This window comes from Pseudophryne corroboree, chromosome 5, assembly GCF_028390025.1.
Source record: "Pseudophryne corroboree isolate aPseCor3 chromosome 5, aPseCor3.hap2, whole genome shotgun sequence".
Taxonomy (NCBI): Eukaryota; Metazoa; Chordata; class Amphibia; order Anura; family Myobatrachidae; genus Pseudophryne; species Pseudophryne corroboree.
The window spans coordinates 636,254,703-636,398,881 of NC_086448.1; the positions used below are offsets into that span (position 1 = coordinate 636,254,703).

Sequence of the window (144,179 nt, forward strand, 5' to 3'; positions counted from 1 at the left end):
AAGCATGTTGATACATCAATGCATTCGGTTGTTGGGGAAAATGGTAGCGGCCTACGAGGCCATACAGTTTGGCCGATTTCATGCCAGAGTATTCCAGTGGGACCTGTTGGACAAGTGGTCCAGATCCCACCTACACATTCACCGGAATAATCCTGTCCCCCAAAGCCAGGATTTCGCTCCTGTGGTGGCTACACAGTTCTCACTTACTAGAGGGACGCAGGTTTGGGATTCACGACTGGGTCCTAATAACCACGGATGCAAGGCTGGGGAACTGTCACACAGGGGGAAAGCTTCCAAGGAAAATGGTCACGTCAGGAAGCCTGCCTTCACATAAACATTCTGGAATTGAGAGCCATTTACAACGGCCTTCTACAATCGGTACATCTTCTTCAAGATCATCCCGTGCAGATCCAGTCGGACAATGTAACAGCAGTCGCGTACATAAACCGTCAGGGTGGAACGAAAAGCAGAGTGGCAATGGCAGAGGTGACAAAGATCCTCCTCTGGGCAGAAAGACATGTAAGGGCTCTGTCAGCAATTTTCATTCTGGGATTGGACAACTGGGAAGCAGACTTCCTCAGCAGACACGATCTCCATCCAGGAGAGTGGGGCCTCCACTAAGAAGTCTTCGCAGAGGTGACAAGTCTTTGAGGAGTTCCTCAAGTAGACATGATGGCATCTCGTCTAAACAAGAAGCTTCAGAGATATTGTTCCAGGCCGAGAGACCCTTAAGAAATAGCAGTGGATGCACTGGCGACCCAATGGGGGTTTCGGTCGGTATATGTTTTCGCTCCACTTCCACTGATTCCAAAAGTTCTCAAAATAATAAGTAGAACAAGAGTTCAAGCAATCTTCATTACCCCAGACTGGCCAAGGAGGGCTTGGTATCCAGATCTTCAGGAGTTGCTCATAGAAGATCCTCGGCCTCTTCCTCCTCGAGAGCACCTACTACAGCAAGGGCCGTGTGTGTTTCAAGACTTACCGCGGCTACGTTTGATGGCATGGCTGTTGAGCGCCGGATCCTAGCCCGAAAGGGTATTCCCAAGGAAGTCATCCCCCCTCCTATTCAGGCCGGGAATGGAGTAATGTCTAAACATTACCACCGTATTTGGAGAAAATATGTGTCTTGGTGTGAATCCAAGAAGGCTCCTACGGAAGTGTTTGAGTTGGGACGTTTTCTCCATTTTCTGCAGGCTGGTGTGGACGCGGGCCTTAGATTGGGTTCAATCAAGGTCCAGATTTCGGCCTTATCAGTTTTCTTTCAAAAACAACTGACCTCCTTTCCAGAAGTTCAGACGTTCATGAAAGGGGTTCTGCACTTTCAGCCTCCATTTGTGCCTCCAGTGGCACCATGGGACCTTAATGTGGTGTTGCAGATCCTTCAGTCAGATTGGTTTGAACCTCTGCAGGAGATAGAATTGAAGTTCTCACTTGGAAAGTGGTGATGTTTTTGGCCTTGGCATCCGCAAGGCGGGTGTCTGAGTTGGGGGGCCTTTTCTCACAAGAGCCCTTACCTGATCTTCCATGAAGACAGGACACTATTGGCGCGTATTTATTCTTCCTCTAGGGGGGTCATGGACTCCCACGAGAGAGAATATATGTCGGTATGCCGGGTGTCGGGATTCCGGCGTCGGTATACTGTGCGCCGGGATCCCGACAGTCGGCAACCTGAAGACCTCCCATATATATATATATATAGACAACAAGCAGGTCCGGCTCTCCCATTATTAAGTACAATAGCGCTGGGTGCCTCCACAGTAGAAGTGTACAGACAGCGGCAGGTGCGGCACTCCAAGCGACGGGGATAAAGCAACTCTTTACGTCCTTGTGATAGACAACGTTTCAATGCTGTTTATTTGTGCATTTGGACCTGATGAAAATACACAAATAAACAGCATTGAAACGTTGTCTATCACAAGGACGTAAAGAGTTGCTTTATCCCCGTCGCTTGGAGTGCCGCACCTGCCGCTGTCTATATATATATATATATATATATATATATATATATATAGATACTCTAAGGGGGCCCCAAAGATATCACTGTACCGGTCCCCAAGATTGCTGTTGCTGGCCCTGCATACTTTATAAAAGGACATTGATCTCAAGTACATTGATCTCACAAAGAAGCAGCGTGATCACATAATAGTACCCCCAGTTCAAATGACACCACACAGTAGCACAATCTTATTCACGTTACACTGCATGTAGTGCCCCTGATTTTTATTACACCACATAGTAATGCCCCTTATTCAGGTTACTGTACGTCACTCAGTAGTGCCCTTTATTCACATTGCACTACACATTGGTACCTTTTATGCACGTTATGCCACACAGTAGTTCCCCTAAAATACAATGCACACAGTAGTGCCCCTTATACACAATTCCCACAGTAGTAGTGCCCCTTACACATTATGCCCTCAGTAGTAGCACCTCTTACACATTATGACCACAGTTGTGCCGCTTATACACATAATGCTCACAGTAGTGCTCCTTATACACAGTGCTGCCTCTGTCACTACAGCAGCTGACCGTGTTTGTTCCTCCAGCAGCTCCATGCCCTGTATCCCTTCAGCAGCTTCCCCACCTGTCTTGTCCCTCCAGCCACCACTCATCTCTTCTTCAAGATGCACAGAGCCTGCTCCTTTTCATGGTTCCTCTTCACTTCAGCAGCGGTGACAGCATGACATCACATACACCGTGCCGGAAAAGGAAACTACTGGGACCTGAAGAGTGGATGAATGCTGTCCAACAGACACAGCGTGTGTGAATACCAGGAGGGATGGGCTGTAAATGGGGGAGGATCGTGGAGCCACCAAGGCCTGAGGAAGGGGGAGGTGATTTCAGCTCATCAGTAACACTAGTTACACTATTGATGCAGGTGATGGAGCAGGTTTTTCTGTTGGAATTACTGGACAATGGAGGTGGATGAACTAGTTCCTCCTACTATTACAGGTGGTGTAACTCAGTTCCACCTTGTTCCCCCTCACTTTAACCCCTGGGTAGGACAGTAAAAACCCTGCGGTATAGGACTTGGACATTGATGTTTTCCCCTTTCACATATAGCTCTCTAATAGGGGCACATTTATCATTAAATATATGCGGCTTTTCCCCCCATCAAAACATCAATTTTCGGGTGGTAACCACAAATATTTAGCATCACCCAATGTATGATGGAGGGACAGCAGCAGATATGTCCGATTTGCAATCCCTCCACTTTCACCAGCAGCCACAACCATAGCTTTCTATGGGGGATGCGATGCTGCCATATTTTCCAAGCACCAGAGTGCAAATTATTCCCAAGCTTGGTTCCCACAGCTAACACATCTTCAGATGGCATTAGACCAGTGGTTCCCAAACTTTTTGAATCAGGATGCCCTAGAGTATCAGAATTTTTGTCATGACACCCCTAGGCCAAAGTTTCTTATTGTGAAATTTAGAAACAAAATATTAAATTAAGTACATTTAATTATGTGATGAGGGACAAGATTTGCTTCTGTTTGTCCACATATTTTATGATTGGCAGCCACAAGCACTGGTTTTGCCTACTACATTGACCATACATAATTTAAATTGGTGTCCTATCAGCAACCCGAGCCACCCCTCCAAGTGTCCCAAGGCACCTCAGGGTGCCATGACACACAGTTTGAGAACCACTGCATTAGACCATTGTAGCCTATGGGCATAGGTGAATCTGGGGGGGTGGTCTGGCGGTGCACCGGACCACTCATTAGCCCTAAACCGATTTTATTAATTTATGTGTGTTAATTAGTGTCCTCCTGGTCAGGAATGCATTTGCTGACCGGGAGGACATTCCATGCACTACAGCTCCCCGGCTCTGCCCTCCCGTGTTTCTTCAACCAATTGTTTTCTATTGTGGCATGATGTGATGATATCACGCCGCACTAACCAGCCCAGTTGCCACAGCTCTGACTGAATCTCTGAGGTGGAGCCGTGGAGCTGTCCTCAGTGCCTTCCTCCACTGAATCTGATTGACGGGCCGCGGCCTCCTGTCCACCAGCCCGCCTGCTAATGCCTGCCCACCCACTCGCTGTCTGACTCTGGAGCGCAGGCTGTGGCACTGGCAACTGGTTCTGTCTTGGAGCTGCCTGCAGGCCTTGCTTGAATTCCCGTGGCTGCCCGCCAACGCCGCCGCGGGAATTCAAGCAAGGCCTGCATGCAGCTCCAAGACAGAACTGCACCAGAGACTTGTATTATTTGCCCCCACTAACATATATATATATCTATATATATATATATATATATATATATATATATATATTTATATATGTAAAACAATATTTACCAGGTAAGTAACAATGACTGTTACTTGCTAATCCTGTATGGAAAGGCTAGGGAAGAGCAATCTGCATTGTATTGGGTGCATGGGATACAGACGTTCTGCAAATTAATTGCTATGGGAGATTGCATTACTGCTCTGGGTATGAAGGGTTAATGTGGCTGCTAATGAGGTGTTGTTTTTATCAATGTCCCGATGTTTGGGGGCTCTAGTCTTGTGCATTATCCGTGATGATGCAAGGTGAGGTGATAGTGTGCTGAGAGATGAACAAGGGATAGGTGATCATGTGCTGAGAGATGACAGGGGGTAAGTGATGGTGTGCTGAGAGACGACATGGGGGGTAGGTGATGGTGTGCTGAGAGACGACACGGGGGTAGGTGATGGTGTGCTGAGAGACGACACGGGGGTACGTGATGGTGTGCTGAGAGACGACACAGGGATAGGTGATGGTGTATTGAGAGATGACACGGGGGGTAGGTGATGGTTTGCTGAGAGACAACACAGGGGGTAGGTGATGGTGTGCTGAGAGACGACACGGGGGGTAGGTGATGGTGTGGTGAGAGACAACACGGGGGGTAGGTGATGGTGTGTTGAGAGATGACACGGGGGTAGGTGATGGTGTGCTGAGTGAGGATGCAGGGGGTAGGTGATGGCGTGCTGGGAGACGACACAGGGTAGGTGATGGTGTGATGAGAGACGATACGGGGGGAGGTGATGGTGTGCTGAGAGATGATACAGGGGTAGTTGATGGTGTGCTGAGAGATGACACAGTGGGTAGGTGATGATGTGCTGACGACATGAGGGGGAGATGATGGTGTGGCTGAGAGACACAGGGGGCAGGATGTGACACAGGGGACAGGATGCGAGTCTTGTTGAACCGCTGTTGCATGATGCTGACCTTGTTAATTTTCCTACACAAACAGACATCTTCCTGGACGATCTCCTACATGAATAGTGAATACCGGCTGAAGACGCCATCTGCCTTAGAGGATACAGTTCTTCAGAGGTTCCACATTGTAATCAACCATCATACAGGCAAGGTGAATATGGAATTGAACAGAATGTTCCCAGTGTGATGAGAAACAGGTGGCATGTCATGTTGACATGCCCCATTTTCAGTGACCACGCCCCTTATTCTATGTGGCCACACCCATTTTCCCGATGCGCGCACATGATTAGCTTTACAGGTCTTTTTGTGAATGGGGGTCCAACTGGGACCACCCATTACCAAATGTCTAGTTTCGCCTATGCCTATGGGTTATGAATTGCAGAAGTAACCTGCAAAGAGTTCCTTTGGAACCTTCCCTGACAGTGGCCCTCATTCCGAGTTGATCGCTCGCTAGCTTTTTTTAGCAGCCGTGCAAACGCATAGTTGCCGCCCACGGGGAAGTGTATTTTCGCTTTGCAGAAGTGCGAACGCCTCTGCAGCCGCGCGGCAGCAAACACATTTTGTGCAGAACAAGACCAGCTCTGTAGTTACTTATTCTGTGCGATGATTGCTGCGACGAGTGACAAGGTAATGACGTCAGATACCCGCCCGGCCACGCCTGCGTTTTTCCAAACACTCCCAGAAAACAGTCAGTTGCCACCCAGAAACTCCCACTTCCTGTCAATATCCTTGCGTTCGGCTGTGCGATTGGAATCGTTACTAAAACCAGTGCAAAACCACAAAGAACTTTGTACCCGTACGACGCGCATGCACATTGTGGTGCATACGCATGTGCAGATTAGGCTTTTTTTAACTGATCGCTACGCAGTGAACAACGGCAGCTAGCGATCAACTTGGAATGAGGGCCAATGGCCGCTGCGCACTCTGCTGCCACTCAGAGCATATCGCAAGGACCCTGCAGGTGTTTAGTTAATACATCCCGCCTTAATATTTTTATACTGCAATGCGAAACTGGTTGCTGATATCGCACCCAGATTGTATTAGTATGTGATTATAGATAAAAACACAAAAAATACCAGTTTTTGTAGTTTTTTCCAGCAGCATGGTTTCCTGCCATGTGTGTGGGCGAATATAAGCTGCACATGAATGTGGTTCTTGACAATTGAATATACTCTGTGATTGCCATTATAAGTGGGATCTTGATATATTTCCAGCAATGGCAACAGCATTGTTCTGAGGGACTGCTCTTCTTAAATGGGTAATAGACATATTTAGTCTTTTATCTATTTTTTTTTATTTAGCATTCTTTATTATGAGGAAGCTGCTGATAATGTAAGGAGGCAGGGAAACGCGTCAGATTTTTATTATACCGGACACCCACCACCCGGTTAGACACGCTATACAGCACCTATTAACCAGCTACTAGTCCCAGAGTATCCTGCTATATGACCCCCAGAGATGGTATTGACTAATGGATAAGCACCAGCAGCTGGGGAGGATCGTTTGCAGCAAAAGAGCACGGAGAGTGCTGAGCTCATTGCTATATACTATATTGTCTGGCCAGACTACAGATGTATCCACATACATCTTTGCTATATCCCGCCATGTATGGCTTGGTTTTGTATGCCATAGACTCAGAGATTTAGCCATGCCTTGTGATTTTTCTTAAGTTGCTTCTTTAATATGTTACTGTATACATATTCTATTATGGCAAACAAAAATTTTAAAATCCATCCACTCCCTACTCCTGAAAAACAGCTTAGCCGTTTTTTGCATGTTATGCCAAATTTAGCAAAATAGCAAAGATGTAAGTGGACACATCTGGTATCTGATTGATCAAATAACCATTTTAATGGACTGCCACATTGGACTTATAATTCTATGCTGGTTACTTGGGCTGAGTACTGAACGTTTGTTTATGGATCAGTAAAATTATATGTGTACGCTAAAAAGCAGTCACAGTGGATCCAGATTACAGCGTTGACTTTATCAGCTGTCTCATGCATGCTTCATATACGAGGATATTAGTTGAATTGATCTAAGCAATGTGATACAAATTGGATGCAGTATTTTCCTTTATAAAACTATCAGTATACTGAGATCAGTTATAAAATAGCAAGTAAATTGAAACTGTTGTTAATTGTGTTATAACTGCTACACCTGCTGCTGGATCAATTGCTGTGTTTATCCATAATAAATATAGAAAACAATTTATTTATTTTTTAAAGTGAATATGGGACTTCCGGTTCTGGCTGCTGCATGTGAGGCAACAAGTGAGAGAAGCTTTTTAACACCCGCCCAGCATCTACCCAACTTCACGGTTCCTAGCCTCCTACTTCGACTCGCCAGCTCCCCTCACCGCTCCCGGTTCCCTGTCCACTGTCTGGACAGGTTTTTGATTTTGCTGATGCCATCCGGGAAGAACCGCCAGCAGAAGGAGAAGCGCCGCAACAAAGCCAAGATGGCGCCGGACGCGGCTGCCGTCTCCCTCTACCTCCATACCTGGTGTGTCACAAGACATCCTCTCTCCGTTCCTCTCTATGGAGTGCCGCTTCAGTCAGTCACCTAATGCCTCCCCTGCAGATGTACATAAGCTTCTCCCGCCGCCAGACGCCCCAGTCACTTACAGTGACATGGTGCAGGCAATTAGGGCAGCTTTTGGCCCCTTACAAACGGAGGATATTAGTAGGCAAATCTCCCACCTCTCCCAGAGGGTTCTGAGGTGGAACACAGATTGGCGGACTCTTTTCCTGCTGTATTTGTTCTCAAGCAGGCAGTCTCATGTAATACCAAATGCTGCTATCAGCTTCATAACAAGCTTAACGACCTTGAAAATAGATCAGAGCGTAATAACCACCTAAAAGGATTGCCAGAGTCTGTCAAGGGCCCTGAACTTTTTGATCTTATACGTACTACCTTGCCTTCTTCATTACAAGTGCAGGAGAGCTGCGCAGACCTTGTTGTAGAACGTGCCCACAGGATTGGTCCTGTTCACCAGCAGGAAGGTGGCCGCCCACGTACAGTAGTATTTAGGGCTCTGAATTACCTGCACAAGGAATCTCTATGGATGGCCTTGCATAGACATCATAATATTGTCTGGGATGGTCACAAGCTCCTACTGTTTCAAGTTATTCAGCTGAGCTCACAAGAGCCAGGAAGAATTTCCCCCGCTCTGCTCTAGGCTCATCCAAAACAACCAAAAATTATCTTTTATGTACCCCTCACGCCTCAGGATCTACAAAGGCAATACCTTTAAAGATTTCCTATCTGTATCAGATGCTGAGGCTTTTCTCCAGGAAGAAATGGATACATTTCAGATGCAAGCATCGTTCACAGATTCTTGGCCCGTTCACCTCTTTAACCCTTAATATACCAAGCCTACCTGTTCAATGTACTTTACCAAGCTGGGGTCTTCAGAGGACCCTATGGTTTTTTGTCTAAATTCTCAATTGTTTGATGCGGTAAATTACTAAAATTATGTTTTTTTGGGTTTCTGAAGGGATACGTTCTAGTAAGGGTACGACAGTTAACATAAAATATTTGTTTATTTATTTCAAGAGTAGTTAGCCAATAAAAGCCATATATTTTTCTTCATTACAGTGTGTACATTTTTACATCCGATTGGATACTGTATATTCTTGTAAAAAGGTCATATCATTTTACTACGGTGTATGTGTTGCCATCATTACAGTCTTTAGCACATGTCACAGTGGTGGTTGTTTTCCTGTGTTTTTCACATATAAAACATTCTGCATTTGTAACGTAGTATACCAAGCAGGGTCCTGGAGGGACCCCAATTGTGTTTTTTATTATTCACTTTTTTTTAAAGAACATTTTATAAGCCTAATTAAATAGTATTTATCGTAATCCAATGCGGGACACATAGAAAAATCAGGAGTAAAATAGTTTTTATCGATACAGCAGGATCACAAAAATAACATTGATTTCTGTGCTAGACTTCAGTGATGCTCGTTGTATCCTGACTCTACTTCTACATCTTTAATTTACTGGCTGGATTGTTATTGTTTTTGTTGCTTTTCATTTCTGGCAGTCGTTTGTGCCCTGGACGGGTGGTTCCTCAAGGGACTATCACAAATGTTTTTTTCAGGCTTTTCTCCTGAGAAGTGCGTATGAGTGAAATTATGCTGATGTCAGCATGTGTTGTTTCTTTTGTTCTTGTCTTTTCCGTTTTCTTTTTTTTATATTTATGTTTTGTTCCAAATCTAAGTCCTTCTACCCTTCCTTGCCCCCCATTGTGCATCCACGCGAGTAGTTATGTATTTTTTCAAGGTCCTTTTACTATATCATTACTGCTGTATTGGTTTGGTGCTACTCATGTTTCCATTGATAATGTTTAATGTCATCCATCCGAATTGGTAGTTGGAATGTGGGTGGGATAAACTCTCCCCCAAAACTTAATAAACTCCTATTATATCTGTCAAAACTTCGTTTAGACCTTGCGTTTTTGCAAGAATCCCATTTAATACCTTTGGAAGTTCTTAAACTTAATATTCTACGGTGGAAGGTTGTTGCATCCACATCTTTCAATTCCAAATCTAGGGGTGTTATCATTCTGTCTATCGAAATCCGACATATCACAGCTGACTCTCAGGGTAGATATGTTATCTGTCATATTGTATATGAGAAGCAACAGTTTGTTCTCTGCTATGTATATGCACCAAATACTTACTGTAAGCCATTCCTACAATCTTTATTGAAATTACTTACTCATCATTTTATGTGGAGATTTAAATTTGATATCTTCTCCTCACCTGGATAAACAGTTTCCTAAAGAAAAATGTGGGAAGCCCCCTAAATTTGGATTTCCCCTATTAGCTAAGAAATTGCAACTTCTGGACGTTTGGAGGGTCTTACACCCAGTGGACAGAGAGTTCTCTTGTTTGTCAGCCGCTCAGGGTACTATGTCACGCACAGACTATGTTCTTCTCTCCCTTCTACCCAAAGTGTCTCAGGCTTCCATTGAGCCCATTTCACTCTCAGATCACACATTTGTGTGGGTTGAACTAGAGATATCTAAAGAGAAAGCCCTCACTGGCTACTTCCCAAATACTCTGTGGGTGCCTGGGATAACTATGCAGTTTTTAACTCTGAAACTCGGGTAGCTAATCCACTCCTATACTGGCGGGCCTCTAAAGCAACAATTAGAGGACAGGTGATATCACTTACAAAAACCTCTAGGAAATTATTGATGGAGAATTATCTCCAGGCTCAACAAAATCCTACTTTGGCCTATACAGAGTATACATCTTCCCCTAACCAAACTACCAGTGTGGCCTATCGTTAAGCGAAATCTCAATTTGATGGTCTTTTCGCTAAACTGAATCTTCCTATACTTGTAGAAGAGATTATAAATTCCATAGATATGGGAATAAGTCCAGTAAGATTATGACCAATTTATTAAGAGGACAACATCCCCCTTCCACTATACACCCTTTGAAAATGACAGACGGTAACCTTACTGCCACTAATGTCCAAACTGCACGTGTTAAAAAAATTCTACTCATCTCTATAGTCTTCCCCCCCTACTCCGCTACCACAAGTTAAAAAAGATTTTTGGTCTGACCTGCCAATTCCCGAAAATTACTGATGCTTACAGGGACTCCCTGATAGCCCCAATATCTGAACAAGAGGTGTCTAAGGCTATTGCAGGCTTGAAGATCGGGAAAGCTCCTAGTCCCGACGGCTTCACGTCAGATTACTTTAAGTTATTAGCCCCTAAAAAAATAGTTCTGGTCCTCACAGACATTTTTAATTACATTTTACAGGAAAATGTTATGCCGGCCTATTTCAATTCTGCAGTTCTTAGGGTAATTCCTAAACCGGGGAGGGACCTATCTCATCCTGGTTCATACCGTCCCATTTCTTTGCTCAATATTGACTACAAGGTATTAACAAAAATTCTAGCGGAGCATCTTAAAATCATCCTCTCTCCGGGGGTACACCAGGCTCAGAAGGGTTTCATCATGGGGAGAAATCCTGTAGTGAATATACGGAGGGTTTTGGTAGTTGTTCATGACTCCCGGTGTGCCATGTCAAATACTCCAAGAGCTATTCTATCTCTAGACGCAGAAAAGGCGTTCGACATGGTACACTGGGACCACTTAATTGATCCGTTTTGGATTCCTACTGCAATTCATTTCCTTCCTGGAAACCTTATACACTGATCCCTCTTCCCGGATTATATGCAGTGGCTTAGTCTCTGATGATTTTCCCATATTGCGAGGCACTAGACATGGTAGCCTGTTGTCTCCCCTTCTGTTTGCTCTTACCTTGGAGCCACTAGCGCTAGCCCTTCGCCAGTCCCCCCTCTTCCAAGATATACAAATAGGACAAGTTGACCTGTGCATAGCATTATTCGCGGACGATATGCTTTTATTTTTATCGAACCCCCGAACATTCTATACCAATTGCTTTTGATATTATACATCAATTTATCACTTTCTCTGGTTACAAATAAATATAAATAAGTCAGAACTGTTGGTATTGAGAGGGCAAGCCCCGATTTTGCTTCATAGAGATCAGTTACACTCCATTAAACTAATGTCCACTCATTTGAAATATCTGGGGGTCAATATACCTAAACTTACAGCCCAGCTGTATAAACATTATTTTGCTCCAGCATTATCCCATACCGCTAAGTCCCTGGAGAATTGGCAAAAATTGCCTCTCTCCCTTTTAGGCAGAATCAAAGTCATTAAATCCATAATATTCCCTAGACTCACTTACCTGATGTAGATGCATCCAATTAGGCTCTAAAGCTATGACATTAAAATGGCTTCTCGGATATTTCTTAAATTTATCTGGAATGCCAAAACCCCCAGAATATCTAAGGTAAAACTCCAAATGTCTAGATCCAAAGGTGGTATGGGCTTCCTAGACTTGCTTCAATATTCACAAGCTCTTTTATTCTACTATATAACAGATTGGCTCATGGAGAAGAGCACATATACTGTTTATGACCTTGATTGCACCCTCTTAGCCCCCTATTCTCCAGGTGCTCTTTTACATAACCCTAAACCTAATTTACCGTCTGGTATCTATACAGTATCCTTTAGAGATATTTATGACACATGGTGGGCTGTTACCAGTAAATTAAGGAGAAAATTGAGACGTTCCTCGTGGGTACCTCTTTGGGGAAATCCCATGATCACGCCAGGTATGACTAGCTCTCTCCTCCTGTCTGAAATATATGGGTCTTCGAACTATTTCACAAGTATTTGATCCTGGATTTAAACTTTTGACTTTTGCAGCTGTGCAACAATTATTTGATCTTCGACAACATTATATATTTGCCTACATACAGTACAAATTGCACATTATGTTTCCTCACTCCCCCCAGTGAGGGCCAATCCCTCTTCTCCTGACCCTCTACTGCCTTTATTTACTAAATTAAATCAGACTAATTTTAAAGCTAGGTTTTTATATGGTTCCCTGATAGAATCTACTAATGTACATACTTGGAACTCCTCTTCGCTTTTATGGCAGAAAGATATACCTAATTTACCTCTGGGTGATGTCCTTTCTAAGTACTATGACAAGACATACGGCTCCTTCAATCTACTACTTTGCAGGAGTTACACTTTAGAACAGCGGTGGCCATCCCGCGGCTCTCGAGCCGCATGCGGCTCTTTCATCCGCCGCATGCGGCTTGGCCGGGTCCTGGCCACCGCTGCCCCCAGCCCCAGACACACGCACGCCTCTCTGGCAGCGGTGTCTCGCTTCAATACGGTGCCGGCCCGCGAGCCAATTCAAGCTCGCGGACCGGCAGCTAAGGCTTCTGATTGGCTGCCGGACTGCGAGCTTTGACTGGCTCACGGACCGGTGCCTAATTCAAGAGAGACACCGCCGCCGGAGAGAGAAGAAGCAGAAGCAGCAGCGCGGTGAGCGGGGAGGTGAGTGGAGTGGGGGGGCTGGTGAGCACTGTAGGGACATGTGTATCTGTACTGGGAGCATAGCAGGCACTGGGGGCATATCTGGCACTGGGGGCATAGCAGGCACTGGGGGCATATCTGGCACTGGGGCATATCTGGCACTGGGGCATATCAGGCACTGGGGGCATAGCAGGCACTGGGGCACAGCAGGCACTGGGAGAATAGCAGGCACTGGGGGCATAGCAGGCACTGTGGGGACATGTATATCTGGCACTGGGGGCATATCTGGCACTGAGGCCATAGCTGGCACTGGGAGCATAGCAGGCACTGGGGGCATAGCAGGCACTGGGGGCATATCTGGCACTGGGAGCATAGCAGGCACTGTGGGGACATGTGTATCTGCACTGGGGGCATAGCAGGCACTGTGGGGACATGTGTATCTGCACTTGGGGCATAGCAGGCATTGTGGGGACATGTGTATCTGCACTGGGGGCATATCTGGCACTGGGGGCATAGCAGGCACTGTGGGGACATGTGTATCTGCACTGGGGGCATATCTGGCACTGGGGGCATAGCAGGCACTGGGGGCATATCTGGCACTGTGGGGACATGTGTATCTGGCACTGTGGAGTCATGTGTATCTGGCACTGTGGGGCATAGCTGGCACTGTGGGGACATATGTATCTGGCACTGGGGACATGTGTATCTGGCACTGGGGGCATATATGTATCTGGCACTGTGGGGGCATATATGTATCTGGCACTGTGGAGGCACTCATTTTCTGGCTTTTTTATATGTACGTGGCACTGTACTGGGGCATTATATGTATCTGGCACTGTACAACATGATGAAAAACGGGGTTATGATATGAGGTCATACTTCTACAAAGGTCATACCGAAAGGTGTGCACACAAAAATGGGGTGTGGCTTTGTGACAACTAGGCCACGCCCTCATATTTGCGCGCGCGCCTTCGCCGCGCGCATGATAGTGGCTCTTGCTCTTAACTACAGATCTTTTCTGGCTCTTTGCCTCTGACTGGTTGGCCACCCCTGCTTTAGAACTATATATAGGACCTACATCTCGCAGAGCCAGAGACACTGTTTTGTTGCTGAGAAAACGGGCCATTGCCCTAAATGTTTTCATTCCTCAGCTTCTTTAATTCATAATTTCTGGGAATGTGGTCACATAAAACGTTTCTGGTACAAAATACGTAATTTGATCAACTCCTCTTTCTCTATGAGAGTACCTCTGGACCCCATTCCTATGCTTTTTGCTAATTTTGATAGTTGGAACCTCCCCCTGTCTCAGCGAGACTTGCTACCCCTTCTGGTGATGTTGGTCATGGTAGCGAAAAAGATCATTCTAAACACACAGATTTTCAAATCCTCCCCCACCCTCATTGGTGTTCATACTCTCTTGTTAAAAATAATGTGTTTTGATAGATTCGCTGCTGTGCGCAATAATCACCAGACAACACATAGCTTTTCTCGGAAATGGGGTCCATATATTGTTACAAGACCTCCGGCTATTCAATCCCAAATTCTGTCCATATTCGAAACATCTCCTGGTCGGGATAGCAGATCTCCAATTTATCGAGAGTTCCTGGTTAATTTTTTGATCGACCATCACTAATAGTTCTGATTGCCAATTCTCTATACCATGTGCATACTCTTATACAGTCCCTGGTCTAAATATATTTATGTTTCTTCATTATATTCCTACAATATACTGTGATCGCTTGCTGCAGTGTTTTCTAATCCCCCCACCCCCTCCCCCTTCTACAATCACTTTTTCTAATGATGTTTTTGATTTATGAGACATATTTCAGGTGGGGACAGTTTTGGTTTGTTGAGGCAACTTTCTTTATTTGTATTAGTAGCAACAAGGGTATATCCTACAGACGATATTATTATCTGTATGTCTGTATTATTTATACAATGGTGAATCGTATGTCTCTTCTGTATATCCTGTATTTATACGGTCTGTCCTGCTGAAATGTGTCATCTGGGATTCCGTTATGTATTTTACTGTTATTGTTTGATATATAATAGCAAAATAAATAAATACATTTAAAAAAAAAAAGTGAATATATACATATTTCATTTTTATTGTGTGAATGTAAACAAAAAGTCCGGTGGTTGTTCTTAAAATTCTTAAGTGTATTTGAAACAAATTTAATAATATGGTTAAAATTTAATTCCTGTGTGCTGTAACAATTTCTTTTATTGACTTTATTTAAAATGGCCAAACAAAGGGGGTCATTCCGAGTCGTTCGCTCTGTATTTTTTTCTCGCAACCGAGCGATTAGTCGCTAATGCGCATGCGCAATGTCCGCAGTGCAAATGCGCCAAGTAAATTTGCTATGCAGTTAGGTATTTTACTCACGGCATTACAAGGTTTTTTCTTCGTTCTGGTGATCGTAATGTGATTGACAGGTAGTGGGTGTTTCTGGGCGGAAACAGGCCGTTTTATGGGAGTGTGTGAAAAAACGCTACCGTTTCTGGGAAAAACGCGGGAGTGGCTGGAGAAACGGAGAAGTGTCTGGGCGAACGCTGGGTGTGTTTGTGACGTCAAACCAGGAACGACAAGCACTGAACTAATCGCAGATGCCGAGTAAGTGTGGAGCTACTCAGAAACTGCTAAGAGGTGTCTATTCGCTATCTTGCTAATCTTTCGTTCGCAATTTTGATAAGCTAAGATTCACTCCCAGTAGGCGGCGGCTTAGCGTGTGCAAAGCTGCTAAAAGCAGCTTGCGAGCGAACAACTCGGAATGACCCCCAAAGTAAACACAGATAAAGAAAAATAGGACACTTAAGCCCAATAGAGATCATATTTTAAGTAAAATAACATTTAAAAGGAAAATGAGAAAAGTAAAGTGACTGACGGAGGGGAGAGAACAATTGGAAAGGTAGGGTGTATCAAAGGAGGTGGGAACAAACATGTAACAATATTTAAAGAGTGGATATACAATAGCCAAAAATGATAAATGATAACAATATGGTGGAAAATGCAGAGAGGCAGGAGTAGGATATCAGTCGCTGCCCACTGTGTCCACGTATAAACTAGTACGTAGGATAAAGAGGATGGGGATCTTGAGTCCAAACTTGAGTAAAAACATGGCAATGATCTTGGAGGTAATAAATTATTCCTTGAATGGCTGCAACATGCCAGATTTGAGTTTTAAGCGCAGAAAGTAATGGGGGAATCCTGTTTCCAATGTCTATTATTTATTTTTAACATAAGATTGATGTAATTTGAATGTACCTACCAACTTAAGTTGTTTGACATGTAGGAAACTGTGAGGATTTTCCAATAACGTTGTACACAGGAGCTTACTCTGTACAGTGCATACAGCTGGGAGCAGAGAAAGTGGGATCAGTGGGCAGTAACAAAATTGGCCACTGAAAGAGGGCTACTGTGCATGCCCAGCCGCAGCAGCGTCTCCTCCCATGGGCTTTTGTGGAGCCTGCACTTTCTGCAGCAAGGCTTCAATATCTGTCCAGGCAGACACATACTGTACCTCCCAACATGTATAGAAGGACACCTGTGCCCGGCCAAAAAGGGGGTTTAACTTATGGAAAATGGGCGTGACTTTGCAGGAGTACCACAATCGCGAACCATGCCCCCGTATTCTGTCACTGTGGGGCTTTTCCAGCGCTCTGAGCTGCTGGCATGCCCTCAAGTCCCTCTGTCTCTCGTGAATAGCTGCTGTGCGCATGCGAACAGCAGCTATTCATTGCTGCTCTGCTAAGCAGGGCAGTGAGGGACAGGAGCCTCCCAACTACCCCCCCCCTCCCACCCCAAACTGCGGGACACTGCAGCACATGGGTGGGACAGCGGGACCCAAAAAAATTGGGCTGTCCCGCAAAAATGAGTTGGGAGGTATGCAGACTGAGTCTGAGGTCACCGTTTTATTGGCCCGGTCAGTGCTGTCCAGGGGGAGGTTGGAGGTGAAATAATATACAGTAGTAACATAGTTTCTGAGGTTGAAAAAAGACAATTTATTTGTCCATCGAGTTCAACCTATTTGTGGTCTCCTATGCTGTATTATTTTCAGGACTAATTCTAACTTGTGCTAAAGTCAGCCGTTATGTTTATTACTCTTTTTTATAACTAAAGCGTGTGATCTATGTACCATAACCCTGTATATCCTTATCCATTAGGAATGTATCCAGCCCATTCTTAAAAATGTTGAGTGAATCCGCCATTACCACTCTCTCAGGCAGGGAATTCCAAACTCTTATTGTCCTTAGTGTGAAAAAACCTTTTTGCCTCAGTGTGCGGAACCTCTTTTCCTCTAACCTAAGTGGGTGTCCACGTGTTCTCTGTGTCGATCTTACTAAAAAAAAAAACCCTGGGGCGCGTGGCCACGGCAGCAAGGGAGTAGGACGCTGGTTCCCGGAGCTCCCCGGACCATCATTCTGAATACCCAGTCTGCCCGTTACCAGCGGCTCCTCTTTTGCACTCACGGCACCCTTGCTTACTGGAGCAGCTGGTGGTGCCCTGTGGTCCCGCTCCCTGCCTCTCCTGCGGCTGGCGGACGGCTTTCTAGTGCTCCGGCCTGTGCCTCCTCCATATCCCCGGGACGGTGCCAAGCTTTCGGTCGCAAGTCCCCAGTGGGCGGCTCCCGTTGCACTCGGCGGTGTCTGGTGCCCTCTGGCGATGCGGCTGGAAGTGCGGTCCCCCGGTGGCTGGTGGCCCTGTGCGGCTTCTCCCCTGCTTGTGGACACTGCACGCTGCTGCTGTGGATTCTCTGCTGCTCCGGCGGCCATTTTGGAAGGTACACTGCATGTGCTGTTACAGTCTGCTGCTGCCTCTGTGAGGAGGCTGTGTTACTGGATGCCTGTGAGGAATTACTGTCTCTGTACACAGTGTCTTGACATTGAATCTTTATTCTACACTACCCTTTCCAGTTTGTGAAGCTGCTCTATTACTTCTGCTTTTACAATACCCCTGCCATATCGTTTTACACTGGGAGTACCCACATTTCTGTTGCACGCCACCACCTGCTGCCCCTATGTTGGTCTGTGTTGACTACCCTTACTTACAATGGTGAAAGACCACAACCGCTCTGCGGCTGCCTAGCTGGAGAAGTTTGCCAGGCAGTCTGCTAGCCAGGACTCTGGCCCCTCTCATGGGGCTCAGCATTCTACACAGCCTGACCCCCCCTCTGGGGCGGACTCCGGTACTTCAACTCCCGCCTTGTGCCCCTCCATACAGCAGATGCTGGAGGCTATTGCGGGTAGCGAAAAACACCTGTCTGATAAAATTGTGAAAGTACAATATGATCTATCCTTATTGCGGCAGGATGTGCAACGTATCCGTGAACAAGTTTGGTAAGTTGAGACCCATGTTTCTACCCTTGAGGACTCCTGTAGTCCCGTCCAGCAAAATGTCTCCACCCTATCCTGTCAAGTCTCTACGATCCAGGCAAAGCTCCTTGATATGGAGGGACATCTGCGCAGAAACAGCGTCAGGTTCGTTGGCCTCCCGGAGAGGGAAGAAGGCTCTAATCCTGAGGAGTTTTTGGAGTCCTGGCTTAAAGAGTTGTTTGGAGCGGCCTCCTTTACTCCACAGTTTGCAGTAGAGCGTGCCCACCGGGTGCCCTCCAGGCTCCTACCTCCTGGTGCTCCACCACGTACATTTATCGCAAAGTTTCTGCACTACAGGGACCGTGACTCAGTCCTTCATCTGTGGCGCACTAAGGGCCCTCTCACTAGGAATGGTGTCCGAATCTCTGCTTTTCCTGACTTTGCCACAGATGTCCAAAAGCCCAATTCCTGCCTGTTAAACGCCGCCTTCGGGACCTTAACCTTTCATACTCCATGATGTTTCTCTCTAAACTCCGTGTGATTGCTGTGGATGGATCAAAGTTCTTTAATTCTCCCCAAGAGGCAGGAGTGTGGTTGGACCAGTATGCACCGGGTACCCGCCAGCTTGCTCCGGATTGACACCCCATATATGTTAAACTGTCATTGTTTCTACTATGCCCTGGTTGCGCAAATATTTGTCCGTCCTGGTGGTTTAGATCTACGGTTATCGCCTCACCCATAGATGTGCGTTAGGTCTATTGTGCTGGGGGGATTTAGTTTGGGTTACAAGTATGCCATTGTTCGGGGAGGTATACGGGGAGGGGGGTTGTTGGGGATTGTTTTGTCTTTTTTCCGTTTTTCTTTTTTGTTTGGTTTCTTTTTCATATATACAGTATGCACTGCCATTTTTCTACTGTTTGTGTATTGGCGTATTTGCATTGTATTTTTGCTCTGTGTATGCTGTTGGTACTGCCTTGCTGGAGTCACTACCCACTGTGGTTTGGTAACTGCTGATAGTCTGGTTTTGCGATCTATGGTACCTTATATTGTCTGCGCTTCCATTTGTCCTTTGGGTCTAGATGTCTCTGTCCTGCTGAGGTATTTCCTGCATTGTTTTATGATTCTGCTATTGTTTTTCCTGATAGTTTTGGGTGTTTTTCTTTCCATACTGGGATTCTTAATATCTGTTTATTTTATTGGTCGTTCCATTTTGTTCTCCTATACCTATACAGTGTTAAATATATTATGCCAGAGTTAAATATTTTAGTCTGGAATGTCCGAGGTATAAATAACAAAGTAAAACTCTCCCTCGTTTTGCAAATGGTTAAGAAATACAACCCTGATTTTGCCTGCCTTAGTGAGACTCATTTGGAGGGCACTAGACTGCTGTCGCTCCGCCGACCTTGGGTTGGGTGGGCGTACCATTCTTCCCTGTCCTCTTTTTCTAGTGGGGTTTCAGTCTTGATTAAGAAATTGGTACAATTTGCATTGCTCTTGATCCAGACTGACCCTCGTGGTCGGTATGTTTTTATTGAATGTAAATTGTATTCCCAACCTTTTTTTGTGTTAGCAATTTATATTCCCCCTCCTTTTGCTTATGAAGTTTTACAAAAAGCTGCCACCTTTATAGCCTCCTCTCCCCTTACCCCTGTCATTTGCTTGGGGGACTTTAACAATCTTTTGGACCCCTTACTTGACAAATGGAAATCGCCCCTCCTTGGTATGGCTCATGACGGTTCCTCCAGGTTTGCTGATTACATTTATAGTATGGGGTGGGTGGATGCCTGGAGAAGCCGTCATCCTACACTTCAACAATTTTCCTGTTTCTCTAAAACCCACAGTTCCTTTTCTAGGATTGACCTGGCCCTAGTCTCTCCCGCTCTTTTACCTAAACTTACTGATGTTCATTATGTGGCCAGGGAAATCTCTGACCACTCACCTTTATTGTTATCACTTAATATAACGTGCCAGAGGGGACAGTCCTATTGGAAATTACACCCGTCCTGGTTACTGCAGATGGGTGACGGTCCAGTTTTGGAAAAGCAGTGGGAGGGGTACTTCGCCATTAACTCTGGGTCTTCTCAAGTTACTGTAGTCTGGGACTCCTTTAAGGCCTATCTGCGGGGTGCTCTTATTAAGCGTATTGCTGCCCATAAGCTATCCCATTGGTATACTGAGAATGCTCTGGAAACTGAATTTTGGAATCTGGAGACACAATATGTAACGGATGGTTTACCTCCTACCAAGACTCTTTGGCTGTTGGCTCAATCAGCGTGGCTGGCCCACCTATCAGATAAAAACTCTAGGTCCCTTATGTTTAGGGCACGTAATATTTATATGCAAGCGGACAGACCTGGTAGTCTTTTGGCTCATTTAATACACTGTGATCGTCCTGGGACTGCTGTTATACAGGTGATTGACCTTGCTGGTGCCACTGTTGACACTACGCCAGACAGTGCGCGCACATTCCTATATTATTATCATGATGTCTATAGGTCCCGTTTAACTTGTTCGGCTTTTGAGCTCTGTCAGTATCTTTCGGCCATCACCCTCCCTAAACTTTCCTCTGAGGCCTGCGCCTATAGCACTTGAAGAGGTAGCTGCAGCAATTGGTTCCTTTTCGGGTTGTAAAGCCACTGGTAGTGATGGGCTTCCCACTGAATTATATAAAAAACATGTTGATGTCTTTGCCCCTATTCTGCACTCCTTATATTTAGAGCTTTTTGATGAAAATAGACTTCCCCCCTCCATGTCCGAGGCTGTTATCATTGTAATACCAAAACCCGGAAAGAACCCCAAGCTGTTGGAGTCCTATAGACCTATCTCTCTCATCTCCACTAATGCCAAGGTCCTGGCAAAAATTCTAGCCCTGCGGCTTAATGTCGTTATCAAAACCATAATTCACCCAAATCAATCTGGCTTTATGCCTGGCATGTCCACGTCCACTAACCTGCGTCGCCTGTACACTGTCCTCCAAGCCCCACATGATTTTCCCTCTGACTCGGTCGTAGTCTCTTTAGATGCAGCCAAAGCCTTTGATAGCATAGAATGGCTTTATTTGTGGGACGTCATGAATGGTATGGGCTTTGGTCCAAATTATGTACGCTGGACCAGACTCCTCTACCAACAGCCAACTGCCAGGATCTCAGTTAACGGTTATATTTCTGACACCTTCTCTCTGTCCCAGGGTACTACTTTTTGCTATTGCCATTGCACCCCTTGCGTGTATTATTAGGTTACATCCGGATATACTGGATATATGCATTGGCTCTAGTCTGAATAAAATTGCCCTTTACACGGACGACTTACTGTTGTTCTTATATGACTATACCATGTCCATGCCAGCCCTCCTACAGGTGATAGATGGCTTTGGTAAATTTTCTGGCCTTTGTATAAACTGGTCAAAGTCTTTTATAATGCTGGTAATTGTTACACTTAAAATTCCCTTACCTTTATGCTGGACTGGCCAATTTAAGTACCTAGGCATTCAGATTACTAATGATCCCGCTTATTTTATCCCCTTAAACCTCGAACCACTGATGCAATACACTATACGCAAATCTAAATCATGGTGTAAACTTCCGTTGAAGGTCACTGGCAGGGTCAATCTTATTAAAATGTTATTGCTGCCTAAACTTTTGTATATCCTTTCTCAATCTCCAGTATACATATTTCCTTTATTTTTTAGGACATTAAATAGCATTCTTTTCTCATTAATTTGGGCCAATGGGCGCACTCGAATACAACTTAATACTCTCACCCAAAGTAGGATGGAAGGTGGTCTGGCGCTCCCTAATTTTCAACTTTATTAATACGCTGCTCAAATAGCGCATCTCAGGCTCTGGTTGCAAGATGATGATGTATGTTCTCTGCATTGTGCGTTTATTCGCTTTTATTTTCCGGGTTTCTCACCTATGCAGGTTTTATTGAGTGGCTCTTTCTCTCAGTTGTCTCCCCCCATTGTTTTTCAGGCAGCAAAAATTTGGCAGGCACTGCGGGTGCTTTCTAGATTTGATGGTCTTGACCCGTACACTCCCCTCTGGTACTCTCGCTGGCTTCCTGAATTGAAATCTCTCACTAGCCGTAGTGTGTGGGCTCCTAAATCTATAGTCTCACCGTCTCATCTATATTGTGATGGTACACTGAAATCCTTCCAACAACTGAAGGAAGAGTATGGCTTACCTAACTCATACTTCTTTCGCTTCCTCCAACTTAGGCATGCTTTACAGGTGCAGTTTCGAAACACACCTCTTACACTCCTACCGTTTCCCATTAAGACTTTTATATTTCATCTGGGTCCTGTTAAATCGATTTCTCTCTCCTACCTCCATCCATCTCCTTGCCTTACATAACACTGATCCGCTTTCTTGGTTGCGGCTGAAGTGGGAGGGGGACCTGGGTCTGATAGATGAGGAGGAATGGAGAATTGCTATGGAATCCCCACGTATTGTTACTAAAGTCTCTTAGATTTCAACAAATACAGTTCTTCAAATTACACAGAGCTTATATGACTCCCGTTCGGTTTGCCGGTTTTGTACGTGGGCGCTCTGACGCCTGTCCTAAATATCTCATTGCCCAGGGCACTTTCTGGCATCTTATGTGGGAGTGCCCTTCTGTACAGGCCTTATGGTCCCAGGTTCAGTTGGCCCTGGGAGATACAGGTGTGCCCTGTTAAAGCTGATTAACTTTCAGGAAGAAAAAGAAATACCTTAAATGTATAACTGTTCAGGCCGCTGCGACCGCTAAGTGTGTGTGTGTGTGTGTGTGTGTATGTGTGTGTAAAACCCCTAACAGATGCGTACACGTTGCATAAGTAAGCCGTCATGCTGTAAGCACAGAGTAGCTACACATGAGGCGGAATACACTCTATATTAACCCCTAGCAGGAAAGGAATACGACACCAATTGTATTTAAAATGTTGGGATCCAACCCACCAACAACTATTTACTCAAAAGGGGGTTACAACAATAATACAATCACATAAGAGAAGAGGCTACAATCAATGGATACATACGTTAGTTCGCCAGCGCCACCCGGTTCCAGTCCTCAGTCAATCTGGAAAGATGACCTTCAGAGAATGTGTCTGACCGGCCAGGCAGCGTGGCTTTTATACAATATTCCAAAGCATGAAACAATAGAAACTGTATGCTCTTCTTCCATTGGTCCGGGGGTGGGACATATCCTGTGCACTGGGGATCATTGGTCAGCTCAAGCGGTGGGCAATGGCTAAGTCCTGAGATGTGATTACTGTTGTTTACATCTGAGTTCCCGCCCCAAGACCAGTTAACACACCAATAGTGTGTACTGTTTAAACCTATATGTACTTATAGCATTTTTCTACTTAGTGGGTGTTAATTGGAAATGCTCCCAGAATATGACTCTCCACAATAGCGTAGAAGAAAGATAATTTTTCACATTTAATTAATTACATAAAATATATCCAAGGTTTAAAACGAGCAGGTATCGCACGTACAAGAAACAAATGATATAGAAGCTTATCTGTCCATAAAAAGAGGGTCCAGGGTAACTCCCGACGCATTTCGTCCTACTGCAAAGGATGAAGTCTGTTGTACAATTGTTTCTTGTACGTGTGAGACCTGCTCGTTTTAAACCGTGGGTTTAATTTATGTACCAAAGTAAATGTGAAGGGAGATATCCTGGACCCTATTTTTTGGTCTATAATTTGTCAGCTATTTTAGTGGTTTTAAAAGTTATTGTACAAGCAAGGTTCTGGCTTGTGTTTTGTGTAGGATGTATATTGTCTTCTTGTTTATCCTGGCTTCTATTAAAACAATGACAGTCCAGTATCTGTTGTCTCAATATACACTCTAAAACAATGGGGGCAACCAAAGGTATTTACCTTCCTCATAGATCAGGGTCCATTTTCCATGATTACAAAGCTTTGCGTAAACAAGACAGTCTGATACATTCAAGACACTGTTTGTGATTGAGTTTCTGGAAGAATCGCCTTTGAATGCGTATGTGTGGTTTGATTAATTTGTGTGTGCACAGTAACTTGCCATTGAAGAATGTACAGACTATGTGTAAATTCCGCACTATATCGATAAAATATTGAATATGGCTTTGGGGCCTTTCTATGCGAATGCATATGTTACCGTATTTACTCATACCCCGTGCTAATATGCAGGGCATCACGAGCTAATGTATGCAGCGTCCGGGTTTGCGCACGCACGGCTGCTACGCAACCGCACAGAGGCCACTCTGAATGGTGTTTGTATGTGATGCGTGAGGCTATAATATTTTCGACTTCGACAGCCTACCCTTTGGCAGTCAACAATAACTGCCACACATTACTAATAAAACTGAAAATATTACCTATACATTATATACAAAGTTCGGATGACCGGGGGAGAGTTGTAGGTGGGAAATGTATAGCCTAGTGGGATAGAAAAAGCATGTATGTATGAATTAATGTCTGAGGGGCATGTATCATTGTGCCGTATATGTTCTAAGTAAGCTTCGAGGTATTGCGAAGCATACATTAAATCCTTCTCATCCCGTATTAAGGGTCTGTACATGGGCAAACAAATACTACCGAGCTCTTTCAGGCAAGGACTTTCAGCCCTCACCTTTTCAGCTTCTTATACCAACAAATGGGGAGCACATTTATCTGATGATACATGGAGGGGAAACATATGTGTGTGCTACTATATGTGGATAACGTTTATCGACTATGTGTGCCATTAACTGAAGGTTGCAGAGATGAGGGTAAGACACTATGTAAAAAAAAAATACAGTCACAGAAATTTGGGTATGGTTGACGTCTGTTCCGGTTGGATGTTTCTGGGTAGAGGGGGAAACAGAGAGAAATGGTGAAAGAAACAGGCCATGAAATTCATTTGCAATCCTTATCATAACACTTTCTACAGATGGGTCATAAATCAAATCTGCTGCTGTAACAACGCCCTTGCTCCTTAGACTCATCAAATTTGTGCTGTGTTTGTGCCGTGTCAAAAATCGAACACATCTGAATATCAGACCAATAATTATGATGACTCCCAGGATACAAAGGAGAAACTTTCCCACACTTGCAATTACATTTTGCACCCACTCTCCTAACCCAGAGAACCATTTGAGTGGGTTCAACCATGAGGCCCAGCCGGTTAGTTCATTACCCACAGCCGTCAAGGCTAGGTTTTGTTTTCTTCTGAACTCCCACTTTAACTGCAAGATCTCGTCCATCTTTTGATCGATGATCTCCGTGGGGTCATCAGTGCTATTCGTAATATACGTACAGCACTTCACACCATATTGAGTTGCCAGAGTAACACAGTACCCACCTGTCACAGCCGTAACATAATTAAGGACCATCCTGTGCTGCACCAGCTCCTTCTTGTAGGCTTGTAACTCCCTGCCCGTATACCTGAAGGTGTCATCATACATCTCAGTGATATTATCTATCAAGTTTGCTAGCGCATGGATATACCTATAATTTATAGTTCCTCTGGCAGTACGGGTGATGTTTAATGCGAGAAGAACTTGAATCCCGGTGGATTCATGGATCAAATCAGAGGCTGCGTGCTCTGCCCTATCTATGAGGTGTCTCTTGATGATGTGTTCATAGTGGGTATGAGTATAAGGAGTCTGAGCATTGCGGTGAATGTCTTTCATTTTGTCGTGTGCTATGGTCATAACCCCTGGTAGTACTCTGCCAATATAACACAACCCTTCAGAGCTCGGAGTAAGCCACTTGTACGCTTTCCTTCCACATATGAAGTAGGCATCGTCTGGGAGAACATAGGGGACAAAATGCAACAACACCATATCACATATCTTTCTTATAAAGAAACCGATCCCCAGTTCTCTCATTTGCTTAGTACAAGTATCGGGCTGGATGATGTGGGCACAATACCCCTGCGATACTTTTCCAGCCCACATGGTTTTCATCCCACTTGTATACCTATACCGAAAGTACCTCCCACTTGTGGCTATCTTACGTACAAGTTCGGAGTTGATAGGCACATTATCAGCTCTATGTGAAAAGGTCATTGTCTGGTTATTCCATGTCACTTCCCAATTTCCTGGTTTCCGGAAATTGGACACATTAACACATAATAGTGACCTATTTACGTGGTACTGGTGGAGCTTCAAGCTAGGGGGCCTAGATATATTGAATTTCTTGTCCACCGGTCTCCCACCCCGTAATTCGAGTACCTCATCTATCGTTAAAGGATATGGCACTAATCCCGACTTACTCTGTCCTTGAGGTACTTGTGAGCACACCCAGCATTCCGTTTGGTTTAAGACCGTACCCACTAATGAGTGGTAATCACTCAAAGGATGTCGGCCAATGTCAATATTACTGTTTGACTGACATCTCTGGATGCACCCATCTTCGACTATGTTTTCGCAATTTCTACATATACAATATTTATCAGACAATAACCCTTCACAGTGCCTCTGAGCTCAGTGACTGCCAGATCTCTTACTGATACCAGCCTTTACTAGAGTTATACGCTGCTCCTGTGGTCCTACGAATCCGTACTCTCCATCAGAACCCATTCCAAATCCTTGCTCAACGTCTCTGGGGCCCTCACAAAAACAGATCGTCCTGATCAAAAATAAGAAAAAGACGGAACACAGTCTCTTGATGTGGATCCATTTAGTTACGAAACAAAAATAGGAAGAGATAAAAAGAAAATAATGCAGTGGGGGGATAAAAAAAGAAAAAGGGTACGACAACCGTCCTTGATTTTGTTGTTCTCCTTGCTCAGGTGCCGTTCAACAGTCCTGCCTCTCAGCTTTCCCGGAACAGACTCTCTAGTGATTCGAGGTTCTCTTCACCTTTCTCTTTGTCACGAGTTTTCTCCGGGTCAGTGACCTTCTTGCAGTGGGACGAGTGGACCCAAGTCTCTCTCTCGGCGACCTTTAGTGCTGTCGTGCTGGTCAACAAAACTTGATATGGTCCTTCCCACCTGTCTATGAGGCAACCTGAGCGTAAGAAAATTTGAATCATCACATTATCCACAGGTTCAATGTCATGACAATTACTGTTCGGTAGGTCAGGAATCACCAGCTTTAGATTCCTTTGCCTGTTTCTCAGTTGCTGGCTCATCCTAACCAAATATTTCACAGTTGTTTCGTTATTGCACTTCAAATCATCCTGGGGATCTATCATTACATGAGGTTGTCGCCCAAAAAGAACTTCGAAGGGTGATAAGTTAAGCGGTGACCTGGGAATGGTTCTGATGCTGTACAACACTAGTGGCAAAGCTTCTGGCCACAACAACCCAGTTTCAGCCATCACTTTGCTCAGCTTGTTCTTAATAGTGCTGTTCATTCTCTCCACCTTCGCACTTGCCTGTGGCCGGTATGGAGTATGCAGCTTGCTATTAATACCCATCAGTTTGCACATGACCTGAAAGACTTCACCTGTAATATGGGTACCCCTATCACTTTCAGTCATTCTAGGGATACCATATATGCACACAAATTCCTGCATGATTTTCTTTGCAGTATTTGTGGCAGCGGGGAATGCTTCTACCCAGTTGGAAAAGACATCTGTACATACTAACACATACTTTAAATTTCTACAGGGTGGTAACTGTATGAAGTCGATTTGTATTACCTGGAAAGGTCCGTCTGTAGGAGGGATATGGGATGGCTCCGTTGGTATTGTCTTACCAATATACTTCCTCAAGCAAGTAAGACATGTCATTGCTTTCTTAACTGCATGAGAAGAGAACCCTGTGCACTCCAGTAGGCTGTGTTAGGATCTCCTGCTCTGTGCTGCCACGTCGCCATGGCAACCGGGAGGCAAGTGTTAGCGAAGTAACCTGAGCGCAGCTGATACTCCGGTCCGGGTTTTTTCTGTGTAGTGGTTACAGGCTCTGTGCACGGCAGGGAATCCGGCGCTGGTTTTGTGCTCACAGTCTGTGAGGTCTGAGTGGGGCGTGGACAGCACCTGCTATATAAACCATCCTCTCAGGCTAGGCAAATGCTGCTGAATCTTTGTTTGTTAGTCAGTTCCAGAGAGTTAGCTAGTACTGTGTGACTTTGTATTTACTTGTTGCTTACTGCGAATAGGCCTTGGGATTCGGTACTTCATTCTGCCAATCCGGACCTAGCAGTAAGACTGGAGTCAGTTGTTTGACCTGCTGGGGTTCTTTTGCTATTCTGTGAACCCAGCAGGTTTGCGGCTGTACTCTCAGACCTGCTTGCTTAATCCTCCCTCACTGTGCAGGGCGTCCAGGTGTCAGTTTAGTGGCAGTAAGCTGAACCTGTGCCCTGCAAGTGGGGGTTAGGATTGTGGATACTCTCCTTGTGTCTATATTTCTATCTCTGACCAAGGAGTTTATTCCCACACCCGTTGGTAACCCTTTGGGGTTTTCTCTGTTGCTCTTAGCAACATCATTTCAGGTGCTCCACATGTTAAATCACTACACATCGCTTCATTGTCCGCTCTATTCCATCTGAGCATTCCTGACACTAGGGAGACACCCAATTCCTGAGCCTTTGGGCTTCTCCGTTCACTTTGTGTTTATTAGTTATTCCATCACCTCCTGTGTATGTTATGTTATACTGTCTGTGAGTTCGTTTGCTTCGCTTCCCTCTCTGTTCATACACCGGTATACTCCTGTTAGCACTGGTGTGCGTAACATATTCAGCAGCCTTACTCCTGTTGAAATTTTGTCGGAATATGGAGCATACCCCTCAAAATACTTTGCAACAGGTGGTCGATCAGGTGCAGGTCCTGACTCGACAATTTAATGAGATGTCCATTAAAATGAACACCCCGCAGGCCGCTAGCGGAGCTCCCGCAGCAGCAGCGGCAAGTTCAGGGGTTAAGGAGCCGAAAGTAAATCTCCCGCATCGTTTTTCTGGAGATCGCTCGCAGTTCTTTTGTTTCAAGGAGAGCTGTAAGCTATATTTCAGGCTTAGGCCCCAGTCTTCTGGGTCGGAGATTCAGCGGGTGGGCATGGTGATTTCCTTGCTACAAGGAGACCCACAGGTCTGGGCATATGGGTTACAGCCTGACTGTCCGTCGCTTAAAAGTGTTGATGCTTTTTTTACGGCACTGGGCATTTTGTATGATGACCCTGACAAGATGGCTTCAGCCGAGGCTCAGATTACGGTTCTTAAGCAAGGGCGACGGCCAGCTGAGGTTTATAGTACGGAGTTTCGGAGGTTGGCTCATGATACCCAGTGGAATGACCCAGCCCTGAGAAACCAGTACCGAAGGGGCCTTTCTGACCAGATAAAGGACCAACTGGTACAATATCCCTCGCCTGATAGCTTAGATCAGCTCATGCAGTTATCCATCCGGGTGGATAGACGGCTGAGAGAGCGTAGGCTTGAAAGGGAGACCGCAGTTTCCTTTTTTCCCAAGGGAACCTCAGACTCTGAGGAATATTCCGAGGAGCCTATGCAGATTGGGGCTACCCGCCTCTCCTCGCGTGAGAAGACGCGGAGGAGAGAGCAGGGTTTGTGTTTGTACTGTGGGAATAAAGGTCATGTTGTAGTATCATGCCCAGAAAAAACTGAAAACTTCAGGGCCTGAGGGTGATGGGAAATATCCTGTCAGGCCAGAAGTCAGAATTTTCTAAAAAGACTTTTCTCATTCCGGTGACTTTGGAGATCCTCGGTCAAACTGTCAAGACTGAGGCCTTTGTTGACAGTGGGGCCGATGGGGTTTTCATGGACCGTCAATTTGCCCTGGAACACTCTGTTCCCTCAGTACCTTTGGCATCAGAGATTGAGATCTGTGGGTTAAACGGGGAACCATTGTCCCAGGGTAAAATTACCTCCTGCACAGGCCAAATTCCTTTGTTTATTGGAGCCACACACTCTTAAAAATTGTCTTTTTATGTGACTGTCTGTTCTTTTGCCCCATTGGTTTTGGGGTTACCCTGGTTAAGGGCCCATAACCCACAATTTGACTGGGTCTCTGGGGAGATTCTTAGTTGGGGTAGTGATTGTTTCAGGAGTTGCTTGAGCCTTCCAGTCAGTCTCTCGCAGCTAAGTTTGCCAGGATTGCCAGGATGTTATGCAGATTTTGCGGATGTGTTCTCCAAAAAAGTTGCGGAGGTACTACCTCCCCATCGCCCCTATGACTGTGCCATTGATTTGTTGCCGGATGCTAAGCTTCCCAAGAGAAGGTTGTACTCCCTGTCATGTCCTGAGACTCAGGCTATGGCAGAGTACATTCAAGAGAACTTGGCTAAGGGATTTATCAGACCCTCACAGTCCCCAGTTGGGTCGGGTTCTTTTTCGTGGGTAAAAAGGACGGTTCGTTGCGACCCTGCATCGACTTCAGGGAATTGAACCGTATCACGATTAAAAACTCGTACCCACTGCCTCTCATTTCGGTTTTGTTTGACCAGCTTCGTACTGCCACCATTTTTTCTAAGATTGACCTACGCGGTGCTTACAATCTAATCCGAATAAGAGAGGGGGATGAATGGAAGACTGCCTTTAATACCCACTCAGGGCATTATGAATATTTGGTGATGCCTTTTGGGCTCTCTAATGCCCCGGCAGTCTTCCAGGAATTCATGAACGATGTGCTCAGGGAATATTTGGATAGATTCTTAGTTGTTTATCTAGATGACATCCTAATCTTCTCTCATTCCCTGGAGGAACATCGGAAGCATGTATGCTTAGTCCTCCAGAAACTCAGAGACCACCAGCTTGGGGCGAAGCTGGAGAAGTGCGAGTTTGAAGTCCAGCAAATCGCATTTCTAGAGTATATTATCTCCTCAGAAGGTTTCCAAATGGAGGGTTCTAAGGTACAGGCAGTCCTGGATTGGGTGCAGCCCACTAGTTTGAAGGCGCTTCAGCGTTTTCTGGGCTTTGCGAATTTTCATAGACGGTTTATCGCTGGATTTTCGTCTATAGTGGCCCCCTTGGTGGCACTCACTAAGAAAGGGGCGGATGTTGCTCACTGGTCTTGTGAGGCCAAAGCGGCCTTTGCCCGTCTCAAAAGGGCATTTGTCTCGGCCAAGGTGCTGCGACACCCAGATCCAGAGCGTCCTTTTGTGGTAGAAGTGGATGCCTCTGAGATAGGTATTGGGGCAGTGCTCTCTCAGATGGGGGTGTCTGATAATCGCCTTCATCCCTGTGCTTACTTTTCCCGTAAATTTTCGTCTGCCGAGATGAATTATGATGTGGGTAACCGGGAATTGTTGGCTATAAAGGATGCACTCGGGGAGTGGAGACACTGGCTTGAGGGGGCTAAGTTTGTGGTCTCAATTCTCACCGACCATAAGAATCTGGCATATTTAGAGTCAGCGAAGCGGCTCAATGCCAGGCAGGCACGATGGGCTTTGTTTTTTGCTCGCTTTAATTTTTTGATAACATATCGCCCTGGGTCAAAAAACATCAAGGCTGATGCGCTCTCGCGGAGTTTTGCTCCAGTTCAAGAGACCACCGAGGAGCCATTGCCCATTGTGCCCCGATCATGTATTAAAGTGGGCATTACCCAGGACCTCTTGTCATTAGTCCTTAGAGCACAGGAGCAGGCTCCTCCAGACCTTCCGGTAGGTCTCTTGTTTGTGCCTCCTAGGTTAAGACAGCGAGTGTTCCTGGAATTCCATGCCAAGAGGTCGGCAGGGCATCCGGGTATTGCCAGAACTCGGGAGTTGCTGTCTAGGGCGGTGTGGTGGCCCTCGGTGGCTAGGGATGTGGATCAGTGGGTTCGGGCATGTGACGTTTGTGCCCGAAATAAAACTCCTAGAGGGGTTCCTGTCGGCCCATTACATCCACTCTCTATTCCGTCTAAGCCATGGACCCACATTTCCATCGATTTTGTGGTGGACTTGCCCAAATCCTCAGGGATGACAGCCATTTGGGTTGTCGTTGACAGGTTTTCGAAGATGGCGCATTTCGTTCCACTGGTTGGGTTGCCATCGGCCAGACGCCTGTCTGAGTTATTTATGCAGCATGTTGTGCGCCTCCACGGGTTGCCACTTGATGTGGTCTCTGACCGTGGATCCCAGTTTGTGGCCAAATTCTGGAGGGCATTTTGTTCTGATCTCCAGATTTCTGTGAGCTTGTCGTCAGGCTACCATCCACAGTCTAATGGGCAGACTGGGAGGGTGAACCAGTCCTTGGAGCAGTTCCTCAGGTGTTATGTCTCCAAGTGTCATACTGACTGGGTTGCTCATCTGTCCATGGCGGAGTTTGCCTATAACAACGCGGCTCACTCTGCCACAGGGATCTCTCCCTTCCTTTGTGTGTATGGGCATCATCCTAAGGCCAATTCTTTTGACCCCCTGGATTCCACGTCTGGTGGTTCCTCTGTTGTTTCGGTCCTTAGGGGTATTTGGAGGAAAGTGAAGAAAGCCCTTGTGTCTGTGTCATTGGTGACCAAAAGGGTTTTTGATAAGCGGAGAAGACCCTGCAGCTTCAAATTAGGAGACTTCGCCTGGTTGTCCACCAAGAATTTGAAGTTGAAACAGCCATCTCATAAGTTTGGCCCCCGGTTCATCGGCCCTTATAAGATCACCAGGGTTATCAATCCGGTGGCATTTCAGTTAGATCTGCCCCGTTCATTGGGTATCAATAAAACATTTCATTGTTCCCTTTTAAAACTGGCGGTTAATAATCCTTCTTCCAGTGGAAGACCTTCTCCTCTTCTGATACGGGGTCATAGGGAGTTTGTGGTTGAAAGGGTTCTTGACTCCAAGATGGTTCGGGGTCGGCTGTCATTTTTGGTGCACTGGAAGGGGTATGGCCGGAGGAGCGGTCGTGGGTGCGCAGTTGTGATCTTCATGCCCCCAGACTGATACGCTCTTTCTTCTCGCAGTTCCCCGATAAACCCGGTGGTAGGGGTTCTTTGACCCCTCGTCAGAGGGGGGGTACTGTTAGGATCTCCTGCTCTGTGCTGCCACGTCGCCATGGCAACCGGGAGGCAAGTGTTAGCGAAGTAACCTGAGCGCAGCTGATACTCCGGTCCGGGTTTTTACTGTGTAGTGGTTACAGGCTCTGTGCACGGCAGGGAATCCGGCGCTGGTTTTGTGCTCACAGTCTGTGAGGTCTGAGTGGGGCGTGGACAGCACCTGCTATATAAACCATCCTCTCAGGCTAGGCAAATGCTGCTGAATCTTTGTTTGTTCCAGTTCCAGAGAGTTAGCTAGTACTGTGTGACTTTGTATTTACTTGTTGCTTACTGCGAATAGGCCTTGGGATTCGGTACTTCATTCTGCCAATCCGGACCTAGCAGTAAGACTGGAGTCAGTTGTTTGACCTGCTGGGGTTCTTTTGCTATTCTGTGAACCCAGCAGGTTTGCGGCTGTACTCTCAGACCTGCTTGCTTAATCCTCCCTCACTGTGCAGGGCGTCCAGGTGTCAGTTTAGTGGCAGTAAGCTGAACCTGTGCCCTGCAAGTGGGGGTTAGGATTGTGGATACTCTCCTTGTGTCTATATTTCTATCTCTGACCAAGGAGTTTATTCCCACACCCGTTGGTAACCCTTTGGGGTTTTCTCTGTTGCTCTTAGCAACATCATTTCAGGTGCTCCACATGTTAAATCACTACACATCGCTTCATTGTCCGCTCTATTCCATCTGAGCATTCCTGACACTAGGGAGACACCCAATTCCTGAGCCTTTGGGCTTCTCCGTTCACTTTGTGTTTATTAGTTATTCCATCACCTCCTGTGTATGTTATGTTATACTGTCTGTGAGTTCGTTTGCTTCGCTTCCCTCTCTGTTCATACACCGGTATACTCCTGTTAGCACTGGTGTGCGTAACAGGCTGTTACCAACTTGCACATACCTTCCTTGCCCAGATGAGTCAGACCGTGTGCCGCCTCAGCTAGGCTTGGGAGATATGCCCTGGGGGCCACTGGCTTACCGTGTCCATCTGTCCAAAGTCCCGAGGACTCCTGACCATATCCCTTCGCCTTCCAGACTGCCCTGTCCTGTAGGGAACACAAATTTTTGCATTTCAATTAACTGTTGCATATTTTGAATGTTGTGTATTTGTTGTGTGGAGTAAAAACATCTCTAGAAGAGAGAAAAGGGGGGGGGGATAGAAAAGAAAAATGTCAGGTTTGCATTCACCAACAGGCTGTCACACCATTATGCATATCAGTGTCCGTGCACAATCTCCCTTCACCAGTATTCCCATTCTCCACCCTTTGTGCATGACAAGGCACACTGAAGTAATACTGGTGCCATTGTACTGGTGAGATAAGGCATGTGGTGTATGACTTATAATCGGGTCCATGTATTGTACCCTCCTGTAGGTGAACGCAAGCAATGAAAAAGAGATTTTGGAGAAAAACCACATATGAGTTGGTAATAGATAAGTTTTCAGAGATAAAGTGAATTTTATAAAAATTGACAACTGGATTGGGCACTACGTGGAATGACTCTCTACTTGGTCTACTCCCCTTTAAAAATCTGGGTTTGTTGTATCACTACTGGGACTATCCCAGCCATCAATCCAGAGCCCTGGCCATCCTAAGTTCATAGGGAACCCGGTATTTTTGCGAGATAATTTCCTCTACCTGTGATGGACATGAATTTAGAACAGTGAAATGCAACGTTAGTCTTTGTGGGTGTCTAACATACTTTGTACCTCCTGAGCGGGAGCACACTATATGTATATCATATTTAACAAAGTTTCTGTTACGTTAGTCAGGGGCCACTTCTGATAGGAAAAGAAGTAAAGGTTTAGCATCATAGAGGCCCCATCTTAACCTCAGCAAGTTTTGTCAAAGGGTAATGTTGCACTTATCTTGTTCTACCCATTAGCCGAATTAGTGTGTTCTATTATGGCTTTTACATTTATTTTTACTATATGTCCCTTGGTCCCTCCCTTGGTCCAGTCTATGTGTTTAATAACGTGGCTCGTGTTCTGGTCTAGGGGGTCTATATTGACTATGTGTCCTACTATTCCTACAATCCCTGGCAAAGTGCCCTTCCTTCCTGCAATAGAAACATATTATTGACCATTTCTTACCATCCGGGGTCCGTGGTTTAGGCTGATGGGACTTCCATGTAAGAGCCTGCATATTTACCATCGTTGAGATATTCCTTTCCTGCTTACCAGCAGACTCCCTGAGAGTATCTATTGTGACCCCTCTCCAATAAGGCAAAGAATTCTGTATCCTGACTTTCAATGCCTTATTGAGCCCGTCCATTAGCACAGAGACAGCCATCACCTTGTAATTCGCATTGTTCCTTATATCCGATACCCCTGTATATCTAGCCATTTCCTGCAGTGCTCTATGGAAATATTCGGATGTCAGTTCATTTTCTCTCTGTTTTATGGAGAAAATTTTATTCCACTGGATGACAATGGGGAAATACAATCCTAGTTGTATGTTAATTCGTTCCACGTTCTCCTGATTGTGTTTATCGGTTAGAGGATCATCTGACTCTATTTTACAATCCGTGATACATTTTTGGGTGTCAATATTAGGGGGTAGGCACGCTTTCAAAAGTATCTGCCAATCTTTGTTTGTAGGTTCATGTGCATTACCCAGATCCTTAATATACTTCTAACATCTGGCTAAATGCTTTCGGGGATCGGCGAATTCTGAAATGATTAACCGCAGTTCTGATCTGGTCCACGGGCAATCCATTGCATTATTCCTGGTGAGGGTTATTTCCTGGCTACCGGTTCTTCCATTGGGAGTTGCCATTACCAAGACAGGATGTAACCCAACCATTCCATTCCTAATTGGCTCAATGTGAGGTGTTACTGTCTCTGTGTAATGAACAGTCTCACACTTACCGGTGGCTGTGCTCTCACAAGACACCGTCACTGCTCTTGTTGGCTGGGCCGGGCCCACCTGAGTTTCCTGCAAGGTGACCGCCTGGATGAGGGCTGAGAGTAGGGTGGAGAGTAGGGTGGATCCCTCATTTTCCTCCGACCTATGACCTTGGAGAGAACTTAGGACAGGGTACAATATACATGGGTTAGGGTTAATACATTTTACATGACTGTCCCCATCATTTGCCAATGCACCATTGATTGTAGCCATTTTCTCCCCTTCGACATGTGTCAGTAATGGTGTGCTCATACTCACATTCCTGTCAGGTTTGGAACTGGCTGTGCGAGCCAGTTCCCTTTGCACCTCCCCCTCTTGTTTCCATATGTTTAAACAGTCGTTATGTCTGATCCTCTGTTTTCTAGATTCGATCAGACATATTCTAATACCTACATTCTGCAGTACCTCTGGTTCAAAGCTACCCACCCTAGGGAATGATGCCCTATCTTCAGCAGTCATACGCACCCATTCATTGCAAAAAGCCTCTGCGTGTGGACCATACTTCTCACACAGTATAAACCGAGCTGATCCCCTGGGCCGTAGCTCTCCAGCCTGAACCCTGGCTGCCGAACGCCCCTCGCTTGTGCAATTGGATCCCATCGCGGACTTTTTGCCTTCGAACGCAATCCCCAACTGCACAATCGAGATGATGGTGAAAGTCCTTCGAGCAATTTCCACCCGCACCTTCTCCGCTGATGTACCACAACTCACTTCAATAGTGAACATCGCGTACCCAGTGAGTACCCTACCTGGTTTCCTATTCACTGGAAGTTTTAGGACCAATCACCTTTTCCAGTGAATATCTACCGTTGAAGATTTTCCTGAGAGAGAACCAGCGAAAACTTCCCTTTTTGCTATACACAAATCACGCTTGCGTATGCTCTACACGGCGCTAATGATACCGTAGTTTACGCAAAAGCACACAAAATGTTATCACGTTGCGCCACGTATCGCACACACAAACGTGCGGTCCAATCGCACAGCGTATAGATACTTGTTATCTATCTGCCCTACGACCACTGGAGTCGAACTGTTTTATTACTAGTCATTGCTGGGGGAGGGTTCATTGGAGTTTGGGTGTAATCAGTGTATTCACATGCTTGGTCCATTACTTAAAGAGCATGAGGAAGGCTTAGGCCGCAGGCTTGTGGGCCATTACTTCAAAGGACATTATTCAAAGGATAACTACAAGTTTAAAAATAATTTCGACGTTACACCGACGTTAAACCAAAGGAAAACAGAAGGACAACAATCAATCCACAATCTGGACCACTAAATGACAGCTTTCAAACAAATGTGAGTCCAATTCCTCTACACATCAAACTACTCCAGCCTGAGTAACCCATACTTATAACTTAAATCTGTGATAGGAACGCAGCCAGACCTTTCCACATCATCCGCAACTACTCAAATTTATGTCTATAGCTTACCAAAACCATTTGAATTCTCACCTGTACCAATGTTATCTGTCTTTCTCTGAAGTCCTAGTGGATGCTGGGAACTCCGTAAGGACCATGGGGAATAGCGGGCTCCGAAGGAGACTGGGCACTCTAAGAAAGAATTAGGACTACCTGGTGTGCACTGGCTCCTCCCTCTATGCCCCTCCTCCAGACCTCAGTTAGAATCTGTGCCCGGCTCGAGCTGGTTGCACACTAGGGGCTCTCCTGAGCTTCTAGAAAAGAAAGTATTTATTCGTTTTTTTATTTTCAGTGAGATCTGCTGGCAACAGACTCACTGCAACGAGGGACTTAGGGGAGAGAAGCGAACCTACCTGCTTGCAGCTAGCTTGGGCTTCTAGGCTACTGGACACCATTAGCTCCAGAGGGATCGAACACAGGCCCAGCCTCGGTCGTCCGGTCCCGGAGCCGCCCCGCCGTCCCCCTTGCAGAGCCAGAAGCATGAAGATCTTCACGGAAATCGGCGGCTGAAGACTCCGGTCTTCATTAAGGTAGCGCACAGCACTGCAGCTGTGCGCCATTGCTCCCTGTGCACACCACATACTCCGGTCACTGATGGGTGCAGGGCGCTGGGGGGGGGGGGGGGGGGGGCGCCCTGGGCAGCAATAAGAGTACCTTAAAGTGGCTAATCACACATAATATAGCCTAAGAAGCTATATATGTGTAAAATACCCCTGCCACATTATTATTATAAAAGCGGGAGAAGTCAGCCGAAAAAGGGGCGGGGCTATCTCCCTCAGCACACTGGCGCCATTTCCTCTCACAGCTCCGCTGGAAGGACGCTCCCCAGGCTCTCCCCTGCAGTTTCCAGGCTCAATAGGGTAAAAAAGAGAGGGGGGGCACTAAATTTAGGCGCAAATACTATATATATAGCGGCTATAGGGTAAATCACTTGTGTAGTGTAACTCCCTGCATTATATAGCGCTGTGGTGTGTGCTGGCATACTCTCTCTCTGTCTCCCCAAAGGACTTTGTGGGGTCCTGTCCTCAGTCAGAGCATTCCCTGTGTGTGTGCGGTGTGTCGGTACGGCTGTGTCGACATGTTTGATGAGGAGGCTTATGTGGAGGCGGAGCAAGTGCCGATAAATGTGATGTCACCCCCTGCGGGGTCGACACCTGAGTGGATGGATATGTGGAAGGAATTACGCGACAGTGTCAACTCCTTACATAAAAGGTTTGACGACATAGCAGATGTGGGACAGCCGGCTTCTCAGCCCGTGCCTGCCCAGGCGTCTCAAAAGCCATCAGGGGCTCAAAAACGCCCACTACCTCAGATGGCTGACACAGATGTCGACATGGATACTGACTCCAGTGTCGACGACGATGAGACTAGTGTACATTCCAACAGAGCCACCCGTTACATGATTACGGCAATGAAAAATGTGTTGCACATTTCTGACATTAACCCAGGTACCACAAAAAAAAGGTATTATGTTGGGGAGAAAAAGCAACCAGTGGTTTTTCCCCCATCTGATGAGTTGAATGAAGTGTGTGAAGAAGCGTGGGCTTCCCCCGATAAGAAATTAGTGATTTCTAAAAAGTTGCTAATGGCGTACCCTTTCCCGCCAGAGGACAGGATACGTTGGGAGACATCCCCTAGGGTGGATAAAGCGCTCACACGCTTGTCAAAGAAGGTGGCACTACCGTCTCAGGATACGGCCGCCTTAAAGGAGCCTGCGGATAGAAAGCAGGAGGCTATCCTGAAGTCTGTATATACACACTCAGGTATTATACTGAGACCGGCTATTGCTTCAGCATGGATGTGCAGTGCTGCTGCTGCGTGGTCAGATTCCCTGTCTGATAACATTGATGCCCTCGACAGGGACACTATATTGCTAACCACAGAGCATATTAAATACGCAGTCTTATACATGAGAGATGCACAGAGGGATATTTGTCGGCTGGCATCTAGAATTAATGCAATGTCCATTTCTGCCAGGAGAGGATTGTGGACTCGGCAGTGGACAGGTGATGCAGATTCTAAAAGGCACATGGAGGTTTTGCCTTACAAAGGTGAGGAATTGTTTGGGGACGGTCTCTCGGACCTCGTTTCCACAGCAACAGCTGGGAAGTCGACATTTTTACCCCATGTTCCCTCACAGCCAAAGAAAGCACCGTATTATCAGGTACAGTCCTTTCGGCCCCAGAAAGGCAAGCGGGTTAAAGGCGCGTGCTTTCTGCCCAGAGGCAGAGGTAGAGGGAAAAAGCTGCACCATACAGCCACTTCCCAAGAACAAAAGTCCTCTCCCGCTTCCTCTAAGTCCACCGCATGACGCTGGGGCTCCACAGGCGGAGCCAGGTGCGGTGGGGGCCCGTCTCCGGAACTTCAGCGACCAGTGGGCTCGCTCACGGGTGGATCCCTGGATTCTACAAGTGGTATCTCAGGGGTACAAGCTGGAATTCGAGACGTCTCCCCTTCGCCGTTTCCTCAAATCAGCCTTGCCAACAGCTCCCCCAGACAGGGAGGCAGTGCTGGAGGCGATTCACAAGCTGTATTCTCTGCAGGTGATAATCAAGGTACCCCTCCTTCAACAAGGACTGGGTTACTATTCCACAATGTTTGTGGTACCGAAACCGGACGGTTCGGTGAGACCCATTTTAAATTTGAAATCCTTGAACACTTATATAAGAAGGTTCAAGTTCAAAATGGAATCGCTCAGGGCGGTTATTGCAAGCCTGGACGAAGGGGATTACATGGTATCACTGGACATCAAGGATGCTTACCTGCATGTCCCCATTTACCTTCCTCACCAGGAGTACCTCAGATTTGTGGTACAGGACTGTCATTACCAATTCCAGACGTTGCCGTTTGGTCTGTCCACGGCACCGGGGGTATTTACCAAGGTAATGGCCGAAATGATGATACTCCTTCGGAAAAAGGGAGTTTTAATTATCCCATACTTGGACTATCTCCTTATAAAAGCGAGGTCCAGGGAGCAGTTGTTGGTCGGCGTAGCACTATCTCGGGAAGTGCTACAACAGCACGGCTGGATTCTGAATATTCCAAAGTTGCAGCTGGTTCCTACAACGCGCCTACTGTTCCTGGGGATGGTTCTGGACACAGACCAGAAAAAAGTGTTTCTCCCAGAGGAGAAAGCCAAGGAGTTGTCATCTCTAGTCAGAGACCTCCTGAAACCAAAACAGGTGTCGGTGCATCACTGCACGCGAGTCCTGGGAAATATGGTAGCTTCCTACGAAGCAATTCCATTTGGCAGGTTCCATGCAAGGATCTTTCAGTGGGATCTGTTGGACAAGTGGTCCGGATCGCATCTTCAGATGCATCGGCTGATAACCCTGTCTCCAAGGACCAGGGTGTCTCTGCTGTGGTGGCTGCAGAGTGCTCATCTTCTAGAGGGCCGCAGATTTGGCATACAGGACTGGGTCCTGGTGACCACGGATGCCAGCCTTCGAGGCTGTGGGGCAGTCACACAGGGAAGAAACTTCCAAGGACTATGGTCAAGCCAGGAGACTTCCCTACACATAAATATTCTGGAACTACGGGCCATTTACAATGCCCTAAGTCAGGCAAGACCCCTGCTTCAACACCAGCCGGTGCTAATCCAGTCAGACAACATCACGGCGGTAGCCCATGTAAACCGACAGGGCGGCACAAGAAGCAGGTTGGCGATGGCAGAAGCCACAAGGATTCTCTGATGGGCGGAAAATCACGTGATAGCACTGTCAGCAGTGTTCATTCCGGGAGTGGACAACTGGGAAGCAGACTTCCTCAGCAGACACGACCTCCACCCGGGAGAGTGGGGACTTCCTCCAGAAGTCTTCAAAAAGATTGTAAACCATTGGGAAAGGCCACAGGTGGACATGATGGCGTCCCGCCTCAACAAAAAACTAAAAAGATATTGCGCCAGGTCAAGGGACCCTCAGGCGATAGCTGTGGACGCTCTAGTGACACCGTGGGTGTACCAGTCGGTTTATGTGTTCCCTCCTCTGCCTCTCATACCCAAGGTACTGAGAATAATAAGAAGGAGAGGAGTAAGAACTGTACTCGTGGTTCCGGATTGGCCAAGAAGAGCTTGGTACCCAGAACTTCAAGAAATGATCTCAGAGGACCCATGGCCTCTGCCGCTCAGACAGGACCTGCTGCAGCAGGGGCCCTGTCTGTTCCAAGACTTACCGCGGCTGCGTTTGACGGCATGGCGGTTGAACACCGGATCCTAAAAGAAAAGGGCATTCCGGAGGAAGTCATTCCTACACTGATTAAAGCTAGGAAAGATGTGACCGCAAAACATTATCACCACATATGGCGGAAATATGTTGCTTGGTGTGAGGCCAGGAAGGCCCCAACGGAGGAATTTCAGCTAGGTCAATTTCTGCACTTCCTACAGTCAGGGGTGACTATGGGCCTAAAATTGGGTTCCATTAAGGTCCAGATTTCGGCTCTGTCGATTTTCTTCCAAAAAGAACTGGCTTCACTGCCTGAAGTTCAGACTTTTGTAAAGGGAGTGCTGCATATTCAGCCCCCATTTGTGCCCCCAGTGGCACCTTGGGATCTCAACGTGGTGTTGGATTTCCTAAAGTCGCATTGGTTTGAGCCACTTAAAACCGTGGAGATAAAGTTCCTCACGTGGAAGGTGGTCATGCTGTTGGCCTTGGCGTCGGCCAGGCATGTATCAGAATTAGCGGCTTTGTCATGTAAAAGCCCTTATCTGATTTTTCATATGGATAGGGCGGAATTGAGGACTCGTTCCTAATTCCTTCCAAAGGTGGTATCAGCTTTTCATGTGAACCAACCTATTGTGGTGCCTGCGGCTACTCGGGACTTGGAGGATTCCAAGTTGCTGGACGTAGTCAGGGCCCTGAAAATATATGTTTCCAGGACGGCTAGAGTCAGAAAAACTGACTCGCTATTTAACCTGTATGCACCCAACAAGCTGGGTGCTCCTGCTTCAAAGCAGACTATTGCTCGCTGGATCTGTAGCACGATTCAACTTGCACATTCGGCGGCTGGTCTGCTGCAGCCTAAATCTGTAAAAGCCCATTCCACGAGGAAGGTGGGCTCTTCTTGGGCGGCTGCCCGAGGGGTCTCGGCTTTACAACTTTGCCAAGCTGCTACTTGGTCGGGTTCAAACACGTTTGCAAAATTCTACAAGTTTGATACCCTGGCTGAGGAGGACCTTGAGTTTGCTCATTCAGTGCTGCAGAGTCATCCGCACTCTCCCGCCCGTTTGGGAGCTTTGGTATAATCCCCATGGTCCTTACGGAGTTCCCAGCATCCACTAGGACGTCAGAGAAAATGAGAATTTACTCACCGGTAATTCTATTTCTCGTAGTCCATAGTGGATGCTGGGCGCCCATCCCAAGTGCGGATTGTCTGCAATACTTGTATATAGTTATTGCCTAACTAAAGGGTTATTGTTTGGAGCCATCTATTCGAGAGGCTCAGTTGTTGTTCATACTGTTCACTGGGTATAGTATCACGAGTTGTACGGTGTGATTGGTGTGGCTGGTATAAGTCTTACCCGGGATTCCAAATCCTTTCCTTATTGTGTCAGCTCTTCCGGGCACAGTTTCCCTAACTGAGGTCTGGAGGAGGGGCATAGAGGGAGGAGCCAGTGCACACCAGGTAGTCCTAATTCTTTCTTAGAGTGCCCAGTCTCCTTCGGAGCCCGCTATTCCCGATGGTCCTTACGGAGTTCCCTGCATCCACTACGGACTCCGAGAAATAGAATTACCGGTGAGTAAATTCTTATTTTTTACACTATGAAAAGACATCCCCAAACTGCTCACTACAGCTCTCTCTTATGCAAACTCATGTATGTTTTTTGATGTAATGATTGGCTTGTAATTGGCATTGCATGTGTGGGGAAGTTGCACACTGAAACAGTTATTATTGCATGCTCTCTGGTGTTTACCTCCTTTGATCATTTGGATATTGTGGTCAGGTGTACTATATCTTTACATTTAGGGAGGTGTATTCATGGTGTAAAGGACACAGTGTGATTCCTGATTAGTAAAAATAAATAAATAAATAAATATATATATATATATATATATATATATATATATATCAAACACTGAGCAACATCCCCAAACAGGTAATTTCAACTTTAAACTTGTCATTTATTTTGTACAGTCTGGACATGGCTACTATTAACAAATGCACAGATAAAATTCTTAAAACTATGGCCCTCATTCCGAGTTGTTCGCTCGCAAGCTGCTTTTAGCAGCTTTGCACACGCTAAGCCGCCGCCTACTGGGAGTGAATCTTAGCATAGTAAAATTGCGAACGAAAGATTAGCATAATTGCGAATAGACACTTCTTAGCAGTTTCTGAGTAGCTCCACACTTACTCGGCAACTGCGATCAGTTCAGTCAGTTTCGTTCCTGGTTTGACGTCACAAACACTCCCAGCGTTCGCCCAGACACTCCCCCGTTTCTTCAGACACTCCCGCGTTTTTCCCAGAAACGGCAGCGTTTTTTCACACACACCCATAAAACGGCCAGTTTCCGCCCAGAAACATCCACTTCCTGTCAATCACATTACGATCACCAGAACGAAGAAAAAACCTAGTAATGCCGTGAGTAAAATTCCTAACTGCATAGCAAATTTACTTGGCGCAGTCGCAGTGCGAACATTGCGCATGCGCAATTAGCGGAAAATCGCTGCGATGCAAAGAAAATTACCGAGCGAACAACTCGGAATGACCACCTATGTGTGCAAATGCTAGGAGCTTAGGAGACAAAATTCCAGAGCTAATTGCGATAATGACATGGGATAACCTGGATTTTGTGGCAATTGCAGAGTCATGGTGCAATGAAAATCATGACTGGGACATAGCTATACCAGGATACAATTTATTTAGGAAGGATAGAATAGGAAGAATAGGAGGAGGGGTAGCAATGTATGTGAAAAAAAGCATAAATGCTACTTTAATACAAAATATTGAAGACAAAACTGAGGCCCTTTGGGTCACCATAGAAACCGGGGAGAAGGATGTTATTCGCATTGGGGTGATCTATAGACCACCAGGCCAGGGGCAGGATTTGGACAGGAACCTATTGTTGGACATCACTAAAATGGCTTTAAAGGGAGAAGTCATAATCATGGGAGACTTTAATTTACCTGATGTAAATTGGGAGGGGTCTTTTGCAAGTTCAGCTACAAGTGGCAAATTTCTACATTCCTTACAGGGAGCATCTCTCAAGCAATTGGTGATGGAGCCCACTCGCAAAGATTCAATATTAGATTTAATTCTTACAAATGGTGATAGGATATCCAACATATATGTGGGTGAGCACCTGGGATCCAGTGATCATCAAGCAGTATGGTTTAGTATAAAGACAGGATCCAACTCCTGTCACACAAAAGCAAAGGTGTTGGATTTTAGAAATGCTGACTTTGCAAAAATGGGGAGATGTTTAAGTGATTCATTAGCGGACTGGTGGAACTTGGAAGGAGTGCAGGAGAGGTGGGAAAAACTGAAAAGTGCAATACTAAGTGCAACTGATCTTAGTATCAAAAGGGTTAGGAAAAGCACCAGGAAAAGGAAGCCAGTGTGGTTCACAAAAGAAGTATCAACTAGTGTGAAAGCAAAAAAGATGGCTTTTAGGAAATACAGACAGACTCAAAATAATAATGACAAAGAGGTGTATCTTGACAGACGGAAGGATGCTAAGAAAGTGATCAGACGTGAGAAGGCAGAAGCTGAGGAGAAAATGGCCCAGTCAGTAGATAAAGGGGGCATAACTTTTTTTAAGTATATAAGTGAAAGGTGAAAATCAAATGGAGGAATAATAAGACTTAAGACAGGGAGTGAGCATTTGGTGGAGGGTGACAAGGCAATAGCAAATCACCTAAATAATTATTTTTGCTCAGTATTTACTACAGAGGAAGGGATGGGGCCACAGTTAAGTTGCAAGGACATTCATAAAAATAAGGTAGATGAAAGTACATCTACAGAGGAGAAGGTCCTAACAGAACTTTCACAACTAATAGTGGATAAATCAATGGGACCAGATGGGATACACCCAAGGATACTCAAAGAGCTAAAAGATGTGCTGGTTACACCTTTAACAGAATTATTTAACCAGTCACTAAATACAGGTGCTATTCCAGAGGACTGGAAAAGAGCAAATGTAGTTCCACTGCACAAAAGTGGAAGCAAGGAAGAAGCAAGTAATTACAGACCAGTAAGCCTTACATCAGTAGTAGGGAAAGTAATGGAAAAACTATTAAAAGAAAGAGTTGTGGAATATCTTAAATCAAACCACTTACAGGATCCAAAACAGCATGGATTTACTGGTGGGAGATCATGCCAAACAAATCTTATTGACTTTTTTGACTCTGTGACGAAAATAATAGATCAAGGGGGAGCTGTAGATGTAGCATATCTAGACTTTAGTAAGGCATTTGACACTGTCCCACATGGCAGACTGCTAAATAAACTTGAAAGCGTGGGGGTGGATTATAAAACAGTTAAATGGATAAGAACCTGGTTGCAGGATAGGAAACAGACAGTTGTAGTTAATGGAGTGCAATCTATGGAGGGAAATGTTACCAGTGGAGTACCCCAGGGATCTGTACTTGGTCCAGTTCTCTTTAATATCTTTGTTGGTGACATTGCAGATGGTATTGAAGGGAAGGTATGCCTTTTTGCAGATGATACAAAGATATGCAACAGGGAGGGGTAAAACAAATGATTGATGACCTAGGTAGGCTTGAGAAATGGTCAAGAACGTGGCAACTACAGTTTAATGCTAAAAAATGCAAAATCATGCACTTTGGTCTCAAAAACCCAAAGGCTAAATATAGTATCAAGGGTACTATAATGGAAACTACTGAGGAGGAAAGGGATTTAGGAGTCACTATTTCAAGTGACTTGAAGGCAGGAAAGCAATGCAACAAAGCAATGAGAAAGGCAAGTCAGATGCTTGGTTGCATAGGGAGAGGAATCAGTAGTAGGAAAAATGAAGTGATAATGCCACTGTATAGGTCATTGATGCGGCCCCATCTGGAATACTGTGTCCAGTTCTGGAGACCATATCTCCAGAAGGATATAAATACATTAGAGAGTGTACAAAGAAGGGCAACTAAAATGGTGCATGGCCTACATCACAAAACGTACCCGGAAAGGCTAAAAGATCTTAACATGTATAGTTTGGAGGAGAGAAGGGAAAGGGGGGACATGATATAAACTTTCAAATATATCAAGGGTCTTAACAAAGTTCAGGAGGGAGACATTCTTCAAAGGAAGAGAAATACTAGAACTCGAGGACATACACTGAGACTGGAGAGGGGGAGGTTCAGGGGAAAGTTAAGGAAAAATTACTTCACAGAAAGGGTAGTGGATAAGTGGAATAGTCTCCCATCAGAGGTGGTAGAGGCTAAGACTGTAGAGCAATTTAAACATGCTTGGGATAGTCATATGAATATCCTTACAAAGAATTAAGGTTCAAAAAGGGTTGAGATTGCCTAAAGGATAAAAAAAAGGGGCAGACTAGATGGGCCAAGTGGTTCTTATCTGCCATCAAATCCTATGTTTCTTTGTTTCTATGTTGAATCCACAAGCTGCGCTCCTCAGCCGGAGCGTGACACAAAACCTTAACTTCAATTCACAATTCTAAACTTCACAATGCACAATTCTACATCACGCTCCTCTGCAAATTTCTCTATTTATGTATTAACGTAAGTCAACTGACCATACGCCACCAAGCCTCTGCTTACTCAGTGTCTCCACGGGATCCCGATTTCTGGGTTCCACAACCGTTCACTCCTACTTTCAGTTCACTCAAATACACAGTGTTTTTCTGTACAGAAAATATCACTCCCTTTGATTGATTGCCTTACCCCAGAGGTAGTACAGTTTAAACAAAATATTACGGTAATCTGCTTTTGAAATCGGATAGTTATTTGCTACAGTACTAAATGTATACTGTCCCGCTTAAATTGAACAGCTATCGTGTGGTTATACCTTGCGCCCGCAACTCTACGTAACCTTGCGTAAACACGCGACCGTGCGTACCTCAAGCAACATGTGCGACCCTGCGCCACGTGCACGCTTCTGTATGCTGTCCTCACGTACCATACCACATGTACAACCGTGCATTCGCAATTCAATAAACCACACAATCTCGATAAATGTGAGCAATAAAACTACTATTACTCACTAACACAACACACACTTGTTCCGTACGCTCGCCGGAAGTCACCCACACGGGGCAATCTCTTTTTGAGTGTAAACCTAAACGTTTTAGGCCGGAACTGCATTTTGTGTTTTACAATTTATGCCCTTAACAAACTATCAAATATATATATAGCAAACAAATGTATCCGATTTCGCACAGATCTATAATGACTGTTAACATATGGCAACGATATGTTGAGAAAGCATGCAAAGTATTGGTACGCTTTTCGCGCCAAAAAATTTACACACAGATTTTAAACAGCTTTTTTCCTGTTCGTCCCCTGGGTTACAGCAGCACCTCTAAGACTGCAGAAACAGACGTGATCTAACAGCAAAAACTGGTTTTAACACAATGCAAGGTTTTTTAACATGCGTCTCCACCCTTTGCTGGTAGATTGAAGTCTGTTATGGCCTGCAAGTCTGTGAGTGTGTGATGAACTGGAGGAGCCCCCAATTGTTAAAGCTGATTAACTTTCAGGAAGAAAAAACAATACCTTAAATGTATAACTGTTCAGGCCGCTGCGACCGCTAAGCGTGTGTGTGTAAAACCCCTAACAGATGCGTACACATTGCGTAAGCAAGCCGTCACGCTGTAAGCACAGGGTAGCTACACGTGAGGCGGAATACACTATAACCCCTAGCAGGAAAGGAATACGACACCAATTGTATTTAAAATGTTGGGATCCAACCCACCAACAACTATTTACTCAAAAGGGGCTTACAACAATAATACAATCACATAAGAGAAGAGGCTACAATCAATGGATACATACGTTTGTTCGCCAGCGCCACCCGGTTCCGGTCCTCAGTCAATCTGGAAAGATGACCTTCAGAGAATGTGTCTGACCGGCCAGGCAGCGTGACTTTTATACAATATTCCAAAGCATGAAACAATAAAAACTGTATGCTCTTCTTCCATTGGGTGGGACATATCCTGTGCACTGGGGATCATTGGTCAGCTCAAGCGGTGGGCGATGGCTAAGTCCTGAGATGTGATTACTGTTGTTTACATCTGAGTTCCCGCCCCAAGACCAGTTAACCCACCACATTATCATACATATATCCAGTATTACTAATAACTTATTGCTGCAATATGAGACAATATCCTCATACCCACCGGATTACTGTTTATGTGACCCTGAACAATATGATCCCACACATGATATGTTTATCCATTTCCATCCTCAAGATATATATATATATATATATATATATATATAGACAAAATACGGACCGGCACTCCTCCTTGAATGATCAGGTGCTCTGGTGCCTCCAGGAAACATGTGATGTACAAACGAGCAAGAAGGACTGCGGCACTCAGAGACTTAATGCAAAATTCTTAGTGTATTAAAACAAACATCTGAAATCCAACGTTTCGGGGTTGACACATCCCTTTGTGCTGTTTCTCCTTGACAAAGGGGTGTGTCAACCCCGAAACGTTGGATTTCAGATGTTTGTTTTAATACACTAAGAATTTTGCATTAAGTCTCTGAGTGCCGCAGTCCTTCTTGCTCGTTTATATATATATATATATATATATATACATTCCTGCTATTACAATTAGTTATGAAATATACATATATTACCAAGGGTTGGATGAATTTAGACCACAGGTTCTCATACTCGGTCCTCAGGACCCCACACGGTGCATGTTTTGCAGGTCTCCTCACAGAATCACAAGTGACATAATTAGCTCCACCTGTGGGCCTTTTAAAATGTGTCAGTGAGTAATTAATACACCTGTGCACCTGCTGGGTTACCTGCAAAACATGCACTGTGTGGGGTCCTGAGGACCGAGTTTGAGAACCACTGATTTAGACTATGTGTATGAGAATATAATTGTTATACAGTATATCATACATTAAATGTCTGGTCTGTAATTTGTCAGCTATTTTAGTGGTTTTGCAAGTTATTGTACAAGCAAGGTTCTGGCTTGTGTTTTGTGTGGGATGTATATTGTCTTCTTGTTTGTCCTGGCTTCTAGTAAAACAATGACAGTCCAGTATCTGTTGTCTCAATATACACTCTAAAACAATGGGGGCAACCAAAGGTATTTACCTTCCTCATAGATCAGGATCCATGTTCCATGATTACAAAGCTTTGCGTAAACAAGACAGTCTGATACATTCAAGACACTGTTTGTGATTGAGTTTCTGGAAGAATCGCCTTTGAATGCGTATGGGTGGTTTGATTAATTTGTGTGTGCACAGTAACTTGCCATTGAAGAATGTACAGACTGTGTGTAAATTCTGCACTATATCGATAAAATATTGAACATGGCTTTGGGGCCTTTCTATGCGAATGCGTATGTTACCGTATTTACTCATACCCCGTGCTAATACGCAGGGCTTCACGAGCCAATGTACACAGCGTTCAGGTTTGTGCATGCACGGCTGGTACGCAACCGCACAGAGGCCACTCTGAATGGTGTTTGTATGTGATGCGTGTGGCTATAATATTTTCGACTTCGACAGACCGTATCTGTATTGAGACCAAAGTTATTTGTCTTGGGAATAGTGGGGTCAAGTTCCCTGTCTAGATGGGGGGAGTTATATGTCCATAACATTTGTGCCCTGGCCAAGGTCTCCATTGCAAGAGCATGGACAGCTCGCAAGGGACCCGCCTTCTCCTCCTTTAAGGCACTAGTGAATGACTGTGTCTCCAAAGAGCGTATTGTATATATGCAAAATAATGGTGGTTCTAAATTTGAGAAGATATGGCCTCCCTGGCTGGGAACTGTATATTCCTCTCATGAGCCTTCTATGTAAGGGTTTGACCTCTTAATGTCTGGTTTATATGCCTACCCTATTTGCTACGCAGTGCTACTTACTCTATGTTATTTTACTTTATTTCTCTGACGTCCTAGTGGATGTTGGGAACTCCGTAAGGACCATGGGGAATAGCGGCTCCGCAGGAGACTGGGCACAATTAAAAAAAGCTTTAGGTCACCTGGTGTGCACTGGCTCCTCCCACTATGACCCTCCTCCAAGCCTCAGTTAGATTTTGTGCCCGTCCGAGGTTGGATGCACACTAGGGGCTCTCCTGAGCTTCTAGAAAGAAAGTATATAATTAGGTTTTTTATTTTACAGTGAGACCTGCTGGCAACAGGCTCACTGCAGCGAGGGACTAAGGGGAGAAGAAGCGAACCTACCTGCTTGCAGCTAGCTTGGGCTTCTTAGGCTACTGGACACCATTAGCTCCAGAGGGATCGACCGCATGGAACTGGCCTTGGTGTTCGGTCCCGGTGCCGCGCCGCCGTCCCCCTTACAGAGCCAGAAGCAAGAAGAGGTCCGGAAAATCGGCGGCAGAAGACATCAGTCTTCACCAAGGTAGCGCACAGCACTGCAGCTGTGCGCCATTGCTCCTCATGCACACTTCACACTCCGGTCACTGAGGGTGCAGGGCGCTGGGGGGGGGGCGCCCTGAGCAGCAATAAAAACACCTTGGCTGGCATATATATCACAATATATAGCCCCAGAGGCTATATATGTGATAAATACCCCTGCCAGAATCCATAAAAATGCGGGAGAAAAGCCCGCGAAAAAGGGGCGGAGCTATCTCTCTCAGCACACTGGCGCCATTTTCTCTTCACAGTGCAACTGGAAGACAGCTCCCCAGGCTCTCCCCTGTAGTTTTCAGGCTCAAAGGGTTAAAAAGAGAGGGGGGGCACTAAATTTAGGCGCAATATTGTATATACAAGCAGCTATTGGGAAAAATTCACTCAATATAGTGTTAATCCCTAAATTATATAGCGCTCTGGTGTGTGCTGGCATACTCTCTCTCTGTCTCCCCAAAGGGCTGTGTGGGGTCCTGTCCTCAGTCAGAGCATTCCCTGTGTGTGTGCGGTGTGTCGGTACGGCTGTGTCGACACGTTTGATGAGGAGGCTTATGTGATGGCAGAGCAGATGCCGATAAATGTGATGTCGCCCCCTGGGGGCCGACACCAGAGTGGATGGATAGGTGGAAGGTATAAACCGACAGTGTCAACTCCTTACATAAAAGGCTGGATGACGTAACAGCTATGGGACAGCCGGCTTCTCAGCCCGCGCCTGCCCAGGCGTCTCAAAGGCCATCAGGGGCTCAAAAACGCCCGCTCCCTCAGATGGCAGACACAGATGTCGACACGGAGTCTGACTCCAGTGTCGACGAGGTTGAGACATATACACAATCCACTAGGAACACCCGTTACATGATCCCGGCAAATAAAAAATGTGTTACGCATTTCTGACATTAACCCAAGTACCACTAAAAAAGGGTTTTATGTTTGGGGAGAAAAAGCAGGCAGTGTTTTGTTCCCCCATCAAATGAGTGAATGAAGTGTGAAAAAGCGTGGGTTCCCCCGATAAGAAACTGGTAATTTCTAAAAAGTTACTGATGGCGTACCCTTTACCGCCAGAGGATAAGTTACGCTGGGAGATATCCCCTAGGGTGGATAAGGCACTCACACGTTTGTCAAAAAAGGTGGCACTGCCGTCTTAGGATACGGCCACTTGAAGGTACCTGCTGATAGAAAGCAGGAGGCTATCCTGAAGTCTGTATTTACACACTCAGGTACTAGACTGAGACCTGCAGATAGTGCTGCTGCAGCGTGGTCTGTAACCCTGTCAAACAGGGATACTAGTTTGCGAACATAAGACGTCGTCTTATATATGAGGGATGCACAGAGGGATATTTTGCCGGCTGGCATCCAGAATTAATGCAATGTCCATTCGGTCAGGAGGTTATTAGAGACCCGACACTGGACAGGTGATGCTGACTTTAAAAGGCACATAGAGCCTTATAAGGGTGAGGAATTGTTTGGGGATGGTCTCTGGGACCTCTTATCCACAGCAACAGCTGGGAAGAAAATTTTTTACTCAGGTTTCCTCACAGCCTCAGAAAGCACTGTATTATCAGGTACAGTCCTTTCGGCTTCAGAAATGCAAGCGTGTAAAACGAGGGAAGAGGGAAAAAGCTGCACCAGTCAGCCAGTTCCCAGAATCAAAATTCTTCCCCCACTTCCTCTGAGTCCACCGCATGACGCGAGGGCTCCACAGGCGTAGCCAGGTACGGTGGGGGCCGCCTCAAAAATTTCAGCGATCAGTGGGCTCGCTCACAGGTGGATCCCTAGATCCTTCAAGTAGTATTTCAGGGGTACAAGCTGGAATTCGAGGCGTCTCCCCCCCGCCGTTTCCTCAAATCTGCCTTGCCGACAACTCCCTCAGGCAGGGAGACTGTGCTAAAGGCAATTCACAAGCTGTATTCCCAGCAGGTGATAGTCAAGGTGCCCCTACTTCAACAAGGACGGGGTTACTATTCCACACTGTTTGTGGTACCGAAACCGGACGGTTCGGTGAGACCCATTTTATATTTGAAATCCTTGAACACATACATAAAAAAATTCAAGTTCAAGATGGAATCGCTCAGGGCGATTATTGCAAGCCTGGACGAGGGGGATTACATGGTATCCCTGGACATCAAGGATGCTTACCTGCATGACCCCATTTACTATCCTCACCAGGAGTACCTCAGATTTGTGGTACAGAATTGCCATTACCAATTCCAGACGCTGCCGTTTGGACTCTCCACGGCACCGAGGGTGTTTACCAAAGTAATGGCGGAAATGATGATACTCCTTCAAAGAAAGGGAGTTTTAATTATCCCGTACTTGGACGATCTCCTAATAAAGGCGAGGTCCAAGGAGCAGTTGTTGGTGGGAGTAGCACTATCTCAGGAGGTGCTACACCAGCACGGTTGGATTCTGAATATTCCAAAATCACAGCTGGTTCCGACGACACGTCTACTGTTCCTGGGTATGATCCTGGACACAGTCCAGAAAAAAGTGTTTCTCCCGGAGGAGAAAGCCAAGGAGCTGTCATCTCTAGTCAGAGACCTCCTGAAACCAAAACAGGTATCGGTGCATCACTGCACGCGGGTCCTGGGAAAGATGGTGGCTTCTTACGAAGCAATTCCTTTCGGCAGGTTCCATGCCAGAATCTTTCAGTGGGACCTGTTGGACCAGTGGTCCGGATCGCATCTTCAGATGCATCGCCTGATAACCCTGTCTCCAAGAACCAGGGTGTCTCTGCTGTGGTGGCTGCAGAGGGCCCATCTTCTAGAGGGCCGCAGATTCGTCATACAGGACTGGGTCCTGGTGACCACGGATGCCAGCCTTCGGGGCTGGGGGACAGTCACACAGGGAAGAAACTTCCAAGGACTATGGTCGAGTCAGGAGACTTCCCTACACATCAATATTCTGGAACTAAGGGCCATTTACAACGCCCTAAGTCAGGCAAGGCCTCTGCTTCAAAACCAGCCGGTACTGATCCAGTCAGACAACATCACGGCAGTCGCCCATGTAAATCGACAGGGCGGCACAAGAAGCAGGATGGCAATGGTAAAAGCCACAAGGATTCTCCGATGGGCGGAAAATCACGTACTAGCACTGTCAGCAGTGTTCATTCCGGGAGTGGACAACTGGGAAGCAGACTTTCTCAGCAGGCACGACCTCCACCCGGGAGAGTGGGGACTTCATCCAGAAGTCTTCACGCTGATTGTAAATCGATGGGAACGTCCACAAGTGGACATGATGGCGTCCCGCCTAAACAAAAAACTAGAGAGATATTGCGCCAGGTCAAGGGACCCTCAGGCGATAGCTGTGGACGCTCTGGTGACACCGTGGGTGTACCAGTCAGTTTATGTGTTCCCTCCTCTGCCTCTCATACCAAGGGTACTGAGAATAATAAGAAAACGAGGAGTAAGAACAATACTCGTGGTTCCGGACTGGCCAAGGCGAGCGTGGTACCCGGAACTTCAAGAGATGATCTCGGAGGACCCATGGCCTCTGCCGCTCAGACAGGACCTGCTGCAGCAGGGGCCCTGTCTGTTCCAAGACTTACCGCGGCTGCGTTTGACGACATGGCGGTTGAACGCCGGATCCTGAAGGAAAAGGGCATTCCGGAGGAAGTCATTCCTACGCTGATTAAAGCCAGGAAAGATGTAACTGCAAAGCATTATCACCGCATATGGTGGAAATATGTTGCTTGGTGTGAGGCCGAAAAGGCCCCAACAGAGGAATTTCAACTGTGTCGATTTCTGCATTTCCTACAAACAGGAGTGACTATGGGCCTGAAATTAGGCTCCATTAAGGTACAGATCTCGGCTCTGTCGATTTTCTTCCAGAAAGAACTAGCTTCACTACCTGAAGTTCAGACGTTTGTTAAGGGAGTGCTGCATATTCAGCCCCTTTTGTGCCTCCAGTGGCACCTTGGGATCTCAACGTGGTGTTGAGTTTCTTAAAATCACGTTGGTTTGAGCCACTTAAAACCGTGGATCTAAAATATCTCACGTGGAAAGTGGTCTTGTTATTGGCCTTGGCTTCGGCCAGGCGTGTCAGAATTGGCGGCTTTGTCATGTAAAAGCCCTTATCTGATTTTCCATATGGATAGGGCAGAATTGAGGACTCGTCCCCAGTTTCTCCCTAAGATGGTATCAGCTTTTCACTTGAACCAACCTATTGTGGTGCCTGCGGCTACTAGGGACTTGGAGGATTCCAAGTTGCTGGACGTAGTCAGGGCCTTGAAAATTTATGTTTCCAGGACGGCTAGAGTCAGGAAAACTGACTCGCTATTTATCCTGTATGCACCCAACAAGCTGGGTGCTCCTGCTTCTAAGCAGACTATTGCTCGCTGGATTTGTAGCACAATTCAGCTGGCGCATTCTGCGGCTGGACTGCCGCATCCTAAATCAGTAAAAGCCCATTCCACAAGGAAGGTGGGCTCATTTTGGGCGGCTGCCCGAGGGGTCTCGGCTTTACAACTTTGCCGAGCTGCTACTTGGTCAGGGGCAAACACGTTTGCAAAATTCTACAGATTTGATACCCTGGCTGAGGAGGACCTGGAGTTCTCTCATTCGGTGCTGCAGAGTCATCCGCACTCTCCCGCCCGTTTGGGAGCTTTGGTATAATCCCCATGGTCCTTACGGAGTTCCCAGCATCCACTAGGACGTCAGAGAAAATAAGATTTTACTCACCGGTAAATCTATTTCTCGTAGTCCGTAGTGGATGCTGGGCGCCCGTCCCAAGTGCGGATTGTCTGCAATACTTGTACATAGTTACTGTTAACTAAAGGGTTATTGTTGAGCCATCTGTTGAGAGGCTCAGTTGTTTTCATACTGTTAAACTGGGTATTGTATCACGAGTTATACAGTGTGATTGGTGTGGCTGGTAAGAGTCTTACCCGGGATTCAAAATCCTTCCTTATTATGTCAGCTCGTCCGGGCACAGTGTCCTAACTGAGGCTTGGAGGAGGGTCATAGTGGGAGGAGCCAGTGCACACCAGGTGACCTAAAGCTTTCTTTAATTGTGCCCAGTCTCCTGCGGAGCCGCTATTCCCCATGGTCCTTACGGAGTTCCCAGCATCCACTACGGACTACGAGAAATAGATTTACCGGTGAGTAAAATCTTATTTTTTCTTACTTTTGTTTTGTTATTTTGCTGTTTTTTGGCGAATGTTAGTTTCATTTGCCAGGTTGCACTTGAAAATTTATTTTGGTCTCTGACACGCTTGTATACAGGTTTTTTCTTTCTTATGCTGACCATTTATTCTTGCAAGGTCTTAATATTGACCTTGGGAACTGTATTATATATGTACTAGACTGATTCTATGTTGCCATGTTGCCATGTATCTGTATCCCATGCTTTCTACTACGATTGACTACCTGCACAGTTATTATCTGTATCTGACCTTTTTTCTGTGAATAAAAAATTAGCTCTATAAAAAAAAAAAAACAGATCCCCGCTAGCTCTGTTTATTGTCCATTTATATATTTATAAATGTTGATCATGTCCCCTCTTAATCTCCTCTTTTCCAGTGTAATCATGCCTAGCCTTGCAAGTCTTTCCTGGTATTCCAGCGTCTCCATTCCTCTGCTTAGTTTAGTCGCCCGCCTCTGAACCTTTTGTAGCTCCAGGATATCCTTCTTGTAGTATGGTGCCCAAATTGTGCACAGTATTCAAGATGTGGTCTCACTAGGGATTTATATAATGGGAGTATAACAATCTCATCCCTTGCATCATTTCCCCGCTTAATGCATGCTAATACCTTGTTTGCCTTCTTTGCTGCAATCCTATTTTGGGTACTGCTGCTCAGTTTGCTATCTTTATGAACACCTAAGTCTTTTTCCTGTACAGAATCCCCTAAATTCATCCCATTTAGTGTGTGTGTGTTATTTTTGTTCTTGCTACCAAAGTGCATTCTCTTGCACTTATCTGTATTGAAACTCATTCTCCATTTTGCTACCCATGATTCCAGTTTAGCTAAATAATTCTGGAGAGACTCAGCATCAGTCTCCAAATTTATAACCTTACACTGGGGGTCATTCCGAGTTGATCGCTCGCTGCCGATTTTCGCAGCGCAGAGATCAGGTAAAAAATGGCAAAACTGCGCATGCGTATGCACCGCAAAGTGCACGTGCGTCATAGGGGTTCAAAGAGCATCGTTGCTGTGCAATGGTTCTAGCGAAGAATCCATTCGCACAGCCGATCGCAAGGAGATTGACAGGAAGAGGGCGTTTATGTGTGTCAACTGACCGTTTTTCGGGAGTGGTTGGGAAAATGCAGGCGTGTCCAGACGTTTGCAGGGCGGGTGTCTGACGTCAATTCCGGGGCCTCCATCGCTGGATTCATCGCACAGGATGAATAACTACAGGGCTAGTCTTGTTCTGCACAAAATGTTTTTGTACCGCTCGGCTGCACAGGCGTTTGCACACTTGCAAAGCAAAAATACACTCCCCCGTGGGCAGCGACTCTGCATTTGCATGGCTGCTAAAAGTAGCTAGTGAGCGATCAACTCGGAATGAGAGCCACAGTTTGGCATCGACTGCAAAAATTGACACCATGCTCTCTAGACCTACTGCTAGATCGTTAATAAAAATGTTGAACAATAGTGGTCCAAGTACAGACCCTTGTGACACACCACTTAGTACTTTTGTCCAATTTGAAAAAGTTCCATTTACCACAACGCACTGATCCCTATTATCCAACCAATTACTAACCCAAGTGCATATTGTGCTCCCTAGCCCAAGTTCTTGTAATTTATAGATAATTCTCATGTGCGGTACTGTGTCAAACGCTTTAGCAAAGTCTAAAAAGATTACATCCACCTCCTTACCGTGATCAAGGTTTGCACTAACTGTTTCATAAAAGCTTAGTAAGTTTGTTTGACATGATCTATCCTTCACAAAACCATGTTGGTTCTTGTTAATAACCTTATTGGTTTCAAGGAACTTCTGTATACTATCCCTTAGAATACATTCCAGTAGTTTCCCCACTATAGATGTAAGACTAACTGGTCTATAGTTACCTGGTTCAGCTTTACTCCCCTTTTTGAATATCGTCACTATCTCCGCTATACGCTAGTCTTTGGGATCCATGCCTGATGTAAGTGAGTCATTGAAGATCGTAAATAGTGGTCTTGCTAGTTCAGAGTGAAGCTCTATGAGAACCCTTGGGTGAATACTGTGGGGACCAGGTGACTTATTAATATTAGTTTTTTTTAATCAGTCACAGACTTCCTCCTCGCTTAAATAGGCACTTAGCAGTGGGACATTATCTTTATTGAGGTTGTTTGTTACTTCCTGCATCAGGTCCTCTCGTGAATACTGATGAGAAAAACTAATTTAATTTATCCACTATGTCATTATCGTTTTTGATTAAGACTCCCAGCCTGTCTTTTAATGGGCCTATACTCTTCTTCTTTAATCTTTTGCTGTTGCTATATTAAACAAAATGTGGGGGTTTGATTTACTTTACTTGGCTACTAGCTTTTGAGTTTCTACTTTAGCAGCTCTTATTTCTTTTTTGCATATTTTGTTACAAGCCATTTTTTGAAAGTTCAATTTTTTTTTTGCCTATTAGTTCCTTAATCTTATTATTAATCCATACTGGTTTGGAATTTTTAGCCTTTGTTTGCTGCCCAAGGGAATAAATTTACGAGTAATCTCATCCAGCAGCGATTTTGACACCTCCCATTTCTCCGTAGTATTTTTTCCTTTAAACAAAATTTCCCATTCAATGTCCCTTAAAACTTCCCTCATCATGTCAAAGTTGGCTTTGGTAAACTTTAAAGTACTAGTTGAGCCTATATAGGACTGCTTATGAAAACTGATATTGAAAGTGACCATATTGTGGTCGCTGTTTCCTACGGGCTCCCCTACTACTGTATAACATTTGATATAAATTTCCCATTGTTTGTTAATACCAGGTCTAGGATTGCATTGTACCTAGTTGTTCCTCGATTAGTTGAAGTAAGTAGTTATCATTTAACATGTTTAAAAACATATTATCTTAACAGTATCACATTAATCATTTGTCCAGCTTATCTCCGGATAGTTAAAGTCTCCCATCACTATTACGTCTCCTGCTCCTGACGATTTTTCAATTTGCTTCAGCAACAATTCCTCGTCAGACACAGTAATACCAGGCGGCTTGTAGCATAACTACAATACTTTCTTTGTTGTTCCCTTTCCCCCCGCATGCAATTTTTACCCACAACGTCTCAACAGTATTTACAGTACCCTCATGAATATCTTCACATATAACAGGTTTTAAAAACGGCTTTACATAAAAACAACCCCCCCACCACTGTCTCTCCTAAACAATGTATACCCTTCTAGATTGACTGACCAATCCTGAGATTCGTCCCACCAAGTTTCAGTAATGCCTATAATATCATACTGTTTGCTTGCTGCAAGGACTTCTAGTTCCCCCTTTTTACTTGCAAGGCTTCTAGCATTTACATACATCCAATTAAGATAAGTATTTCCCCTTATGTTAGGTACTTCATTTTCTATATTCAGTAACAATGACCCATAATCGTCATTAGTTAATGTTTTAGCAATACCCTTGGTAATACCCTTAATACTACCCATGTTAGGGCACTTGCGGCTGCTCTTACCCTCCCCCCTTCTCCACCCCCATTTAGTTCATTACCTCCATCCGTACTATTCTCACTGCATGACCCATAGTTTCTAGCTAAACCCTCCCCTAGTTTAAAAACTCCTCCAACCCTCTAAACATCCTTCCTCCCAACACTGCTGCCCCCTCCTCATTCAGGTGCAATCCATCATGACAAAAAAGATGGCGCCTGACTGAGAGGTCCTCCCAATGTTCCAGGAACACAAACCCTTCTTTCCTACACCAGTCTCTAAGCCACACATTTACCTCCCTAATCTCCCTCTGCCTCTCTGGGCTAGAGTGTGGCACGGGAAATAATTCAGAGAATATTACCTTAGATGTCCTTGCCTTAAGTTTCTTGCCTAATTCCCTATAATCTTTCTTAAAGACATCCCACCTTCCAGTAACTTTGTCGTTGGTGCCAACATGCATCAAGACCGCCGGGTCGATCCCAGCCCCTCCTAACAATCTGTCTGCCCGGTCCACGATGTGCCTTACCCGAGCACCCAGGAGACAACAGACTGTACTGCAATCATGGTCCCGGTAGCAGATTTCCCTGTCTGTCTTTCTAATTATAGAATCCCCTACCACCACAATCTGTCTCAGTACCTCACTATCTTTTTTCCCATCTGTGCCAGAGGGACCGCTCCTCCGGTTGCAAGAGGGAACGGTCTCCTCCAGCTCCGTCATTTCCTCACTATCAACCACCGAATCTTCGTCCAATCCGGCGAATTTGGTGGGGTTTGGTAGTTCAGAGATGTCGTGCCTCCCCCTCTTTTTCTTCCTTCTAACCGTGACCCAGCTGGCTACCTGTTCGTCCTCATCTACCGGTGTCCCCCCTGCAACTCCTCCACCGTTCTATCTAAGCTCTGCTGGAGATTGTGAATACCCCTCAGTCACGTAACGGTTTGCTGTAGATCAGTTACCTGGGCTTCCAGGGCAACCATTCGCACACAACTCGCGCAGATGTATTCACACTGAGATGGTTGCTCCAGGTGCGCATACATTTTGCACGTCATGCACTGAGTGAGATTTTCAATCACGACCCCACCCATATTTTTAATAAACGCTAACTCCCTGTTACTTTCAGAAAAGAAAAACAATACAACCTATGCTATACAATACAGTACTATTGCCTAGCTGTGAAGAAAAACAATATTCACGTCAGAACAGTTACAGAACAGTGATTGGTAATTCAAATCAAGGGAAGGGGGAGAGAGAAAAGAAGAAAAACAATACAATAATGCAGGTAAGGTAATACTTATCAGAGGGGGCCCCCTCCTGCGGCACCGCTGTATCTCCGTACTTCTTCTCTTTTCAAGTGGCCAGCTTTAGCCATCCTGCAGTACCTGAGGTTCAGGCTCTGGCTTTCCTGCACCTCAATCCTGTCCCCTGTAGTTTCTGCGGAGGGAGTGAGCTCTGTGTCTCAGGCACACATCACCTCCCGTCCGCCGCACGTGTGGCATAATGTACAAGGGGTATTACTGTGTGACATTATGTGTATAAGGGCATTACTAATGTGTGACATAATGTACAAGGGGAATTACTGTGTGGCATTATGTGTGAGGGCATTAGTAATATATGGCATAATGTGTAAGGGGCATTACTGTGTGGCATTATGTGTATGTGGGGTGCTACTACTGTGTAGCATTATGTGTGTAAGATGCACTACTGTGTGGTGTAATATTTATAAAGGGCACTACTGTGTGGTGTAATGTGAATAAGGAGCAATATGGTGTAATTTCAAAGCAATGTGAATAAGGTTCCACTACTGTGGGGGGTAATTTGAATTGGGGATACTATTGTGTGGCCACGCCCCCTTCCCAGCAAGATTAAATCCTCTTTTTGTTTGCGCACACTGAAGGCGTCCGCTGTCCCTATTTAAGATATGGGTGCACCAATTCTCTTGCTGGCACAGGGCATCGAAATGTCCAGTTACGGCTCTGTGGATAAGGATTACTATGAGTGAGGGGTGATGGGTGTTCTTGACTGCTGCTGTGGAAGTGGAACTAGCAGCGGTACTAGGGACACTATCCATAATCTTGCCTAGGACATCAAATTGGCTAGGGTCGTCTCTTGGTGCATCAATCATCTAGGCTGTCTAGCTCTATCTCTGAGACCAACAAGCACCGTTGCTCAGATTTATCTTGTATTTCTTATAAACCATGACAGAGAGTGAAATACAGTTACTGGAATATTTATTAACATTATGTTTACTAAAATAATATGAAAAAGGTTGTTTTCACACTCTTTTCACATTGATTTAGTATCACCTGAATATACTAATGGGCAATTGGAGGAGAAGTCACAAAATTCTCCTCCAAGCCCATAAATTGACATTTGTTTAGTAACCAGATCACATTTCCCATACTTGTAATGGGAAATGTGATCTGCAAAAAAATTATTAAAATGAAATTGTAAAAAAATACTGGAGGGAGCCCGGCTTCTCTCCAGTTACCCTTCTCTGCCTGCTGGCAGCGGATCCTCAGCGGATCCAGCCCGATATCAGCCATGTGTGTCTGATAGATACGGACTAATCACTGTGTAAAAAAAAAAAAGTTAGGGAAAAAAAATGAATGCTTACTTGCTCAGGGTATTTTTCACGAAGAATGCTCCGAGAATTACTGCAAGAGGATTCACAGAGACAGAGCTTTCTCACAAGCTCTGACCCTGCATGCAATACTTGATAAATTTTTGCGATGTATTAAAATATCACATTGTGGATTTGGGTAAATTTATCACATCCCATCCACATCTGAGATGCAGAGTGTAATAAATATGCCCATTACTGTGGAAAGAGTATGCGGTCAGCATACCGCATATTGGGATTCCGGCTATCACAATACCGACGTTGGGATCCTGACTGGGGCAGCATACCGCCGCCGATATACCGGCAAGGTAGGTGATTCCCCCTCTATGGGTGTCCGCGACACTCATAGAGGGAGATTAGAACCTGTGGTGAAGCCCGCAGCGTGGCAACCGCAGCAAACCCACAAGAAGCTTTATTCCGCTCACCCCCCTGCTGGCATTCCACTGCTCGGGATGCCAGTGTCGGTATACTTACCTTCGGCATTCCGTGTGGCCGGATACCATACCGAACCCGTGGAAAGAACCACTTATCTGAATTATATTATTAAATAGGATTTTCCAATATTGAATTATTCTACTTACCGTACCTGTGTACAATAATAACAGTTGATCTTTATACAATTGACATTGATTGTTTTATTTTTATGTTCAGTGGAATAAATAAGAAATATTTAGAAAAGTTAAGAATTACTTTTGTGCATGGAATATTTTCACCCAATAAAGATGACACCTGAGCCTGAAGATAAAATATTTTATTATGAAAATGCATTGAGACACTAAAGATATAATAAATGTATTTTCATGATAACAGTCCAATTTGAAAAGAGATAATAAGCTGACATTTTTTTTAAGAATCCTTAATAAAGGTTTTGTTTTAACTACAATTAATCTAAATACACAAAGTGTGCCCCCACAAAAGGTGTCTCTTCTTTCGTTCCTTTTTGGAGTATAACATTATTTTGACTCTTGGGGGCACTACCAACACAAAGATATAGTACTTCCCTCTCATCCTATGTGACAAATGGGCCCTACACACTTGCTGATGTGTGCGGCGGATATAAACAATCTCATTCAGTAATGAACGAGAAATTGTTCATATCGCTCAATGTGTAGGCACGAACGATGAACGATGCGTGGCCCCACGGTCGTTCATCGTTGGTGTCGGGTCGTTTATGCCTGCAAGCCAATATGGACCATATCGTCCATATTAGCATGCAGGGCTATGGGGCCGGGTGACGTCAAGGAGTGAAGAAACTTCACTCCCCCTGTCACTCGCCCGCCGCCGGGTCGTCCGTTCACCGTATAGACCGTCGGGCACCTCAGTGGCACATCGTTAAATGTGTAGGGGCATCGTTAAAGGGTGTAGTTGGCACCAACTGTACAGTATACTACATTTATATTCAATTAGTCCTGTGCAAATATCTCCCCTGCTCCCCCCTTCCCCCTTGTAATTTTGATAAGTTGCCGGTCAACATTTTAATAATGTCATCATTATAACTGTCAACATGGTTCGACATTATGAATGTCAACATTATCAGTGTTAACCCAATGACCAGTGGCAGTTGTGAAGCTGAAGCTGCTGTGCAGTCCAAAACTAACCAACACCAACTGCACCTCCAAATGCCATCCGGGAGTCAGCGGGTAGCCACCGGGGTGAAGCACTGTAGCACAGGACAGCAGTGATGGATCAGCCTGCCCCCCAGATTCCAGCGCCAACCAGCGTCCATTGCTAGCTATCTGCCTGCCCCCTGACACATGAGTGTCAGGGCGCTTTTCATACGCTAGCCCTCGCAGCAGCCGTCCCCATAGCTTTGTGGATCCTGCCTGCATGGGCTAACACCATCTAAAGAACTGTCTGCACTGAGGAACCTGCCAGTGGGCTACATTATCCCCAGCTGTGCATCATGTCCATTAGATCCTGCTGAGCATCATGGTTCATTACCAAACTGCACGGGCATCCCTTGAAAGCTGCGCATGCGTGGTAGCTACAAGGGGGTCATTTGGTGGACACCGGGACAGGCTGCTAGCTATGTCCTGGCAATTTATATTATGAACAGTCAAGAAAATAAAGAAACCTTATTGTCACGATAGGCGGCGATAAGGATTACTAGTATTCAGGGGTTTGCTGCATTTTATAATAACTATTCCCCTTACTCTTTTTCAGTTATTGCCATGTCTTGCTTGGCTTTAATGAGCTAAATGGACCAAACTGCCAAGCATACATCATTTCACCGCAGGCACACTGTATAAATCATCACTGGGACTATAATTATAATAATGAACGAAATGGGACTATAAATTGCACAAGGGAAATAATAGGTCAATATACATAACTCTGCAAATAATATTCTTTTTTTTCACATTTATACACTATGGTAACAACATAAGCAAAATAAAGAATTATAGTCAATGCTGTTTTGTGACATCATGAAGCCCACACGGTTCCAATCCACAATAATGTTAGGCTATAAAATGATGCAGCTTAACAGGGCACTGATCATATTCCATTGCACTGTGAGTTGTTAACAGAGCAGCTTTTACCTGCATAGAACTAGAACTTGAATTTTGCAAGGACAAATAGTACAATAATGTATCTTGCGGTTCTTCTAAAATATTAAAGATCCTGCAAATTGGGTCTAATCCTATTAAAAAGTTATATTGTTCCTAATTCAGCAATACATAGTATACAAGCATGCTCATGTATGCAGCACTGTACATTTCACAATGGAAGAAATCTATTTTGGAAACATTAGTGAAAGCAATTCTTCTGAGTATGACAAGGAATCTGATTTCTCTGAGGGCACGCTGATTTTCCTATACATCTTCATACCTCTGATAACCACTGTGACTGTTTTTGGCAATACTGTTGTTATTTTAGCTTTTATTATTGACAAAAGACTTAGAAACCAGAGTAACTTCTTCCTCCTCAATCTGGCCATCTGTGATTTATTCATCGGTAAGTTTATTGGCTTCTATTACTATTTAAATCTGAAAGTGCCTGTGAGAAGTGCCTGTGAGACAGATATATAGATCACGATTACAGATAAGGGGTGAGTGTAGCATGGACAATAGTCTAGCCAGAAATACATGTGTCACTCAATGCTTCCCCCATCCACTTAAAAGGTTTTATACAGTCACTGAGGTCTTTTTAACGTTGACATTTTATTTGGCTTAGAATAAACCAATAAAAGCAGCTGGTTCTCTGTTAATAATAATAATAATAATAATAATAATAATACTACCATTTTTTATTTAAAATAAACCATCATCATTTAATGGTATGTCGAACAACAGAAAGATTGCAAAAATAGCAGGAAACATTGTGGATCTGATTCACAGTTGCGCAGATGTCCTGTATGCAGATGGAGCTTGTGATTTTTGACACTGCACGTGTGTCCGAGCCAAGCACTTTGTGCAATGTGTGCGAATCAGAGTTGTACGCCTCTCAGCCACATCTCCACTTGCACTGATTGGCATTAATTGGACATTTATACATAGGGTAAGTGTTCCTAGTGTATGTCGGTGTGCAGGCAGAATTGGGGGCTTTTCAGAGTTCAGTGAACACACAGATCAATCTGATTTCAGATGGATCTCTTGCACCAGGCACAGTGCTGGTGCAATACGTGCCGATAGAGTGATGGTAGGCATATATACGGCCAACTCTGTATATAAGCAAATATGAACATTTATTTCCAAACACACAATGTGGCCGAATTGACATGCAGTTCTGAATCAGGAACTGTATGTTTAACATTATCATCAAAATGTGTATATTGCATATTTAGATTTATGTGACAGTGCCCGGGTACTGTGAGGGTGTGTGGCCAACTTGGGGAGGTGTAGGCAGGCCCCCTTTGTGCAAAAATGTAAAAAATAGCACACCGCATAGGGTGGGCACTGGTTGGTGGTCAGGATAGGGAGGAGTGGGATGTTGAGTGTAATCGACCCTTTCTGAGCACCACTGGTCACATATATGTAGCCGACTCTGAATACAAGTGGATATCCGCTTTGTGTGCAACTCTGAATCACAACAATTCTGAATCAATAAAATAAGAATATATTAGCTAGACAGTGTCAGAGATTTAAAATTCACTAGAGAAATAAAATGATGTCTCTTTAAATACTGTACCTTTCGTTTTGCATGCCATTCATTAAGCCTAATTGTTATATAAAGGTAAGCTATTATAATACTAGTAATATACTAATTTCCTCTTTTACGTTCATAAGGTGCATTCTGTATACCAGTGAGTGCCACATACATTGTGACTGGCAAGTGGACGCTTGGGCACTTTCTCTGCAAAGTGTGGCTAATAGCTGACAACCTCATGTGCACTGCTTCAGTGTTTAATATTGTCCTCATCAGTTATGACCGATTCCTTTCTATCACTCTTGCTGTACGTATCGTGTACTACTCCATTCACACCCCGTCTTATGCATGTTCTTTCCCACCCTGGAAACATTTACTACAGTAGCTGTTAGTGTGAATGTGACCAGCTGAGCCAGGTGTCACTGCTGTGTTTAGGAGACTTCATATTTCAATCACTGACATTTTTCTAGCTACACTATATTAAGTACTACTGAAGAGAGTGCTGAATGCTGTTTTTATATGTATGAGGCTGGGAATTTACATTACAGTGCTTACTTTTTTATACTTCCGACCACATTACTGTAGTTTACCACCAGCGGGTGTGGTACAAAATGACATGAACCTATGTCAACACAGGATACATCGATATTCACAATGTCAACATGGTCATAATGTCAACACTGTGCTTGTTGACCGTTGGCATGTTGACATAGCATTTTTAGGGTGTTTAGGGCGTTTAGGCTGCAGTTAGAGCCCTGACTCTATCTGCAGCCTAACCTTAACCCTAAACCTAACCTTGACCCGATTCTTAAACATAACACTAACATGTACTTTCGACATTGTGCATGTTGCCATTCAGTGTCGACATTATTATGTTGACATTATGTCCATGTCAACATTCTGAATGTCGGCATAATGGCTGCATACCCCACCAACTCTATCCTCTGCAACTGCATTACAATGCAATAGAGCATGGGCTGTCACCCTCTTTATTACACCCCACTCTGTATAAAGTCAGTTTGTGCCTGGATTAGACTGGATTTATAAATGAATACCTGAAATGTAAGTGTATACTGTACGGACTGATATTCTTCACAATAGGAAAGTTCATGGTGTGTGTATACCAGGAACGGACTATGGCTACTTCACAGCCCTAGCATGTCAGTGTGAGCGCCATGAAGAGTGGGGAGCGTGCACAAACAGAGGGCATGGCCATGGCTCACGGGGGCCTGCCATCCGTCAGGGGGGCCTCACCTGTGGCCGGACCAGCCCAACAGACCATCGGTCCTTCTGGCATTTGTCAAATGACCAGTTCGGGCCAGGTATATGCAGTAGCTTTGCAGTAGATTTTTCTTTACATATTCTTAGCCATATAAAATAATGTTAACATGAGATTTTGTTGAAGGCATTCGTCACATATGTTGACCAAATATTTATAAAAATTAGAGATGTACAGGTTCAGATTTACTCAGTTCTTAACGCCAAATTAGCTCAAGTTTGGATTTACAGTATCAGTATTTTTCTTATTGGTTATCCAAAACACGTGACAGCCGGATAGCTAATAAGATGCTGTTTTGAGATGGGAGTAAATCCGTGTAAATCCGAACCTGCACATCTCTATTAAAAATACATATTATTTATTAGGAGAATTACTTTATAAGTTAAAGCTAACAGTCTGATTTCTTTATTCTCATACTGGGTAGGTGATGTATCGTTCTCAGCAGACCAACCACAGTCAGACTGCTGCTAAGATGACTGCAGTTTGGGTACTGTCCTTCCTTCTTTACAGCCCAGCCATTATATTTTGGGAATATCTGAATGGTGATCCCCTGATTCCTGAAGGCATGTGTGTTGCTGGATATTATTACAGCTGGTACTTTCTTCTTGGAGCATCAACCTTTGACTTTTTTCTGCCATTAACAAGCATTTCTTATTTTAACCTCAGTATCTACTGGAACCTTAGAATGCGAAGCAGAAAGAGAAGTCAGATTTGTACACTGGCAGCTCCATGTGCACCACATGAGAATACAATATCTTGTGGACCAGCTATTATATCAAACATAGTGCAAAGAAGAGAGCTAAGAACACAAACACAACTTAATATATCTCAGACATCTAACACCTTGGGAGATGGTGTGTCTGCTATGAAGCTTTCCAGGGATAAGAAAGTGGCACAGTCACTTACAGTTCTGGTATGTGTATTTGGGATCTGTTGGGCACCATACACATTTCTCCAGACTATCCGTGCCACTTGTCACGATGACTGTGTTGAATCTTATTGGAACCAAGTTACAAGCTGGATGTTGTGGATTAACTCTTCAGTGAATCCCATTATCTATCCTCTGTGCCACAAAAGTTTCCGAGATGCCTTAGTGAAAATATCACAGAAGTGCAAGATTCAACTTTGATAATTCTTAAGCCAAAAACCTGAAGAAAATATTATTACTAGTTATGTTTTAATATAATTAATACTTCACTGTAAAATATTTTTTTCATGCATCAATCTGAACAGGTTGTTGATCCATTTAAATTATTCCAAAAAGTAAAAAAAAATATATTGGTGTTTGTAATCTGCTTTATCAAATATATTAATGACTTAATATGTGGTAAATATTGAACTTATTTAACACATTACTATGTCCTAATAAATATTTGTTGATTTGGTGTACAGTATTGCTAAAAGTTCTATATTTAGTTTATTAAGTATACATTCAGGGATTGATTCAATTATGGGCAGGTCTGCTCCAAGTAAGTGCATGCATATGTGGCACTTAAGGTATCCCCCTATAGGGCTGCTTACAAAACTCCTCGAGTCTTGTGGTAGGTTGCTGTACTGTTACTGGCATCTCTATGCTGCTGCAATTGTACATCACTCACACCTAATTGAATTGACCTATTAATGAATGATTGAGGTTTATATTATGAAATCATTATGTAATAAATATTATTTTTCAGAAGTGATTTGATTTTTCCTATTATACAGTACAAACATTTGTTTTATCCATGTATGACAATGTAGGCCAAGTAAAGACCTCCATTACTCCAGAGATGAAAAAATCAATTTCTCTTGTGAAGAAAAGGGCTTTGCAGCAGGATCGGTAAGCAATCCCAGCGGACGGCATCCCGATGGTCACGACCCCAACAGGGGGGAGGTAAGTATTCTACCTTCCCCCTTGCCCCCCTAACCCTAACCCTCTCTTTCTGCAGCTTAACCCTAACATCCTTCATTAGTGCCAAACCTTAACCTCTCTCCTTAGTGCCTAAACCTAACCCCCCACCCTGGTGGTGACTAACCCTAACCCCCACTCCCCTCAGCCTATTCCTAACTCCACCCCCCATCATCCCAGCCTAACCCTAATCACCCTTGGGTGACACCTAAACCTCCCACCCTCCTTGCCCCTGCAGCCAATTCCTAACCCTCCCAGCTATACTTACCTTTGGGATCCCGGCTGTCGGGATGCTGACCTGGTCAGGGTTCTGACGGGTGTCGGGATTCCAGCGTTGGTATTTCGACTGCCGGGATCCTGACAGCTGGGTTCTTGAAAGGTATGCCTTTGCAGCAGCCCACTAACCAGACAGCACTACTGAAAACACATTCATGCCTTATATAAATATTTGATCCCACAAAACAAGTCATGATTATTATGACAAGGTCATGACCTCAAGCACAGCATAACTGCATCTACGGTATCACCTATTCTTGAAGGACAGTCCTGATTGGATCATCTGCTTACATCACAAGCTGAAACACTGACATCCATCAAAAGGTGCAACATCTCACAAGTGCCACCATCTTTACCCAGAAACCATATCTTTTCACATATAAACAGATGTAATTAAAAAAAAAAAGGCTCAAAACAGCGGAAAGTGGCATTTGCACTGCAGGCTGGCATTTTTGATGTTTAGTATTTTATCGCTTGTTTTATGTGTGACATTAATGTGAGCAGGTGGTGAAGGGGAAAGATGTTCTGATATCAGACAATTATCAAAGTGACGTTATACCAAAACCTCCTACTTCCTATATTCACCTAAATGTATAATATAGTGATAAAGGTGTTAACGGTGTTGTTGTTTTTTTTGTTTAAAAAATAAATAAATTATGTATTAGGTGATTGTATGAAATAAAGACATATACAATAGAAACTTTACTAGTTTTGTCTTGTTCATAGAAATAAAAGGGTATTATTAACACTTGTATACACTATAATGATTTAATAGTAAAATACCACTAGTAAAACTATTATTAACAACCTCAATCATAAATATATTTTAATGACTAATTAGATATGTACAGTATATAGATATTGTGTATACCTGGCGAAAACTAATAATAAACTTAAAAATGTCCCAACTAGCTATGCTATCACTATTTATTACAGTTCTAAAACACAGAAGCTGGGCCCGTTGGTGCACTATTATTTACATACAGTATATGATATCTATAAAAGACGTGTATTCTATGTTACTGTTTTTCTCATAGAACCTGTTGCTAAAGGGACCTTTATTTGGGTCTACTACGATATCCCGGCTGTCGGGATCCCTGCACCCAGCATACCGGCGCCGAGATCCCGACCGCTGGAATACCTGCAGTGGGGCGAGTGCAAAAGAGCACCTTGCGGGCACGGTGGCGCGGTATGCATGCCACGCTATTTATTCTCCCTCCAGGGGTGTCTTGGACAATCCAAGAGGGTGTATAGTTGTTGGTATCCCGGCGCCGGTATGCTGAGCGCCGGGATATCGAAAGCTTCCCCTTTATTTAGATAATACAGCTGTTTATTACAGAAATAATAGCCATGTTTGTTACGTTGTTAAGTATAATTTGTTAAAAAATATATAATTATATGTTAACAGTATTTAAATGCAAGCAGTATAGGAGTCAATAACATTAAACTTAACCCTTTACCTAGGAATCCACTATAAAATACTGATTCTGAATTTGGAGTGAAGCAGAAAAGATCAAGCAGCTTTAAATGTTGGTAAAATCATGCTGCATGGCAGGTTTGGCAGATTTATAATATGCTGAGAGATTTAAAGTTGAGAGGGGTGTGACCTAACTCATATATAAATTGTATGGCACAATTAAAGCTGCCCAGCATTTGTGGCATACTTGCCTACCTGACCCTCTCCATGAGGGAGAAAATGCTCTGTTCCTGGACTTTCCTGGTAATGTATGATTGCCATCACCTGTGGTGAAACACCTTTCTTATCAATTAACTAGCTCACCACAGGTGATGGCAATCATACATTACCAGGAAAGTCCAGGAACAGAGCATTTTCTCCCTCATGGAGAGGGTCAGGTAGGCAAGTATGATTTGTGGGCTACATGCAATATATGTATTTTCACCTCTTTCATTGCAACATGGTTTGTTCCAGAAACAACGTTGCTTGTTTTGTTTTTTTGTTTTGATCCCAAATCAGAATCAGCCCATGAATGCCCAGCCTTGTAGTATTTTCCTCAAAGTACCATACCTCCCAACATAACCCTCTCCAGGAGGGACACGATGCTCTGCTTCTGGACTTTTTCCCTAATGTATGATTGCTGGCACCTGTGTTGAACAGGTTAATGGATAAGAAAGGTGTTTCACTACAGGTGCTGGCAATTATAAATTAAGAGGGAAGTCCAGAAGCAGAGCATTGTGTCCCTCCTGGAGAGGGTCATGCTGGGAGGTATGAAGTACTGTAGATTATCATACCTCTACAATGTTCACTTTACCACTAAACTCCATGCAAAAGTTTATCAGGCGTCTTGCACCCATGAAAGTTATTACCAAAAAAATGCCTACACCATCTCTGCATTATGCTTACTTTGTGCTCAAGGTTTTCTTTTTATGTCTGTGTGCCTTGTCTATTGCTTTCTTACTAACAGCTTCTGTATTATATGCTTTGTTTTTGATGGGAGTCCTGTTGGAGACAGAGAGCTATATAAATAAAATGATGATGATGATGATGATTATTATTATTATTATTATAGTACAATGAGAGGTAGTGTCACACAGGCATTTCATATGCTAGTGCAGAGGTTCCCAAATGTGGTCCTCAAGGCACCCCAACAGTCCAGGATTTAGGTATATCCATGGCTCAGCACAGATGGTTAAATCAAATTGACTTAGGTGCTAATTAAGTAACCTGTGGCCAAGCATGGATACATTTAAAACCTGGACCATTTGGGGTTCCCTGAAGACTGCGTTTGGGAACCTCTGTGCTAGTACATTTCCAGCTAAAAAGTGTTACTGTTCATAGCACTTAAATCTCTCCATACAAAGAAATGGAGCTGAAAAGAGATAATTCAGAGATCATTCAACAACAAGGGAGTTCTTGCGCTCTGAAGACACTTCATGTAACGTTTCATGAGAGTAAGTGGTCCTATATAATGTGAGTGTTCCACATTCACTTCAGTGTGTTCAGTACAGAGAAAATGGATTATTGTGAATTTTAGCACTCTTCTAGGTCTAGCATTCCTATTGGTCAATTCAATTGTCTGCGATATTCTTGCACCCACGAGTAAGTGCGGCTACTGTATATGACACACAGTACTGATGGATTCACAGATGATCAGCGATTCTGGGGTGGAACTGGGCAGCAAGGGTGGTGAGTTTTGCTGACGTTGCTGGTGTTTATGCTCACCCTCTTCGCCCCTAACTGAATTGACCCCATTCCACTACAACCTTAATTTTTAATAACAGCTATTTTATATTTATAAAACATAAAAAGAAAGATTGTTGGCTGAGGGTTTTCACAGCCCTGTGCTGAGGCCATCTGTCTTCATTTTCACTTGCACACATATTCCAATATAAATATGATGTTTTTTTTTCTTATTTTGGTCAGTCAAATTGAATTGAGCTGTGGGAGCAGAGACGGGGGAGAGCCGTGGGCAGACGGGGGAGAGCAGCGCCGGAGGATGTATCACAGCAGCATCCACCCGGCTCCAGCAAGCGAGACCTCATTTCCTGGAGCCAGGTGGATGCTGCCGTGAGCGGTGGCTGTAATGCGGGAGCAGAGACGGGGGAAAGCCGCGGGCAGAGCAGCGAAACAGCAGCGGCTATAGCAGCGTCCACCCAGTTCCAGCAAGCGAGGTCTCGCTTGCTGGAGCCGAGTTGACGCTGCTGTAAGCGGCGGCTGTGATACATCCTCCGGTTACGCTGCTATAGTCGCTGCTGTAGCGCTGCCCTCCCCCGTCTGCCCGCGGCTCTACCCCGTCTCTGCTGCCGCATCACAGCCACTGCTCACGCCAGCATCCACCCGGCTCCAGCAAATGAGGTCTCGCTTGCTGGAGCCGGGTGGACGCTGCTGTGAGCGGTGGCTGTGATACATCCTCCGGCGCTGCTCTCCCCCGTCTGCCCACAGCTCTCCCCCATCGAATTGAGATGCGGGAGCTGAGACGGAGGAGAGCCGCGGGCAGACGGGGGAGGGCAGCGCTACAGCAGCGTAGCCGGAGGATGTGTCACCTCGATTGCTGGAGCCGAGACCTCGCTTGCTGGAGCCGGGTGGACGCTGCTGTGAGCGGCGGCTGTGACACAGCCTCCGGCTACGCTGCTGTAGTGCTGCTCTCCCCCGTCTGCCCGCGGCTCTCCCCCGTCTCTGCTCCCGCATCACAGCCACTGCTCACAGCAGCGTCCACCCAGCTCCAGCAAGTAAGGTCTCGCTTGCTGGAGCCGGGTGGACGCTGCTGTGAGCGGCGGTTGTGATACATTATCCGGCGCTGCTCTCCCCCGTCTGCCCGCGGCTCTCCCCCGTCTCTGCTCCCGCATCTCAATTCGACTTTTTTTAAAATCGAATTGAGATGGTCGAAAACGGGGCCTCGTTTTCGACCCAAGCACGCGGATCGGCAGCTATTCCGCCGATCCACGTACTTTTCGACAAGTCGAATTCCTCGACTTATCGAATAATTTGGGGTTAGATTGAATAGTTCGGAACCCCTTCCGACCTAAAAAAATCGGAAACTGCCATCTTTTCGACAGACGGCAGCTTTCGACTTCAATTAAATATACCCCTAAGGAGTTAACTGATGGTCTCCTATATGCCCAGTGCGGCAAAACTCATTTTGTGCACTCCTGTAAAGTGTCTCCTTATAATGAGAATGGAAGTTTGTTTTAAGTATGCACTCATATCTAAGAAGAGACCACTTGATTTTTTTTAGAGACTCTTGTACTCAGTTTAGATTCCCTGTCATTAGACAAAGGTTCCTTCCTCCCCTCACAGACAAGCAAATCTACAGCCCTACCTGACATTATTAACACTGAATGTAGTCAGCATCCTGAAAGCAGGGATCTTTTCCCCAACGTTTTTCACACAAGGGGCACTTTATGGTTAGCATCTAGTTACCACTTACCAGTATACAATATAAAATACAATAAATCACCCATCCAATAGGAAACTGGAGACCTGGTTAGTAGACAATTTAAATATATTTAAAATATAGACAGATATAATATACAGGTGACTTTTTGTGTCTTTTTAACTGATAAAGTTTCTTACTCGCAATGCATCTAGGATGCACCAGGAGACTATGCTGATTATATGTGATATGTATATCTGGTATCCGGACTCCAGATCGACAGCAAAAAGGTCGACAAACCTTAGGTCGACGCCAATTGGTCGAAAAAATCTTAGGTCGACATGGACAAAAGGTCGACATGAACAAGGTCGACATGGAAAAAGGTCGTCATGAGTTTTTCACAATTTTTTTCTTTTTTGGAACCTTTTCATACTTAACGATCCACGTGGACTACGATTGGAACGGTAATCTGTGCCGAGCGAAGCAGTAGCGGAGCGAAGGCACCATGCCTGAAGCATGGCGAGCGAAGCGAGCCATGCGAGGGGACGCGGTGCACTAATTGGGGTTCCCGGTCACTCTACGAAGAAAACGACACAAAAACAACAACAAAAACTCATGTCGACCTTTTTCCATGTCGACCTTGTTCCTGTCGACCTTTTGTCCATGTCGACCTAAGGTGTGTCGACCAATTGGCGTCGACCTAAGGTTTGTCGACCTTTTTGCTGTCTATCCTGAGTCCCAGACCCGTATATCTGTGTGTGACTGAGTCTGTATCTGTATATGATGTGCTACGATTCAGCAGATACAGTTTTTTCCAGGCCAAGACCCCTTGTGCTTCTTGAACAGACTGAGTTGCACACATATTTACAAGTGTTACATATCAAATGAATCAGCACAGCCTCCTGCTGTGTTTGGGTAAAATGACACCTAACACTAGTAGAATTGCACAGGAACTGCTGGGCCACTCACACCAGACATCTAGCACCACATGGTGTATTGAGGCTAGTTGCATGAGGACACATCTGTAGAAGCTTCTCGTGTGCCCATGTGATGTGGGATCCCTGTATAGTCTAAGCTGGGGTGGATTGGGACACCAGGACGCTGGACCAGTCCCCCTTTGGCCGGTCCTTTACCAGGCTAGCTGGCCGGCTGCCATGATCGGAGCTCAGCTCTGTTCAGGTAGCACTGGGAGACAGCTTCGGCACATGCGCAAAAGCTCAGTGAGAATCAGATGTGCCGCGCTACCTCCCCTCTCTCTCGTTGTGGAGGTGCGGCTTGTCCCCACGACCATGTAGGGAGAGACGGGTATTAGCTGCTGGAGAAGCGGGATCTGTTGCTTACACTCAAGCTGTCCTTCCTGTGTCAGCCTTCTGTCAGTATGGAGGGATCGACTGTGTCTGGGACCTGCAAAGAGGAGGTCAGCTTATTCTAACTATTCTTGTTCAGTGAGTCCCTTCCACTCCTATCCTGCCCACTTCTTCCCACCACTACTCCCATCCTGCCCACTTCCCTCCACTACTCCCATCCTGCCCACTTCTTCCCTCCACTACTCCCATCCTGCCCACTTCTTCCCTCCACTACTCCCATCCTGCCCACTTCTTCCCTCCACTACTCCCATCCTGCCCACTTCTTCCAACCGCTACTCCAATCTTGCCCCCTTGCGCCCCCTTCTATTACTCCCAGCCTGACCCCTGCTCTCCACTACTACTACTCACAGCTACTCCCTGCCCCCATCACTACTGCTCCCAGCCTGCCCCCTGCTCTCCACCACTACTACTCACAGCCTGCCCCCTGTTCTCCACCACTAGTACTTCACAGCCTGCCCCTGCTCCCCACCAGTACTACTCCCAGCCTGCCCTCTACTCTCTTGTGGGGGCTAATGTGTTTTTTTCCCTGTGGGAGCCAATGTGTTTCATTTTTTCCTTTTGGGGATAATGTGTTTATTTTTTTCAGCGGGGGTCAGTGTGTCTGTGCATGCATTTGCGTTGCACCACGCATATGTGCCGATGGTATTCCCACGGAGTTGCAGTACAGATTTTGATGCACACACCAAGAAGTTTATTAGAAATGTGATGTGTGTTCCTAGACAGTTACAGTGGGTTTGCTAACCAGATGCAAATGTATCATAGTACAGGCGTGTTGTTGAAAGCGGTTGTGTATAGATATGCTGACTTGCTTACATTGAAGGTCATAACCAGGTGGATGATCTGCACCTAGGATAACGCTGGTAAAAGTTTCACTGTTGTGACCAATGGTGGCATCTAAAAACACACAAAGCATGATTGCAGCGTCTGTAGACACTGAAAGTGTGTGTCTCAGTCCTTGCACATTCAGATGCACAGATGTACATTGTAGCGGCATTAGCTTTAAGTCGCAGATTCAGCTGCTGCAAAAGATCCAAATGAGGCGGCTACTGCATCCAACTCTGAATCAGGCCCTGTAAGGAGGGATCCTACCCCCAGCAGACCCCACCCTTCATTAGCCCCTGTCCCCATTAGGGCTGCTTCCATAAGTTTCCTGGGCTGGCTTTCCATCCCAATCCGCCCCTGAGTCCTAGGCAACTAGCTTCCTATCAATTTATAGATCAGTTTTGTATACAGTTTAGTTCAACATCCCATAGGCAGATTTTTATGAAGATTTAAAACAGTCAAATTAGCATGGGTTAATTCCTGAATCTGCGTGCATTCTCTGTAAAATGATTTAATTAGTTTGTTGCTATAGTGGACTCTAGGGGGTCAGCCATTCGCAATTAAAAAAAAATATAAAAAAAATAAAATATCAAATTTTTACTTCAATGTGTTTGAATCTTGGGCAGGCTCAGACAGCTTCACTTTCTTGTATTGGTTTTTTTTTTTAACAGGTTCTAATATTTGAGAAATGTTAAAAATTGTTTTGCTGAACTTACTGATATGAAAATTGAACTGTGACCTTTTTGATATCTCTGTGAATAGAAATAGAAATAGCACAGTACAGTATGTTCAGAGGTGAATGCAGAATTTCAAGAGGAGTTTCCTAACATTTGAATGTGGATCTGACCACATCAAGCTTTTAAATAGTCTCTAATAAAATAACCTGTCAGGTGCGGTGTATAAATTGTTCACAATAGTATTACCTTACCTCTGTATTACTATTGCACAGCAGCTTAATTCTGGCCAATTTTAATATACTGAAGCTGTGTCTATTAAAAAGATCTGCATATTAATGATTAGTGAAAATAATATATTCAATATATATACAGTATTTATAAATATGTAGACATATAAAAACAAAATGATCCTTATATTGATGATTAGTGCAAAGAATAAATTCAATAAAATGTTGTAAATGTATCATTTGAATGTTCAAAATACAATCAATTGCAATATGGCAAGCGGTGTAGTATGGTATGTAGACGACCGAGATCCCGGCGGACAGCATACCGGCGCCGGGATCCCGACCACTGGCATACCAACCGCTGGCATACCGACAGCTGGGCGAGCGCAAATTAGCCCCTTGCGGGCTCGCTGCGCTTGCCACACTGCGGGGCACAGTGGCGCGCTATGCGCACCACGCTATTTATTCTCCCTCCAGGGGGGTTGTGGACCTCCAAGAGTTGTCGGTATGCCGGGTGTCGGGATTCCGGTGCTGGTATACTGAGCGCCGGGATCTCAACAGCCGGCATACTGAATACCACCCTATTGCTAGCATACCAGAATAAATACTGGGCTTCTTTTCACTTACAGCCCTCCGCATACTGGCGCTCAGGGGCATGTACAAGAGCTCAGGTCCTGCCGGTTTAACTTTATATTAGTCACGGGGATGTACCGCTTCTCTAATGTAGTTTTGACTAGTTATATTTTTAGAAATACTGTGTCTGCAGCACTGAATCGTAATTGGTTAATACTACAGTACTGCACAGTGAGCTAGGAGAAGTTCTAGGCAACTGGAAGTGCACACCCAATGTTTGGATGGATTTCTTTATGAGACTGTTAGGCTGGATACATCATAAAAATTAAAGTATCATAATGTAGGTGAAAATTTTTATAAATTACAAATTATATAGAATTGTAATATTGTATGTGCATTGCATTTAACTTAAAACGAAAATGAATGGCTATGCAATACTATACCATGATGCATCTTACTACAGTATCTATGAATCCAATTTATCATCATATTTTAACCCAGGTGTGCATATAAAATGGAAACCATAGGCAAAGAGCATTATGGTAAAAAATGAAGAACCTGTACACTCACATCTGTGGCAAAGTGCATTTAGCATTTAAAGGCAAGAGGGAGAACAGCTGCATAAATCTATTATATTCCCACGTGTTGCTTTTCATAAATGAAATTAAAATAAATAGCTTTGGGATTAATTACGTGTATTACATATACTCAAGAGATCCATTTTGATATATATGTGTTCTCTATTGATAAAGCTGTATATGGATTATGTGAATGTTAAATGATATGTAACATATGCTTTTTATATGTGTGTTGGAGGAATCAAAATGACCCCATTTGTGAATCCTACTCACTAACAGACAACTGCAACTCCTCCCTCATCTTGTGCATTGGTAGGCAATGGTTTTCAAAGATTCATTTCTCAGAAATGTCTTCACTTTATCATAAACCCTCGGCAGTTTTTTCTACTGGCACAGTATAAAACCTGAGGTGGCCCATGTGCAGTAAGCCCCCTCCTCTAAGCAGGGTTCCCTCTCAGCCATAAATCTTACTTTGTTTGTGTGCCACAAGCGGGCCTCTCCTCCTCCACCCTGTGATATTCAGGCTCTGGCACAGTACCAGAGTATGTGCTTTCACTGTGAGGTGCCATCTTTCCAAAGATGTCACCGGGCAGTGCATAGGAGAGACTAGCATACCCTGCACTCATTATAACTACACCAATGCCTCACTGCCAACAGTCCCTCTCACTGCTGCTGTGCTGCCAGGGCCAGCTTCTCTCTCAGCCGCCACTCTCCAATGTCTGTAGTTGCAGTCAGGGGCAGTACTAATGTCTTGGGCGCCACCCTTCTAACTATAAATTTGCACCCTCCCTCCCATACATTATAAAGGGACAGTACGCTGAAGGAGTGTGGTCTCAAAAGGAAGGGGTCTGGCAACACAATAGTACCCCAATTCAAATGACACCACACAATAGCACAATCTTATACACATTACACTGCATGTAGTGCACCTAATTCACATTACACTGCATGTAACATAGTAACATAGTATCTGAGGTTGAAAAAAGACAATTGTCCATCGAGTTCAACCTATTTGTGGTCTCCTATGCATGATGATTTGACTAAAATTTCTGACTGATGCTGCTGTTAGCCGTTGCATTTTATCCCAATTTATAGTAACTATAATGCATGACTATGCACCATACCCCTGGATATCCTTATCCAATAGGAATTTATCTAACCCATTCTTAAAGGTGTTGACAGATTCCGCCATTACAACTCCCTCGGGCAGGGAATTCCAAACACGTATTGTCCTTACCGTGAAAAAGCCTTTACGACGTATTGTGCGGAATCTCCTCTCCTCTAACCTGAGCGAGTGTCCACGAGTCCTCTGTGTTGATCTAACCAAAAACAGGTCCCGCGCAAGCTCTGTGTATTGTCCCCTTATATATTTGTAGATGTTGATCATATCCCCTCTTAGTCTCCGCTTTTCCAATGTAAACATGCCTAGTCTTTCAAGCCTTTCCTTGTATTCCATCGTCTCCATGCCCTTAATTAGTTTGGTCGCCCTCCTCTGTACCTTTTCTAGCTCCAGGATATCCTTTTTGTAGTACGGTTCCCAGAATTGTACACAGTATTCAAGGTGAGGCCTCACTAGTGATTTATATAACGGGAGTATAATACTCTCGTCCCTAGCATCCAGTGCCAGATTAAGGTCCACATAGGCCTGGAGCTGAAATTGCTGAAGGGCCTATTGTGTGCCACCAGAGGGTGTTACCAGTTTTGCGGCAGTGTCATTATGTCATATGTGCTCCCCTATGTCCATATGTTCCTATGCCTGTGTATTTGGCTATGGGGCCGATTTATCACCATCCACATCTGACGACGCGTATGTAGTGTGATAATGTCGGCCAAATTCGCAATTCAATAATTGAGTACATCGCATGCACATGCACCTCCGCCCATCACTACCGCCACTGGGATCCACCCCCTCGTCGCACCTACCCCCGAGCAACATGTCCGTATGTGCCCCTGACTGTATGTGCTTCTGTATGTCTGTATGTGCATATGCATATATGTGCCCCTTTATGGGTTGGGTACGGGATTCAACCGTGAGGATGCCGGTGGTCAGAATACCAACAGTGGCATCCCAACAGTCAGAATCCCAACACTTCTTGGTATGTAAACTAATTCAACCCCTTACTTTCTCCCTAACCCTCCCTCAGCCTAACCCTAACTCTCCCCACATGCAGCCTAACCCTAACCCTATCTGGCATACTTACATTAGGGAAAGGGGAGAGAGAGAAGGGGGGAAGGGGCAGAGAGAGCACGAGAAGTGTAAGAGTGAGAGAGAGAAAGGGGTAGACAGAGAGAAAGAAGGGTGGGTGACACACCCACACACAGAGAAAGGGGGAGACAAAAGAGAGAGAGAGGGTGGGAGACAAAGAAATAGAAGAAATATAATAGAAGGGGAGAGAGAGAGAAGGGGAGACAGAGTGAGAGAGAGAAGAGTGGGAGACAGAGCGAGAGCAAGCGAGAAGGGAGAGGGGGATGAGAGAGAAAGATCGAAAGGTGAGTGAGAGCAAGAAGGGGGGAGACAGAGAGAGTGAGAGGAGGAAGAGAGAGAGAGAAGGGGGGAGAGATAGAGAAAAGGGGGGGAGAGAAGGGGGGAGAGAGAGAGAGGGATAGAGAGAGAGAAGGGGGAGAGAGAGAGAGAAGGGGGAGAGAGACAGAAAAGGGGGGAGAGAGAGAGAGAAGGGGAGAGAGAGAAGAGAGAGAGAGAGAAGGGGGGAGACAGGGAGAGCGTATGAGGAGACAGAGAGAAGGACAAGGGGGAAACAGAGAGATAAGGAAGGAGACAGAGAGAGAAAGAAGGGGGGAGACAGAGAGAGATGAGAGAAAGGGGGAAATGGAGAGAGAGAGAGAAGGGGAGATGGAGTGAAAGAGAGGAGTGGGAGACAGAGAGCGAGAGCAAGCGAGAAGGGAGAGGGGGAGAGAGAGAGAGAGAGAGAAAGAAAGATCGAAAGGTGAGAGAGAAAGCGGAGAGAGTGAGAGGAGGAAGAGAGAGTGAGAGGAGGAAGAGAGAGTGAGAGGAGGAAGAGAGAGAAGAGGAGAGAGAGAGAGAAGGGGAGAGAGAAGGGAGAGAGAGAGAGAGAATGAGGAGAGAAAGAGAAGGACAAGGGGGAGACAGAGAGAAGGAGGGAAGGGGGAGAAAGAGAGATAAGGAAGGAGACAGAGAGAGAAAGATGGGGGGAGATAGAGAGAGATGATGGAAAGGGGGGAAATGGGGAGAGAGAGAGAGAGAGAGAGAGAGAGAGAGAGAGAGGGAGAGAGAGAGAGAAGATTGGAAACAGAAAGTGAGAAGGGGGACACAGTAAGATAGAAGGGAGAGAGAGAGAGAGAGAGAGAGAGGAGAGAGAGGGAGAGAGAGAGAGAGGGGAGAGAGAGGGAGAGAGAGAGAAGGGTGGGTGGGAGAGAGAGGGAGGGGCAGAAGGGGAGAGGCATAGAGAGGGAGAGAGAGGGAGGGAGAGAGAGGGAGGGGCAGAAGGGGTGAGGCATAGAGAGAGAGTGAGTGAAGGGGGAGACAGAGCGAGAGGAGGGATACAGAGAGAGAAGGGGGGAGACACAGAGAGAGAGAGAGAGAGAGAGAGAGAGAGAGAGAGAGAGAGAGAGGAAAAAGGGGGAGACAGAGAGAGAGAGAGAAGGGGTGACAAAGAGAAGGAGGGAGACAGACAGGGAGAGGGGGGCAGAGAGAGGCACACACAGAAAATAAGAATTTACTTACCGATAATTCTATTTCTCGTAGTCCGTAGTGGATGCTGGGGACTCCATCAGGACCATGGGGAATAGCGGCTCCGCAGGAGACAGGGCACAAAAAGTAAGCTTTTAGGATCACATGGTGTGTACTGGCTCCTCCCCCTATGACCCTCCTCCAAGCCTCAGTTAGGTACTGTGCCCGGACGAGCGCACACAATAAGGAAGGATATTGAACCCCGGGTAAGACTCATACCAGCCACACCAATCACACCGTATAACTTGTGATCTGAACCCAGTTAACAGTATGACAAACGTAGGAGCCTCTGAACAGACGGCTCACAACAAATAACAACCCGATTTTTTTGTAACAATAACTATGTACAAGTATTGCAGACAATCCGCACTTGGGATGGGCGCCCAGCATCCACTACGGACTACGAGAAATAGAATTATCGGTAAGTAAATTCTTATTTTCTCTAACGTCCTAAGTGGATGCTGGGGACTCCGTCAGGACCATGGGGATTATACCAAAGCTCCCAAACGGGCGGGAGAGTGCGGATGACTCTGCAGCACCGAATGAGAGAACTCAAGGTCCTCCTCAGCCAGGGTATCAAATTTGTAGAATTTTGCAAACGTGTTTGCCCCTGACCAAGTAGCAGCTCGGCAGAGTTGTAATGCCGAGACTCCCCGGGCAGCCGCCCAGGATGAGCCCACTTTCCTTGTGGAATGGGCCTTGACAGATTTAGGTTGTGGCAAGCCTGCCACAGAATGTGCAAGTTGAATTGTGCTACAAATCCAACGAGCAATCGTCTGCTTAGAAGCAGGAGCACCCATCTTGTTGGGTGCATACAATATAAGCAGTGAGTCAGACTTTCTGACTCCAGCCGTTCTTGAAATATATATTTTCAATGCCCGGACCACGTCCAACAACTTGGAATCCTCCAACTCGTTAGTAGCCGCAGGCACCACAATAGGCTGGTTCAGGTGAAACGCTGACACCACCTTAGGCAGAAAATGAGGACGCGTCCGCAGTTCTGCCCTGTCCGTATGGAAAATCAGATATGGGCTCTTATATGATAAAGCCGCCAATTCTGATACTCTCCTGGCTGAAGCCAGGGCCAGTAGCATGGTTACTTTCCATGTAAGATACTTCATCTCCACCGATTTGAGCGGCTCAAACCAATGGGATTTTAGAAAATCCAAGACTACATTAAGATCCCACGGTGCCACTGGGGGCACAACCGCGGGCTGTATATGTAGTACTCCTTTTACAAAAGTCTGGACTTCAGGAACTGAAGCCAATTCTTTCTGGAAGAAAATCGACAGGGACGAAATTTGAACCTTAATGGACCCCAATTTGAGGCCCATAGACAATCCTGTTTGCAGGAAATGTAGGAATCGACCCAGTTGAAATTCCTCCGTGGGGGCCTTCCTGGCCTCACACCACGCAACATATTTCCTCCAAATGCGGTGATAATGTTGTGCAGTCACCTCCATCCTGGCCTTTACCAGTGTAGGAATGACCTCTTCTGGAATGCCTTTTTCCTTTAGAATTCGGCGTTCAACCGCCATGCCGTCAAACGCAGCCGCGGTAAGTCTTGGAATAGACACGGTCCCTGCTGAAGCAGGTCCCGTCTTAGAGGTAGAGGCCACGGATCCTCCGTGAGCATCTCTTGAAGTTCCGGGTACCAAGTTCTTCTTGGCCAATCCGGAGCCACTAGTATCGTTCTTACTCCCTTTTGCCGTATAATTCTCAGTACTTTTGGTATGAGAGGCAGAGGAGGGAACACATACACTGACTGGAACACCCACGGTGTTACCAGAGCGTCCACAGCTATTGCCTGAGGATCTCTTGACCTGGCGCAATACCTGTCCAGTTTTTTGTTGAGGCGGGACGCCATCATATCCACCATTGGTTTTTCCCAACGGTTCACAATCATGTGGAAGACTTCTGGATGAAGTCCCCACTCTCCCGGGTGTAGATCGTGTCTGCTGAGGAAGTCTGCTTCCCAGTTGTCCACTCCCGGAATGAATACTGCTGACAGTGCTATCACATGATCTTCCGCCCAGCGAAGAATCCTTGCAGCTTCTGCCATTGCTGTCCTGCTTCTTGTGCCGCCCTGTCTGTTTACGTGGGCGACTGCCGTGATGTTGTCCGACTGGATCAACACCGGCTGACCCTGAAGCAGGGGTTTTGCCAGACTTAGAGCATTGTAAATCGCTCTTAGCTCCAGTATATTTATGTGAAGAGACATCTCCAGGCTTGACCATACTCCCTGGAAGTTTCTTCCTTGTGTGACCGCTCCCCAGCCTCTCAGACTGGCATCCGTGGTCACCAGGACCCAGTCCTGTATGCCGAATCTGCGGCCCTCTAACAGATGAGCACTCTGCAACCACCACAGAAGAGACACCCTTGTCCGTGGCGATAAGGTTATCCGCTGATGCATCTGCAGATGCGATCCGGACCATTTGTCCAGCAGATCCCACTGAAAAGTTCGTGCGTGGAATCTGCCGAATGGAATCGCTTCGTAAGAAGCCACCATCTTTCCCAGGACTCTTGTGCATTGATGCACAGACACTTTCCCTGGTTTTAGGAGGTTCCTGACAAGTTCGGATAACTCCTTGGCTTTCTCCTCCGGAAGAAACACCTTTTTCTGAACCGTGTCCAGAATCATTCCCAGGAACAGCAGACGTGTCGTCGGGGTCAACTGAGATTTTGGAAAATTCAGAATCCACCCGTGTTGTTGCAGCACTAGTTGGGTTAGTGCTACTCCGTCTTCCAGCTGTTCTCTGGATCTTGCCCTTATCAGGAGATCGTCCAAGTAAGGGATAATTAATACGCCTCTTCTTCGTAGAAGGATCATCATTTCGGCCATTACCTTGGTAAAGACCCGAGGTGCCGTGGACAATCCAAACGGCAGCGTCTGAAACTGATAATGACAGTTTTGCACCACGAACCTGAGGTACCCTTGATGTGAAGGGCAAATTGGGACATGCAGGTAAGCGTCCTTTATGTCCAGGGACACCATAAAGTCCCCTTCTTCCAGATTCGCTATCACTGCTCTGAGTGACTCCATCTTGAACTTGAATTTTTGTATGTACAGAGTCCGCTTGTAAGGCCCCAGCATCATGCTGAGGGCTTTGCAGAACCCTGGGAGGGCTTCTGTTCCTGGGCAGGGGCTGCTTGCTGCCCTCTCTTACCCCTTCCTCTGCCCCGAGGCAGATATGACTGTCCTTTTGTCCGCTTGTTCTTATAGGAACGAAAGGACTGCGGCTGAAAAGACGGTGTCTTTTTCTGTTGGGAGGGGGTCTGAGGTAAAAAAGTGGATTTTCCGGCAGTTGCCGTAGCCACCAGATCCGATAGACCGACGCCAAATAATTCCTCCCCTTTATACGGCAATACTTCCATATGTCGTTTGGAATCCGCATCACCTGACCACTGTCGCGTCCATAAACTCCTTCTGGCAGATATGGACATCGCATTTACTCTCGATGCCAGAGTGCAAATATCTCTCTGCGCATCTCGCATATAAAGGAAAGCATCCTTTAATTGCTCTATAGTCAATAAAATACTGTCCCTATCCAGGGTATCAATATTTTCAGTCAGGGAATCCAACCAGACGACCCCAGCACTGCACATCCAGGCTGAGGCGATGGCTGGTCGCAGTATAACACCAGTATGAGTGTATATACTTTTCAGGGTAGTTTCCAGCCTCCTATCAGCTGGATCCTTGAGGGCGGCCGTATCAGGAGACGGTAACGCCACTTGTTTCGATAAGCGTGTGAGCGCCTTATCCACCCTAGGGGGTGTTTCCCAGCGCGCCCTAACCTCTGGCGGGAAAGGGTATAATGCTAATAACTTTTTTGAAATTAGCATTTTTCTATCTGGGTTAACCCACGCTTCATCACATACATCATTTAATTCCTCTGATTCAGGAAAAACTACAGGTAGTTTTTTCACCCCCCACATAATACCCCTTTTTGTGGTACTTGTAGTATCAGAGATATGCAAAGCCTCCTTCATTGCCGTGATCATATAACGTGTGGCCCTACTTGAAAATACGTTTGTTTCATCACCGTCGACACTAGATTCAGTGTCTGTGTCTGGGTCTGTGTCGACCGACTGAGGTAAAGGGCGCTTTACAGCCCCTGACGGTGTCTGAGACGCCTGGGCAGGTACTAACTGGTTTGCCGGCCGTCTCATGTCGTCAACATATTTTTGTAATGTGCTGACATTATCACGTAATTCCATAAACAAAGCCATCCATTCCGGTGTCGACTCCCTGGGGGGTGACATCACCATTATCGGCAATTGCTCTGCCTCCACGCCAACATCGTCCTCATACATGTCGACACACACGTACCGACACACAGCAGACACACAGGGAATGCTCTTATCGAAGACAGGACCCCACTAGCCCTTTGGGGAGACAGAGGGAGAGTTTGCCAGCACACACCCAAGCGCTATAATATATATGGGAACAACCCTATATAAGTGTTGTTCCTTATAGCCGCTTAAATATATAAAAATATCGCCAAAATATGCCCCCCCTCTCTGTTTTACCCTGTTTCTGTAGTGCAGTGCAGGGGAGAGTCCTGGGAGCCTTCCTCACAGCGGAGCTGAGCAGGAAAATGGCGCTGTGTGCTGAGGAGAATAAGCCCCGCCCCCTATTCCGGCGGGCTTTTCTCCCGGAGTTTTAGACATTTGGCATGGGTTAAATACATACATATAGCCTTAATGGCTATATGTGATGTATTCTTTTGCCATAAAAGGTATTATATATTGCTGCCCAGGGCGCCCCCAGCAGCGCCCTGCACCCTCCGTGACCGTCTGGTGTGAAGTGAGTGACAACAATGGCGCACAGCTGCAGTGCTGTGCGCTACCTTCATGAAGACTGAAGAGCCTTCTGCCGCCTGTTTCCGGACCTTCAATCTTCAGCATCTGTAAGGGGGGTCGGCGGCGCGGCTCCGGGACGAACCCCAGGGTGAGACCTGTGTTCCGACTCCCTCTGGAGCTAATGGTGTCCAGTAGCCTAAGAATCCAATCCATCCTGCACGCAGGTGAGTTGAAATTCTCTCCCCTAAGTCCCTCGATGCAGTGAGCCTGTTGCCAGCAGGACTCACTGAAAATAAAAAACCTAAAAAACTTTTTCTAAGCAGCTCTTTAGGAGAGCCACCTAGATTGCACAAAAACCTAACTGAGGCTTGGAGGAGGGTCATAGGGGGAGGAGCCAGTACACACCATGTGATCCTAAAAGCTTACTTTTTGTGCCCTGTCTCCTGCGGAGCCGCTATTCCCCATGGTCCTGACGGAGTCCCCAGCATCCACTTAGGACGTTAGAGAAAAGGGGGAGATGAGAGACACGAGAAGTGTGTGAGAGAGGTCTGAGAAAGGAATGCCTTACCCCCCCCCCCCATCCCTTCAGTACAGGCATCAGGTGTACCTCCTGTCCCCAACCCCACCCCACGTACAGGTGGCACTGTGTACCTCTGTTCTCCATCCCCCATACAGGCAGCAGTGCCTCCTTCCTCCCTCACGCCGTACAGCCATCAGTGCCTCCTTCCTATCTCACCCCGTACAGCCATCAGTGCCTCCTTCCTCCCTCACCCCGTACAGCTAGCAGTGTCTCCTTCCTACCTCACCCCGTACAGGTGACCTTCTGCGGTAGCAGGTACCTGCTGTCATTGGTGGCGGCAACAGCGGATATCCCTGCAGTTTTCACGCCGGGGCCGGTCCCTAGATCGTGACGGTGAGCCCCGGCAACAGCAGCTTCAGTGAGGAGGCGGTAAAAGGACACTGAGGAAACGTAAGTGGCAGGGAGGGGCTAGACTGCCTCCTCCTGTTTTGATCCGCCCACAGCCAGCCTCTGCTCTTAGCACTGGTTCCGGCAAAAAGGCACAGGGAGTGCACTACTATGCTGGCTGCAGTGCATGTAAAACATATATGCCGGTGCCGCTATAGTGTATGTGGGCACGGAGTGGGGTGAAGGCTGCTAGGAGAGGGGTGGCCAGGGCTTTAGACGGCCACTGATGACAGAAAAATATTTTTTTTTCTTGTCAGCAATGTTTAATAGCATCGTCTGGGCCTATTTTCATGGGGGGCCTGGAGCTGCAGCTCCACCCGCCCCATTGTTAATCCGGCCCTGCTAGCATCAATACCCCGTTTTATGCATGCTAATATCTTATTAGCCTTCTTTGCTGCAGTCCTACTTTGGGTACTACTGCTGTAGTGTCCCTGATTCATATTACAATGCCCACAGTAGTGCCCCTTATACACAATGCCCACAGTAGTGCCCCTTATACAAAATGCCCATAGTAGTGCCCCTTATACACAATAGCCCAAAGTAGTGCCCCTTATACAAAATGCCCATAGTAGTGCCCCTTATACACAATGCCCATAGTAGTGGCCCTTATACAAAATGCCCATTGTAGTGTCCCTTATACACAATGCCCATAGTATTGCCCATTACACAATAGCCCACAGTAGTAGCGCCCCTTACATATACAGTAATGCCCACAGTAGTAGTGCCGCTAACACATACAGTAATGCTCACATTAGTAGTGCCCCTTACATATACAGTAATGTCCACTGTATTAGTGCCTCTTACACATTGAAACAGGGTACCCAATCCATGGGCCGATTTGCTGTATACTTCAGAACTTTAGCTTCCAAGCTCAATTTGAATAATGAGGCTCTTGTTACACCATCTGGGAATTGGGTGGCATTGAATATAATACATTATAGGTAATAAATAGTGCTACTTGGGATGAGATTAATTTGCCGGCAGTCAGGATCCTGTCTTTCGGAATACAGACGCCTGAATCCCAACACCCATCACAATGCTGGCACCGGAATCCCGAAATGGTCAGGAGACCGACATCTGAATTCTGACAGCTGGCATCTCAACCTATGTAAGTATCGTGCCACAGATAGGTTTAGGGCGGGGGAGATTTAGTTTAGCCGCCCTCCGGGGAGGTTAGGATTCGGCTGCGGGGGTGGGGGTGGGATAGGAAGGTTAGGGGAAGGCTGCGGGGAGGGGGGTTAGGGGGAGGCACCCACGGGAGGGTTAGGTTTAGGCTGCGGGGGAGGGGGGTTAGGTTTAGGCACTATAGGGGGAGGTTAGGGTTAGGCTGTGGGAAGGGAGGGTTAGGGCATAGGGTAGAGGGGAGAACAGCTCCAACTAACCCCTGATGGGATAACAACCTTCGGGATCCCACACGCCGACATATCATTCTGAATCCTGCTGCTTGTTTGCAATGTACATAGGAAAAATTACTTACTGTATTTTCAGTTCTGTAAAATCCAAAAAACATTTAAATATACATATATTACGATACATATATATTATTTTAGATTAAGCAAGGCATCCTACTGTATATGCATAAAGAAAGTTTTAAAATGAAAATACAATCCAAACAAATATATTTGAAGACTTTAGTAGGGACAGACAGGACAGACAGACAGACAGACAGACAGACAGACAGGACAGACAGGCAGGACAGACAGGACTGTCTGTCTGTCTGTCTGTCTGTCTTAAAAGTTTTGCTATTGATTACAAAACCATGACGTACCTTTTTTTAAAGTTAGACATTTTACTTTATTTTATATACAACAAATCGCCCCATGTTTGACATTTTTTATTTAGTTTAATAATGGATTTTACCATTTACAACACAGGAGGATCCCAATTTAAAATGTAATTATTTAAAGCCAAGAATTGTTTGGGGAAAAAAATCACTGTAATGAATGTAATATCTCCCATATGGTTTACATAAAAAATAATTACTTGGTTTCTTTTGGGAACATGTATTGCACAGGGATATGACATCTGCTTCAATCTGATTATACTGGAAATGCATGAACTGAATTTAATGTATGTTAGTAAATAAATTAAAACATATTGTGTAGTGTGTTGAGAATTTGAATATATAATGGCATGGAATTGGTTTCCAGCTAAATTTTAATGATAAGCTATAAGAATAAATGAATGACACAAATAAATGAGACTCCGCCCACCTGAATAGCTTGCCATATAAGCCACTCTCCTGTATTTTAAGTCATATATACAAGAGCTTACATAAGGTGTGTGTCTGCTTTCTCAAAGGAACAGCAGACAGTCAAGCTATTTTGTGTAATCTATGTATAAATATGTGCTGTGCTCTCATTAGGATGACATCGTTATACCCTTCAGCAAATGTTACAGGCAGCAGTGTAACTAACTATTCTCTTGAAAAGGATAAAATGGGAATTTTTGGCTCACAAAGTTTATCTATTCTGTTACTTTTGCTCATTTGCTTTTTCATTGTGGTCACCGTGCTGGGCAACAGCCTTGTGATTGTAGCTTTTATTGAAGACAAACGACTAAGAAACAGGAGCAATTTCTTCCTTCTCAATTTAGCCATCTGCGATTTTTTCATAGGTGAGTTCCAGTGTTCTCTATGGTATTAAATGAATAGATTACACTTATTAAAATAACTACATTCATGTTACGTAAAAAGAAATTATATAGTAATTTTATTGCAATTAGGTATTAGGAAATACTTCCATAGCAAAAATAGGTAAAGCAGAGTAAAGGATCCCATACACTAGAACGATAATGCTCGATTTCTTCCGATTTAGGGCATTCAGCACAATATATCGGATGAAATTGGGCATTTTGGAGATGTTTCCGATCCGATGCGCGTTCCCGTGAGCATCAGATCGGATGTTCCAGATTGACCGTGCTGCACTAGCGATCATATTCGACCCCGCAGGCATGGCTGGGATCGCACAAGATACATTGAATGCAAAAGGACAGCATACGATGTATCTTGGGCGATCCTGCCACCCGGCAGGCTGCTGGGGTGATCGCCTGCGACATGATGGTCGGACATGTCGCTTAAGTATATGGGGCCCTTAAGGCTGATAGTTGTGCAGTCTCACACAGATTGCTTCATGGATTATATTTACTTTAACACTTCTTGTGGAGCCCAAATACACTTTAGTTTTTTTTTAAAGAACTTTTAAATTGAAATTTTAAACATCACCAAACACTACAGATTCACACAAAATATCTATCTATCTATCTATCTATCTATCTATCTATCTATCTATCTATCTATCTATCTATCTATCTATCTATCTATCTATCTATCTATCTATCTATTTATCTATCCATAGCTAGCTAGATAGATAGATTGCTATACACACCCACATACCACACATTTTTCAATTTCATTCTCTGTCAATATAAATAAGATGATTTGCAGATTAAATAAATATATATTCAACGTGTTTCTATTTTACCTTTATGAGCACTTGAGCTTACAGTCAAAATGTTTCTCCCCAATAGGATTCTAGAGGCAGCCATGACTACAGATATGTTCTACTCAGTACACAAATAAGATCACTGCACAGACTAATTGTACAGTGTGGCAAAGTTTAATGAGAAAAATGTCAATTACAATTAGCAGTAAAATGTAGTACAGGACAGATGATAAGTTTGGTGTCATTTTATCATTTCATTACGCATCCCAGACATCATATAACAAGACACACACCTGCTTCCACCCCACATACCTGTGTTTCTGTGTGTTCCAGGGGTATTCTGCATCCCACTGTATGTGCCATACATCTTCTCTGGGAAGTGGCTGCTTGGGAAATTCCTCTGCAAAATTTGGCTAGTCATTGACAATCTCTTGTGCACTGCTTCAGCTTTTAATGTGGTTCTAATTAGTTATGATCGATTTCTAGCTGTCACTATGGCTGTAAGTATTCACTTTTTATTCACAGTTTTATCTAAATATACTATGACACGGCATTTCTATAATAGGCCAGTATAAGGAATAGATGCATTACTGCATTGATCAATACTTACATACATTAGATGTCCTGATCCTCAAAATAAATAAGTCACTTTAAAGGTGTGTACACACGGTGAGATTCGGGCTATGCCCGATTCTCACTATGCGACAGGGGCCGGGTCGGCACTTAGCCAGTATCGCAAGCACATAATAAGTGTGCTTGCGATACTTGCTATGTGCGATTTTGGCTAAGTCCCGATTTTGCCTATCTCTTCTATAGAGATAGCCAAAATTGACTTGCCTGCACAGTCTATTTTTTCTTTCGATGCCAACCGCGCGGGACCGCGCATCGGCATCGAATCGGGATCGCAAGGTGACTGTCACCTTGCGATCTGCACTAACTTTTCTTCCGATTTTGACTATATAGTCAGAATCGGAAGAAAAAAATCTCACCGTGTGTACACACCCTAAGTTTGAGTATAGGCCCGTACACACTAGGCAATATAGTAAGCGATGTCACAATTTTTTTATCCTCCTGAGCGATATCGCTTACTATATCGGCCAGTGTCTATGCTGCATACTACGGCTGATGCGCGGTCATGACCCCCTCTGTCATCTGTACATGCAGCTCAATTTGACGATATCATCAGATGCTGCATGTTCGGGCCAGCCGCAGCACAACATCACTGTGCGATATTGCTAGAGATATTGCACAGTGTGTATGCCCACGTCGGGCGGCCAGACCAAGGGAGGTGACACACTAGGCGATGTTGCTCCTGGAGTGAATCGCCTTGTGTGTATGCGCCTTAACTCTAGTACAATATATGTATGTTTATTATACCTCAACTTAGTTTCTCCCAGGAAATGAAAAGACAGATAAAATAATATTACTGTATATATAGTACTGTATTTTCATAACAACTACTCAGAACTTGTAATAATATGTACAAAAATCATAAAAAACACAATGTTTCAAATACACAGACCCACACTAATTTAAAGAAGTGCCTGCAGAGTGTGGTATGTTACTGTATGTCGACATAGTGCAAGTCGCCAGTTGGCATATCAACATAAAGTTTTTCTAGTGTTAGAGCCCTAAGCCTAAACCTAAACAATGTGACAGTAGACATTAACAATGTCAATATAATGATCATGTTGACAAGATGTACTTGTTGACACTGTGAATTAGAGATGGTGACATTGTGTTGTCGACATTTTAAATTCTGGCATAATGACTATTGGCCTAATTCAGACCTGATCGCAACAGCAACATTTTTTTCTCTAATGGGCAAAAAACCATGTGCACTGCTGGGGGGCAGATATAACATGTGCAGAGAGAGTTAGATTTGGGTGGGGTGTGTTCAAACTGAAATCTAAATTTCAGAGTAAAAATAAAGCAGCCAGTATTTACCCTGCACAGAAACAAAATAACCCACCCAAATCTAACTCTCTGCACATGTTATGTCTGCCCCCATTAGAGAAAGATTTTGCTTTTACGATCAGGTCTGAATTAGGCCCTATAAACCCTGCCTGCAAGTTTGTTTTTTAAATATTTGAGGACAATATCATATAGCAGTAGGCCTCTGGAGTTTCACCATCTCATTTTACATGATAACTCTTCTGAGGATGCAGTTATGTGACTGGCGGTCAGGAGACCGGCGGTCACAATACCGATGCAGAGAGGAAAGCAGTAGATTAATACATAAACACTGATGCCGGTAATCCCAGAGCTGTGTAGCATGGCCACTATGACGCAATTTCATCATCATGCCCCCGCTTCACCCCCTTTGCATCATCACGCCCGCAGACACCCCCCCATATGCCGTACCTCGCCTCCTGGAGGAGGCAGCCAGAAGGTCGGCAAGTATGATACAAAGTAACCTATTTGTTAAATGCAAGTAACTTATAATCAACAACCGTGGGTATAGGGCTGTTTCTGGGGCCGGACGAGCTGGGCAATCTCAAGGGGCGCCTGTGGCCAGTGTCTGCACAGTTCTCCATGCGGTCTGGACGTCCGCATGGAGCACTGTTGAAAAATGTCCCTCCCAAAATGGTGCCACCTCTGAGGAGACAGTTCTGAAGGATGCTAGAGGAGCTGGTGGCTATATTGGGAGGGACATTTATAAGAGGCAAGGAGACAGGCGCAAACAGCAGTATCCGCAAGTGCCGGGACTGTTGGGCCTCTGGGAGCCACTGGGGGAGATGCTGCAGTGACCCAAGTGATCGTGGGTGCCAAACATTAGGTAGCCTATGGCATGAAACCCAGGACAACGAGCAAGAAGTTTAAAAGTGGGTAGCCATACTGTATGGCATATTAAGGTGTCAGGAGCATAACTGTGGGGCATAATAAGGTGTCCTGGGCAGTACTGTGTGTGTCATAAAAGTGTCAGGGGCATTACCTGGTATGGTTTAATATAATGCAGGGGGCATTACTGTGTGGGGCATACTATGATGCAAGGGGCATTTCTATGTATGGCTTAGTATGGTGCAGGGGGCATTTCTGTGTGGGGCATAATATGGTGCAAGGGGAATTATGGTGTAGTGCATATTGTGTAAGGGGCATTATGGTGTGTGGCATATTGTGTAAGGGGCATTATGGCATGTGGCATATTGTGTTAGGGGCATTATGGTGTGGTGCATAGTATGTAAGGGGCATTATGATGTGGTGCATAATGTGTAAGGGGCATTATTGTATTTTGCATATTGTGTTAGGGGCATTATGGTGTGTGGCATATTGTGTAAGGGGGATTATGGTGTGTGGCATATTGTGTAAAGGGCATTATGGTGTGGGGCATAGTATGTAAGGGGCATTACGGTGTGGTGCACACTGTGTAAGGGACATTACAATATGGTGCATAATGTGTAAGGGGCATTACGATAAGGAGAAAAAATTACAAATGATTTAAGTTGCATTAATCATTATTTCTGATGTGTACCCATTTTAATACATATGTTTTGCAGTAAACCTCTGAAAAGTGTAGTTTTCTGAGAATTTACAGCATGTTTTATACTGATACATCCCGTGCTAGATAAGGTAAAAAATGTCAGGTTATAGAAGTGGTGAAAACAAAGTATCTCTGAAATTACAAAGTGTCAGGGACTATTCACAGTGGTTGAGGAGGAGTAATGATTAGAGTCTGTGATGTGATCCTCAGAGATAAAGTGAAGAGAAAAAAAGGGGCCTGTTTCCCATAGAGAGAGAAAAACAGTGTTTCACGTTAAACATAGTGTTTCTCTGCCTAGTGCTATTCATAGAGTGGGCTACCATGGAGAGATTCATTACTTCTCCAGCGATGGCTGCAGTCTACAATATTTAGTGACTGATTTCAGGGTTGGCCTCCTTCACCTTATGGGCCCCTGGACATTTGCTGGTCTAGCCACCCTGTAGTTACGCCACTAAATCAACTCCTGTAATTTGTCAAAGACAGCCTGTAAATTTACAGTTTGGATCTGATTAGTTGGTACTTTATCTCCATTTTATCTCTCTCCAAGCTTTGATACTTCTTCCCCCCCCCCCCCAAGTCTCATTCCCCTTGCTGCTGACAGACACAGCTGGAGCTGGGACAGAGCAAATCAGCTCAAGTCAAAGCGAATCACATTTTCCAACCAGAATTTATAAGAAATTACTTGTAATGATTGACAAATTTTTAAACAAACTTCAGATTAATCAAACTCAACACAATTGTTTGGGCTTACTTGTGATCAGTTTTATATCAATATGTTATTGACATGAGTGTTGGGGAGTTACATTTATACTGCAGTATCACTGTTCAGGTGTTCTATCATGTACAGTATTTTTAATTTTCTACTCTGGAAGAGTAGACGCCATTATAACAATGTTTGGGAAAAAGGTTATATTACACCAGTTTAAATTTATTTTATTTTTTTATCACTTGTAACATTTCCCTTTACCTATTGTTTGAAGTTTGTATCTTTTTTTTTGTAAAATATAGGGTGACTATTATGCATGTGTAACCCTTTATTTTTTATCCACGTATAGGTAACATATCGCTCCCAGCAACAACAACATTGCCAAACGGTGTTTAGGATGGTCACTGTCTGGGTACTGTCATTTCTTCTGTACAGCCCAGCTATTCTCATCTGGGACTATTTACACAATGACAACCTTATTCCAGAGGACCTCTGCCTCCCTGCTTACTATTACAGTTGGCACTTTTTATTGGCAGCTTCTGTTTTTGACTTTTTACTTCCTCTTTTAAGTATTTCATTCCTTAACCTGAGCATTTACTGGAGCATTAAGAAAAGGAGTAGGAAGAAAGCAAAGACTACCTTATCTTCAATTTCTTCAAATGAAAAAGCGATGTCAGAAATACCTTATATAATATCAGGGGCTCTTGCTCACAGGCCACAAAATGACCTTAAAGTAAAAACAATTATCATGGCTACGAAGAAATGTCCTCACTTTGTTAAGCAATGCTCATCTAGAAAGACAAAGCGCACTGGTTTGCAAAGTTTTCAGGCACCAAGTACTAATATTCGTATTGTTAAATTGTCCCAGGACAAGAAAATGGCTAAATCTCTTTCTGTCCTGGTTTGTGTTTTTGGTATTTGTTGGGCTCCATATTCATTCCTTATGACAGCTCGTGCTGCCTGCCATGATTATTGTATTGCTTCTTATTGGTTTGAAATAACATTTTGGTTGTTGTGGATTAATTCTTCAATAAATCCTTTTTTGTATCCTCTGTGCCATGAAAGTTTTAGGAGAGCCTTTAACAAAGTCATTTCTAAGTATATACGAAATGCCCATAATGCCTTTATGGGATCTACAAACCACTGATTTGAGGCATCCCAATGACCAAACTAAAAGAGGAAGTTACAGTACTGTAGCTCACCTGCTGGCCCACAGCTGTCATTTAGCCATAGGCTCATGTTTAAGCTGAATTTCTTCTGGCCCAGGTGTAACTTGAGATGTGAAAATGTTTGGAGTGTCTTGTAATGTCTGTTAAAGTAGCAGGGATCCTCCTTGCGAGTCCCAATTACAACCCATCAGGGGCATAGCAAGAACTTTGTGGAACCCAAAGCAACATTTTGAAAGGATCCCAGTCCCAATAATTATAGAGAGACCCCTCTCTGCAGCAGTTGTTAATTATATGCCCCATAATAGTGCCCTTGTTCATTTTCTGAACCATAGTAGAGCCTTATTTAATGTTATGCCCTGTAGTAGTGCACTAGTTTATTTTCTGAGCCATAGTAGTGCCTTGGTTAATGTTAATGTTATGCCCCGTAGTAGTGCCCTTGTTTATTTTATGAACCATAGTGGTTCCCTAGTTCACATAATGTCACATTGTAGGGCTGCCAGTACACATTATGCAACACAGTACCCCCAATACACATTATGACATACAGTGTCCCCAGTTTATATTATGCCACACTACCATGCCACCGGTTCATATAATGCCAAGCTATATTGCCTCCACTTCATATCGCACCATATTACAGGGTTCCAGTTCATATTATGTAACATTACAATGCCCCCAGTTCATTTTATACCACATTGCAATGAGCAGGTCCAGGGGCATACCTAGATATATTGCAGGCCCCATGGCAAAAGTTTGAAGGGCATCTACTGTACGTACCACCCAATGGTAAAAAATGTATATAACAAATTTAATTTTGACAGGGAAGGTGGACCCCTCTCAGCTCTGGGCCCCATAGCAGCTTCACTATCTGCACCTATGGAAGCAACGCCATTGCAGCCAATGCTTATTACTAAGAAGTCTTTCCAAAGGGTAGCTGTAGATATTGTAGGCCCCTTCCAATGCCCACTAGATCTTGGAATGCAAACATTGTTACATTACAGTGAAATTAGATAACATTGGTAATTACTGTATGTTGCCAGGCTCTGATGTATACAGTATAATAAGATGGGGTATTTTATAGGAAGCTGGTGACAGGCCAGGCAATGTAGATCTAGTGTGAGCTCAGAAAGGTCTACTGGTAGTGGCTCAGGGTGAGTCTGCTTTTTATCATCCCAGCTGGGTAAGAAAAGTCAAGTGATTGCCTATTTAGAGATGCTCAGAGAGACTGCAGAAATAGTTTGGAAACACATCAGGGCTGCAAAGGGACAACAGAAAAGGGGATACAACGTACAACCACCGTGCTCTGGCCAAAGAGCTGGACATGGGGAATAGCTTAAAACTGGTACCCATCCAAAGGAATAAGGTTTAAGTAACCAGGACAAGACTCTACATGTTTCTGGAAAGACACTGTAACTACTGTATGCCGTGGTGCTTGTCATAGAAAACAGACTAGTTTGGACTTACAACAGTAATAACTTTGAATGTATACTTAGAAAAAGAGACTCCACTTGCAGTGGTGTGCTGTGCACCAATAGTGTCCCCGGAAGTAGACCTGTTCCTCATTTTTTAGGAACAATAAACAAGAACTAGTAAGAATAGTATGAGTACAATTAGGTAAGCATTGTCCTAAGGACAGTAAAGGAGGTGGACGGAATGTTGGAAATGGAAGTAGTCATACCCACCTGCAGTGCCTGTGCTGCTAGTGTGTGCTCTACATTGTGAAGACCATAGCCATGTGCGATGTCAGGAATTCACCCAAGCCTACCTGCATAACATTACCATCTTTAATAGTACCTGCTAGGGTTACTTGCAACCGCTCAACTGGGTTTTACTGCACATCCAGAAATCAGGATGATAAGACAAAACAAATGTCAACTGGTAGATGAACTTTATCTGGGACACCAAATGGATGTGTAGAGCATGGGTAGAATGGGCTATGGTGCAGGCAGTTCACCAATAAGAACTGTGCTCATACTGTACCTTTCCTTGGTAGGATTGCCAGAGTAGTAAATGCATTCAGGATACTAAAATCTGTAGTGTACCAGGCCCTGATTCCTGCTGCATCAGACTGATGATTTCTTATTTGTGCATGGGATGTTTTTAGTCAAATTGAGAATGATGGTAATGAGCATTTTAAGGATGGCAATTCCTGAAAGAGCCTAGATACTGTAGAGCAAGATGTACACTATTCTAGAAGTGTAAAGGAGTGACAAACTATAGTAATGGCATTGTAGAAATGATAGCCCTACCTGTATGGCCTTGCACACCCTGTAAGATATGGGGAGTTTATCCTGTGCTCCTAAATATCCATGTAAAGCATGATAGATTACTGTTAATGTGTAACCTGTCGTAAGAATGGCACTTTTTCCTTATGCTTTACTACGTACCATAGCATAAATCTTCTGCCTTGCCTTCTAATCTCTGCCAAAATCCATCAAAGATCGACCAAAAATCAATCAAAATCGACCAAAATCGACTTTTAGTAAATATACCCCTTGGACCGGTCCTGGTTGCACAAATATGGGTGGAAAAGGACATAGGGGTCCCCCATATTTTTAAAACCAGCACCCGGCTCCACTATCCAAAGCGGTAATGCCACATCTGAGGGACACGTTAACATATACTGGTCGCTGCGGTTGTAGAATTACCCACCCAACAAGTCAGCTCTGGCCAGGGCTCTCTGAGGGAGTGGGGATCCCCCAATAAAGGGGTCCCCCCCCTCCAGGGCACCCAAGGGCCAGGGCTGAAGCCCGGGGCTATACCTGCCACCCACAGCCAGGGTCCCTTGAGTGCCCTTGGGGGGGGGGGGGAGGTTGTTGGGGGGATTGAAAATTCACCCTTATTGGTCATCTCGACCAAACACGGAGCTTAGTAAATTTACACATAGGTGTGGAGAGATACCGAGTGACCTTAAGTAAAGCATTTTTCTTCAATGGGAAATTGAGGTAATTGAACACTAAAATCAGGCACTATCTAACCATTGTTACTTATATTTACATGATATTGTGTAGTGAGGTCCATCCCCTGTAACCAGTTTCTTAGATAAATCTGTCCATTTTTATTGTTTCCCTGTGTAGTATAATACCCATTCCCACAGTGCACTAGTGTGGAGAAATTGGAGGATATATGAGTTTCAACTCTGAAGAACAAAAGATTGTTGGATTCTGGGTTAGTTTTCCATCTGGACTGAGTCGCAGAGAGCAGAACTGACTATAACACACACACACACACACACACACACACACACACACACACACACACACACACACACACACACACACACACACACACAATGGCGGTGTGACCTTGAAGCTTACCTAATGCTTTAATAGGCAGGAGGATGCTGGATCAACCAACCATGATTGAACAGTAGTTCTGAATTACCAAGTTATCAGTAAAGTCTCTTTCTGCATGTGTCTTTCTATTGAAACCAGTAAAGATATTCCATGTTGTTTACATTTATATTGGTGTATTGCATAATAAACTATTAGTCCATATTTCACTTAGCACTTGTGTATATGTAATTTCCAATCCTCGGTGTGGTACCAAGGGCTTCTTCTGCTAAAAAGATGAGATCAGGGCCGGTGCAAGGTAATTTAGCACCCTAGGCAAAACTTATAACCCCCCACACACACACACACACACACACACACACACACACACACACACACACACACACACTTATACACACCCGCTTAGGTGAAAAAGTGTGGAGGTCATAGATCTGTGACAGGATTTCACTCCACCTCACCATGCTGGCACTGCGCGGTGACCTGTGATTCGCTGGCCAGTGGGCTTGTCCCTGTGTACAGTGCGGGACCTCTCGCAGCTGCTGCCACTGTGTTTGGTCAGTGGATGGGGGTGTGTGTGGGGGAGCGGTAGTGCAACTGCAGGGTGCAGTGTGTACAGTGGGTGCTGCCGCTGACTCGGCTTCCAGACAAGTCGCAGGGGACAATGGTGGACAGTGTGTACCGGACCCACTTCCTGTGGGTGGAGGCCGAAGGGTCCCGGATCAGTACGCAGGTGGCCGAGCAGCTCTGGTCTGGCATTATTACAGCGGAGACAAGGGAAATTGCACCAATGAGTATCGCTTAAAGATCTTGTCCCTGCTGCAGAGGCATGAATGCCAGACCCTGCTGGACATCGCCTGTAGCATAGGGTGAGCTCAGTGGGGAAGCGTGACTTCTACCCAGGGGAGAGGACGGCTTCCCCGTCACCGCTACAGACTGAGATTCCATTCCCATCTGTACACACTAGTGATAGCCCGGTCCCATCTGTAACACACAGAGCTGTCACATTTACACCACATCACGTAATGACACACAGTAGTGCTCCTTCTACACATTACTATGCTATCACTGTTTGTGCATTTCAGGTACACAATCAGCCCGGTGATAAAGATTCACCAAATAGAGTATGAAAATTATTTTGCACACATGCTGCCAATTTGTACCCCCTAGCACACCCACACTGCCACCCTGCCAATTTGTACCCCCTAGCACACCCACACTGCCACCCTGCCACAGTGTACCACCTAGCACACCCACACTGCCACCCTGCCACAGTGTACCCCCTAGCACACCCACACTGCCACCCTGCCACAGTGTACCACCTAGCACACCCACACTGCCACCCTGCCACAGTGTACCACCTAGCACACCCACACTGCCACCCTGCCAGTGTACCCCCTAGCACACCCACACAACCACCCTGTCACACTGTACCCCCCTAGCACACCCACACCGCCAACCTGTCACACTGTATCCCCTAGCACACCCACACCACCACCCTGTCACACTGTACCCTCTGACACACCCACTGAACATGCTACCCTCTGATAGCACGCACCGCGTCACATGACCACTATCCGGCTGCAGCACAGGCTCTCTACGCGGCCGTGGCTCGCTTTCACTGTCACTATGCACTGCTTTCTCCAGGGCAGCCTCAGCAGGCCACCCCTTCAGGTCCCCCGCCCATAGGCGGCTGCCTAAAGCTGTCTTATGGAAGCACCGGCCCTGGATGAGATGTGTATTAAACTTTTCAATAGAATGAATCTAGGCCCATCCAGACTACAAAAAATGTGGCCTAGTCAGACCTAGCGTTTGTTGGCGCATTTCTAATGACGTTGGGGGTATCATACATGTTTTTGGTAGTTTCCAACCATTTAAATATTATGGAATGAAGTCTGCACTTTTGCTGCCAAAGTCATTGGTACAACAATATCTACCTCACCAGGGTTAGAACTACAGTACAGTACTACAGCTTTGCCTATCTCAAATTTTGATACACAACACCTATATATTGGCACTTTTTGAGCTGCTGTACCCCAACACAAAAAAATAAAATGCAGATGCACACTCCATAGTACTAAGCACTGCTAATCAGAATAAGTACAATAAACTCTGCAATCTAACATACTGTAGAGCAAAATTGAGGTGCTTAGTATCATTTTGGGCCAAAAATCTGCACCCACCAACCATGACCAGGTGACCTCATCTGGTGGGTCCCTAACATTAAGGTTCAAATCAAGAGCATGGGACTCCCCAGGTTATCACTGGTCCTGTACTGTTGGCGTTGAACCTTAGTGTTAGGCATACACCAAATTTAGTACACAGGAAATCATTACAGGACGTAGTTTGCAAGGTTACAGGTATCAGAGCACAATTATCTGCCAAAGGAGTCAGTCACAGGGGCCATTGTCCATAGGAAGCTATTTAGGGAATTTGGGCCCTTTGGAATACATGCACATTGCCGGTCATAACTTTGTTCCTTTCAATTTATTAGGACCTTGTGGTTTATTTTATAAACAGGAATGAGCCTTGTGCCCGCTTGTACCATCAATAAGTTCAGGGTCCACCTATTTCTGAACATTTCATTTAATTTTTGATCTAATAGTTTTGGACTAAAGTTTTATTACGTTTGCAATTTTCAGATGGGGCTTTATTCAGATAATTATTGAAAAATATATATATATTACAAAAAAATTAAAATTCTGTAGCAAGCACCTGATGAGACTTGAATAGAAATGGGCATTGAAAACGTACTCCCTATGGAACTTATTTTTGTAAAGCACACTGTAAAATGCCTTCGTTTTGCACCTGTCATCTAGATAGGCCACCTGGTGAACGTCAAGGTTTAAGCCTATTTTCCACTCTTAGAAGACGTGTTCTTAGACTACTGTAGATATGCATTTAGGAGTGTATGGAGGCAGAGGAACACTGTGCAAATGTGTAATGTCAGATAAAATCAAACCTTTTTCTGTTTGTCTCAGATATTACTACTCGCTTTAGCCTAATTTAAGGTTTAACTTAATCATAAGAATTAGGGTGGTCATTCCGAGTTGTTCGCTCGCTGCCGATTTTCGCAGTGCAGCGATTAAGTAAAAAACCGGCAAAATGCGCATGCGCATGGTACGCAGCGAGCATGCGCATGCGCATGGTACGCAGCGAGCATGCGCATGCGCATGGTACGCAGCGAGCATGCGCTAAGTACTTTCACACATAACTTTGTAGATTTACACAAGCTCGAGCAACGTTTTTTCATCACTCTAGTGATCGTAGTGTGATTGACTGGAAGTAGGTGTTTCTGGGCGGAAACTGACCGTTTTCAGGGTGTGTGCTAAAAAACGCAGGCGTGCCAGGTAAAAACGCAGGAGTGGCTGGAGAAATGGGGGAGTGGCTGGCCGAACGCAGGGCGTGTTTGTGACGTCAAACCAGGAACTAAACGGACTGAGGTGATCGCAGTCTAGGAGTAGATCTGGAGCTACTCAGAAACTGCAGCAAATTATTTAGTAGCAGTTCTGCTAATCTTTCGTTCACTATTCTGCTAAGCTAAGATACACTCCCAGAGGGCAGCGGCCTAGCGTTTGCAATGCTGCTAAAAGCAGCTAGCGAGCGAACAACTCAGAATGAGGGCCAAGGAGAGAATGGAAATGCTTTATTACATGAGCACCGTATCCTATCAGCAGCTGCATATGCTTATGACGGGTTGGGGATGAAATCCCAGCGGCCGGGATCCCAGAAGTCAGAATACTGACATTGGGATCCCGGCCGCTAGAATGCTGGCAGCGGGGTGGCGCTAGATAGCCCCTTGCGGGCTCAGTGGCTCACTCTGCTCGCCACAGGTTCTGTTCCCACTCTATGGGTGTTGTGGAACACACTCGAGTGGGAATAGCCCTGGCGTAGATGTCAACATTCTCAGCAGTCGGGATCCCGGCATCTGTATTCTGAATGCTGGGATATTTACAACATCCCCTTATGATGTACAGCAAGAGCTGGGCAGCCCAGTGGTAGATACACATGTCCCCACAGTGCCAGATATGCTCCCAGTGCCAGATACACATGTCCCCGCAGTACCAGATATGCCCCCAGTGCCAGATACACATGTCCCCACAATGCCAGATATCCCCCAGTGCCAGATACAGATATGCCCCCAGTGCCAGATACATGTGTCCCCCTAGTGCCAGATATGCCCCCAGTGCCAGATACAGAAATGCCCCCAGTGCCAGATATGCCCCAAGTGCCAGATACAGAGATGCCCCCAGTACCAGATACAGAAATGCACCCACTGTGTCAGATATACATTGCCCCCCAGTGCCAGATACAGAAATGCCCCCACAGTGCCAGATATGCCCCCAGTGCCAGATACATATATGCCCCAGTGCCAGATACAGAAATGCCCCCAGTGCCAGATACACGTTCCCACAGTGCCAGATATGCCCCCAGTGCCAGATACACATGTCCCCACAGTGCCAGATATGCCCCCAGTGCCAGATACACATGTCCCGCAGTGCCAGATATGCCCCCAGTGCCAGATACACATGTCCCCCCAGTGCCAGATACAGATATGCCCCCAGTGCCAGATACACAATATGCCCCCAGTGTCAGATACAGAAATGCCCCCAGTGCCAGATATGCCCCCAGTGCCAGATACAGAGATGTCCCCAGTGCCAGATACATATGTCCCCGCAGTGCCAGATATGCCCCCAGTTCCAGGTACACATGCCCCCCCTCCCCCCCTTTCCCTGCTGCTTACCTCGTTGCTGCTTCCTGTGTGTGAGGGGAGGAGAGCGCAGCGTGCGCCTCTCCTGCCCCTCAGTGTCTACTTTCAATTAGGCGCCGATCTGTGATCACGGGCAGGCGCCGAATTGAAGGTAGCAGCGGCGTGGTGAGCAGCAGCAGGGGAGGGAGCGGCGGCCCGGCTAAATTCTTATGGGTACGCCGTACCCACCCGTACCCGCACACTTGCAGCGCTGCTCAGTGTGCCCCCCCACCAATTGTAGCAGACAGGTTCTGCTGCCCCCCCAGTCAGTGTATGCTCTCCAATCTGCCCATAGCCGATTTTAGCAGGCGGATGGTAGTTGTACTAGTGTATTTATTATTATTTATTACTAGTTGTTTATATAGCGCACACATATTCCGCAGCGCTTTACAGAGAACATTTTGCCATTCACATCAGTCCCTTCCTCTGAGCTTACAATCTATATTTCATACCACATGTACACATTCACGCTAGGGTCAGTTTTGTTGGGAGCCAATTAACCTATCAGTATATTTTTGGATTGTGGAAGGAAACTCACGCAAGTATGGGGAGAATATACAAACTACACACAGTTAGGGCCATGGTGGGAATTGAAACCATGAACTGAGTGCTGTGTGGCAGTAATGCCAACCAATACACCGCCCGTGCTGCCCCTAAAAATCACACCTGCCAGCTATCTAGTCACTGACAGCCTGACAGGAATATTCAGCCAGACAAGCACATTTTTGGCGCAAATCAGAAATGCCCTCCCGACTCCATGATCTGTCGGCAAGCTCCCTGGGACCGGCTGGGCCCTTGCGGCTGCTTTGAATGACCACTGGTAAAACCGCTAATGCACGGTAGCCAGTTTGCTAACCTAATTGTCAGACCTCATATAATGGAGTCACACTAAAGTCACTGATACATAGTCAATACAGTCACAGTCACTGAGGGGTGCAATAATGGATATTATAAGGGATGGGGTATCTGCTAACAGGGGATGGGTGATGTGCTACAATCAGTATCTATGTGTGTGTGTGTGTGGGTTGGGGGGGAGGCACTGATATATACTGCAGGCACCCATACCTTATAATAATAATTATTACACCCAATTACATTAGTGTTGACTGCATTTTAGTGCGCCCCCTTTACTGATTGTAGCAGCCTAGTAGGTCCCCCATCCCTTATAATACCCATTATTACACCCCTCAGTCAGTGTGACTTTATTGATTATATATTAGTGCCCCACTGATTGTAGCACACATCTCCCATACACGGTAGTACTTAAAATACAGTATCATAGCATATTGATACATCACCGGTCGGGTGTGGATCATCAAATCGACAGTATCTAGGTCGACCACTATCGGTCGACAGTCACTAGGTCGACAGTGATGGAAGGTCGACAGGGTTTATAGGTCGACATGTTCTAGGTCGACAGGTCAAAAGGTCGACATGAGGTTGTTTTTTTGTGTCGTTTTCTTCGTACAGTGACCGGGAACCCCAATTAGTGCACCGTGTCCCCTCGCATGGCTCACTTCGCTCGCCATGCTTCGGGCAAGGTGCCTCGCTCTGCTACCGCTTCACTCGGCACAGATTACCATTCCAATCATAGGCCACATAGATCGTTAAGTATGAAAAAGTTCAAAAAATTAATAAAAACAACAACAACTCATGTCGACCTAGCACATGTCGACCTAGGAACCCTGTCGACCTTCCATCACTGTCGACCTAGTGACTGTCAACCTAAAGTGGTCGACCTAAACAGTGTCGACCTTCAGACCGGATCCCCACCGGTCAGTATGTTTCTCCTACCCAGTCATGACTGTCACAGGCAGATGTTAGACACTGTACTTAAAATAACACTATTTACTGCCCCCCCCCCCCCCACCCTCATCATCTCCCACTCACGCCTGATTGGAATTTGAAGTAGCAGGTGGATGTTATATACAATGTAAAAAATACTGTAATAAAGTACACTGTGCACATCCAGGCTCTTCTCTTGCACGGGTACAAAGCGGATCGCCGCTCAGCGATGGGTTTGTGCAACGGATCAGTTCGCACAGGCAAGGAGATTGACAGGAAGGAGACGTTTGTGGGTGTCAACTGACCGTTTTCAGGGAGTGTCTGGAAAAATGCAGGCGTTCCTAAGCGTTTGCAGGGCAGATGTTTGACGTCAATTCCTGTTCCGGACAGGCTGAAGTGATCGCAGCAGCTGAGTAAGTCCTGGGTTACTTAGAGACTGCACAAAATCAGTTTGTACTAGAGATGAGCGGGTTCAGTTCTCTGAGAACCGAACCATACCAAACATCACATCCCGAGCCCAGATCCGAGTCCGGCTTGGGACTTCCCGCCAGACTAGGAAACCAGAACGAGGCAAAACGTCATCATCCCGCTCTCCAATTCTTGCGGGTTTTGGATTCCATATAAGGAGCCGCGCGTCGCCGCCATTTTCACTTCAGTCCTGGAGAGTGTAGCGAGAGGACGTGTCTCTCTCAGTGTCTGTCTGTGCGGGAAAGTGGTGTGGTGACCTGCTCTGTCTTATGTGTGTCATTCCAGTGCTGTCTTATGCTGCATCAGTCCAGTGGTAGTGTCTTGTGCTGCATCAGTCCAGTCACAGTGGTGGTGTCCTCTGCTACCATATGTCCAGTGCTGCTGTATAAGTCCAGTCCAGTGATGCTGTATTGTGCTGCATCAGTCCAGTGGTGGTGTCTTGTACTGCACCAGTCCAGTCACAGTGGTGGTGTCCTCTGCTGCCATATGTCCAGTGCTGCTGTATAAGTCCAGTCCATTGCAGTGGTTCTGTGTTGTCCTGCATCAGTCCAGTTGTAGTGTCCCTGTGCTGTTGTATAAGTCCAGTGGTACTGCCATATAAGTCCAGTGGTACTGCTGTATAAGTCAAGTGGTACTTCCGTATAAATCCAGTACAGTGGTACTGCTGTATAAGTCCATTGATACTGCCATATAAGTCCAGTGGTCCTGCCGTATAAGTCCAGTGATACTGCCTTATATGTCCAGTGGTACTGCCATAAAAGTCTAGTCATACTGCCATCTAAATCCAGTCCAGTTGTACTGCCATATAAGTCCAGTGGTACTGCTGTATAAGTCCAGTGGTTCTGCTGTATAAATCCAGTCCACTGGTACTGCCGTATAAGTTCAGTGGTACTGTCATATAAGTCCAGTGATACTGGTGTATAAGTCCAGTGGTACTGCCATATAAGTCCAGTGGTACTGCCGTATAAATTCAGTCCAGTGGTACTGCCGTATAAATTCAGTCCAGTGGTACTGCTGTATAAGTCCAGTGGTACGGCCATATAAGTCCAGTGGTACTGCCGTATAAATCCAGTGACACTGCCGTATATGTTTAGTGGTACTGCTGTATAAATCCAGTGGTACTGCCGTATAAATTCAATCCAGTGGTACTGCCATATAAGTCCAGTGGTACTACCATATAAGTCCAGTGGTACTGCCATATAATTCCAGTGATACTGCTGTATAAGTCCAGTGGCACTGCCGTATATGTCCAGTGGTACTGCCATGTAAATCCAGTCCAGTGGTACTGCCATATAAGTCCAGTGATACTGCCGTATAAATTCAGTGACACTGCCGTGTATGTTTTGTGGTACTGCTGTATAAATCCAGTGATACTGCCGTATAAATTCAGTGCAGTGGTACTGCTTTATAAGTCCAGTGGTACTGACATATAAGTCCAGTGGTACTGACATATAAGTCCAGTGGTACTGCCGTATAAGTCCAGTGGTACAGCCGTATAAGTCCAGTGGTACTGCCGTATAAGTCCAGTAGTACTGCCGTATTAGTCCATTGGTACTGCCGTATAAGTCCAGTGGTACTGCCGTATAAGTCCAGCGGTTCTGCCGTATAAATCCAGTCCAGTGGTACTGCCGTATAAGTCCAGTGGTACTGCCATATAAGTCCAGTGATACTGCCATATAAGTCCAATGGTACTGCTGTATAATTCCAGTGATACTGCCGTATATGTCCAGTGATACTGCCGTATAAATTTAGTGGCACTGCTGTATAAATCCAGTCCAGTGGTACTGCCGTATAAGTCCAGTGGTACTGCCATATAAGTCCAGTCCAGTGGTACTGCCATATAAGTCCAGTTGTACTGCCAAATAATTCCAGTGATACTGTCGTATAAGTCCAGTGGTACTGCCGTATAAATCCAGTCCAGTGGTACTGCCATACAAGTCCAGTGGTACTGCCGTATAATTCCAGTGGTACTGCCAAATAAGTCCAGTGATGCTGCCGTATACATCCAGTGGTACTGCCATATAAATCCAGTCCAGTGGTACTGCCATATAAGTCTAGTGATACTGCTGTATAAGTCCAGTGGTACTGCCATATAAGTCTAGTGGTACTGCCATATAAGTCCAGTGGTACTGCCATATAAGTCCAGTGGTACTGCCATATAATTCCAGTGATACTGCCGTATAAGTCCAGTTGTACTGCCGTATAAGTCCAGTGGTACTGCCGTATAAATCCAGTCCAGTGGTACTGCCATATAAGTCCAGTGATACTGCCGTATAAATCCAGTGGTACTGCCGTATAAGTCCAGTAACACTGCTGTATATGTTTAGTGGTACTGCTGTATAAATCCAGTGGTACTGCCGTATAAATTCAGTCCAGTGGTACTACCGTATAAGTCCAGTGGTACTGCCATATAAGTCCAGTGGTACTGCCATATAATTCCAGTGATACTGCCATATAAGTCCAGTGGTACTGCCGTATAAGTCCAGTGGTGCTGCCGTATAAATCCAGTCCAGTGGTACTGCCATATAAGTCCAGTGATACTGCCGTATAAATCCAGTGGTACTGCCGTATAAGTCCAGTGACACTGCCGTATATGTTTAGTGGTACTGCTGTATAAATCCAGTGGTACTGCCGTATAAATTCAGTCCAGTGGTACTGCCATATAAGTCCAGTGGTACTGCCGTATAAGTACAGTGGTACTGCCGTATAAGTCCAGTGGTACTGCCGTATAAGTCCAGTGGTACTGCCGTATATGTCCAGTGGTACTGCCGTATAAGTCCAGTGATACTGCCGTATAAGTCCAGTGGTACTGCCGTATTAGTCCATTGGTACTGCCGTATAAGTCCAGTGATACTGCCGTATAAGTCCAGTGATACTGCCGTATAAGTCCAGTGGTGCTGTCCTGTGCTGTATATTATTTACTCCAAATAAAGGGGTTATTAATATTTAATCCAAATAATTTTTACAGGGTTTGCCCTGTGTGGTGTAAGGGTACGCTCTCCTGTGCTGCATATTGTGTTATATAACTCCAGAAAAATAATGCAGAACAAAAATTTGGAGGATAAAATAAGGAAAGATCAAGAACCACTTCCTCCTAGTGCTGAAGCTGCTGCCACTAGTCATGACATAGACGATGAAATGCCATCAACGTCGTCTGCCAAGGCCGATGCCCAATGTCATAGTAGAGGGCATGTAAAATCCAAAAAGCCAAAGTTCAATAAAATGTCCCAAAAAAAGAAATTGAAATGGTCTGAGGAGAAATGTAAAGTTGCCAATATGCCATTTACGATACGGAGTGGCAAGGAACGGCTAAGGCCCTGGCCTATGTTCATGACTAGTGGTTCAGCTTCACATTACGGTGAAAGCCCTCATCCTCCCGTAGATAAAAATTATAAGAGTCAAGCTGGCAAAAGCACAGCAAAGAACTGTGTGTCCTAAGACGGTATCATAAATCCCCAAGGAGAGTCCAAGTGTGTCGGCGATTGCGATGCCCGACCTTCCCAACACTGGACGGGAAGAGGTGGCTCCTTCCACCATTTGTACTCCCTCTGCAAGTGCTGAAAGTAGCACTCACAGTCCAGTTTCTGATATTCAAATTGAAGATGTCACTGTTGAAGTACACCAGGATGAGGATATGGGTGTTGCTGGCGCTGAGGAGGAAGTTGACAAGGAGGATTCTGATGGTGATGTGGTTTATTTAAATCAGGCACCAAAGGAGACAGTTGTTGCCCGTAATAAGTAGGGGTAAGGACGTTAACCACCTAGGAACATCCTCCCATATACATCACCATATACATCACCTGCAGTGCATTCATCAGAAGTCATTGTCAAGTTCAGAAACCTTGGGTAAGGGCGTAAGCAGTCCACTGACACCTAAATACTAGAGATGTGCGGCCGGCACTTTTCGTGTTTTGTGTTTTGGTTTTGGTTCTAATTCCATTTTCATGTTTTGGTTTTGGCTTGGTTTTGCCAAAACCACCCTTTCGTGTTTTGCTTTTGGTTCTGGAGCGGATGATTTTTGAAACCCCCCCCCCCCCCCCCCCATAAAAACAGCTAAAATCACAGAATTTGGGAGTAATTTTGCTCCTACAGTATTATTAACCTCAATAACAATTATTTCCACTCATTTCCAGTCTATTCTGAACACCTCACAATATTGTTTTTAGGCCTAAAAGTTGCACCGAGGTGGCTGTATGACTAAGCTAAGCGACACAAGTGTGCGGCACAAACACCTGGCCCATCTAGGAGTGGCACTGCAGTTGCAGACAAGATGGCACTATTCAAAAACTAGTCCCCAAACAGCACATGATGCAAAGAAGAAAAAGAGGTGCCATTAGGTAGCTGGATGGCCAAGCTAAGCGACACAAGTGTGCGGCACAAACACCTGGCCCATCTAGGAGTGGCACTGCAGTGGCAGACAGGATGGCAGATTTAAAAAAATAGGCCCCAAACAGCACATGGACGTATAGAAACAAACAGCAGTGGACATATAGCAGCAGCGTATATCGTCACTGGAATTACTGATGACACAGGACACTACCACTGGTCTAATGCAGCCCAACAGGTTGTTATAATTGTTATACTGCAGCAGTGGATATATAGCAGCAGCGGTACGCCTACTGCTGCTGCTGCTGCCGCTGCTGTGGTTGCTGCTGGGAGTCGTTCGTTATCCCAGAGGGGAAGTCGGAAGACCGCTTGTACTACTTCAACTAAGCAATTGACTGTCCAACAGTCCTTTGTGAGGAATAGGAAATATGACAGCAGTCATCCTGTTGCAAAGCGGATAACTGAGGCCTTGACACTTATGTTGGTGTTAGACGTGCATCCGGTATCCGCCATTAGTGCAGTGGGATTTAGAGAATTGATGGAGGTAGTGTGTCCCCAGTACCAAATCCCATCTAGATTCCACTTGACTAGGAAAGCGATTCCCGGACTGTGCAGGGACATTAAGAAAAGTGTCCTCAGTGTCCTGAAAAATGCGGCTGTTCCCAATGTCCACTTAACCACGGACATGTGGACAAATGGAGCAGGGCAAACTAAGGACTGCATGACTGACAGCCCACTGGGTAGATGTATTGCCTCCCGCAGCAACAACAGCAGCGGCCCCAGTAGCAGTATCTCACAAATGCCAGCTCGTTCCTAGTCAGGCTATGCTGTGTATCACCGGTTTCCGTAAGAGGCATACCGCTGACAACCTCATATGGAAACTCAGGGACATCATTGCACAATGGCTTACCCCACTTAGACTCTCCTAGTGATTTGAGATATCATACACCGCCACCAATATTGTGCATACATTACATCTGGGTAAATTCCAGCACGTCCCATGTTTTGCACATACAATTAATTTGGTGGTGCAGATTTTTATTTTAAAAATGATGGGGGCGTGCAGGAGATGCTGTCGGTGGCCTGAAAAATTGCGGGCCACTTTGGCATTCAGCCACCGCGTGACGGAGACTGGAGCACCAGCAAACACTCTTGAACCTGCCCTGCCATCACCTGAAGCAAGAGGTGGTAACGAGGTGGAATTCAACACTCTATATGCTTCAGAGGATGGAGGAGCAGCAAAAGGCCATTCAAGCCTATACATCCACCTACGATATAGGCAAAGGAGGGGGAATGCACCTGACTCAAGCGCAGTGGAGAATGATTTCCGTGTTGTGCAAGGTTCTCCAACCCTTCGAACTTGCCACACGTGAAGTCAGTTCAGACACTGTCAGCTTGAGTCAGGTCATTCCCCTCATCAGGCTTTTGCAGAAGCAGATGGAGAATTTGAAGGAGGAGCTAATACGGAGCGATTCCGCTAAGTATGTGGGACTTGTGGATGGAGCACTTCATTCACTTTGCCAGGATTCAAGGGTGGTCAATCTGTTGAAATCAGTGCACTACATTTTTCCCACCATGCTCGATCCTAGATTTAAAGCCTATGTTGTATCTCTCTTTCCGGCAGACACAAGTCTGCAGAGGTTCAAAGACCTGCTTTTGAGACAATTGTCAACTCAAGCGGTACGTGACCCGTCAACAGCTCCTCTTTCATTTTCTCCCACAACTGGGGCTGCGAGGAAAAGGATAAAATTTCCGAGCCCACCCGCTGGCAGTGATGCAGGGCAGTCAGGAGCAAGTGCTGACATCTGGTCCGGACGACGGACCTGCCAACGATTACTGACATGTCTACTGTCACTGCATATGGGTGAGACCATCCAAGTAGGCATGTCAGACAGTCCATATGTATACTGACAGGAAAAAGAGGCAATTCGGAGACCCTTGCACAAACTGTCATTATTTCACCTAAGTTGCCCCCGCCCCCCCTCTAGTGTGTACTCCGAAAGAGTGTTTAGTGCAGTCGGTCACCTTGTCAGTGATCGGTGTAGGAGGTTACTTCCACAAAATGTGGAGAAGATGATGTTCATCAAAATTAATTATAAATTCCTCCAGGAAGACCTTTACCAGCAATTGCCTCGAGAAAGTACACAGGGACCTGTGATGGTGGATTCCAGTGGGGACGAATTAATAATCTCTGAGGAGGAGGATGTACACACTGAAAGGGGTGTGGAATCGGAGGATGAGGACGACATCTTGCCTCTATAGAGCCAGTCTGTGCAAGGAGAGATGAATTGCTCTTTTTTTGTGGGGGCCTAAACAAACCAATAATTTCAGCCACAGTCATGAAGCAGACCCTGTCGCTGAAATGATTGGTTTGTTAACGTGTGCATGTCCTGTTTATACAATGTAAGGGTGGATGGGAGGGCCCAAGGACAATTCCATCTTGCACCTCTTTTTTCTTTGCATTATGTGCTGTTTGGGGCCTAGTTTTTAAAATTGCCATCCTGTCTGCCACTGTAGTGCCACTCCTAGATGGGCCAGGTGTTTGTGCTGCCCACTTGGATAGCTTAGCTTAGTCATCCAGCGACCTTGGTGCAACCTTTTGACCTAAAAACAATACTGTATGGTGTGAGGTGTTCAGAATAGACTGGAAATGAGTGGAAATGAATGTTATTGAGTTTAATAATACTGTAGGATCAAAATTATCCCCAAATACTGTGATTTTAGCTATTTTTGTGTTTTTTTCAGAAATCATCCAGATCCAAAACCAAAACCCGAAAGGGTGGTTTTGGCAAATCTAGATCCAAAACACGAGGGAGGATCCAGATCCAAAACCAAAACACATAACACGCACATCTCTAGTTTGTACAGCTCCGCTACACATGCGATCGCACACTTGCACAGCTAAAACACACTCCCCTGTGGGCGGCGACAATGCAAACGCAGGACTGCAAAAAAAACCTAGCGATCGATCATGTCTGAATTACCTCCAAGATTGGGCATAGCCAGTGAAGTATGGCAGTATTTGATCAGATCTCAGCAAATGAGAGAGTATGGTTATCAACAGTTTGAGCAAAAATAAGAAAATATAAGTACTGGATGGCTTAGTTTTGTCAGCCTCTGTATCAGCTCCACATGCAGCAAGATATATATTAAACCTTTGCTTAAATCTTTTCCAGTTTTCAGACAAGTTACCAGACATCAGCATGCCGGTCGGAGGAGCCAGTTTATCCATGGTTACTCACTGTTTGAAGAGAGGAGCACACGGCAGGCTTTGCAGACACTGAGTATCACAGCCTTACAGACTTCTGCAAGATTCTTTCACACTCTGAGAGCACTAGCAGTCCAAGTTAAACTTCTTCTGACACCATGTTTTGTTCATATGTTTGTAAATCCAGTCATCAGGACACAGAGACATGTGAGTTCACTGCTGTGCTGTTTTTTTTCATCACCAACTCCAGGCACACTGCACACTGGACCACTCACTTCCCAGCATCCCCCTGGTCCCAGGGACCATCACTGAAGATTCAGGCTTACACATATTAGTAAGGGAGTGTCTACAATTATTAAGCATTCTAATACACTAACATCACATCCTCTTTTCTTTTCTTTTCTTTAAAGATAAGCCCTGTACGCTTCAATGCAACATTTAACAACGTCATGTTAAGAACATTATCTAACACGTTTCAATGAGTCTCTCAGGTCTGCGTATTTCCCTTTTGGGTCTTTCATACACAGTCTGTGTTTCATCGACAATGTTGGACCTTTCTAGAATCGTGGTTTGTCCACCATTATGAGGATCATCATACATGTCAGATGAAGGGTATTCTTCAGTCATATTGTCTTCATTATGGTTAGGTTGAGATCTTAAATCTACCCGATTTCTTCTTACTTCTGTTCCACGCTCTGTACGTATAGTATAAGATCTTGGTGCTACTTGTGCTTGCACAATACCTTTCTGCACCCAAATACCTTTCTCGTGATCTCTGAGATGGACTTGGTCACCCGATTTTAGATCAGATAAGCTTTTTACTCACCTGTCATGGAACAGTTTCTGTTTCGCCTGTTGACGTTCCTTACTCAGTCTGACCAATGCTGAGTTATGTGTATTAAGCAGTTCATCATGTATCGGGAGATTTGCTCTAATCCTCCTTCCCATCAGCATTTGTGCAGGAGAAAGTCCATTCTGTAAAGTGTACTGCGGCAGATTAAAAGACTTTTGTAGAAATCGTCTTTACCTTCTTGAGCTTTTTTCGTGAGACTCTTCACAGTTTTTACTGAACTTTCCACCAACCGATTTGAGCGTGGATAGTGGGGACTTGACGTAGTATGGACAAATTCCCACTCATCAGCAAATTGTCTAAATTCAGCACTGGAAAACTGAGGACCATTGTCAGTGAACACTTCCATAGGAACACCGTGCCTTGCAAAGATTGACTTCATGCAATTGATTACGGTTTTACTAGTAGTTGTATGTAGTGTCTTCACCTCAGGGTAGTTAGAGTAATAATCAGTCACGACAATGTATGTTTTCCAATTACAATCAAACAAATCTGCTCCTACTTTCTGGTACGGTCTCTCTGGCACTGCGTGAGGACTCAGTGGCTCGACTTGTTGTTTCGGTCTATACGTAAGACATAATTCACATGTAGCTGTAGTCTGTGCTATGTCTTGGTTCATTCTTGGCCAATACATAACTTCACGAGCTCTCCGCTTACATTTTTCTTCTCCTAAGTGGCCTTCATGTATCTTGCACAGCATAGTTTTTCTTAGTCGTGCAGGTATTACAAACCTATTGCCTTTGTAAATAATACCATCGACAACTGTAAGGTCACTGCGGTACATCCAATAATCATGGATAGACAGCGGGCATGCATGTTTTTCTGCTGGCCAACCTTTCAGAATGATATCTTTCAACACTTTCATGGTGTCATCTGTCTCAGTTTTTTTCCTAATCTGTTTTTGTTTTGCAAGAGACACTGGTAGAGAAGCTACGATCAAATTAACATAGGCTTCTATCTCTTCATCCATCAGACTTTTGGAACCTTCACTTTTGTCCACAGCACAAGAAAGTGTATCAGCAATGTACATGTATTTGCCGGGACAGTACAGCAAGTGTACATCATATTTCTGTAGTCTGATAAGCATTCGTTGAATTCTCATGGGACAGTCATGTAATGATTTAGTCATGATAGCTACCAATGGCTTGTGGTCAGTTTCCACTGTACATGTTTGACCATACACAAACTGATGAAATCGCTCACATGCATATGTGATCGCTAGAAGTTCTTTTTCTATCTGAGCATACCTTGTTTCAGCACTTGTCAGTGCTCTTGATGCATAGATTACTGGTTGCCATGTATCCTCATGTTCTTGAAACAGAACTGAGCCTAGACCAAATTGCGAAGCATCTGCTGAAATTCTTATTCTTTTCGCAGGATCAAAGAATTTTAGCACTGGTTGCTCTGTAATGATCTGTTTCAAGTTTTGCCAACTTTCTTCTTGTTCATGTGACCACATCCACTCGTTATCTTTGTCCAACAACCATCTAAGAGAGGCTGTTCATTCAGAGAGATGAGAAATAAACTTTCCTAAGTAAGTAATCATTCCTAGGAATCTTCTGACGTCGTCTTTGTTGTTATGATGTTCCATGTTCACTATGGCTTATATTTTCCTTGGGTCTGGTTTTAAACCTTGATCCGAGACCACGTCGCCCATAAAGGTAAGTGTATTCACGCCAAATTCACATTTGTCCTTGTTTAGCTTTAGATTCACTTTCTTGACAAGTTCCATTACTTGTCTCAATCTAGAATCATATTCTTCCTTTGTAGATCCCCAGACAATAATGTCATCCATCATTGTTTCAACACCTGGAATATGTTCAAAAATCATGTGTATCTTTTTGTGATATACTTCTGGAGCAGACAATATTCCATATGGTAGTCGAAGAAATCTATATTGACCTTCTGGTGTATTAAATGTACAAAGCTTTGAGCTGGCCTCATCTAGCTTCATTTGCCAGAATCCTGAAGATGCGTCCAATTTACTGAACCATTTTGCTCCCGCAAATTGCAACATGATTTCATCTCTGGTTGGTAGTTTGAAATGTTCTCGTTTAATAGCTTTGTTTAAATCTCTGGGGTCTAGACATATTCTGAGTTGTCCATTTTTCTTTTCAACAATTACTAAAGAGCTTACCCATTCAGTAGGCTCATCAACTTTCTGTATCACACCCAAGGCTTCCATGCGATTTAACTCTTGTTTCAGTTTTTCTCTCAGCGCAAACGGCACTTTTCTACAGGGGTGTATCACTGAAGAAACTTGCGTGTCTATATTTATTTTATGCTCTCCAGGCAAACAACCTAGACCTTCAAACAAGTCTCTGTATTCTGTAAACATCGATTTGCAGTCATCTTCTACTTGTGATGTCACCATAAAAACTTTCTTTAGCAAGCTTAGTTTCTTACAGGAACTTAATCCTAGAATCGGTTGCATATTTTTATCCACAATCAGTAGAGATGTTTTAAACTGTTGTCCCTTATATTTCAGTGTCACTAAGCATGTACCTTTCACAGGAATTTCCTCCCCAGTGTACCCTGTAACTTTCACTTTGGCTGGATGAATTTTAGGTTTTACTATAAAAGTCTTATAGTCGTGAAACAATATTAAATTCACCTGCGCGCCAGTATCAAGCTTAAAGGGAATGACAATCTCGTTCACAGTTAAAGGGACAATCCATTCTTTCTTATCTGCACTGCAAAGTTCAATGCAATCCACAAAGAATTCCTCTGTTTGCTTAACAGCATGCACATTGGTTGTTTCACTTTTCATTTTACAGCATTTGGCAAAGTGATTAAGTCTACCACATTTCATGCAGGTTTTACCATAAGCCTGGCACATTTTAGGATTGTGAGCATTTCCACATCTACTACACATTTCCTTATTAGACTGTGGCTTAGACTGCTTCATTCTTGAGAATGGAGGTTTGCTTGGCTCTGTTTTCTGCACTACATGTACATCAGCTTCCTTGTGTAACATTTTTGCTTGAAATCTAGTTATTTCTGCAGATCTACACATAGTCACTGCCTTGTCTAGTGTTAGGTCTTGCTCTCTCAGCAGTCTCTCTCTGAGTCCATGATCAGGTATTCCACAGACAATATGATCTCTAATCAGTGAATCCTTTAAATCACCAAACTCACAGGTTTTACTGAGAGATTGCAGCTCTGTAACATACTTATCAAATCCATCTACAGACTTCTGATCACATGTGAAAAACTTATATCTTTCATATGTCACATTTTTCCTTGGCACAAAGTAATCTTCAAACTTTTGCATTATAGAAGATAGCACCATATTCTACCCCTCAGCAAACTGAAAACTATTATAAATGTCCAGCACATCCTCTCCTATCACATGGAGGAAAATGGATGCCTTAGTTTTGTCAGCCTCTGTATCAGCTCCATATGCAGCAAGATATATATTAAACCTTTGCTTAAATCTTTTCCAGTTTTCAGACAAGTTACCAGACATCAGCATGCCGGTTGGAGGAGCCAGTTTATCCATGGTTACTCACTGTTTGAAGAGAGGAGCACACGGCAGGCTTTGCAGACACTGAGTATCACAGCCTTACAGACTTCTGCAAGATTCTTTCACACTCTGAGAGCACTAGCAGTCCAAGTTAAACTTCTTCTGACACCATGTTTTGTTCATATGTTTGTAAATCCAGTCATCAGGACACAGAGACATGTGAGTTTACTACTGTGCTGTTTTATTTCATCACCAACTCCAGGCACACTGCACACTGGACCACCCACTTCCCAGTATCCCCCTGGTCCCAGGGACCATCACTGAAGTTTCAGGCTTACACATATTAGTAAGGGAGTGTCTACAAATATTAAGCATTCTAATACACTAACATCACAGGCACAATATCCCATTTAGTTTTTAGATATATGGCACAACTTTGGGTGGTTATTGTGCATGTGAAGACAGTAATATAGCTCATTATAAGTTATGACCATGCAGCTCAATATTGAGCGAACAACATGCATAGATACACCAAATTTCAAATATTTGATAGAGCATTTTAGTCAGAGGAGTTTGGGAGGGGTTATTATACAGGGCCACAATAGAACTCATCATTTCACTGTGAAAACCAAATGTTGAAAGAACTTGATGCATATAGCCCCATTGTAGAGTGCCAAAAGCCTTTCCTGTATCCTTTAGCAAGCTAGACACTATGGACCTGATGCACATGCAATCCGCATGCAATGCCAATGCTCACGTACTTGAGAGATTATGTGCAGCACTGCATGCTTAACATTTAGGAAACATTCTTGCATGCATGTGTTACACAGAGTGGGGGTCATTCCGAGTTGATCGCTCGCTAGCAGTTTTTAGCAGCCATGCAAACGCTATGCCGCCGCCCACTGGGAGTGTATTTTAGCTTAGCAGAAGTGCGAACGAAAGGATCGCAGAGCGGCTACGAAAACTTTTTGTGCAGTTGCAGAGTAGCTTCAGACCTAGTCAGCGCTTGCAATGGCTTCAGACTATTCAGTTCCTGTTTTGACGTCACGAACACGCCCTGCATTCCCCCAGCCATGCCTGCGTTTTTCCTGGCACGCTTGCCTGAAAACGGTCAGTTGACACCCAGAAACGCCCACTTCCTGTCAATCACTCTGCGACCAGCAGTGCACCTGAAATGCTTCGCTAGACCTTGTGTGAAACTACATTATTCGTTGTAATAGTATGACGCGCATGCACATTGCGCCGCATACGCATGCGCAGAAGTGCCTTTTTTTGCCTGATCGCTGCACAGCGACCGAAAACAGCTAGCGATCAACTCGGACTGACCCCCAGTGTATGCAAAGAGTATACACACAAAATTCTGATGGTGGTGAATAAAGTATGGGCATACCGGGGCGGTGATTGGGAGGTGGCTAGTAGTGCATGCAAGAACGGGCTATTCATGTGTGGTCATACTATGGGAGTGTCGAATGCAAGCGGCTGCATACCCGAATGGTCGAACACTCACATAAGCGTCAAACATGACGGAAACTGCGCTTGCCATCAGTCGTTTAGACAGTGTTAGTTAAGAACAAGTGCATAACTACAGGGATATTTAGTACAAGTATCCTGTGATATACCTCCAGTATTTACTGTGCATTGTTATATCTGTATATATTCATAGCTATACTTAGTAGTGCAGTTACTTAGTATTGCTAGTCCAGTGCAGATTTATTGTTGTTTGTAATAATTTCTGCATTGTACATAATGATTGTGTGTGCCAATAGCTGCCGTGTGATTTCTATTCCGTGTATCTCACACATATTGCCGTCCCTATATTCTGTACCCTGAGGGGGGCTAAGTTCATCAGGGTTCTTATAATATACTGTTTCACTATAGAGATGTACACCGGAAATTTTTCGGGTTTTGTGTTTTGGTTTTGGATTTGGTTCCGCGGCCGTGTTTTGGATTCGGACGCGTTTTGGCAAAACCTCCCTGAAATTTTATGTCAGATTCAGGTGTGTTTTGGATTCGGATGTTTTTTTCCCAAAAACCCCTCAAAAACAGCTTAAATCATAGAATTTGGGGGTAATTTTGATCCTATAGTATTATTAACCTCAAAAACCATAATTTCCACTCATTTCCAGTCTATTCTGAACACCTCACAATATTATTTTTAGTCCTAAAATTTGCACCGAGGTTGCTGGATGACTAAGCTAAGCGACCCAAGTGGGCGGCACAAACACCTGGCCCATCTAAGAGTGGCACTGCAGTGTCAGACAGGATGGCACTTAAAAAAAATGGCCCCAAACAGCACATGATGCAAAGAAAAGAGAAAAAGAGGTGCACTGTGGTCGCTGGATGGCTAAGCTAAGTGACACAAACACCTCAATATCACAGGAATTATTCGTTCTAATCAATGGTATTATTGGTCCAAATCACTGGAAGAAAATGACAAAATCACAGGAATTATTCGTTCTAATCAATAGTATTATTGGTCCAAATCACTGGAAGAAAATGACAAAATCACTGGAATTATTTGTTCTAATCAATGTTATTATTGGTCCAAATCACTGGAAGAAAATGACAAAATCACTGGAATTAAATGGCAGTAATGTCGGGAATTATATCAAATGGCAGTACCACTGGACATATACGGAAGTGTCAGACAGGATGGCACTTAAAAAAATAGTCCCCAAACAGCACATGATGCTAAGAAAAGAGAAAAAGAGGTGCACTGTGGTCACTGGATGGCTAAGCTAAGCGACACAAACACCTCAATATCACAGCAATTATTCGTTCTAATCAATGGTATTATTGGTCCAAATCACTGGAAGAAAATGACAAAATCACAGGAATTATTCGTTCTAATCAATGGTATTATTGGTCCAAATCACTGGAAGAAAATGACAAAATCACTGGAATTATTTGGCAAGATCACTGTAATTATTAATTATAAATCACTGATATTAATTGGTAAAATCTCGCTATCGCCTGCCTAGTGAAGTGGAATCTAGATGGGATTTTGTACCGGGGACACAATAACTTCATCAATTGTCTACATCCCACTGCACTAATGGCGGAAAACAGGCACACGTCTAACAGCGCACTGATTATACTGATCACTGATGATACTATGGAGAACTGACACTGAGCAGCGAGAACAGCACTGGACTATTGTACTGTAGTAAACTGGTCACCACAATGCAGCACACTGAGCACAGATATTACCAGGTTTATCTCACACATCGCTCAGTACAGATTACAGGATGTATAATCACCAGGTGTATAACACACGTAGCACAGTACAGTATACACTTACAGGGTGTATAATTAATTACCAGGTGTATCACACACATCTCACAGTACAGTATATAGGGTGTATAATCATCACCAGGTGTATCACACGCTGCACAGTACAGTATATAGGTTGTATAATCCCCAGGTGTATCTCACACATCGCTCAGTACAGTATATAGGGTGTATAATCCCCAGGTGTATCTCACACATCGCACAGTACAGTATATAGGGTGTATAATCATCACCAGGTGTATCACACGCCGCACAGTACAGTATATAGGGTATATAATCCCCAGGTGTATCTCACACATCGCTCAGTACAGTATATAGGGTGTATAATCCCCAGGTGTATCTCACACATCGCACAGTACAGTATATAGGGTGTATAATCCCCAGGTGTATCTCACACATTGCACAGTACAGTATATAGGGTGTATAATCATCACCAGGTGTATCACACGCTGCACAGTACAGTATACAGGGTGTATAATCCCCAGGTTTATCTCACACATCGCTCAATACAGATTACAGGATGTATAAAATCACCAGGTGTATAACACACGTCGCACAGTACAGTATACATACTGGTCACTACAATGCAGCAGATATTGAGCACAGATCAGGATACTAGAAGTGACACAGAGCTGCAAGATACAGCAATGGCCTACAGTATTGTACTATATGTATACTGCTGGTCACCAAAATGCTGCACTGTCCTACTATATACTGCTCACAATAATGCAGCACAGATATGGATAGTATACTTGACACAGAACTGCAAGATACAGCAATGGCCTACTGTACTGTACTATATGTATACTGCTGGTCACCAAAATGCTGCACTGTCCTACTATATACTGCTCACAATAATGCAGCACAGATATGGATAGTGTACTTGACACAGAACTGCAAGATACAGTAATGGCCTACTGTACTGTACTATATGTATACTGCTGGTCACCAAAATGCTGCACTGTCCTACTACATACTGCTCACAATAATGCAGCACAGATATGGATAGTATACTTGACACAGAGCTGCAAGATACAGCAATGGCCTACTGTACTGTATTATATGTATACTGCTGGTCACCAAAATGCTGCACTGTCCTACTATATATTGCTCACAATAATGCAGCACAGATATGGATAGTATACTTGACACAGACCTGCAAGATACAGCAATGGCCTGCTGTACTGTACTATATGTATACTACTGGTCACCAAAATGCTGCACTGTCCTACTATATACTGCTCACAATAATGCAGCACAGATATGGATAGTATACTTGACACAGAGCTGCAAGATACAGCAATGGCCTATTGTACTGTACTATATGTATACTGCTGGTCACCAAAATGCTGCACTGTCCTACTATATACTGCTCACAATAATGCAACACAGATATGGATAGTATACCTGACACAGAGCTGCAAGATACAGCAATGGCCTACTGTACTGTACTACTATAATAATTATATACTGGTGGTCCCCACAATGCAGCACAGTGAGCACAGATATTTGCAGCACACTGAGCACAGATATTTGCAGCACACTGAGCACAGATACGGAGCTTTTCAGGGAGAGAACGCAGCCACGTCCTCTCCGTTCAATGGGGGTAATTCCAAGTTGATCGCAGCAGTTAATTTTTTAGCAGTTGGGCAAAACCATGTGCACTGCAGGGGGGGGGGGGCAAATATAACACGTGCAGAGAGAGTTAGATTTGGGTGGGTTATATTGTTTCTGTGCAGGGTAAATACTGGCTGCTTTAATTTAGATTGCAGATTGAACTCACCACACCCAAATCTAACTCTCTCTGCAAATGTTATATCTGCCTCCCCTGCAGTGCACATGGTTTTGCCCAACTGCTAAAAAATGTCCTGCTGCGATCAACTTGGAATTACCCCCAATCTCCAATGCGCAAGTGAAAATGGCAGCGACGCGCGGCTCTTTATATAGAATACGAATCTCGCGAGAATCCGACAGCGGGATGATGATGTTCGGGTTAACCGAGCAAGGCGGGAAGATCCGAGGCTGCCTCGGACCCGTGTAAAATAGGTGAAGTTCGGGGGGGTTCGGATCTTGGAGAACCGAACCCGCTCATCTCTAGTTTCACAGGATATACTGTTTTGGTATTTTTCTCTGTGTGTTTCAGTCACCATATACCTCTTAAATCCTCTGTTTGTGCTCTGCATTTGCAGTCACACTATACAGGTTTTTTTTGTCAGGTACTTTGTCTGGCTATATTGTACTATTACGCCCTAAAGCTACGCTTTCACATAATGTCTGCTAAACTGGGCGGTAAATCCATGGCTTATCCTGCGTCATGCAGTGCCGACGCCACAGATTTATCTGAGGAAAACATTGCAGCTGAGGGTCCAGGTACAAGGTGTTCTATACCCCTCTGTCAGTCTGCAGCACCGGTGGCAGCGCACCAAGACCCACCTTGGGCTGCTTTTTCTAATTTAGTGACTACGTTAGTAACAAGACTTGCGCCCCCTGTGGGACCTCCTGTGCCATTGCAGCCACATATTGTCCCTGCAGTTAATCGGCCATGGGCAGATAATCTGTCCATTCAATTACAGCAATTAAATCAGTCTTTGGTTAAACAAAAACCTAACACTCACCCTCCTAGGACCAAGGGGTCATCTAAGCGGGCCTTTACTTCCTCACAATCCACGCATGTTTTGGATACTTCATCTGATGAAGATGGCGTATACACTGACCTCTCAGGCACTGATGCGGATGCTTCTGACGGGGAATCTATTATACAGGTGGATGTTCCTGACCTCTTGGGGGCTATTAGGCTGATTCTTCAAATTGATGATGATGTTGAACTTCCAGCTACTTCTAAGAAACCTGATAAGTTCAAGCGTCAGAAGGTTACTAAATTAGTTTTGCTCCATTCTGACCATTTAGTTGACATTCGTCAGGAATCCTGGGAGCATCCAGAAAATAAATTCTCCCTGTCTAAGAAGATGCTAGCTTGTTATCCCCTCGCAGCAGAGTTAAGTAAAAACTGGGAAACACCACGCCGGTGGACTCACAGGTCGCGCGTCTGGTGGTGTCATCTGCTCTGCCTGTCACTATCGTCACCTCTCTGAAGGAGCTGACGGATAAGCGTGTGGAGGGTTGTTTGAAGTCTATTTACACTCTTGCAGGTGCTGTACATAGGCCCACTATAGCGGCTTCTTTGGCTGCAAAAGCTATTGAAGCCTGGGTTCAGGAAGTTGAAGCGGAGCTACCTTCTGATTTTCCTGATAATGCTAGACAGTGTCTTTCATATATTATTACTGCCTCTCATTATATCCAAGAGGCAGCGTCTGATGCTGGTGTCCTGGCGGCCAAAGCATTTACTACTACCTCCATTCTGGCTCGCCGGTTTCTTTGGTTGCAGTCCTGGTCTGTAGATCTGGACTCTAAAAAGACCTTGGAGGTGATTACCTTTAAGGGTGACATCCTTTTTGGGGAAGATCTCAAAAAGATTGTTGCTGATTTAGCGTCTGCCAAAACTGCATGTCTGCCTAGTTCTAATCCTTCGGTTCCGAAGGCTAAAAGTACCTCCTTTCATTCCTTTCGACCTCCAAGTAAAGCAAATGGTCAGGCATACCCGAAACTGTCTCGCACTTCCAAATCCACTAAGCCCAAACCTAAAAATTCCTGGGCTGCCCGTCAGCCTGCTTCCAAACCAGACAAGCCTGCTGCATGATGGGTGGGAGGCTGACTTCTATGGTTTGCCCAGGTATGGTTACAGACCACTTCAGACGCCTGGGTAAGGGAAGTCGTCACTCACAGATACGCCATCTCCTTCAAGAAATGCCCCCCTCACCAGTTTTGCCTGACAAACATTCCTTTGGATCCGGTAAAAGCAAAAACTCTCCATTTGGTGGTACAATCCCTCCTGGACACATGAGTCATAGTGCCGGTACCTCAGAGAGGCAGGGTGTACTATTCCACGTTGTTCCTGGTTCCGAAACTGAATAGTTCCTCTCGGTCCATACTCAACCTCAAGTCTTTGAACAAATTTGTGAAGGTATCCAAATTCCGTATGGAAACTCTTTGCTTTATTGTTCTGTCCTTGGAGCCCATGGATTACATGGTATCCCTGGATATACAGGATGCTTACCTACATATACAGTACCTATTGCTATGTCCCATCAGCAATACCTGCGGTTTGCTATTGGCAACCTACATTATCAATTCCAGGCCTTACCTTTTGGTCTGACCACGGCTCCGAGAATCTTCACCAAAATCATGGCGGTCATGATGGCTCTGCTTTGCCGTCAGGGTATCAGGATCTTACCATATCTGGACGACTTGTTGATCCTGGCGAACTCCCCAGAGGTTCTCCTCCGTCATCTGGAACTGACGGTCCAATTTCTACAAGCCCACGGGTGGCTCATCAACTGTTAGAAATCATTGCTGGTCCCTTCAGGACAAGATAAGATGCTTCCTATCTCGCCCATGTGTCTCGATACACTAGGCGATGCAAGTACTAGGCCTCATGGTGTCGACTTTCGACATGGTAGAGTACGCTCAATTTCATTACTGCCCACTGCAGAGGTTAATCCTTTCCAAGTGGGATGTCCTGCCTCAACGGATCAGGACTCACATGATCTCCTTGACTCCGGAGGTTCGTCTGTCACTGGGCTGGTGGCTACAGGACCAACGATTGAGCAAGGGTCGTCTCTTCTGGATCTCCAACTGGGTCCTCTTAATGACGGATACCAGTCTGCGGGGTTGGGGTGTGGTGTTAGAGCAACACTCTCTTCAGGGTCGGTGGACCAGGATTTGAGGGCAGTGTTCAATGCTCTGCAACTGGCCCTACCTCTAGTACAGAACAGGCCTGTTCAAGTACAGTCAGACAACGCCACCACGGTGGCATACATAAATCATCAAGGTGGCACTCGAAGCCGCATGGCAATGATGGAAGTGTCAAAGATTCTTCTATGGGCGGAACGCCATCTGCCAGGCAGTGTTCATTTTGGGGGTCTTCAACTGGGAAGCTGACTTCCTCAGTCATCAGGACATACACGCCGGAGAGTGGAGCCTTCATCTGTAAGTCTTTCAACTCTTAGTGGACAAGTGGGGCCTACCAGATGTAGACCTGATGGCGTCTCGACACAATCACAAGGTTCTGGTCTTCGGAGCAAGGACAAGGGATCCTCAAGCAGCATTCGTGGATGCGCTGGCAATTCCATGGAACTTTCGGCTGCCGTATGTGTTCCCTCCGGTGTCACTCCTGTCCAGGGTAATAAGGAAGTTCAAGCAAGAAGGAGGAATACTACTTCTAATCACTACAGCATGGCCCAGACAGCATTGGTTCTCAGACCTGCAGGGTCTCTCGATAGAGCGTCCTCTTCTACTTCCGCAACACCCAGACCTCCTCGTTCAGGGCCCTTGTGTCTACCATGATCTGGCCCGACTGGCTTTGACGGCATAGCTCTTGAAGCTTCAGTTCTGAGGGCCAAAGGATTTTCTGAGGCGGTCATTTAAACTATGTTGAAAGTCCGTAAACAGGCTTCAGCTCGGATTTATTATAGGGTCTGGCATTCTTACTTCACCTGGTGTGTGGCTAAGAATTATGATGCGTACAAGTTCAGTACTGCCAAACTTAACTTTTTTGCAACAGGGCCTGGACTTAGGCCTCCATCTGGCCTCCCTCAAGGTTCATATTTCAGCCTTGTTGGTATGGTTTCGGGGAAAAATTGCAACTCTGCCTGACGTTCATACTTTCATTCAGGGTGTTTTACGGATTCAACCTCCCTATGATCCACCTGTGGCTCCTTGGGATTTGTCGGTTGTTCTGGATGCCCTACAAGAGTCTCCGTTTGAACCTCTTGAGTCTGTGGACCTTAAATGGCTTACACTTAAGGTCTTATTTTTGCTGGCTATTGCCTCTGCTAGAAGGGTTTCAGACTTGGGTGCCTTGTCCTGTCGATCACCCTTTCTGATTTTTCACCGTGTCCGGGCGGTTCTTCGAACTCGTCCTGGTTTTCTGCCTAAGGAGGTATCGTCTTTCCACCTTAACCAAGAGATTGTGGTTCTGGCCTTTACCTCTCCTGGTTTGTCCTCCAAAGAACGGTCTTTGGATGTGGTACGGGCTCTCCGTATTTATGTGAAAAGAACCGCCCCTCTTAGGAGATCTGATTCTCTATTTGTCCTTTTTGGTTTTCACAAACGTGGCTGGCCTGCTAATAAGCAGACCTTGGCTAGATGGATTAGAATGGTGATTGCACAAGCTTATGTACAGGCTGGACTTCCAGCTCCTTCTACTATCAAGGCCCATTCTACTCGGTCTGTTGGACTTTCTTGGGCGGCCCGCCGTGGCGCGTCCCAAGAACAATTGTGCAAGGCGGCTACGTGGTTCTCAGTGAACACATTCATCAGGTTCTATGCCTTCGATACTTCTGCCTACCAGGATGCTTCCTTTGGATGCCGGGTTCTTGTGCCCGCTACAGTGCGTCCCCTTCCCATGAGCAACTGCTTTAGGACATCCCCGATGTAATTCCCTGTGGAATCACAGTGTACCCCGCTGCAGAAAAGGAGATTTATGGTAAGAACTTACCATTGTTAAATCTCTTTCTGCGAGGTACACTGGATTCTACAGGGCGCCCACCCTGACGCACTTACCTTCTTTGGGTTTGTATGGCATTAGCCGCTGGTACCTTCTCCTGTCGTGAGAATGTGGTTGTCTGTGGCTACTATTTGTTGTCATCTCTTTTACCTGCTACTGCATTGGACTAGTTAACAAAACTGAGCTCCAGTGCCTGGAGGCGGGGATATAGAGGAGGTGGCGCAATGCTTCCTGGGAACAGTCAAAGCTTTTAGCCTGCTGGTGCCTCGGATTAAGATCAAACTCTACACCCCGATGTAATTCCCTGTGGAATCCAGTGTACCTCGCAGAAAGAGATTTAACAATGGTAAGTTCTTACCATAAATCTCTTTTTCTAATGGGTTAGATTGTTTCCAGCCCTGATTGTTTATGATAAATAGCCCTGATTGTATATGATGAATTTAATCCTGTTATGCGCCCGGTGACCACAAAGTTTCTGAGCCAACAGTCTCTCTGCTTTGAAGTTTAGATAAGGAAGACTGCATCCTGGTAATTACATTTTTTAAAGTTGGTATCTTGTCTCCACCAGACCCTTCTTAAGGGTCTTTGTGGAACGTTTTTGGTGTTGGTATTCTAAAAAAAAGGGTTGGCTGACTTTTGAGGAACTTCCATTTTAATTGTGCCCTCTTCTGAATGGCCATGCCATGGAATACATCCTTCAAAGTGCACCAATAATTAAAGATGGAAGATAGACTGTATCCTTATAGAGCATTAAAAATCTGCTAGTGCTTACAAAGCCTCCAAAGGATGCAATAGATGATCAGCAAGATGCCAAGTGTTAGATTGGGCCTATAAAGTTGAGGATCCCACACCCATAACAGGATGGATTTTAATAGATTTGGATAATTAAAAGTCCAATTTATATGACTAGTCTATCCTGTAGTATGAATCATGAACTTATTTCTCCCCAGGTAGATAAGAACGCCAAACATCATAGAGATCAAAGTCATCCATTAATTTGGCTTATCAAAGCCTTCCTGCTCTTATCCTAACCCAATGGTCCATGCTCCTGGCTTACTGTCTGTGCCCTTTGTGTTCACCTTGTCTGGCTCCCTTTTTAGATGGTAAGATCTCGCTAGCAGGGCCCTCTTACCCATGTACTTTTCCTTCCCTCACTTATACCATCATCTCCTTAACACTGCCAACAACAGCACCAGACCTTTGGGTTCAGCTACTGCTGTTTATTTGAATATTATGATTGCTAATGCAGCAATGTTTATAAATCCTGTAGTCCATGTTGTTCAATGTTTTGTACTGTAAGACACTTTTTTCTTGTTGTGTTTGTACTTTCTGTAATTTGTAGGGTACTACGCACCCCTTGTGGCACAATATAAATAAATAATAATATCACCCAAAACAATGAGATTTTTGGACCTTCCGGATCTCCCCACAGATCTCACAGAGTAAAGGAACTTATCTGGTGTTAGGGCATAGGGGGAGATTTATCAAAGCTTGGCGAAAGATGAAGTGGAGAGAGGTTTGATGCATCTCCTCCTTAAAGAGTGTGTGATCACACCAATGGACAGCACATGACAGAGCCCAGGTAGACTACAATATATCAAGTAGGAGGCCTGAAAAGATGCTCAATCAGGTTTGAGATAATAGATGTGTGGAAAGTTGTGGAGTAGCCTACAGGCTTGATAAGACCCAGGTGGAGATGCTTCCAGCCTTGGAGATAAAGTGTAAAAGTTGCCTAAAGCAACTATTCAGCTTCTGGTATCTAGCACAGTCTATGAAATGACAGTAAGAATCTCATTGGTTGCTTTGGACAACTTCTTCACTTTATCTCTCTCCAAAGCTTGATACATCTCCCCTTCGGTGAGTCCAGAGATGAGTCACACAGCCAAGCCTGAGACAGACTAACAAACAGCAGAGTCCAGAGAGAGAGGCAGTTGTGCATTTAGCTGGACATACAGTGCATTGGAGAGGGTTTTAAGAAAGTACTGTAGGTAGTATCCTGAATAGTGATGTGCACCGGACATTTTTCGGGTTTTGTGTTTTGGTTTTGGATTCGGTTCCGCGGACGTGTTTTGGATTCGGACGCGTTTTGTCAAAACCTCACCGAAAATTTTTTGTCGGATTCGGGTGTGTTTTGGATTTGGGTGTTTTTTACAAAAAACCCTAAAAAACAGCTTAAATCATAGAATTTGGGGGTCATTTTGATCCCATAGTTTTATTAACCTCAATAACCATAATTTCCACTCATTTCCAGTCTATTCTGAACACCTCACAATATTATTTTTAGTCCTAAAATTTGCACCGAGGTCGCTGGATGGCTAAGCTAAGCGACACAAGTGGCCGACACAAACACCTGGCCCATCTAGGAGTGGCACTGCAGTGTCAGGCAGTATGGCACTTCAAAAAAATAGTCCCCAAACAGCACATGATGCAAAGAAAAAAAGAGGCGCACCAAGGTCGCTGTGTGACTAAGCTAAGCGACACAAGTGGCCGACACAAACAACTGGCCCATCTAGGAGTGGCACTGCAGTGTCAGGCAGGATGGCACTTCAAAAAAATTGTCCCCAAACAGCACATGATGCAAAGAAAAAAAGAGGCGCACCAAGGTCGCTGTGTGACTAAGCTAAGCGACACAAGTGGCCGACACAAACACCTGGCCCATCTAGGAGTGGCACTGCAGTGTCAGGCAGGATGGCACTTCAAAAAAATTGTCCCCAAACAGCACATGATGCAAAGAAAAAAAGAGGCGCACCAAGGTCGCTGTGTGACTAAGCTAAGCGACACAAGTGGCCGACACAAACACCTGGCCCATCTAGGAGTGGCACTGCAGTGTCAGGCAGGATGGCACTTCAAAAAAATTGTCCCCAAACAGCACATGATGCAAAGAAAAATTTAAGAAAAAAGAGGTGCAAGATGGAATTGTCCTTGGGCCCTCCCACCCACCCTTATGTTGTATAAACAGGACATGCACACTTTAACGAACCCATCATTTCAGCGACAGGGTCTGCCACACGACTGTGACTGAAATGACTGGTTGGTTTGGGCCCCCACCAAAAAAAGAAGCAATCAATCTCTCCTTGCACAAACTGGCTCTACAGAGGCAAGATGTCCACCTCATCATCATCCTCCGATTCCTCACCCCTTTCACTGTGTACATCCCCCTCCTCACAGATTATTAATTCGTCCCCACTGGAATCCACCATCTCAGGTCCCTGTGTACTTTCTGGAGGCAATTGCTGCTGGTGAATGTCTCCACGGAGGAACTGATTATAATTCATTTTGATGAACATCATCTTCTCCACATTTTCTGGAAGTAACCTCGTATGCCGATTGCTGACAAGGTGAGCGGCTGCACTAAACACTCTTTCGGAGTACACACTGGAGGGAGGGCAACTTAGGTAGAATAAAGCCAGTTTGTGCAAGGGCCTCCAAATTGCCTCTTTTTCCTGCCAGTATACGTACGGACTGTCTGACGTGCCTACTTGGATGCGGTCACTCATATAATCCTCCACCATTCTTTCAATGGTGAGAGAATCATATGAAGTGACAGTAGACGACATGTCAGTAATCGTTAGCAGGTCCTTCAGTCCGGACCAGATGCCAGCACTCGCTCCAGACTGCCCTGCATCACCGCCAGCGGGTGGGCTCGGAATTCTTAGCCTTTTCCTCGCACCCCCAGTTGCGGGAGAATGTGAAGGAGGAGATGTTGACGGGTCACGTTCTGCTTGACTTGACAATTTTCTCACCAGCAGGTCTTTGAACCTCTGCAGACTTGTGTCTGCCGGAAATAGAGATACAACGTAGGTTTTAAATCTAGGATCGAGCACGGTGGCCAAAATGTAGTGCTCCGATTTCAACAGATTGACCACCCGTGAATCCTGGTTAAGCGAATTAAGGGCTATATCCACAAGTCCCACATGCCTAGCGGAATCACTCTGTTTTAGCTCCTCCTTCAATGTCTCCAGCTTCTTCTGCAAAAGCCTGATGAGGGGAATGACCTGACTCAGGCTGGCAGTGTCTGAACTGACTTCACGTGTGGCAAGTTCAAAGGGTTGCAGAACCTTGCACAACGTTGAAATCATTCTCCACTGCGCTTGAGTCAGGTGCATTCCCCCTCCTTTGCCTATATCGTGGGCAGATGTATAGGCTTGAATGGCCTTTTGCTGCTCCTCCATCCTCTGAAGCATATAGAGGGTTGAATTCCACCTCGTTACCACCTCTTGCTTCAGATGATGGCAGGGCAGGTTCAGGAATGTTTGGTGGTGCTCCAGTCTTCTGTACGCGGTGGCTGAATGCCGAAAGTGGCCCGCAATTCTTCGGGCCACCGACAGCATCTCTTGCACGCCCCTGTCGTTTTTTAAATAATTCTGCACCACCAAATTCAATGTATGTGCAAAACATGGGACGTGCTGGAATTTGCCCAGATGTAATGCACGCACAATATTGCTGGCGTTGTCCGATGTCACAAATCCCCAGGAGAGTCCAATTGGGGTAAGCCATTCTGCGATGATCTTCCTCAGTTTCCGTAAGAGGTAGTCAGCTGTGTGCCTATTCTGGAAAGCGGTGATACAAAGCTACTAGGATACAAAAATACTAGGAACGAGTTGGCGTTTGCGAGATGCTGCTACTGGTGCCGCCGCTGCTGTTCTTGCTGCAGGAGGCAATACATCTACCCAGTGGGCTGTCACAGTCATATAGTCCTGAGTCTGCCCTGCTCCACTTGTCCACATGTCCGTGGTTAAGTAGACATTGGGTACAACTGCATTTTTTAGGACACTGGTGAGTCTTTTTCTGAGGTCTGTGTACATTTTCGGTATCGCCTGCCTAGAGAAATGGAACCTAGATGGTATTTGGTACCGGGGACACAGTACCTCAATCAAGTCTCTAGTTGGCTCTGAATTAACGGTGGATACCGGAACCACGTTTCTCACCGCCCAGGCTGCCAAGGCCTGAGTTATCTGCTTTGCAGCAGGATGACTGCTGTGATATTTCATCTTCCTCGCAAAGGACTGTTGGACAGTCAATTGCTTACTGGAAGTAGTACAAGTGGTCTTCCGACTTCCCCTCTGGGATGACGATCGACTCCCAGCAGCTACAACAGCAGCGCCAGCAGCAGTAGGCGTTACACTCAAGGATGCATCGGAGGAATCCCAGGCAGGAGAGGACTCGTCAGACTTGCCAGTGACATGGCCTGCAGGACTATTGGCTTTCCTGGGTAAGGAGGAAATTGACACTGAGGGAGTTGGTGGTGTGGTTTGCAGGAGCTTGGTTACAAGAGGAAGGGATTTAGTGGTCAGTGGACTGCTTCCGCTGTCACCCAAAGTTTTTGAACTTGTCACTGACTTATGATGAATGCGCTGCAGGTGACATATAAGGGAGGATGTTCCGAGGTGGTTAACGTCCTTACCCCTACTTATTACAGCTTGACAAAGGCAACACATGGCTTGACACCTGTTGTCCGCATTTGTGTTGAAATAATTCCACACCGAAGAGCTGATTTTTTTTGTATTTTGACCAGGCATGTCAATGGCCATATTCGTCCCACGGACAACAGGTGTCTCCCCGGGTGCCTGACTTAAACAAACCACCTCACCCTCAAAATCCTCCTTGTCAATTTCCTCCCCAGCGCCAGCAACACCCATATCCTCATCCTGGTGTACTTGAACAGTGACATCTTCAATTTGACTATCAGGAACTGGACTGCGGGTGCTCCTTCCAGCACTTGCAGGGGACGTGCAAATGGTGGAAGGCGCAAGCTCTTCCCGTCCAGTGTTGGGAAGGTCAGGCATCGCAACCGACACAATTGGACTCTCCTTGGGTATTTGTGATTTAGAAGAACGCACAGTTCTTTGCTGTGCTTTTGCCAGCTTAAGTCTTTTCATTTTTCTAGCGAGAGGATGAGTGCTTCCATACTCATGTGAAGCTGAACCACTAGCCATGAACATAGGCCAGGGCCTCAGCCGTTCCTTGCCACTCCGTGTCGTAAATGGCATATTGGCAAGTTTACGCTTCTCCTCAGACGCTTTTAATTTTGATTTTTGGGTCATTTTACTGAACTTTTGTTTTTTTGGATTTTACATGCTCTCTACTATGACATTGGGCATCGGCCTTGGCAGACGACGTTGATGGCATTTCATCGTATCGGCCATGACTAGTGGCAGCAGCTTCAGCACGAGGTGGAAGTGGATCTTGATCTTTCCCTATTTTAACCTCCACATTTTTGTTCTCCATTTTTTAATGTGTGGAATTATATGCCAGTATCAATAGCAATGGCCTACTACTATATATACTGTGCACAACTGAAATGCACCACAGGTATGGATGGATAGTATACTTGATGACACAGAGGTAGGTAGAGCAGTGGCCTTCCGTACCGTACTGCTATATATACTGGTGGTCACTGTGTCAGCAAACTGCAAAACTAAAATGCACCACAGGTATAGAATGTAGATGGATAGTATACTTAATGACGACACAGAGGTAGGTACAGCAGTGGCCTTCCGTACTGCTATATATAGTATACTGGTGGTCACTGTGTCAGCAAACTGCAAAACTAAAATGCACCACAGGTATAGAATGTAGTTGGATAGTATACTTAATGACGACACAGAGGTAGATACAGCAGTGGCCTTCCGTACTGCTATATATAGTATACTGGTGGTCACTGTGTCAGCAAACTGCAAAACTAAAATGCACCACAGGTATAGAATGTAGATGGATAGTATACTTAATGACGACACAGAGGTAGGTACAGCAGTGGCCTTCCGTACTGCTATATATAGTATACTGGTGGTCACTGTGTCAGCAAACTGCAAAACTAAAATGCACCACAGGTATAGAATGTAGATGGATCGTATACTTAATGACGACACAGAGGTAGGTACAGCAGTGGCCTTCCGTACTGCTATATATAGTATACTGGTGGTCACTGTGTGAGCAAACTGCAAAACTAAAATGCACCACAGGTATAGAATGTAGATGGATAGTATACTTAATGACGACACAGAGGTAGGTACAGCAGTGGCCTTCCGTACCGTACTGCTATATATAGTATACTGGTGGTCACTGTGTCAGCAAACTGCAAAACTAAAATGCACCACAGGTATAGAATGTAGATGGATAGTATACTTAATGACGACACAGAGGTAGGTACAGCAGTGGCCTTCCGTACTGCTATATATAGTATACTGGTGGTCACTGTGTCAGCAAACTGCAAAACTAAAATGCACCACAGGTATAGAATGTAGATGGATAGTATACTTAATGACGACACAGAGGTAGGTACAGCAGTGGCCTACTGTACCGTAATGCTATATATTATATACTGGTGGTCACTGGTCAGCAAAACTCTGCACTGTACTCCTCCTGTATAATATTATACTGGTGGTCCCCAGTCCCCACAATAAAGCAGCACACTGAGCACAGATATGGAGTGTTTTTCAGGAAGACAACGTATACTGGTGGTCACTGTCAGCAAAACTCTGCACTGTACTCCTGCTATATAATACAGCTGCTCCCCAGTCCCCACAATTAAGCAGTGTGAGCACAGATATATGCAGCACACTGAGCACAGATATGGAGCGTTTTTTTCAGGCAGAGAACGGATAACTGGTGGTCACTGATCAGCAAAACTCTGCACTGTACTCCTATATTATACAGCTGCTCCCCAGCCCTCCCCACAATTAAGCAATAGTGCACAGCACAATCAAGTTCAACAATAACGGAAAGGACGCCAGCCACGCCCTCTCCCTAACATTTCCAATGCACGAGTGAAAATGGCGGCGACGCGCGGCTGCTTATATAGAATCCGAATCTCGCGAGAATCCGACAGCGGGATGATGACGTTCGGGCGCGCTCGGGTTACCCGAGCCATACGGGAGAATCCGAGTATGCCTCGGACCCATGTAAAAAGGGTGAAGTTCGGGGGGGTTCGGTTTCCGAGAAACCGAACCCGCTCATCACTAATCCTGAATGGGAGTAGGCAGTGTTCCTGGATTTTTATTAATTACATTATTACTGTGCTGTTAATAATTAAACCATCAGTTTGCTGGTTTGAGACCCTGTTGCACCAAACTTACATCACTGCCTGAAAGGGCTCTGTTAGTGTTAAATCCCTGGTAAATACTGTCACGCTTACTTTAGATTGCTCATAGCATTTGCTATATAAGTGGGTCACTAAAATAGATTACTTTAAATATCGACCACTGCAGACATATAACATTCTACAATAGCACAAGTACCCAGTGTTCGTATGGAGTTATGTACACAACATCCTATAACATGGGTCGCTACTTTTCAGAAAATTATGACTAGCTACAGTCAGACAAGTTTGTACACTGGGATCTTAGACTGCCCTGGGACACCATTCAATTATGTTTTCATGCATCTACTCTATGTCAATTACAGTTTTCCTTTTAAATACCCATGATGCTTATTCCCTTCATAAATTTGTCATTATTGTTAATTTGTTTAGAATTCAATTAGCAGTGACTGGGGAGTGGAAAACAGTAGAAAGCATATTCCCCTGTGCAGGCCAAGTACACTGCTGTTCTCTTGTGGCGATACCGTTATTAAGCATTCAATGTCTTGGTTAAAAATATTAATTCATGATCACTCTGCTTTGCACTATATATGTGTATATAAATCCCAACCTAGTATAACATACAAAAGTATATGTATATTCAGTATGTAATGTTATAATAAGAATTTACTCACCGGTAATTCTATTTCTCGTAGTCCGTAGTGGATGCTGGGAACTCCGTAAGGACCATGGGGAATAGACGGGCTCCGCAGGAGACTGGGCACTCTAAAAGAAAGATTAGGTACTATCTGGTGTGCACTGGCTCCTCCCTCTATGCCCCTCCTCCAGACCTCAGTTAAGGAAACTGTGCCAGGAAGAGCTGATACAACAAGGAAAGGATTTGGAATCCAGGGTAAGACTCATACCAGCCACACCAATCACACTGTACAACTTGTGATAACCATACCCAGTTAACAGTATGAACAACAACTGAGCCTCAGTAACAGATGGCTCATAACAATAACCCTTTAGTTAAGCAATAACTATATACATGTATTGCAGAGAGTCCGCACTTGGGACGGGCGCCCAGCATCCACTACGGACTACGAGAAATAGAAATACCGGTGAGTAAATTCTTATTTTCTCTGACGTCCTAGTGGATGCTGGGAACTCCGTAAGGACCATGGGGATTATACCAAAGCTCCCAAACGGGCGGGAGAGTGCGGATGACTCTGCAGCACCGAATGAGCAAAGGCAAGGTCCTCCTCAGCCAGGGTATCAAACTTGTAGAACTTAGCAAATGTGTTTGAACCTGACCAAGTAGCAGCTCGGCAAAGCTGTAAAGCAGAGACCCCTCGGCAGTGCCGTTTCTAGCGGCGGGCGAGCCGTGCAACCGCACGGGGCGCCCGCCGCGGCACTTTGTGACTCCTTATCTGCTCTCCTCCCTCTTCCCGAGCGCTCCTGCTCGGGGGGCGGAGTTTCGCGGAATGACGCGTTTGCGTCGTGACGTCACGACGCAAATGCGTCATTCCGCGAAGCCCCGCCCCCCGAGCAGTAGCGCTCGCTGAGAGGGAGGAGAGGAGTTAAGCCTGGAAGGAGGAGGCGGCCGGCGCGAGGGACGTGAGGCGGCCGGACCCGAAGAGCGGGAAGATGTAAGTATTATCTCTATCTTTCTCTCTCTCCCCCTTCCTTCCCCCCCCACTTGACACCTGCCTGCCGCACTGTGTAAAATGGGGATACCTGCCTGCCGCACTGTGTAAAATGAGGATACCTGCCTGCCGCACTGTGTAAAATGGGGGCACGTGCCTGCCGCGCTGTGTAAAATGGGGATACCTGCCTGCCGTACTGTGTAAAATGGGGATACCTGCCTGCCGCACTGTGTAAAATGGGGACACCTGCCTGCGTACTGTGTAAAATGGGGATATCTGCCTACCGTACTGTGTAAAATGGGGACACCTGCCTGCCGCACTTTGTAAAATGGGGACACCTGCCTGCCGCGCTGTGTAAAATGAGGACACCTGCCTGCCGCGCTGTGTAATATGGGGACACTTGCCTGCTGTAATGTGTAAAAAGGGGAATTTTTTAATTTTAATTTTTCCCCCCCTGTGGTGGGTGTGATGATATCAGATGAGGCCACGCCCACTTTAATGAGACCACGCCCATTTTAATCAGGCCACACACCCTTGTCGGGAGCGCGCGCATGCTTTTTCTGCTTTTCTTGCTTTTTATGGCTATATGGGGGGGCACGCAATTTTTTTTTATAGCAATGGGGGGGGGGGGGGGCGCATTTTGAAATCTTGCACTGGGAGCCAAATTGTCTAGAAACGGCCCTGCCCCTCGGGCAGCCGCCCAAGAAGAGCCCACCTTCCTTGTGGAATGGGCTTTTACTGATTTAGAATGCGGCAATCCGCAGAATGAGCTTGCTGAATCGTGTTACAGATCCAGCGCGCAATAGTTTGCTTTGAAGCAGGAGCACCCAGCTTGTTATGTGCATGCAGGATAAACAGCGAGTCAGTTTTCCTGACTCCAGCCGTCCTGGCTACATAGATTTTCAAAGCCCTGACTACCTCTAGTAACTTGGAGTCCACCAAGTCCCGAGTAGCCGCAGGCACCACAATAGGTTGGTTCAAATGAAACGCTGATACCACCTTAGGGAGAAATTGGGGACGAGTCCTCAATTCTGCCCTATCCATATGGAAGATCAGATAAGGGCTTTTACATGACAAAGACGCCAATTCTGACACACGCCTAGCCGAAGCTAAGGCCAATAGCATGACCACTTTCCACGTGAGATATTTTAGCTCCACGGTCTTAAGTGGCTCAAACCAGTGGGATTTCAGGAAATCCAACACACCGTTAAGATCCCAAGGTGCCACTGGAGGCACAAAAGGGGGCTGAATATGCAGCACTCCCTAAACAAACGTCTGAACTTCAGGCAGTGAAGCCAGTTTTGAAAGAAAATAGATAGGGCCGAAATCTGGACCTTTATGGATCCTAATTTTAGGCCCATAGTCACTCCTGACTGTAGGAAGTGCAGGAATCGACCCAGCTGGAATTCCTCTGTAGGGGCCTTCCTGGCCTCACACCAAGCAACATATTTTCGCCATATACGGTGATAATGTTGTGCTGTCACGTCTTTCCTAGCCTTTATCAGTGTAGGAATCACTTCATCCGGAATGCCCTTTTCCGTTAGGATCCGGCGTTCAACCGCCATGCCGTCAAACGCAGCCGCGGTAAGTCTTGGAACAGACAGGGCCCCTGCTGTAACAGGTCCTGTCTGAGAGGCAGAGGCCATGGGTCCTCTGAGATCATTTCTTGTAGTTCTGGGTACCAAGTTCTTCTTGGCCAATACGGAACGATGAGTATAGTTCTTACTCCTCTCTTTCTTACTATCCTCAGTACCTTGGGTATGAGAGGAAGAGGAGGGAACACATAAACCGACTGGTACACCCACGGTGTCACTAGTGCGTCCACAGCTATCGCCTGAGGGTCCCTTGACCTGGCGCAATATTTTTTTAGCTTTTTGTTGAGGCGGGATGCCATCATGTCCACCTGTGGCCGTTCCCAACGGTTTACAATCTGCGTGAAGACTTCTGGATGAAGTCCCCACTCTCCCGGGTGGAGGTCGTGCCTGCTGAGGAAGTCTGCTTCCCAGTTGTCCACTCCCGGAATGAACACTGCTGACAGTGCTAGCACGTGATTTTCCACCCATCTGAGAATCTTTGTGGCTTCTGCCATCGCCATCCTGCTTCTTGTGCCACCCTGGCGGTTTACATGGGCGACCGCCGTGATGTTGTCTGATTGAATCAGCACTGGTTGTTTTTGAAGCAAGGGCTCTGCTTGACTCAGGGCGTTGTAAATGGCCCTTAGTTACAGTATATTTATGTGTAGTGAAGTCTCCTGACTTGACCACTGTCCTTGGAAGTTCCTTCCCTGAGTGACTGCCCCCATCCTCGGAGGCTTGCATCCGTGGTCACCAGGACCCAGTCCTGTATGCCGAATCTGCGGCCCTCGAGAAGATGAGCACTCCGCAGCCACCACAGCAGAGACACCCTAGCCCTTGGGGACAGGGTGATCAACCGATGCATCTGAAGATGCGATCCGGACCATTTGTCTAACAGATCCCACTGAAAGATCCTTGCATGGAACCTGCCGAAGGGAATTGCTTCGTAAGAAGCCACCATCTTTCCCAGGACTCGCGTGCAGTGATGCACCGACACCTGTTTTGGTTTCAGGAGGACTCTGACCAGAGATGACAATTCCTGGGCCTTCTCCACCGGGAGAAATACCTTCTTCTGTTCTGTGTCCAGATCATGCCCAGGAAGAGCAGACGCGTCGCAGGAATCAGCTGCGACTTTGGGATATTCAGAATCCAGCCGTGCTGTTGCAACACTTCCCGAGAGAGTGCTACGCTGACTAACAACTGCTCTCTGGACCTCGCCTTTATAAGGAGATCGTCCAAGTACGGGATAATTATAACTCCCTTCTTCCGAAGGAGTATCATCATTTCGGCCATTACCTTGGTAAATACTCTCGGTGCCGTGGACAGACCAAACGGCAACGTCTGGAATTGGTAATGACAATCCTGTACCACAAACCTGAGGTACTCCTGGTGAGGTGGGTAAACGGGGACATGCAAGTAAGCATCCTTGATATCCAGCGACACCATAAAATCCCCCTCTTCCAGGCTTGCAATAACCGCCCTGAGCGATTCCATTTTGAACTTGAACTTCCTTATATAAGTGTTCAAGGATTTTAAATTCAGAATGGGTCTCACCGAACCGTCTGGTTTCGGTACCACAAACATTGTGGAATAATAACCCCGTCCCTGTTGAAGGAGGGGAACCTTGATTATCACCTGCTGGAGGTACAGCTTGTGAATTGCCGCCAGTACTACCTCCCTTTCCCTGGGAGCAGCTGACAAGGCTGATTTGAGGTAACGGCGAGGGGGAGTCGCCTCGAACTCCAGCTTGTATCTCTGAGATACAATTTGTACAGCCCAGAAATCCACTTGTGAGCGAACCCACTGGTTGCTGAAGTTTCGGAGACGCGCCCCCACCGCACCCGGCTCCGCCTGTGGAGCCCCAGCGTCATGCGGTGGACTTAGAGGAAGCGGGGGAGGATTTTTGTTCCTGGGAACTGGCTGCCTGGTGCAGCTTCTTTCCTCTACCCCTGCCTCTGGGCAGAAAGGATGCGCCTCTGACCCGCTTGCCTTTCTGAGGCCGAAAGGACTGTACATGATAATACGGTGCTTTCTTAGGCTGTGAGGGAACCTGAGGTAAAAAAGTTGACTTCCCGGCTGTTGCCGTGGATACGAGGTCCGAGAGACCGTCCCCAAACAATTCCTCACCCTTATAAGGCAAAACCTCCATGTGTCTTTTAGAATCAGCATCACCTGTCCACTGCCGAGTCCATAATACTCTCCTGGCAGAAATGGACATTGCATTAATTCTAGATGCCAGCAGGCAAATGTCCCTCTGTGCATCCCGCATATATAAGACGATGTCTTTTATATGTTCTATGGTTAGCAAAATAGCATCCCTGTCGAGGGAATCAATGTTGTCTGACAGGGTATCAGACCATGCGGCTGCAGCACTACACATCCATGCTGAAGCAATAGCAGGTCTCAGTATAGTACCTGAGTGTGTATACACAGACTTCAGGATAGCTTCCTGCTTTCTATCCGCAGGCTCCTTTAAGGCGGCCGTATCCTGAGACGGCAGTGCCACCTTTTTTGATAAGCGTGTGAGCGCCTTGTCCACCCTAGGGGATGTTTCCCAACGTAACCTGTCCGTTGGCGGGAAAGGGTACGCCATCAGTAACCTCTTAGAAATCACTAGTTTCTTATCGGGGGAACTCCACGCTTCCTCACACAATTCATTTAATTCATCAGATGGGGGAAAAGTCACTGGCTGCTTTTTCTCCCCAAACATAATACCCTTCCTGGTAGTAACCGGGTTAATATCAGAAATGTGCAATACATTTTTCATTGCAGTAATCATGCAACGGATGGCTTTTGTAGACTGTGCATTTGTCTCATCCTCATCTACACTGGAGTCAGACTCCATGTCGACATCTGTGTCTACCATCTGAGCTAGCGGGCGTTTATGAGCCCCTGATGGCCTCTGAGACGCCTGGGCAGGCACGGGCTGAGATCCCGGCTGTCCCAAGGCTGCTGCGTCATCGAACCTTTTATGTAAGGAGTTGACACTGTCTGTTAAGACCTTCCACATATCCATCCAATCCGGTGTCGGCCCCGTCGGGGGCGACACCACACTTATCTGCCCTTGCTCCGCCTCCACGTAACCCTCCTCATCAAACATGTCGACACAGCCGTACCGACACACCGCACACACACAGGGAATGCTCTGACTGAGGACAGGACCCCACAAAGTCCTTTGGGGAGACAGAGAGAGAGTATGCCAGCACACACCACAGCGCTATATAACACAGGGATTCACACTATAATGAGTGATTTTTCCCAATAGCTGCTTAATATCTTATTTGCGCCTAAATTTATGTGCCCCCCCTCTCTTTTTTACCCTTCTTGTACAGGATCCTGCAGGGGAGAGCCTGGGGAGCATCCTTCCAGCGGAGCTGTGAAGAAAAAATGGCGCTGGTGTGCTGAGGCTTCTCCCGCTTTTTGTATATCTTAATGGCGGGGTTTTTTGCACATATACAGTTTTCCAGACTGTATTATGTGCATAATGTGCCAAAAGGTTTTCTTATTGCTGCCCAGGGCGCCCCCCCCAGCGTCCTGCACCCTACAGTGACCGGAGTGTGTGGTGTGCAGTGGGAGCAATGGCGCACAGCTGCAGTGCTGTGCGCTACCTTAATGAAGACCGGAGTCTTCTGCCGCCGATTTCATCTCCTTCTTCTGTCTTCTGGCTCTGCAAGGGGGACGGCGGCGCGGCTCCGGGAACGGACGATCGAGGTCAGGCCCTGTGTTCGAACCCTCTGGAGCTAATGGTGTCCAGTAGCCTAAGAAGCACAAGCTAGCTGCACGCAGGTAGGTTTGCTTCTCTCC

At 45.4% G+C, this 144,179-nt stretch overlaps 2 protein-coding genes and 1 long non-coding RNA gene across 3 annotated transcripts; 2 read left to right on the forward strand and 1 right to left on the reverse strand.

Moving 5' to 3' along the window:
• The first annotated feature begins 2,079 nt into the window (after positions 1 to 2,079).
• LOC134928179 (histamine H3 receptor-like) lies at positions 2,080 to 68,757 on the forward strand. Its single transcript, XM_063923618.1, has 3 exons — positions 2,080 to 2,878; positions 5,221 to 5,337; positions 68,043 to 68,757. The coding sequence occupies exons 1-3, from the start codon at positions 2,780 to 2,782 to the stop codon at positions 68,745 to 68,747; spliced, it is 921 nt and encodes a 306-aa protein (XP_063779688.1). The 5' UTR covers positions 2,080 to 2,779; the 3' UTR covers positions 68,748 to 68,757.
• LOC134928181 (uncharacterized) lies at positions 63,898 to 77,584 on the reverse strand. Its single transcript, XR_010177847.1, has 4 exons — positions 77,520 to 77,584; positions 72,145 to 72,240; positions 68,525 to 68,766; positions 63,898 to 68,297 (listed from the first exon to the last, which is right to left on the reverse strand). It is a non-coding gene; the product is annotated as an uncharacterized LOC134928181 (long non-coding RNA).
• A 13,119-nt stretch (positions 77,585 to 90,703) lies between these two features.
• On the forward strand, positions 90,704 to 97,114 carry HRH4 (histamine receptor H4). Its single transcript, XM_063925222.1, has 3 exons — positions 90,704 to 90,953; positions 92,114 to 92,280; positions 96,317 to 97,114. The coding sequence occupies exons 1-3, from the start codon at positions 90,704 to 90,706 to the stop codon at positions 97,112 to 97,114; spliced, it is 1,215 nt and encodes a 404-aa protein (XP_063781292.1).
• The last annotated feature ends 47,065 nt before the right edge of the window (positions 97,115 to 144,179 follow it).

What these genes read in the sequence shown, in the direction of transcription:
- LOC134928179 (XM_063923618.1), top strand. Translation starts at nt 2,780, where the DNA reads ATGGGCTGTAAATGGGGGAGGATCGTGGAGCCACCAAGGCCTGAGGAA. An exon ending in TAGTTACACTATTGATGCAG is followed by an intron (nt 2,879 to 5,220) that starts GTGATGGAGCAG and finishes CTACACAAACAG; the next exon opens with ACATCTTCCTGGACGATCTC. An exon ending in TCAACCATCATACAGGCAAG is followed by an intron (nt 5,338 to 68,042) that starts GTGAATATGGAA and finishes CATACTGGGTAG; the next exon opens with GTGATGTATCGTTCTCAGCA.
- HRH4 (XM_063925222.1), top strand. Translation starts at nt 90,704, where the DNA reads ATGACATCGTTATACCCTTCAGCAAATGTTACAGGCAGCAGTGTAACT. An exon ending in CATCTGCGATTTTTTCATAG is followed by an intron (nt 90,954 to 92,113) that starts GTGAGTTCCAGT and finishes TGTGTGTTCCAG; the next exon opens with GGGTATTCTGCATCCCACTG. An exon ending in TTCTAGCTGTCACTATGGCT is followed by an intron (nt 92,281 to 96,316) that starts GTAAGTATTCAC and finishes ATCCACGTATAG; the next exon opens with GTAACATATCGCTCCCAGCA.